The sequence below is a fragment of the Onychostoma macrolepis genome, chromosome 09 (assembly GCF_012432095.1).
Source record: "Onychostoma macrolepis isolate SWU-2019 chromosome 09, ASM1243209v1, whole genome shotgun sequence".
Classification (NCBI taxonomy): Eukaryota; Metazoa; Chordata; class Actinopteri; order Cypriniformes; family Cyprinidae; genus Onychostoma; species Onychostoma macrolepis.
In genome coordinates this window covers 1,730,159-1,874,337 of record NC_081163.1, presented here as the reverse complement: position 1 = coordinate 1,874,337, position 144,179 = coordinate 1,730,159, and the positions used below count along the sequence as shown (strand labels likewise).

The following is a 144,179-nucleotide window of genomic DNA, read 5'->3' as shown; positions in this document are numbered from 1 at the left end:
TGAAAATATTGTGAGGGATAAAAAGCATCTCACGCTGCACAACAAGTCAGTCGACAAAAGGTTCAAGGTGGTGTATAATAAGCGCAGGCTTTTACCTGATTTCAATACTCTTCCTTATGGCTACTGATTCGATGATGCATAGAGGGGTACGGGATGCTTCTGAATTTGACTTTAGACTGCAACACCCTTTCTCATGCGTGATAAGTGGGCCTTCCAATAGCGGGAAAACCTATTTTGTAAAACGTCTGATGGAGAATGGTTTAAATATGATTTCAAAAAAAATCGAAAACATTGTTTATATTTACAATTGTTGGCAACCTCTGTATGATGAACTGCTTAAAATGTACGACATTAAATTTGTTGAAGGAATACCCACGTCTCTGAATGATGATCATTTACTTCCCGTCAACAAAGCTAATCTTCTGATTTTGGACGACATGATGAGCGAAGCCAGCGGGAATGCGCAAGTCCAAAAAGTCTTTACACAGTTTGTACACCATCGTAATCTTAGTGCTATTTATATCGTACAGAATTTATTCGCTCAAGGTAAATCGAGCAGAACCATTAGCTTGAACACAAATTATTTAATCTTGTTTAAAAACCCCCGGGACGCTAATCAAGTCATGGTGCTCGGGAGGCAAATGTTTCCGACCAATGCGAAATACTTTATGGAGTGTTATCAAGACGCTACCAGCCAGCCTTACGGATACCTCATGATAGACTATAAAGCAAAAACGCCCGAACAGTACCGGCTCAGAACGGGGCTGCTTTCCGATCGCCAAGTGGTCTACCTCCAGAAAAAAAGAAAGTGATCATGGCCGCCAAACTCTGTAAATACCTACCTCTGTTAAAGATGTTACATAAAGCAAGGCCTAAACAACGACGTCTTATTTTGCAGTCGTCGTCCGACGAGCTAATTTTAGCACTCTGCGAAGTAGCGCTAAACATCCTTTATGGTTCGATTCTGATCAACCGTCAGCAGTACCTAAAACTAATAAGGAGAAAATCGGAAATTAAATTTCTCGCCGATAAGAAAATCGGTATAACCGCCAAGAAACGCGTTTTCAATCAGACCGGTGGATTTCTTCTACCGCTCCTAAGCGTAGCGATACCCTTCATTTCCAGCTTAATAGCGTCTAGACAGGGTTGAACATGGAGTACTCTGAGAAGATGTATCTTGTTCCCCAGAACCAGCTGGATATGCTGAAATCAGGAACCCCTCGCGAGAACATTCAACAGGTTGTAGAGAACGATCTGGATACGGCCATAAGAAATATTTTACTCAGGACCGATTTAGATCAACGTGAAAAAGTCAAACTTTACTCAAACATACTAACTAGGTTTTTAACTATCGTTAAACAAGGGGATCGTGAGAACGCTGTTTTAACCCTATCGTTACCAAATCCCGATCCCAGCCATAAAGATGTTCCCCCCAATAGTTTGGCCGAAGATGACGGGGGTTCGGAAGACGTCGTAGACGAAGTTCTGAAGAACGTGCCTGCGAGAAGCGTGAAAAACAGTCGATACATATTAGACAAAATGTCTAAAGCTAAAGGACTCAGCGCTTGGAACGAATCGGGCGAATTCGTGTTTAAGGGTAAACCTGTGCCAGGATCACACATGCTCGATCTGCTAAAAAATGTTACAGCGCCGCACCAGGTCCGGGATGACCGAAGGCCTCTAGGATGGTCGGAGTTTCTGCAGGCGTTTGCCGTATTAAACATACCATTTTCTACCGTACCGAATAATCATGTTAGACGTACGATTAGTTCTTTAAAAAACAAGCCTGGAGATATCGTATACACGCCGGAGCCCTCGCATCCTTCTAAAAAGACTACCAAAAAGAGAATTTCATGAGCTCTGAGGACCGACGGACCAACGTTCAAATCACCGACTATCGATCGAAGACCGTGGTTAGAATTTTAGCGATGTAATCTTTATATGTTGTGTATACCTGACGTTTCAATATTTTTTCAATAAATGTCTGTAAACCGATGTCGGCTTTAAGAGTCTTTATTTACGATCAATCAAATACAATGGATAATTCAATCATGCAACACAGATGAAATACACGTCTGCACACAATGAACACACGAAAACATTTTTTCATTACAAACATTAGATCCAAGTCTTTTCACAAATAGCGACACCATTTTATCATTTTTAATATAATCGTCGCTGTACAAATTCATCACTTGGCTATACTCGTGACCCTTGGCCATGTGATATAGGAAAAACATACAGTGCTGACCGCACACGTCTGAAGTAAAATCCTGGACCCGTTTAGTAGAATATAACACGACGGAGGTATTGGTTATTAAAAAGTTTTTGATGGACGTTAGAAAACGTTCGCTGTCAGGAGCGTGGCCGAAGCTATCGAAAAAACACCCTGAACCCTCTCGAGTTAAATAAGCGGCGACCCAGTGCTGTCCCGGTAGGTCAGAAGGGTCCGTGTTAACGATAGTCAGCGCCGGTAAGGTCTTTAACGGCCTTTCAGGCAGATGATCGCTCGGAAGAACTCCGAGAAAATGAGTGTTACACGAAATTTTGTCCATGATGGCCGTGAGTTGTATCGTGTTCATTTTTTTCTGTTCAGTAGTAATCGACCAGGACCTGTCTGCGGTTAGACACCTCGATGATGCTGTCAAACACAGCGTAAACGATGAGATTAATAGTATGCGTCAGCGGTTGTCTGAAGCGCGCTTCGAGTCTGATATTCCCGGACTTGATGAGTGATATGTGTTGACCGCAGTCTTCCTCAGGCGTGAGGTTAAAGGCATAAAGCGAATACCCTCTCAGAAAATCATCCCTGTTAATAGAGAGAGCCTGATTTTTAAGATGTCTCCCGGTAGCGGTCGCCAACTGATAAAATTCTCGTACGGCCGCTCCTGCGGCAAAGTTTGGCTGGAGAGGCTTGGCGAGGAATTGCTGTCCATCTACGTAGACAGCCAGGAACTCCAAATCGTAATGTTTGAACGCGAACGGGTTTTTATTGTAGGACCCGGTGAACGCATCATTATCTACCATTGCCAGGACGATAGATTTTGGCAAGGTCCCCAAAAACAAATTTTCTTGATTTGATACTCGGGAACCTACGGGTAAGGAGAAATTTTTTAGACACACCCTATCTATGGGGTACTTGGCAGTGGTCGAGAGCAAGGCCTGGGCATGCGCCAACCTCACAGACGGTGATACGGACACTTTCTTGACGAAAAGGGACGCCGACACAATATTTAGTTTATAGGCCACGTCCTCCCCTGACATCAGACAGAATTCATCTTTGCCTCTGATCATTCGTATTTTTATGTTGACGCCGTTTAGCATTAATTTTTCTTGAAAGAAGATGTCGCTGTGAATAGGCGCCAGCAACTCCACAACACCGCTCCCGGTGGTGTAGAGCGATCTCTTGGTCAGACCTGAGTTACGGCCCACAGGATCGGTTTCATCCATGTGACCCGCCGTGTCTTTGAAAAACAGACCTGCTGAGAAAAGCGATTCCAACGTATCTTTGCTGTAGTTGATAAGACTCTCGATGATACATCGGTAAGGGTAGGTGCTCGAGCTCTGAGATATCAATCGGTCACCGAGACTGAAAAAACTCCAGAGGCGACGAGTCCGATATAGCCGATAAGGGCGGTACTTCTAAATATGCGTTTTTCTCGATAACCGTCTGCGTCAGCGGGACTGTAAACAAATCCAATTCGGACTTTATACACTCTCCCGACATGCGATGCAGTAACGCCATGTTAGAAAATGGTTCTCTTAGCCGAGACTTTTCGTTTCGTAGTCTTCTTACGCTTTCTGCGTGTGACTGAGACCTTCTTGGGTCCACGCCTTGTTTTCTTTATTGAACGACCACGCCTCCTCATACCGGGAGGTTTAGACATTCTCTTACGAGCCATTACCATAAGCCCCGAACCGTCTTGAGCTTTAGAGTTATCGTTATAGGATCTTGACAGAACGTTTGAGACAACGCCGGTCGCTATATTTTAGCGGCCGATTTCAGGTCTTGATTTAGCGATGCTGAATCCCCTTTTAGCAACGGTATGGCCAACCTAAACAGACCTCTGAAAAGACCTCCTAGACCGGCCCCGTACATAACGGCACCACCCGCATATCCCGGTAGTCCGCCGCCGGCCTGATTTCGATAATAATCGACATTCATCCCACGTGGGTTGTAATAAGCCATTTTTAAAGCGCAGATTGTTTCACAGGCCTAAAGTGTAGTTTTACAATAACTTTCCCGTAAGAAAATGGTATTTCACGGTTTTGGTCGTCCTTTAATTCTATGACGATATCCGTGATGAGCGACTTGTTGACCGTTGCGTAATGGGGTTTGTCGTATCTAATACTGATGGTATCATTGTCACCCCTCTTTATATGTACGCATCTTAAAAGGGGTACGTATGAATCACCGACCGATTGGTATTCGATAATGTCGGTATAAATGTACATCGTATAGAAACCCGCGTTGATATCGGCCTGGTGAGGTGCGTCCGTAATAACGTTCTTTGTAAAATCAGCTTTTTCGTGATAGGCAGCACGTCCTAAAGCCTCGCCGGGTTTCATCCCTAAAATAGCGGCTAGTTTCCCGTGGAAGCTTACCGAAATGTTGGGCTTTGCTACCAGTTGGACTTTGTTTTTTAATTTATCGTAGCCTAATACAGCCCCGGGGGCGATAATCGCATTTATTGCACCGATCACTGCACGAACATTCTCATAGTATCCCCCGGTTATTTGGATATTCCTTGATACGGACATCCCCGATAGCCATTTAAACACCTCTTCGCCCGGTTTATTAGCGTGTTTCTGGGATGGGCGGGTAGACATGCAAACTGAAAACCCGTCATCGTCGTTAAAGCTGTACCAGCTTCTAGGATATTCAATCTCAGCGAGACCTACTTGCCACTCTCCTTTCAGGTTTATAGTCTTTGCTATCCTGGTCGTATAACTAGATATGCGATTTTCAGGATAAACTGATAAAGAGGCGTTGCACGGCAACGTGACGTAGAAACCGCGGTCATCCATGGTAATCCTTTACTCGAATGATCTCTTTTGGTAAAGGCGTGGGCGTTTTAAGGTTTTACAAGTCCAACACCGCTTTTTTGTCTATATAGCTATTAAATTTCGAAGGCCATCCTAACCATTTCACTAAAACTAGCGTAGATCGCCCCTGTTTTTTCTCCCCTAAAATCTTTTCCACCTTAAACGCCTTGTTTTCGCTCACGATTATTTTTTGTAACTCTTCTTCGTAAAACACACCGTCGATGACATCACCGTCATAATCAGACAACCTGTATACGGGAGGATTACGCGGAATGCACACGGATACGGTGAAAAATTCTTCAGTGTAGTTCTGTTCATAACCGTTGGCGAACGGTCCTCGCACTTTAGAAATCCTGACGACATCCCCTACTCTATATTTAAATACGGGGTGATCGTTCTTCTTCATACCTCCGTACAGGTTTTGAAACACTACGCCTTCATTTTCTTTGTCGACGTCCACAGGTCTCATCTTAATACTCCGATGGTAGCTGGAGTTGTACCCCTGCATAATATCTTGCAACACATCTGTGTATTTCCGTGAATTTGTAGCGGTTAAAAATCTCCACATTCGGCTTTTTAACGATCTATTAAATCGTTCCATGACGCTGGCCTTCAAATCGGTAGCCGTAGCAAAATGCTGAACGTCGTGCTTTTTCATCAAATCTTGAAAATGTTTGTTAAAAAATTCGGTTCCCTTATCCGTCTGCAATTTCTTTGGAACGCGCCCCTCTTCGAGTATAGACTCGAACGCATTAGTAACCTCGACGCCGCTCTTATTCTTTAACGTTCGAGCCCACGCCAGCATTTGCTAAATACGTCGATGCATGTCAGCAGATATTTATTATTATCATTTTCCTTGGAATAGGCCGACATGTCGACGAGATCCGCTTGAAACTGCGTATCCATCCCGTACACCACGACTCTATTACGCTTTGTAGTTAATGTGAGCCGTTCTGTGTAGCGTGTCGCATCCTCCCAGCCAGCCAGTCCGAGACCTGTTTATCGCTCAAACGCACGCCGGTATCCTTTAAGACCGCATCTTTTAACCGTTTTTTACCTCCTAAAGAACCGGGGTTGGCAGGCGTGTAATAAACTTTTTTCATGAGCTCGGACATGTTGTTATGTTTCAACCGTCCTCAAAAGAATAACACGCACAAGCTTTACGTTTCAGTCTTTTATTAAAAAATGGTTACATAGTGATGAAAATTAAAATTGGTTACATGAATAGAATTCAAAATGAGTACTTAGTAATGAGAATAGAAGTAAAAATGAGTACATGAATAGAAATCAAAATGAATACATAGTAATGAGAATAGAAATAAAATGGGTTACATACTATCTAACCAGTAAAGACAATTTACACAGGCCGTATAGCTACGATCTAGTATGTAGTTTACCAGAATTTCAACCATTTCGTACACCTTGTTTTTCTCATTTTTTGAAACAAGCTTCACACATACATCGGTTACATATGTGCACATACAAAGGACGTCGCTAACTTTTATCTCTTCACCGGCTGCAGATATCTCAACTAGAATTTTTCGGAGCATTGCAGAGGAGCGATCGGAACTGTTTACACACATGTCTATCAATTCGGACCAAGAGTCGGTCAGACCTCTTATAACACGCATTTGTTTCATGAGATTTTTTAGACGTGTCGTTTCCCCCTCGTAATCTTTCTCCGGATCACACGTGCGATCGATGGCAGCAAGCATCATTTTGATCATCTGTCCTTTATAATAGGGGGTGAACAAGACGTCTCTGAAAAAATGGATTCCGCTACACACAGCCCCCATGTCGTCACACTCCTGGGACAGTCACGCTGCTTTGCCAGAGATCCACGGCATCGTAAATGACTTTCTTGTTGGACTCGTCCAGCAGCTTTTCCCTGATTTCTTGCAGCTTTGCAACGATGAATGGTTCGTCTCTTAATTCGTGCAGGATAGCACCGGTAGTTCCTTGAATCCTCAGAATGTTGTTGGTCGTTAAACCGTAGCGGCGTAGAGTGAAGTCGATAATGGTCTGAAGATCGGGTTTGAACAGTTTGCGACACAGCTCGTCAAAGCGTGAGTCGAAATAGTAGGCGTCAGGCTCAAACAGACAGGAATGTTGCAGCTGGCTCGGATGGTCCGTTGCGCACCCCTCACACTCATCCCTTAGTTTGTTGTCGATGATGTGTTGCAGCAGCAGTACGATCGTGGCTTTTATGATTCTGAAACCTTTTCCGTTGAAGCAACCGTCTGTGGTGTCGAACCCTGTGTGGGGAGGTGGTACAAATATCCTTTAGGTAACTCAGGTTGCGGTATCCGAGCTCCGTGCAGAATTTATCCAAGCATTCTTTGCGCAGGTCGGGTGAGCGGGCGTTGTCTGTCGAAAGATGATCGACAGCGTTATCATCAGAAGCTTTGAGGTTGAAAGGAGCATAATCGCATTGTACAGAATCCTCAGAATGTTGTTGGTCGTTAAACCGTAGCGGCGTAGAGTGAAGTCGATAATGGTCTGGAGATCGGGTTTGAACAGTTTGCGACACAGCTCGTCAAAGCGTGAGTCGAAATAGTAGGCGTCAGGCTCAAACAGACAGGAATGTTGCAGAGTCTTCTTGAGACATGTTGGAAATGCCGTGTGGGAGTGTCGACTTACTGTTCTTTATAATGGCTGTAGTAGATGGGCGGGGACGGTAACACCCCCTCGCGGGAGTTTCTCTCAGGGTGAAACAGCTGTGTTTTAATTTTGCTGTATCCATCATGTATGCTGCACCACTTGAACATTTTGTTTACGATAGAAAAAGAGCTCAGCAAATGCAAATCGCACCACTTGATCAAAAACTTAAGGCTGAACATTTCGTGATATTCTTTATGCTTGTCACCCTCCGAAGGCCACTAAGCTTTGTCTTGTCTTCGCAGGCGAATATGTACACGCAGTCCTCAGGGTTCTTTTGAGCATGGTCGCCGACCACTCGGTACCGGATATTCGGAGCTACCCCATCCCACTCCCCAACGTACAAAGGCTCTTCTCCACAATCCTTCAGATCTTTCCAGATACGATTGAAAAATAATTGCCAATCTTTTTCAGGAAATACCAGGCAGGGGTCTTGATCCTGCACAAATTCGCCGGTTTCGTCAGACGTGTAGAGCGTAACCGTTCGATCCGATTTGTGGAATATGTAGCCGAATATACGTCCGCTGATCAGGAAAAATTCGTCTCTCGTACATTCAGAATTTTCGCGGAGAAACCTTGCCAAGCACAAGTTACCGCTGTACGGCTTTCTCGGTGCCAAAGTCAGATTTTCCATCATCTCTTCATCCCATTCCTTCTCAGGAGTTTTAGGTGCACTGCAAAAACTGAAATCTAAGAAAGTTAAAAAAAGCTTATTTCTAGAAAATGTGTCTTGTTTTTTGCCATTAAAGATAAATAGTCTTATAAAACACATTGCACATTAGACTATAAATCTTAATCTAAGAAAATGTATCTTGTTCGTTCTAGGCAAGTAAATGTTAACTCATTTTGAGCAAGATTTTACTAGAAACAAGTGATAGCTATAAAGTCCAAGTATTGGTGCATGTTCAGTTAGATTGTTATGCTAATTTTAAGACTGATACCACCCCTAAAAATTCTAATTTCAAGAACCTTGAGAAAGGATTTTTCTTTTCTTTTAAATGATTGAGTCCGTCAGTTTTTGAAACAAGCTTCACACATACATCGGTTACATATGTGCACATACAAAGGACGTCGCTAACTTTTATCTCTTCACCGGCTGCAGATATCTCAACTAGAATTTTTCGGAGCATTGCAGAGGAGCGATCGGAACTGTTTACACACATGTCTATCAATTCGGACCAAGAGTCGGTCAGACCTCTTATAACACGCATTTGTTTCATGAGATTTTTAGACGTGTCGTTTCCCCCTCGTAATCTTTCTCCGGATCACACGTGCGATCGATGGCAGCAAGCATCATTTTGATCATCTGTCCTTTATAATAGGGGGTGAACAAGACGTCTCTGAAAAAATGGATTCCGCTACACACAGCCCCCATGTCGTCACACTCCTGGGACAGTCACGCTGCTTTGCCAGAGATCCACGGCATCGTAAATGACTTTCTTGTTGGACTCGTCCAGCAGCTTTTCCCTGATTTCTTGCAGCTTTGCAACGATGAATGGTTCGTCTCTTAATTCGTGCAGGATAGCACCGGTAGTTCCTTGAATCCTCAGAATGTTGTTGGTCGTTAAACCGTAGCGGCGTAGAGTGAAGTCGATAATGGTCTGGAGATCGGGTTTGAACAGTTTGCGACACAGCTCGTCAAAGCGTGAGTCGAAATAGTAGGCGTCAGGCTCAAACAGACAGGAATGTTGCAGCTGGCTCGGATGGTCCGTTGCGCACCCCTCACACTCATCCCTTAGTTTGTTGTCGATGATGTGTTGCAGCAGCAGTACGATCGTGGCTTTTATGATTCTGAAACCTTTTCCGTTGAAGCAACCGTCTGTGGTGTCGAACCCTGTGTGGGGGGAGGAGGTACACATATCCTTTAGGTAACTCAGGTTGCGGTATCCGAGCTCCGTGCAGAATTTATCCAAGCATTCTTTGCGCAGGTCGGGTGAGCGGCGTTGTCTGTCGAAAGATGATCGACAGCGTTATCATCAGAAGCTTTGAGGTTGAAAGGAGCATAATCGCATTGTACAGAATCCTCAGAATGTTGTTGGTCGTTAAACCGTAGCGGCGTAGAGTGAAGTCGATAATGGTCTGGAGATCGGGTTTGAACAGTTTGCGACACAGCTCGTCAAAGCGTGAGTCGAAATAGTAGGCGTCAGGCTCAAACAGACAGGAATGTTGCAGAGTCTTCTTGAGACATGTTGGAAATGTCGTGTGGGAGTGTCGACTTACTGTTCTTTATAATGGCTGTAGTAGATGGGCGGGACGGTAACACCCCTCGCGGAGTTTCTCTCAGGGTGAAACAGCTGTGTTTTAATTTTGCTGTATCCATCATGTATGCTGCACCACTTGAACATTTTGTTTACAATCGAAAAAGAGCTCAGCAAATGCAAATCGCACCACTTGATCAAAAACTTAAGGCTGAACATTTTGTGATATTCTTTATGCTTGTCACCCTCCGAAGGCCACTAAGCTTTGTCTTGTCTTCGCAGGCGAATATGTACACGCAGTCCTCAGGGTTCTTTTGAGCATGGTCGCCGACCACTCGGTACCGGATATTCGAGCTACCCCATCCCACTCCCCAACGTACAAAGGCTCTTCTCCACAATCCTTCAGATCTTTCCAGATACGATTGAAAAATAATTGCCAATCTTTTCAGGAAATACCAGGCAGGGGTCTTGATCCTGCACAAATTCGCGGTTTCGTCAGGCGTGTAGAGCGTAACCGTTCGATCCGATTTGTGGAATATGTAGCCGAATATCGTCCGCTGATCAGGAAAAATTGCCTCGTACATTCAGAATTTTCATGGAGAAACCTTGCCAAGCACAAGTTACCGCTGTACGGCTTTCTCGGTGCCAAAGTCAGATTTTCCATCATCTCTTCATCCCATTCCTTCTCAGGAGTTTTAGGTGCACTGCAAAAACTGAAATCTAAGAAAGTTAAAAAAAGCTTATTTCTAGAAAATGTGTCTTGTTTTTTGCCATTAAAGATAAATAGTCTTATAAAACACATTGCACATTAGACTATAAATCTTAATCTAAGAAAATGTATCTTGTTCGTTCTAGGCAAGTAAATGTTAACTCATTTTGAGCAAGATTTTACTAGAAACAAGTGATAGCTATAAAGTCCAAGTATTGGTGCATGTTCAGTTAGATTGTTATGCTAATTTTAAGACTGATACCACCCCTAAAAATTCTAATTTCAAGAACCTTGAGAAAGGATTTTTCTTTTCTTTTAAATGATTGAGTCCGTCAGTTTTTGAAAATTGAGTGTGAACAAAACACTTGGCTAAAAAGTGGTTTAATTCGGATTTATTTTGTATCAAAATAAAAGAAATATTGCAAATGTTGTATCAACAACAACTTATTCAACATTACAGAATTTTCTGTAGCACAATCACATCTAATAGATTTCTCCGTCTCAAAACAGACAGCACTTAACACGAGTATTAAAATATCCCCCAAGGAATATTCTGGGTTCATTACAGGTTATGCTCAATCAGCAGCATTTGTTGCATAACGTAAATTATCACAAAAATAAATAACTTTCACTTTTTCTTCTTCAAAAAAGGTTCGATCAACATTATGCTACTGACAGAGCTTAACTTGTAACCCTAACCTAACATCACAATGATAAATAGAAGAAAGAAATTTGTTATAAGTTTCAAATAAGTCAAAACACAAATTTACAGAACACACAAGTTTCTCACACATTTGAAGCTTTATGTAATTCAATCACATCTCCAAGGTAATATTTCATAGGGACATATGTCATGTCTTTGTGACTGAAACTGTAATACGGTGTAAAGTCTACAAGGTCATCTGCGTTTATGAGTTCAGTTCCCTCTGCCAGGTTGGGAACCTCAATTTTATAAGACATGTAGTCTCTGTCAAAACAGACAGTACTGTACCTCTGACACTCAAAACAATACAAAGATGAATTTATGACATAAATGTTCCTCACAAGTCCAAATTCGGGCAGGCTACTAGAATTTGCCATACACACAAGTAGTGTTTTTTCACAAATGTATTTGTTACCATTCAAAGTAATCCACTTAACGGACACTGCATGGTTTATCTGATCAACTCCAAAGTAGTCCTTTACTTTTCCTTTTAAATAGGGCATATTTTTTACTTCTGATACTGGTCCCAACACACATTCACTAGTAAAAATGGGGTGGTTGGAACTGTTCACATTCTGACAGCATTCAAACATTTGATTATGCTTAATCAAGGACTTGCAGACATTTTTAAAATTTACTTTTGAAACCCATTTTTAAAAAAAACAATGTTTGGATTCAAATCTCATGCACATGTGACGGAGCATTGGTCCCAACAGTTTAATCTGGGATGGAACATGAATCAAGTAATGTTGTTTAGGTGTAATGTTGTAATCTGAGAAAAGGTCCTTAAAATGCTTAAGATGCTGTTCGATAAGTACTTTCAACTTGTCAATAGTCTCAAGATGTATAACAGGTGAAAACAGTATCTGAACGATCTCCAGAAGTTCAAGAATGAAAGAAAAATATGCGCTACCTTTAATTACATCCAACAGAAATGGCAATATTTTGAGCAAAACAAGCATTTGACCTGAGGACTGCTTCAGTTTATTGTCATTGGAAGCTAATGTACTGTATGCAATAGGACAAGGCCTATCTCTAGTATCTTGTGGAGAGTATGGGAAGCCAATGATATCAGCATTGAAAGCATCTAGGTCCAGTTGTCCCGAAAGAACCAATTGTTTCAACATGCACTTAAGTTCCAAGGGAGCAATGCCCTCAAGAATTACGTGCATTATATCTTGAGGTGTTTGTTGGATTAAATTGAAGGCAGGGAAATCCATTACTTTGCTCCTTCGGTTTATTCCGTATGTAGTTTTAAGGCTGTTCCTGAGAAACTCAGTGCTGGCTTTCTTAATGTCACTGCACTGTCGAATGTGTCTTTCCAGTGTTCTTTGCTCAAAGTTCTCTTCATTGAAATACATTTGCATGTCTTCAAAAGAACATTCACAATGTCTGCATTTACTATATGCAAAGCCCACACCCTCTTTAAATCCACACAGCTCATGTTGAGCTAACGTATCTCCACATATGGAAACCACTGCTCCATATATTTCATGTTCACCACTCGCAAGAAGAATTTTCACGCCATTATAAAGTTCTACCAAGTCCTCATGCAGTCTTGTCAATATGGCATCGACTCCACATTCTGAGAGGTCACTTTTCTTCGCAATGGCAAGAAGGCGGATTGAAGCCAATTTGGACCTGTACTTTGGATTAATGTTTCCCAAGGTGTAGTAAAACATGAGCAACTTATTCTTTGAAGCATGAGACCCAAGCGGATTGCAAATTTCGATTTCATCTGAATAAAGGATTATCTGTAAAGTAGAGGGTTTAGAGGAAAATAAAGGGTGTGATAGCATGAGTTCGCCATCTATGATATCATAAAAATATCCACTGCTGCACTTCTGAGGTCCACCATTTATCATTGCAAAGATTTTTGGATGAGACAGTAATTGTTCTAAACTCTTTATCAGAGGTATATAATGGAAACATTTGTTTTTTATGCAGAGGTCTCTTCTTTTTTCTCTTTTTTGACAGCATACTGCTAATCCAACTGGAACTTCTTCTGCTTCCACAAAACTGAATTTTTCTTTTATGACACTGTCTTGCCTGTACGTTGTTGAAACGGCAGCAAATGGATCTTTAAAGCAGTCAAAGATTCCCAAAGCTTCTTGTTGAATCTCACTTTCTGAATGTCTGTTGAACACTGTTTGTAGCTGACTCCTCAAGCTGTTCAATAACTGAGCTTGATACTCCTGAACCGCTGCCACAACATCATTCACTCCGCTCTGAGGGGGGGAGAAAAACCCACTTAATTAGCAGGGAGATGTACTGAAAATTACATAATTAAATAAGAACAAATCATTATGTGTCATTGTGTGTGTAGATATTTTTTTAAACCACCTGTCATAAAGACAACAATTTGTTTGTTTTTTTAGGAATCTGTCAAAAAAAAAAAAAAAACTTTGTTGTTTATTAGACAAACAACATGCTGAAACAACTAAAATATCATTTACAAAATATTCTCACAAATAATAACCAAAAAACTTGATATTTTGTTTGACCTCCTTTGGCCTAGATAACAGCTTACATCCTTGCTGGCATTCATTGAATGTACTTTTATGTAATTGGGCATCTGAACAAAAACAAACAAATAAATATAATACTGTAATAAAGTGCTTTACTATTTTTGTGCCTTTCTTGTCAACAAACAGTAAATTAAAACAATTATGGATAACAACAATTATATTAGCATTAGACATACTATTGTGAATAAAGCGCTTACACATACTGGTGGATTAGCCATTACAGAAACAATTTATTTTGGTAATCACAAATACAGTTAGTTTAGGGCAGCTGTGGCACAAACCTTACATTAGGTGGTTGTCTAATAAATGCAAGCACTGTGTGTGTGTGTGTGTGTGTGTGTGTGTGTGTGTGCACGTGTGTTCATACATAAATAAAAATCTTACAAAATGTTCTAATAATGTTGTTTATTGATACTAACCTGTGAGAGATGATGTTTCTCTCTAGCGGTCATCACAACAGCAGTGGCATGTCTGGACAGCACATCATCACTTGATAATTCATCATTCTACACACGAAAAAAAACAAAAACAAAATATCTTAACTGTATAATAATTGCATTAAATAAAAGACTGTGAAATGATAGTAACAATGTAACATCAAAGTTATTCATTTACCGTGGTTTCTTTGGGGAGGCTTGAAGAACATGAGTCATCCGAAGGCCTGTTTGGAACGAGTAGAGTGGGGTTCGAATCTGAAGTTTCATTCAGTGCATCCTGTATTTCCAGGTTCTGAGGCGATGGCAAACCGGAGTTACTGTTTAAGCCAGAAAACACTGTTTCGCCAGTGTCAAAAGCACCAAAATGTTCCACAGGAACAGGAAGCGAGGGTTGTAGATCCACAGTGTTTCCCAGTGTCATTCCATTATCCGGACTGTTACTTGAGTTCCCTGCTTCCTGAGCCACCAATGTTGGTCCACTATCTGCCCACACATGATTGCTGGATGCCTCGTGTACTGACCGCTCTCTCCGAAGTGATCTGCTCCTGCCGCCGTCTAGATACTGCGAGTGTGTTCGTCTGACGTGATACCAAAAAGAGTTGTAGACTCGGTACTCTTTAGTACATCCATCTATTCCACAAACCAGGCGGAAATCTGGACTACGACTGTGTGCAAAATTAATCTGACTCAATAAAGATTTAAGAGTAAGAGCCACAAATACGTAACAAATGACGCAGCGCCAAATCATTTTTATCCGGTGAAATAAAATCAAGATTTAGTACCTAAACAGCAGACATATTGAGTATAAAATCGATGAAAAATTTCTTTTAACCGCAGTTTTCAGTTACATCTGGAAAACTACTATTATTACACGCCAAACCAAACAGGTAAAAAAAATCCCACAGGAAATTAGAAAACGCGCGTTGAGCATGCGCAATGCGCAAAAGTGGTTTGACCCTGTGACGCATTAAGACGCATGCGCAATCATCGCGCCAAACTGCCGTTAGGAGACGAAGGCACTTCCTCCTCCCGCCAGTTTTTCACCATGGATGGACTCGACGAGGTTGCGATTTCCACTCTTAAAGGTTAGTAATTTCTAAAATCACTTAATTGTTTGTTATGGTAATTCTTGTATTTGAAATTGAATTGTAATCGAATATGCAATGCTTCCTACCGAGAAAAAAAAAACACGTTCCTATCTAATTAAATTAAGTTAACTGAACATATTACAAAGTTCAATCTCTTTCTCTTGAGATCTGTTTAATAAGTCTTTTCCAGTTTGCTTTCCATGTCGTTTCCATCCAAACTTGAGTTCTTTTTTGTGAGAGATCACCTTGGGGCATTATCATTTATGATGTTGACGATAACACTGTTCATTCATTATTGTATTCAGTGACATTAGTCAACTATTTCACATTTTTAGCACTTATCGATCCTTATGTTACAATATGCACTAAGAATTTTTTTCATTTAAATGTATACACTAATATTGATTATTGGATAATGAACAAAAAATGAACCGTTTTACTGCCATCAGCCAATGTTATTAAATGCATTATGATTCTTTATTGCTTTTTCATAATACCTACTATTTTTACTGATGCTAACAAAAAGAACTTTGTCAAGTGTTAAAGATCTTTTATCATTATTGCCTGTTTGTTTCACTACACTCAGCCATTTCATAGTTGTAAGCCTAATAGTAGGCCCAAAAATCTGTACAATAAGGTTCATTAGTCAACATTAACTAAGAATGAACAATACTTCTATTGTATTTATTAATCATATATTATAATTATTATTATTATTTTTTTGATAAACTATTTTAATTAGCTATATTGACATGGATGTATATTTTTTTCGGTGCACAAAGTATACCTGAGTTACACTGACTAATGTATTTTCATGTGTTCTAAGCTGCTAACATTGGAGAAGACATTTTACCAACTCTCTCACGGGAGGATATCCGAGATCTCTTTCCTGGTCCTGAGCACTTCCTGCGGCGCAAAGCCATTTGGCTTTTGACTCATAAGGAAGAACAGGTAATTAACTTAAAATACGTATTTTGGATATTTTTAACCTGTTAGTGGGCATAATTTCAGTACAGGTAATTTATATGGAAGTTGGTGTGGTTGAAGAATAACATGTATACATACATGTGAGACAATCTGCATAAAATGATAAATTACTTTATCTGATTTGATTAATGTATATATTTGTATTTTAGGGACACACCATTCCTGTTGAAGTCCAAGGTTCATCAGCAGACGACGAACAAACTGACAGTTCAAAACAAGATGACCCCAGCACTTCAAAGTTTTTAAAGTTACCCAGCCCAGAATATGTTCTCTTCACTGACAGTGAACTACAACACATGAGACGCACATACTTTGAACAGCAGCGTCTTTGAAAAGAGGGTGACGTCACCTTATCGAAGGAGCTGTTCTGCCGGCTCATCCGAAATACCATGACAAACATGATATCAATTGCAAGAGCGTCTTCAGATGACTACAAATATCCCACTAAATATGAAGTTATTGCCATGGCAAAACGGTTAGTGGAATACTACCCTATGATAAAAGATAAGTCAACTGGATCTAGGCATGAGTGGGTGAGTGACATCATTTAATTAATTATTTTAAAAAAAAAAAACATTGTTTTGCTGCTGACATTGCTTCAAAATTATTCATTGATGCTTTTGTTCTGTTGTACAGGACACTGTTGCCAAAAAGCTCCTGAAGCGACTTTCAAATATCCGAAGTCCCGTGAAGGCCAAACAGCCTCCTTCCAAAAGAGCACGTCAGGACAGAGAACCTTCTGCAGTGGCAAGTGACTATGACGCTGATTCCAGTGCGTCAACAGTCAATCTGTCACCACCTTCAAGATCAAGCACCCCACGGCAAGAAAATGACAGCATCGATGAAGCATGTAAGTACATTAAAATTTACTTTAAAATAAGGTGGCCAGACGTGCCACTTCCTGGGGACACGTTCTGCACAGGATTTCTAAGTTGCCTAAAATAACCAGGTGTTGGTTGTTTGCGCTGCGCAACTTTTTAGGCAACCAGGAAGTGGCATGTCTGGCCAATTTACTTTAAAATGTATTAGTGTATTTTGTAAATAACAATGTTTGGTAATATATGTACGCCTAATTCTTCCTTATTTTTATGTAGAATACATTCTCGAATTGTTGATTTTGTGCGTCTTGTTCAGTAATTATATTGTTTGGCTAAATTGTAGCTGATGGTCCAGACAACAACCTTGACAGCCAGAAAACCCAGGCAAGACATTACAGGACTCTGCAAGAAATGTACAAAGCAAAGAAGCCCAACAAAGCTGCTGTAACCCATCTATTAGACCTGGAGTTCCAGTCCAGAAGAAATTTCATTGACTCGAATGCTTTGAAGGAGCAAGACAAACCAACAAAAATTTTGCAAGCATACCCCTGCTTCAAAGAACTGGACCATGTGGGTACACAGAAGCATACTTCAGATAGATGTTTAATGTACTGACAAATATCCCATATCCTCTGCCTAACTGCAAACAGAAAAAGTTTTTTTTTTTTTTTATATGTATATATTTTTTTATATTAAATATATAATTCTTTCAGGCAATGGATGAACTGCGGAGAATCATTGAGCCAGACAATTGCCAATACATTTCTGAGGTGAAGGGCAGGTGGGAGAACTTCTACTCCAAGGTTCAGTTTTATGGAGTGATGAAGAAAGTCATGAAGCCTCCAAGGACATTAAATGGAGGTAAAGCTTTATTTAATTCTAGGGTTCTCAACTCTGGTCCTCAAGGTCCAGTTCAGCTCCAACCCTAATCAAACACACCTGAACAAGCTTATCATTGTTTTCAGGTCCTACTAGAAATCTACAGGCTGGTGAGTTTGATCAAGGTTGGAGCTAAACTCAGAGAACCTTTATTATAGATCAGTGGTTTTCAATTCAGAAAGAAGTTTTTCAGTTTTGAGTTGAAAACAATGTTTTGTAAACAGCCCCTTAATTCAGTTCATGGAGCTCTTTCCTAATGAACTTATGATCTGAATTAGGTCTGTTAAATAAGGGAGACATACAAAATGTCCAGAGCAGTGGGTCTCCAGGATCAGAAACCAGTGGTACAGATTATACCCACAGACCTACTATCTGATACTGATATAAATCTTTTTTTTTTTTTTCCTTCCCTTAACTAGTTGAACATGCCATTGCTGTTTTTACTGCCCTGCCGCTGCTCTTCCCATCTGGCTCTACAGCACCGAAGAAACAGGTCCCAATCAGTGAGGCTCTTTTTCACGTTCTGACGGTGAGTTTTACATCAGTAGTGGTAAATTATTAACAGGTGCCTACACTCTCAATAAAATACTTGGTTAAATCAATCCTAATTGCACTACGTAAAATTGGCCATGCAACATAAAAGATAACTTAAAAGGATACTTAACAGAAAAATTTAATTCTGTTGTCATTTACTTGCCCACAAGTTGTTTTGAACTTGTATACCTTTCTTTGTTTTGCCGAACACAAAAGTAAGATATTTTAAACAATGTTCATAATCCAACAGATCTGGGTCAGCATTCACTTCCATTGTAGGAATAACATTTTGTAAAAGTGAATGGTGACCCAGATCTTACTTTGATTTTTGCTGTGTCTGTAATCTAAATTCTGTATTTTCTTTTTTTAATTTGGTTTTCTAGCCTTCAGAGGATCCGGATACCTACATCCACAGGCGCGCATTTTCCACTCCTGTCTTGCTGGTTGGTGAGGAGAACTGCATGGTGGTTATAGGTACAACCCCAGTTCTAACATTCGACAAAGACTTGCTCCATGAGGGGCCTCTCTACCTCCTGGCCTATTATTATGCATTCCATCTCACATATCCAAAGTGTCTTGCAACACTTGTTGTCTGTGTTGCAAACACAAGTTCTGAGAGATGCCATCCACGAGCAGGATGCAACCCCCTCATACAAAAAGGCCATTCAAGAATGGAGAATGTTTGTTGACTAATTACGGTTTCAAACCTGTTGTATGTCTGAGGCTGTGAGACAGCTGCAGTGTTTTGTTTTGTTTTTTGTTTTCTTCCATTTGCGCTTGATTAGTGCTGTTAGTTTTTTCCTCATTTTCAGTAGTGTTTCATGTCTCTGACATACTCAAATGTATTGCATTATTGTAAGTTACAAACAGTAATTACGGGACTACTGTTTGAGGTTACAGTGTTGTTCTGTGCCAGTGTTTTTTTTTTTTTTGTTTTTTTTTTAAGAAAGTTTTAGTTAGTCAGTCTTGGTTTTGGACTGTTCGTCCTATTTTGCTATACCCCAGTTGTTTAAGAGGAAAATGTTCATTTGTGAATCTGCCATACATTAAAGGCATAGTTGACCAAAAATGAAAATCGTCCTCATTTACTCACCCTTATGTTGTTTCAAACTTGTTTGAGTTTATTTGTTTTGTTGACTACAGAAGATGATATTTTGGAGAATGTTGGCAACAGTTGATGGTAGCCATTGACTTTCACAGTATTTTTTTTTTTCATGCTATGGAAGTTGCATAGCATTCTCCAAAATATCATCTTCTGTACTCAACAGAACAAAGAAACTCATACAGGATTAAAAGAACATAAATATTTTGAGTATGAATTTTCATGTTTGGATCACTATCTTTTTAATGCAGTACATTGATTCAGCAATTGCTGTTTGAAGCTTAAACTACTGCCGTTTGAGGTTGTGTATGCAGATAGACTGAGGCATAGTTTTTTTTTTGCGCAGATCATTTGCTGTAAATCTGTGCCAAATATTTTTTAATTTTTTTGTAAAAATGTAAGTTAGCCTTGGAATCAGTTTATCCTGCTTTTATATGCTCCATTTGTTTAAAAGGCCAAACTTTGGAGAATGTTCTTTAATAAATGTTCAGCAAAGCTGAGTAAGTTCTTTTTTCTTCATTTAAAGTGGGGAGGTAAGGGGGATGTTTATTTTGAGACTTTTCATCTCATTTTAGGTTTTTGTGTGATCTTAAAAAAAAAAAAAAAAAATCGAAATAAGCTGGATTTAAGGTTAAATATTCTAATTTTAATGCAATTTTTTCCTAAAATTATTATTATTCAGTGCTTATAAAAAGAGAAAACTGCTACGTTTTAAGCATGTTTGTCTAGTTTTAAGACCCAATAGTATTTTTAGTGACTAGATTTAAGTTCAAATATTCTAGTTTTAATGCAGTTTTCACTAACTTATTTATTATTCAATTCTTATAAAAAGCTAAAAAGTCTGGTTTTAAGAATTTGTATCTAGTTTTAAGATCCAGTAGCATTTATTATTGACTAGATATTTATGCTACTTTCAAGAATTCTTACCAAGTCGGTTTTGCTTACCCCATTGGCAGATTTTTTTGCTTGATTTTGGTACACTTTAACTAGATTCAAGTGCATTTTGCTCATTTTAAGAAGGGCCTTTTTTGCAGTGTGAGTATGAGGCATTCATGTCTATGTGTTTTCACAACACTTTTCTGATTTCCCACAGAAATACCTCGGCCTATTTATCTAAGCGCCCCCTCAGAATGCAACCGGATACCACTACCACGTGGTCCACAGATGGACAAACCCCCACCGGATGAGTATAATATCTTCAAAACAATACTTGACAGCTCATTTATGTTTTTTTCCACCACCGGATAACATAGCTCTTCCCGGATGAAGCCGGAGTTTCACGCTTGACCGATTTCCGCATCCGAAACTTGTTATGAGATCAAAGGGGCACATATGGATATTATTATTATTATTATTAATAATAATATTATGAGGTCACGAAAGGTCAATGCAATTAATCATTTTTTCATTTGCTGGCGGCTACTTACTACTAAGAGTAACCATAGCCTTTGCTTTCAACTGACTGTTGATCCAAAGCCACGTCTTCAACGCTCCTGATTTACAACTCTTGAGTGAGAGCCGCTTCAGACGACTCAGCGCGTGCGGCAGGGAACTGAACGAATCATTCAAACTGATTCGCGAAACCGATTCACTGGTTTGACAACTGGTTTGATCAAGCCTTTGAACAGAATTGACTCAAAAGAATGAATCATTCGCGAATGGGCATCGCTCATTGCCCAGAAAAAAAGTAGTCAGCGCATTTGGAATAAATTGAAATTTTTTTAACTTGTATTGCATTAAGATAAAGTAACGAGAGGAGCGACGCCCACAGTAACGAAGTAAAAGTACCGTTTTTTTCACTAAAAATGTACTTGAGTAAGAGTAAAAGTACCCATTTTTAAATATACTCTAAAAGTATTAGTTACCCAAAAAATTTACTCAAGTAAATGTAACGAAGTAAATGTAACTCGTTACTACCCACCTCTGCTTGTATGTCCTCACGCAGTTCGCGCAATGCTGGAATCAGTACAGAGTCCATCGCATCTCTTACTGCCGAATTCACAACCGAATTCAAAGTGCTTTGCTGCTCTTTAAATGCTAGTTCAATACGGCTAGCAATAGCATCGTCGAGGTCTTCTCTGGAGATGGCGGAATCTCTGAATTTTTTCTTCATTGGCGATTGCTCAATCTCTCTTTTCCGATCCCCTTTGTCTGCCTTAGCACTCATGATGGGTCCAATGCAGAGTGGTTCAAATTTTACTGACAGGATCGTATAATATGTGGCAAAGTCAGCAGAGCGAAAGACTAAGCTTGCATTGCCGTCGAAGGGTCACGTGATCCCCTGTCTGGCTTACATTTACATTTACATTTACATTTAGTCATTTAGCAGACGCTTTTATCCAAAGCGACTTACAATTGGGGAATACATCGAGCGATTAATCTTGAAGAGGCAATCAGACATACGAAGTGCTTGCAACACCAAGTCTCAGACATTGTTCAAATAAATACAAACTACCAAAGGAAGGAATAAGTAAAGATAATTTTTTTTTTTTTTTTTTTTTTTAAGTTTAGGATGAAGTCAAGTGCTGTCGAAAGAGATGAGTTTTCAGTTGTTGCTTGAAGATTGACAGGGATCCAGCATTCCGGATAGAGGTGGGAAGATCGTTCCACCAGCCAGGAATAGTTTTAGTGGCTTAGTTTTAGTGGCACAGTGTTTGGACTGATTCTCATGTGGCAATAAAAAATCTATTTCATAGTGTTATGATGCTGCAATGTTGACAAAGAATAGGAATCTACAGTACCTAGTTTACAAAGTTTTGTGTTTTAAAGAAACTGATCTACAAAAACCGTTGTTTTATTTGTGTCTGTAGGGGTTGGATATAATGTGTAACAGTAGCAACCATTCAAAAATAGTTTTAAAAATAAACATTTCTTGTTTTGTGTATTTGTATTACAGAAAAATAATAATTTTACATTCCTTTGTGATTATTTATTATTATTGGTAATATTGGTAAATACAAAGGTAGCAAGGCAATGAGATAACAAATAACCCAATATTTGGGTAATGTTTAACCCAGAAACACAGTAAACCTGACCCACTGGTTGGGTTAAATAAACAACCCAGCATTCTGGGTCAAATGGTTAAACCCAGCACTTGGGTCAAAACAACCCAGCGCGTGTTCTGTCCCATAGTTACCCAGCGGATGGGTTAAGGTTGGGTTATTTTTTAACCCAGCCTTTTTAGAGTGTGAGGATGTCCATAAGAATATTTAATTTTTTCCTCATGCAGACATGGTCTAAACATTAATGGGATTTAAAATATAATTTCATAAATGTTACTCACACATGCATTCATGCAATATTTAATTTTTCTTATTGTAGTGGAAAAGAACTGATTAGGTAATGAAAAGTGGGTGTTATATATCAGAATGGTGCCAGTCTCCATGTCTGAATATGCACACTTCACTACTATGTAGTAGACAAACAAACAAACAAGAACATGAATATGTCTGAATTCACAGTATTGTTAAGTATTCTACTGTAGTCGAAAAGTACTGGGTTGCAATATTTTGAAGTACGCATATGAAGGACAATTTACTATCTTATGAAGCTTTGGGAGAGGATTCATAAATGTTGGAGTAAAACAAGTTATATTGTAGGTCTCATGAAAATGCCAACATGACAGAAGCAGTATGTCTGGATTGAATTCATACTATTATAGGACACATACTTATTGGTCGTGAACTAACTTCTTCTCTTAATGAAGTGCATTGACTCAGATGTCAGCCAAATCAAAAAGGAGAAACATTCTGGTTTGAACATACAGTGTATCGTGTAAAATGACAAAAAAAATCATTTGTGTACCATAAATGGACTAAGATATTTTACAAAGCTTGCATTATTCTTGTTGTAAAAAAAAGGGGGTTCTGTGGTGTAAAATGTTTTTAATTGCTGAATTTACTGAAATTAGCTGAATTTATTAAAAAGAAGTAAGTAAATTAAATCATTGACTCCTTTTAGGATTGAATGTTGAAGGGTTAAAGACACACAAAGGTGATCAGAAACTCCACCCTCTTACAACACTAACCAGGAAGAGACTGACTTATTATTTCTCCTTTCTGTCACTGATTTTCTTCTCTTTGACAAAAGCAACAAAGAATCAGCCATCAGTGGACAACGAAGAAAAAAGAAGTATTTGTTTCTGGACAGACAGCAGATCTTTGTGATTCTCGTGGTTATTCATTTTTGCAAGTCATTCAGAAAGTGAAAGTAAAGTTTAGATTGCTGGAGCTCAAACAGTGAGAATGGCTTCATTATCTGTAGAAGAGCTTTCTTGTCCCGTGTGCTGTGAAATCTTCAAGACTCCTGTTATTTTATCATGTAGTCACAGTGTCTGTAAAGAGTGTCTTCAGCAGTTCAGGAGAACCAAGAAAACTCAGGAGTGTCCTGTCTGCAGGAGAAGATCCTCAAAAAAACGTACTCCATTTAATCTTGCATTACAAAACTTGTGTGAGTCGTTCCTGAAGGAGACAAATGAGAGGCTTTCATCAGGATCTGAGGAGATCTGCAGTTTACACAGTGAGAAACTCAAACTCTTCTGTCTGGAGGACAAACAGCCTGCGTGTGACGTGTGCTTTACTTCAGAACAACACGACAATCACAAATTCAGACCAATAAGAGAAGTGGTTTCATCATATAAGGTAGGACAAATGTCTCTTGTTTCATATGTAAAGAACAATAAATCATCATAAACGCAGATATCATTACATTCATGCACTCAATATATCTTTCTGCCATTTTACTCAACTTCATATGACATAAACTCTGCTGTAAAAAGTATTTGCCCTCATATTGAGCCACTTCTGAGAAGGTTTGCTACTGTGCCAAGTTTTTTTCTTTTTTTTTTTTCTTTTGAAGATAATGGCTCTCACTTTGATTCTTTTGAGTCCAAGAGCCTTTTAAATGGATTTGTAAAGCTTCCAGATTAATGTATTTCAATCACGTTCTTTGTCATAATTTCTGGAATACTTTTTCACTGCACGGTATGATCACTGTATTCTCTTCTATTCACTGTAATCTGGTGTTTTATATATTTTTATTTTGTCCAATTCTAGGAGGAGCTCAATACAGCACTGAAGTCTTTACAGGAGAAACTTAAAAAGAGAGAAAATATGAAAGAAGAGTTTGAGAAAACAGTTCAACACATCAAGGTGAGGAAACACAATCAAGAGTCATTTTCAGTACAGCTGTAAGATCACGATACACAATTATGATTTATTATATTTAATAAAATGGATGAAGTTTATTATTTTTGTAAATGACGAGCAGCGATCTGCTTCTGGATCTGTTATCTGTCGGTGTCTGAGTTTCTCTCAGATCTGAATGATGTGATGTGTTGATGTGTGTTGATGGAGATGATTGAAGTGAATGTGATTTGATTTCAGTCTCAAGCTGAGCACACAGAGCGTCAGATTAAACAGCAGTTTGAGAAGCTTCATCAGTTTCTCAGAGATGAAGAAGAAGCTACAATCACTGCACTGAGAGAGGAAGAGGAGCAGAAGAAGCAGATGATGAAGGAGAAGCTGGAGGAGATGAACAGACACATCTCAGCTCTTTCACACACAATCAAAGACACGGAGGAGATGATGAAAGCCAATGACGTCTGCTTTCTAAAGGTCTGATTTCAGATCATCCATTGATTGATTGATTGATGATTGATTGAGTTATTGATGATAAATGGTGTGTTTGTTCTGCAGGAGTTTCCAGTCACGATGGAAAGGTGAGTGATCTGCTGGTGTCTCTGGTCTCTCTGCTTCTGAAGCCAAAGCCACTGCAGTTCTGATCCTGAATGTTCTTCCAGAGTCCAGATCTCACAGCCGGATCCACAGACGCCTTCTGGAGCTTTGATTCATGTGCCACGATACTTGGGCAACCTGCCCTTCAGAGTCTGGAAGAAGATGCAGGACATCGTCCAAAACAGTGAGTCTGGAGAAGATCTGTGCTGTTACACATACACTGGAAATGATGCATGAGGGAATATTTACAGATTTCAGCATTATGTGTGAATAACCAGATGAGCTACTACACCAAAATGAGCCGTAAACAAGAGAAGAACAACTTTGCTCCACATGATATTTACAGATACAGTGATACAGCAGATCTCAGTTCAGTTTGATTGATTATCAAATCTAACATTTCTCAAGCACATATTTACTGTAACAACACTGAGAGTAAAGCTGCACGTTTCTGGATAAATTGAGAATCATAATTTTTTTTGTCTCAAATAGAGATCACGATTCTGAACAAAACAAAATAATTTGTGACAAAATATTAATTCCTGCAATCTATTTAAAAGTGTTTAATTAATTTAAAAGAATTCTTAAATATTTTAATATCTAATAATTAATAATAAACATTTTAATTGTAGTATATATATATATATATTTAAGCAAAACAGATTTTAATTTTCCAGTATGATTTATTCAAAGGTTTAATAGACACGGGCGAATCAATCTTTTAACGATTAGTCGTGCAGCTCTAACTGATAGTGATCATAGGACGATTAATAAGACAAGTGTCATAATTCATAATAATCTGTGTACGGTTCACTCTTGATCATTATATGAACATCAGAATAAAAGCAGCTGTTGATTGTGTTTCATCAGCTCCTGTGATTCTGGATCCAAACACTGCATATCCACATCTCCTCCTTTCTGATGATCTGACCAGTGTGAGATACAGCGGGATCCATCAACCTCTTCCTGATAATCCAGAGAGATTTGACTTCTTTCACTGTGTTCTGGGTTCAGAGGGTTTTAACTCAGGAACACACTGCTGGGATGTGGAGGTTAAAGAGAGTCAATGGTGGAGTCTTGGAGTAACTACAGCATCAAACCAAAGGAAGGGATGTGATTTCTTTAACACTGATGTCTGGTTTGTGCAGCACAGATGGTCTGATGAGTCTGGTTTCCGTGTTGAACAGGATCTCGAGCGTGTGAGAGTGTATCTGGACTATGACAGAGGAAGGGTGTCATTCTCTGATCCTGTAACTAACACACATCTACACACATCTACACACATTCACAGCCTCCTTCACACACTCTTTCCTTTCTTCTGTACTCTTGACTCTCTGAAGATCTTACCTTTCAACAGTCAGTAAACGTTACTCCTGTAGTTCTGGATCGACCTGCTTTCATCTTTTACAGTCATCATGTTTCCAATATTCAGTCCATATCACAATTTCAATATTTGTTCATTTACATTAAATGTTAATTTTTTTCATTGGCATAAATGGACATTTTGTTCATTGTTCATTGTCATAAATGGATGTAGAGTTTTTTTGTTTTTTTTCTCATCCTCATCGATGTTGAATGTAAAATAAATATATAAATACTTGATTAAAGCTGTTTACAAATCCGATTCTCAGAACTAACTCTTAGTGTCTCTGGGACTGAAATCTCTTTAAAAGTTTGACTCAATTTTAGAACAAATTTTGATAATCCCTTCAACCATTTAATTTTTTTTTTTACATTACAAATGGTCTGTAAGACCAATGTCCAGAAAGTCTTGGATGTGATAGAGAGAAAAAAATTTGATTGATGAGGTGGTCATAAAAATGAGGTGGTCATTTTTTTATTTTATTTTATCAGTATGTGTGTTCCTTGGGAATTGAACCCATGAACTTTTGCGCTGCTAATGCAATGCTCTACCACTGAGACACAGGAGCAATGACTGTTTTTCCTGTAAAACAAGTCAAGACGACCTAGTGTTGTTAAAAGAATGTTAGGAAAAGGTATAATTTGTTACAAGTTAAATAAAAAGAAGTAGAGGTGAGCGTGTTCGCTCATCTAAAACAAAAAAGCAGCAGACACGTTCGTTAAAACAATGAGATTCTTGTCAAAACCTTGTAGTCTAACATTACAATTTAAAAAAAGGTAGAGTTTGTTACAAGTTAAATAAAATAAAAAATAGAGCTGACTGACTTATCGTGATCTAAAAAATAAATGAATATCAGAGGCGATCGTTAAAACAACAGCACACAACAGTAGTCAAAATCTATGTTGTAGTCTATCATTACAATTTAGGAAAGTTAGCTAGCGTTTGTCACAAGTTAGAAAAGAAAAAGAGCTGACTATCTTACACAGCGTCCGTCAGATACATCCGCACTCCGTGCTGTCAAAACTCACCGGTCCCAGTCAAACCACTCCCCGCTACCCCGCCACTAACACCGGAGGAGAGACCAATGCAGAGATTTAAATGTTAAAAGAATTAAACAAAGCAATGTTTTAACATTAGAACGAACGTTATTTTTAACAAATCTTTAGCATTTCTTAATTAATGAAACAATTCAGCATACATCCTAAAGCTTTTCACTTTAAAAATTAGGTTAGCCTATATGACTTTGACTTTTAAACAAACATCTCCTAAACCACAGGAAAATGTGGTTTGTTTTGTTTTATTTTATTTTAGTAGAATAATTCCTTTAATGGGTCTTCGAGTTTTGTCAAGTTTAAGACTTCTAGCGTGCTATATCAGTTAAAACGCATACACGTGTATGTTCGCGCAAATTGGAATGAAAGCAAATGTTTTGGGGGTCTTTGGATTTTCAGCCTAGCCTCACTACGTCACACTTCGTACTTCTGCTCAATTTCATTTTGCTTCTGTACTCAGTCTGATATAGCAGACCATCTCCCAGTTTATCTCCGGCTCCGCAGCAGCCGGCCAGCCAACGAACAGAGGGCGGGCTGAGAGCCGTGATGTAGACGCTAAGCGCCGAATTTAAGATTGTAGTTTAGGTTTAGTTTAGGGAAATCTAAAACGACAGCGGACATGGAGACACGGGAAGCTATTCGCTCTGTTGTGGAGAATATTCCCGGCATTTACCAACTGAAGCCTGAAAAAAGAAGAGTGTTTGGTTCACATTTTGAGTGGAGGTGATGTTGTGGCCCTACTCCTGACAGGTTTTGGGGAAAGTTTAATTTATCAGCTGTTACCGATCGTCAGCGAGAAATAATTGTGACTGTGTGTGTGTGATGTGATTACTTCACATAATCTGCAAAAGTCGTTCACAGCCATCTTCACTCTGGTATTTCGCTCGATGGTTTTGTTTTTGCCGCATACCTGTGTTTACAGCAGAAGTCCGAGGCAGCTGAGCCAGCGAATAACATACGTCATCACCAACCGTTATGTGATTGGCTTACGGGTACACCAATGATTTTAAACTTCAGGCAAGCGCCCGTCCACGAGAAAGTAAACGCTTGTCAATTATGCCCTTCCAGACTCTGTCTGCGAAGCAAAGCAAAGTAGCAGAGTTTGGTATTACCAGGCTATTTTCAGCCGTAATTAGACGCCTAAACTTTTAACAACATCGCACGAAATGTAAATATTTGGTCTCACGCAGTGCAACAAAATGGGAATGGCGCTGTGTGTCTGGGGCGATTACTAACGTGTGCATACATATCAGATCAAAAGGCTGTTGCAAAATATCTAAAGATGTTTCTGGGGATGCGACTCATTTGCAGTCTAATGAGTTTTGAGGGGATCTGGTAGCGTAAACTTTGGTGTTGGTGTTCAGTGATCAAAGGACATCCGTGTTAACCATTTTATGGCGTGCACCTGCGATTGTGAACTGTCAAAAGTTTAGACTAAAGTTCACTAAGGGGTCAAAGGACATGTGGTTAGGTATAGTTTAGGAAGAAATATTTTTCCTAAGAAAAAAGGTATGTTTATAGTGTAGATCTGCCGAATGTGGGTTCAAACTGATGTTCAGGATGATAGATAAAGAAGAAGTTGATAACAACAAGCTTAAATAAATAGGGAGGGTCAAAGTGATTGTTTTAACAAAAAGGTTTATGCTGTAGGAAAATGTTGTTTAATTTGAGTTAATTTAGCTTACTTAATTTTGTTATTTTCTTTATACACTCTTTGATTGTTGTCATGCTTAAAACATACACACAATTACGCTGTATACATAATACGGATAATACAAATAGACCCTTGATTTTCCAACATAAGTCTTAGGGTACATCAAACGCGCATCTGAACAAATGGTTTACATCACGCGAGATCAATAAACTGATATCTGAGCTTTGATTTTTCGACGGTTAAAAACCCCGTTGCGTTCAAACACGCATAGATAAGGTATAACATAACCCTAACATCCCTAACATCACACCGATTAAGTTGTAAAAGAAAAAAGAAAAATCTAAAAGATGTTTCATCCTGTCGGAGTAACACCTCCAACTACGTCTGATGAATTTGTGCGGGGAGGTTTTGATGAGATTTATAACAAAAGTCAGAATCTGAATAAATATATGGTAGACACGAACGATAATAAGAACTAAATATGAAATGCATCCAGAGTTTTTGTTTTTAACCAACGTACAACTATATCATACTGTTAGGTAAATTATGGTAAACAGATGCAAAACTGACATTTAACATGTAAAATAATAAAAGTGTCCGTTTATGTAATCATGTACGAATGATCGCATTATTCATAGAATACTTATTATTACGGTTTAAACACGAATTTCACAATATTTGACCGTACTATTTCACAAATTAACGTCATACAGTATAGCTTACTAAAGATTTGTGGTATTAGACCACCCCCTGCTGGTAGCTATCGGATTTTACGATGCGTTTTCAGGAGACGCCCACACTCCGAAGCGTTTAAAAGTAAAAATTATATGACGTCCATTACCTGTAAACTCTATCTTATTGTCGTGCGACATCGATATACCTCATCAATCGCTGGAACAATGGCTGACAATTATGACGGTAAGCGCGTTTTCCAATGGTGTTGTTTAAATATATTTTAATGTGAATATTTGTTTAACATAATGTGGTTATTATCTCCAGGCGACTTTTGAGAATCTTGAGTTTGACGAAGGTCTGGAACAGATCCTTGAAGAGATAAGTGAGTCTTTACTCTTTTTCTATTGTGTGTTTAATGTCTAATAATAAAAATAATAATAATAATAATAATAATAATAATAATAATGTGCTACATTTATTCAGCTGATGAAGCGCAACTAGCTGCTTGCGGTGATGACGGTGAAGTTAATAACGGTACGTTATACAGACATTAGTTTTCTTAGTGTTAAAAGTTCCAGTACCTCATAAACTATGTTTACTAAATTTGACAGGTGAGTGCTGTAACGGGCGGAAGAATCACACGACAGAATGAGTGCAATAAATGCCCCGAAGGGTGCGTTTTATTGAGTGAAATGAGTGGCGTGCCGTAGAATTCAGGTGCTGTGTCTTCGTGCTCCGAGTGCGTTAGTGCCCAGCGTCCGGTGTCCGTGTCCGTGCGGTGCAGGTGCTTCGGGCTGGCCGGCTAAACGCTGCTCTCTGAGGAGATAAGGAGAGAAAAGTGAGTGATGCTTCACTGGAGTCATGTCTCAGCCAAATGCGCCTCTTGGCGGCTTATATGTCTGCCTCGTAATGAGGTTCAGGTGTGGCCGGCCAGCCCGCGTTAATGGCGTGCAGGTGCTTCTCCTCCGTTTCCAGGGCGACGCTGATGAGGTCCTGGGACACGCGTCACAGTGCGATGATGCTGACAACTGCGTGATAATATTGCCTACAGAGCGGATGATGCAAGAGGTTGTAGTGAGAACAGAATCACGTCATGAATTAGACAGCGTCACCCTCCCACGGACCATCTTCGGAAGAAGAGGCTCACACGACTACATCCTGTACGAGCGTGCACACGCCCGTAACCAGTTCCCCCACGCCGCGATTGACCCCCCAGTATGGCGGAGGACAGGGCGTAAAACGCTTGAGATTGCCCGAACAGGATGCGGGTTACTCACCGAACACCGCTCGTTTAAGGACTTCGGAGAATAACGGTATGTGTTAAAACAGAAAATCACATTATTACGTTTTATGTATTACTTTTATTTAATAAACGGTTATTGTTATTCTTTTTACAGAACAAGGCTATGACGAACGAGGTCTAACGGCGTGGTCTGATTCGATGATCCACGCTTGGGATCAGGCATCTTTCAGCAATTCGGAGAGTGAGGAAGAGGAGGAATTACCACATAAAATACCTCAGGAACTGTTCCGCGAACGCGATTTAAATAGAAGGCTTGATCATGATGTGCTGAACCGCATTAATCGTTACTTCGAGAGACTTTTTGAATTGACCGGACAACCGCTATCTTACCGTGAAGCAGAAGAAATCGCTGCTAACGTGCAAACTGATGTGATTTCGATTTTAAGAAACATCATATCGTGTCAGCAACAACCGAAGCCTTGCGTCACGTGGCTGAATTTTGGAGAAGTTGTCACGAACAATTGTATAATTCACACAGTTTCGGCAGAGCATGATCGGGGTCCCGAAGGATGTACAATCACAGCGTACAGAACAAAGGCTTATGGTAAATGCTTTATCATTGATGTCGGAAAGTCTGAATTTAATACAAAGAATTTTATCTGAGATGTACGAGCGTATGATGACGAGGAGATCATAATGTTCTATGTATTGAACTGCTGATTTTTTTTAATTGATTTTTTTAATTGATTTTATTCCTTACATTATTGTTTGTTATTGACGTTGAATTTTTCACACAGTTATTACCGTTTGTTATTGACACCGATTTATTATTGTTTTATTCATGTTATTGCTATTTCATATACTGTACGTACTGAATTGTACCTTCTTATTGTTGATTGTTTCTGATTCAATTTTACTTGTGGGGGAGAAACGTTGCTTTTGATTTTATACTGATTTGTTTTTGTGATATCTGGTTATGTCACATTGTGAACCGTACGGTCAGAGATCATTAAGACCTAGACATGATTTTCAAAATAACGGTGATCAGTTATGCAATCTGATTAATAATCAGTTACAGATGTTACAACCTGATTTGCTTAACATGATCGAAAGATTATATGAACTTGTAGATGAACAGCATGAATGGCTGGGTATGTCTATAAACGCCGATGAACAGATTGGCGGGGGTACATCTGATGACCCTTTCAGTTTATAATCCGATGGCTCCAGATATGGGTCTCAGCCAGAATTGTATAGACAGATTAATAAGAGAAGTTAGCCATGCGGGCGATTTTACAATTGTCCCGAGACCGAGATTTAACCCCTGATAGCACACACACATCTCGGAGACGTCTATTTGATGTCTGCATATATATCTGCAAGACGGATTTTTTAGGGTGTTTGCTCATCTGTAATATGTCTAAAGGACGTTTCCATTTAGATGTCAAATAGACGTCTATTAGATGTCTTTAAGATGTTTATCATTTATAATGTATGTAAAATACACATCTGAAAGACATCTGTCAGACGTTTATAGACAGCAGATGCTTTCCACATCAAGAGAGCTTTAACAGACATCTTGCAGACGTTTGTGTGCTATCTGGGAACAGTTTAGAAATTCGCTAAACTTTAAATTTCCGCGAAATCGCCGCAGATATGATTATGCTGCATATAATATCTTTTTGCATGATATTTTGAATGAGATCGTAGCGTTTTCCCGATTGATGGCGGGCGAAGATGGATTTATGAACGTGTCTCAGACATCAATGCAGATCTAACGCCTGATAATAATCATGACGTTAGTAAATTTGTTGATCAGATCGAACGAGCGGTTCAAAGCAATGCAGATGTGGGGTGCGATTCTGCTTTACAGTTATGTGTGTCGGAAGCACGGAACAAACAAGGAGAGGGGCGTAGAAAGTTAATAGACCTAGTGCACAATATGATCATCCGAAAAAATAAGATGAATCTTTTTGCTCCCAAAAATATAAGAGACAATATGTGCTTCAGTATTTGTCAAGCTCATTTTTTAAACCCTCATTGTCCCGACTAGGAATTGGTGAGAATAGCCAACAACATACAGATCTGGGTTATCATCCACAAGATAAAATTGCGTTTCATGATGTATCTAAATTCGAAACGGCCCTAGACATGAAAATAGTCGTCTTTCACAGATCATGTTCAGGTAAATTAGAAATGTATAAAAATACAGATGAAATACATCAGAACACTGTACATTTATATCTGCACGTAGGTCATTACTACATGATAAAAGAGAAAAAAAAAATTGAAGGGGTTCTTAGGGTACAACTATGTTTGTGAGTACTGCTGTCAAAGGCTTTAACGATCGTAGTTTACATTATTGCAAATTTACGTGCAACATGTGTAATACGCCTCAGTGCTACACGCATTCTAAGAAATGGATGCAATTCAGTGACTGTATGAGATATTGTAGATCTGACTTCTGTTATGAAATGCATAAACAACCGCAAAGTGAAGGGGTGAGATCTCGGTGTGATCTCGTAAAATACTGCGACAAGTGCTGCAGACTGTAAAGAGCAAAATGGACGGGAGATAAAACTATCGCCACACAAGTGTTCACCATCGAAATGCGCACATTGCAGCGACGTTCTGATAGATATTTATTTTAATTTTGAAACAATGTATGAAAATGGAAGAGCCACCACACACAGACGTGTCAAGGATTTTGGCTACAGTTGTCGTATTCCTCTTGTTAAGCCACTCCTGAACCACAGACAACGTCAGAGGCGTCTTACCTGGGCTAAGGAGAAGAAGAACTGGACTGTTGCCCAGTGGTCCAAAGTCCTCTTTTCAGATGAGAGCAAGTTTTGTATTTCATTTGGAAACCAAGGTCCTAGAGTCTGGAGGAAGGGTGGAGAAGCTCATAGCCCAAGTTGCTTGAAGTCCAGTGTTAAGTTTCCACAGTCTGTGATGATTTAGGGTGCAATGTCATCTGCTGGTGTTGGTCCATTGTGTTTTTTGAAAACCAAAGTCTCTGCACCCGTTTAGCAAGAAATTTTGGAGCACTTCATGCTTCCTTCTGCTGACCAGCTTTTTGAAGATGCTGATTTCATTTTCCAACAGGACTTGGCACCTGCCCACACTGCCAAAAGCACCAAAAGTTGGTAAAATGACCATGGTGTTGGTGTGCTTGACTCACCAGACCTGAACCTCATAGAGAATCTATGGGGTATTGTCAAGAGGAAAATGAGAAACAAGAGACCAAAAATGCAGATGAGCTGAAGGCCACTCTCAAAGAAACCTGGGCTTCCATACCACCTCAGCAGTGCCACAAACTGATCACCTCCATGCCACGCCGAATTGAGGCAGTAATTAAAGCAAAAGGAGCCCCTACCAAGTATTGAGTACATATACAGTAAATTAACATACTTTCCAGAAGGCCAACAATTCATTAAAAATGTTTGTTTTTTTATTGGTCTTATGAAGTATTCTAATTTGTTGAGATAGTGAATTGGTTGGTTTTTGTTAAATGTGAGCCAAAATCATCACAATCAAAAGAACCAAGACTTAAACTACTTCAGTCTGTGTGCATTGAATTTATTTAATACACGAGTTTCACAATTTGAGTTGAATTACTCAAATAAATGAACTTTTCCATGACATTCTAATTTATTGAGATGCACCTGTATGTTGGGCCATATCCGTCTAAAGAACATTATGGATACTAGACAATGTCTGATTCTGACTCTGAAAATTTGACTTGTGGTATGAGAGCGTAGCAGGACAGGTATTTGACTTCAAAAAACAAAACAAAAAAAATGTTGTTTTGTTGCGAGATGGTTGTATGAAATACAGAAAGGAGTTTATCGAATGTACAAACGTGGATCCTTTCGGATGTGTAACGCTTGCAGGGTGTGCTATGAAAGTGTTTAAAAGACTTTTTTTAACCAAAGACACAATAGCCCTAACGCACAAAAACGCATACATTAACCAGTACAAGTCTTATTCTAACCCTTCCATCCAGCAGCTGGAATACATTAAAGCAAGCAGAAACGTTGACGTTCATCACACATTAAATTACGGCAAAGTCAAATTCAGACCATACCATGTGGATGGATATTATGAGTTTAACGACGATAGAATAGCTTTGGAATTCCTGGGTTGTTTTTGGCATGGACATTGTTGTCATTTTAATCCTAACGAATTAAATCCGGTATCAAAAATACCTTTCGGTGTGCTCAGAAGACAGTCTGATAATAAGATGGAAGTTTTGCGTAACGCTTACAACCTCAAAGTACGTACGATTTGGGAATGTCAGTGGGAGAAAGCCAAACAAAGTGGTCCTGATGTTAAGGCTTTTATGAGTAATTACACAGCGCCTGAATGACTTAACCCTAGGGCCTCGCTTTTCAGGGGAAGAACTAATGCATTCAGACTGTATCACAAAGTTACCAAAGGCGAACATATTTTATATTTGGACTTACATCTTTGTATCCTTATGTGCAGTCACGTAAAACTTACCCGACAGGTCATCCTGAAATAATTTTAAGAGATTTTGAACCGGTCGAGTCGTATTTTGGACTTATTAAATGCACTGTGCTACCCCAGCATAAACTACTTCATCCGCTTCTCCCTTTCAAATCTTCACAGGGGAAACTATTGTTTGCACTCTATCGCACCTATGCAGAGAAACAATTTCAGAATAGCTGTCAGCACAGTGATGAAGAAAGGTCAGTTTCAGGGGTTTGGAAGTCTGTAGAACTCTCACGTGCTATTGTTAAAGGGTATTCAGTCGTCAGAATTGTGGAAGTCTGGCATTTTCCGCAGACGTCAGACACATTATTCAGTGAGTATGTTAAGACGTTTCTCAAATTCAAGCAAGAGGCCTCAGGTTTTCCGCCGCACGTATAGCAATATCTGGCATTCAAACTGACAGTAATAAAAAAAACCCACGGACAAGATACCACATTTGGTAAGGAAAATGCAAAAAACATTATGTTATTGTCTGTCAGAAACATTATCAATGCTAGCAAAAACAGTAGCTATTAACACTAGTAGCTACACAGATCTGTAGAACATAGGTTACAGAATTAAATGAAATATGCACACACTAGCCATGAAAAAGTCTACGCTATTTCATTCAGTTATATTTTCACAAAATTATGCTAAAAACATTCATAAGAGCCTTAGACAAAGTTATCATCTATATAGCAATAGTTATTAAAGAAAACTATGTATTGTTGCATGAATAATAAACAACTGATAAAACTATCCACCCTAAAGTAATTACAAAATTTGATGCAATTAATATGGTATGATTTAACAATGTTCATCCCTTTAAAACAGAGAGAACATTTTTCACAAACATCTACATGTCTGTCTCTTTTAAAGTGTTTAGTGTATGTAATGAGTTGTATTTGTAGGAGTTATTATAGCACAATTCTTAACCCAGAACTCACTAATTTTCCAACCCTGGTTACATCCATGGTTTAGTCTGTTTAAACTCTGTGTTGTGTTCAGTTGAGTTCTTTGTTACTGTTACATCGGTTTTTCTGTCCCAGGCTTGAGTTTGAGTGTTTTGATTCTTTTTGAGTTCTGTTTATAAAACTGCTGCTTTTAGATCCCTTTTTTCATGTTTTTGTGACCCTGCTGCGACAGTCTTTTCATTGGACTTTTTTTTTTTTTTTTTTTACTCAAATGTACTTTTACTTGAGTACGGTTTTTAGTACTCTCTGCTTGTATCTCCAAACACTGACAATCAGCATAAGCACGTGTTTATCACTGACTTCAGCATGTGAAGATTTTGAATGAGCACATGTCTGCTTATGCTGATTGTCAGTGTTAATAACATGATAATAACATGATCTTGTTCGTGGGTTTTTTGATTACTGTCAGTTTACATGCCAGATATTGCTATGTAAACAAATTTAAAAAAAAAAAATAGTTCAAATCTTAAGATAAGATAAATATATCACTAACCCTAAACTGAAACTTACAAAGTTAACAAAGATGCTTATAATAGCTGGATTTGGCAACACGACAGAGGCTGCACTCGCATCATTGCAAACTGTCTAAACTGAATTGTACATTGCAGACACTCATATTGTCAGGGTTTTGGACTGTCTGTGTGTGTTTTTGCTCCCTGTGACCCAGTTTCTCCTTCATGTTGATTGTGTTCATTTGTGTCTCATTCTTCCCCAATTATCCTGTGTTTAAAAGCCCTAGTCCACTCAGTTCATGTTTTTCGGGTCTACTTGTTGGATATTGTGTGTTTCCTGTGTTCCTGATGTGGCTATCCCATGTGATTCAAGTATTAAAGACTGTTAAACATTTCCGCATTTCCCTCGTGCTCCTTACCACAGCGAATCATGACAGAAGACCCGACCGAAACAGTAACCTCCGTGTCCCCCCTCTGTTTTTGTTTTCCGTTTTTTCCTCTGTGTTTTTGTTTCCATTGTGTGTTTCCTTATGGATCCCCTCGTCCGGCCCAAATTCCTCCTCCTCATGCTGGAGCAAGGGGAGCGTTCGCTCGAGGACCATACCAGCCTGTTTCTGGCCCTTGCAGAACTCACCAGCTACCCAGACGACGCGATTTGCGTGTTCTTTGGTGTTAGCCTGAACGCTGCAAGCAGAGCATGTCTTCCGAAGATGGTCCTCGAGCGGAATTCGCCACCTTCGTGGAGTGGACTCTGGCGAGATCATCCACCGGGCAGATGGTGAATGGCTATCCATTTCTCGCCAGAGTCCTGACCCAGAGCCCAGCCCACCATCTCCCCGCGGTTCGGAGCATCAGCCCGAGCCCACCGATGACGGAGAGCCATTTCCCGCCTGTGATCCCCGAGCCAGCGCAAAGCCAAGCGACTGAGCAGAGGATCGCCCCGGAAGTTGAGCCTAACCCGTCAGACCAGGTGCGAGAGCCGGTGACAGTGCCCACCATGAGGGAGCAAGCCGTGGACAGTGTGAGCGCGGAGTGGAGCTCTTCCCCCTGCACCACGGCTGAGGGTGAGCTGATTTTATACAGCTGGGACTGCTGGACCTCGAGTGGGATCTGATAGACTGGGAGACTGCGCGCCTCACTACAAATCTAGTGAAATTCTGTAATCATCTGCCGTGAAAATAAAGCATAACTGCTAACCATTGTAGCATGTGGACCAATCAGACACACAATATTTAGTTAGATTTAACAAATCAATTAGTCATTAGATTAACAAATAGCCACAGACCCCTCACCCAATACACATACTGGCTGCCAGTATGTCTGTGAATGACTCCAGGCCCCCGGTTACCATGACAACCAGGGCACTTCAGCCAGACCAGATAAACTTTATAACCTAATGGCATGTTGAGAGTTCTCCCTCTCACCATCTTTGAACCTTAGGAAAGACATTATGCCATAAAAATGGACTCTTCTCTAATTAAATCATAGAAAAACCTCTCTTTGAATGAACACCCCTATCCTTCAGGTCATTGTGTATATTATTACTGTTCTTGTATATGTTCTTGTGTATTGTATACTGTTTTATGCATGCTTATGATGATAGATCACTAGTTAATATCACCTCACTTATACCATGTTTGGTCTCTATCAATTCGTCTTCGGATGACCTAATTGAGAGGGTGTATTATGTGTTGATACCTATGCAACATATTAGTGTTCTAAGAATCTTTACTAGTTTGTATATGAACTTCTGATCCAATTACATATGCAAATGACCATGCTTGGAGACAAAGAGTCGGAAACTTTCCCTCCAAAAGTTCAAGACACCATTGGCTCTTTGACACCCGAAAGGAGTGACCTCTATATCAGATAAAGCTCTCACATCAGTGACCCGCCTGCAGTCTGCGGTTCTTTTAGATCCTAAGAGGATGAGGAGGATGTGAGCTTCGCAGCAACCCTTAAGTTTTTGCGCCAGGCCTTGCCGCCTTGACTTTCCATTCAACCAAAGATTCTCAGATCTCAGCAGATCTCTTTCTTAGCTCTTTTTCACTTTCTACCTGGGAAGAAACTCCCAATCACCACTGAGTCAGGACATCTTTGAAATTCAACCCGGAAGAACGTGATCTCAAGTCCAAAACCTTGAAACCATCAAGACATTCATCCGAGACTGCATCCGGACACTCGTCAACGACCAAGGCAATGCAAGTATCGTACGTTTAACTAAAAAAAACAGAGGTTTAGTATAAGGTATAGACCTCGTTATAAACGACGCTGATGGTTTTACTCCGGTGGTTAACTGACTCTTTCCATAACTGCATTCTCTGGTTTCTCTAATGGCTTCATTCATCCACTTTAGCTCCCCTTTGTATGTACAAATATCTTTTCTTAGAGTTGATATGAACTTACATTGAATGTTCGCTGGATGAACAGATCAGTTGATGGCAATTTAATTCCGCTACATTTATATACATTTCCCTTTTGAGCTGATTCTCTACATCATTGCATTCCTAAACATGCCCTAAACTCACAGCATGTGTGATAAACGAGTTTACTGCATTCATTCACTGTGAACAGAGCCATTCTGAGGCGCGGAAAACACTGGATCACGAGCAGATCATCTGAACGAAGTGTGCACTTTGCTTTGAAACCGATTTGATGAAGGGATTTAGGCATATTATGCTTTCGGTTTTAGTTAGTTTGACAGATACTGTGCCAAAGCATAATGGCCCAAAACAGAAATTTAAAGACATTTTATGTTAGAATAAGAAGTTTAAATATATTTTAAAAATACACTTTTTGCCCGGAAGACCTATCGTTTCATATCGTCATGTGACCACGATAATATCGAGACAGTTTTGATATCACGATATTGATAATATCGTTACATCCCTATTCATAAGTATTCACAGTATTCTACAGTAGTCAAAAAGTACCTGGATGACATGGATGTACCTGGATGGCACGTGACCCCTCAGATTTCTGAGCCAAGTGGATTTTGAATGCAGCTTCCAAAAGACAAAAAATACCCAAACAATATTTTTTATATTTGATACAATCACACCGATGTGATCAGATCGTTCAGTCGCACAGCATCAGCTGCTAAATTCAAATCTGCGTTCGCTGGCTGGCGCTGAGCCAGAGACAGATGTGTTTGTACAATGCTGCATTATAACCAGTCAAACACGATTCTGTTGAGCTTATGAATGCAATGGCCAATCAGAGACGTTCAGATGAGTCATCCCTGAAACGCAGTGTTTTGTTCACTTGCTCGCTGACTGAATTATTTGGCAAATTCTCTAATCAGAAACAACAAAGTGCAGACGTGCATACGAATGTAAGTAAGATATTATTTCACAGTGTAAACAGCTTCAGTGATTGTAATGGGAGTTTTTGAGAGTGCCTTAACTCTGGCTAAACTGAATGAAAATGTTATTTGATAATGTAAATGTTCTTTACTCTCTGTAAAATGAAAGTGTTATAATTAGTAACTTACAATATTGTTATTAAATTCACATTAAATGCAAAGTCAGTCGTATTAAAAGTATTTCATGGCATGACACCCATATCTGGTACTTAAGTAAAAAGTCTGGGTTTTAATAGATTACACTATTAGTCTACTTTGCCCATCATCATTTATTGATCAAATAACAATCTATAAAAGTGCAAAATGCATTTACTTAGTCTACACATATTTGAGAATCGAGATATTTCCTAATATAGTTAACACTTTTGGAAATTTTAATACTTTTTTTTGGGGGGGGGGGTAGTTTTAGTTTTACAGTGCATTTTAAAATGACTAAAAAAATAATTAAGATATTTTAAAATATATTTTACAAAGATTATTCCTCTTGTAAATAAAAATGTTTCTGTTGTGTAAAATGTTTTTAATTGCTGAATTTACTGAATCTACTCAAATTAGCTGAATTTATTAAAAAAAAAAAATGTATTGGTTCCTTTTAGGATTGAATATTAAAGGGTTAAAGACACAAAGGTGATCAGAAACTCCACCCTCTTACAACACTAACCAGGAAGAGACTGACTTATTATTTCTCCTTTCTGTCACTGATTTTCTTCTCTTTGACAAAAGCAAACAAGAATCAGCCATCAGTGAACAACGAAGAGAAAAACATTGAAGATTATTCGGTTATTCATGTTAGAAACCGTCGTTCAGAAAGAGAAAGTAAAGTTTAGGTTGCTGGAGCTCAAACAGTGGAAATGGCTTCATCAGCTGAATATGACTATAATTGTCCCGTGTGCTGTGAAATCTTCAAGGCTCCTGTTCTTTTATCATGTAGTCACAGTGTCTGTAAAGAGTGTCTTCAACAGTTCTGGAGAACCAAGAAAACTCAGGAGTGTCCTGTCTGCAGGAGAAGATCCTCAAAAGAACGTCCTCCATTAAATCTTGCATTAAAAAACTTGTGTGAGTCGTTCCTGAAGGAGAGAAATGAGAGGCGTTCATCAGGATCTGAGGAGATCTGCAGTTTACACAGTGAGAAGCTCAAACTCTTTTGTCTGGAGGACAAACAGCCTGCGTGTGTCGTGTGCTTTACTTCAGAACAACATATCAATCACACATTCAGACCCATCAGTGAAGTAGTTCCTTCATATAAGGTAGGTATAGGTCTCTGTCATTTTACTCAACTTCATATGACATATAATCTGCTATGAAAAAGTATTTGACCCCATACTGACTTCTTCTGTTTTTGTGTACACTAAATAGTGTTATACTAAAGTGTAGTTACTGGGTATGACCTTTTAATCAACTTCATGCTGTTAACAAAGTTCAATTTAAGTGTATGTATTTACGCAGATTGCCTTTGCTTTATGTTAGGTTTTAATTTCCGAATCAATTTAGAGTGAGATATACAATAAAAATAAATAAATAGATAAATAAAATCAGGATGAGAGAGCAAATTTTTTTTCACTGCACTGTATGATCACTGTATTTTCTTCTCTTCACTGTAATCTGGTGTTTTATATATTTTTATTTTGTTCAATTCTAGGAGGAGCTCAATAAAGCACTGAAGTCCTTACAGGAGAAACTTAAAAAGAGAGAAAAACTGAAAGGAGAGTTTGAGAAAACAGTTCAACACATCAAGGTGAGGAAACACAATCAAAAGTGATTTTCAGTACAGGTGTAGGATCACGATAGCCTGACTACGTCAGACTTCGTACTTCTGCTCAATTTCATTTCGCTTCTGTACTCAGTCTGATATAGCAGACCATCTCCCAGATTATCTCCGGCTCCGCAGCAGCCGGCCAACCAACGAACAGAGGGCAGGCTGAGAGCCGTGACGTAGACCTTAAGCGCCGAATTTAAGATTGCAGTTTAGGTGAGGGAAATCTAAAACAACAGCGGACATGGAGACACGGGAAGCTATTCGCTCTGTTGTGGAGAATATTCCCGGCATTTGCCAACTGAAGCCTGAACAAGAAGAGTGTTTGGTTCACATTTTGAATGGAGGTGATGTTGTGGCCCTGCTCCCGACAGGTTTTGGGAAAAGTTTAATTTATCAACTGTTACCGATCGTCAGCGAGAAACTGGGGAGGCAAAAGTCCGGCAAGGCGATAATTGTGGATGCGTAGATTTACTTCACATAATCTGCAAAACTCGTTCACAGCCATCTTCACTCCGGTATTTTTCACTTGATGGTTTTGTTTTGGTTGCATACCTGTGTTGTTTACAGCGGAAGTTCGAGGCGGCAAATAACTTACGTCATAACCAACCGTTTTGTGATTGGCTTACGGGTACACCACTGATTTTACACTTCAGACAAGCACCCCCACCCCCACCCCCCACCCACAAGAAAGTAAACGCTTGTCAATTATGCCCTTCAGACTCTGTCTACGAAGCAAAGCGAAGTAGCAGAGTTTGGTATTACCAAAGTCTCTTTAAGACAAGTCATGTCACACGGCGGCCAGCTTTGAAACACCTCTCGGGCATGCAAGTGCAGCTCCTATCTCTTTGAATGTGGAAACATCAAATTCTCCAAAACTGTTCACTAAGCTTACGATTAAACTTCATATTTGAAATCACCAAAAAAATCTGTCGACAACTGTATCATAAATGTTGTTTCTTTTGCTCAAATAGCATTATAAAAAGCTTATTTTTCAGGCTAGAACAGCCAGTGCACATGCGCAGTCCTCAGCGAATGTCTCAGAGCGCTGACTGTTTCTATAGCAACCGAGACTTCTAACGGCAGCTGCAGTGACTTTACCGATTAGCGATTGGCTCTTTCATTCAGAAGGCGGGGCTTCCTGTGTTTGAGTGGCCATATTGAGCGTTGCATTTTTCCCCATTCAAAACTATACGAGTGATAAGTCTCAGGTATTACCAGGCTAAGATCACGATACACAACTAAATAAAAAAGTTTGTTGATAAACTTTAAGTTGGCTTGAAAAAGCCAAACCAGAAAGTTACAAAAAGTTGTAAATGCTTGACGTTTGAAAGTTTTCAGTTTAAAGTTTGAAATTTAAAATAGTTTTAAAGATTAAAGTTTGAATGTTTTGAAGGAAATTCAGTCTATCAGAAAAACAGATGGATAGAAAAACAGATTGCTAGGGTACTTGGGTGGTTTCAAGGGCACTGCTATGCGGTTGCTAGGGTTTTCAGGGTGGTTGCTAGGGTGTTTTTAGGGTACCTGGGGTGGTTGCTAAGTTATTGCTATGCAGTTGCTAAGGTACCCGGGCTGGTTGCTAGGGTGTTGCTATGTTGTTGCTAGGGTATTCAGGGTGGTTGCTATGGTGTTTATATGCAAGCTAACATAATTATGATTTGTTATTTAATTTATGCCATGGTCTGTCTGAATAATGGATTCTGATTGGCTGGCAGGTGTTGATTAAATTAGTTTAACTGCAGGTAGTTCCAGGTCAGTTTAATCACGTTCTATATTAATGCGCTTCATATAAACATTGGTAACCATAGTAACATACAGTTGCAGTTGAATAGTAATACAGGTCAAATCCGGTCAAATATTGCAGGACAAATATTGTTAACATCTTTAATATGTGAATGCTGGGAAATGACCATGGCATAAATGGGATAATCAACGGCTAGCTGTGCATTAAACGATTTGAATGCACTTCGCGGAGGCAACCACCGTCAGGCGGTTTTTCACCTCCACGTCGTGCATTCAAATTGTTTAATGCACAGCTAGCCGTTGATTATCCCTTACATAATGGATTCCAGATTATTATTGTTGTAAATGATGAGCAGCTATGGCAAGCCGTTTTAACTTTTATTCATTCTCAGGATATGACTTCTTGATATCACCAATTCAATTTTCACTAGTTAAAATGTTAATTCTTGATATCAGGAATTAAATTGTTGATATCAAGAATGTAATTGTTGATATCAAGAATTTAATTGTTGATATCAAGAATTAAATTGTTGATATCAAGAATGTAATTGTTGATATCAAGAATTTAATTGTTGATATCAAGAATTAAATTGTTGATATCAAGAATAGACATTTTTACTAGTAAGAATTGTATTTCTGATATCAAGAATGAAATTGTTACTAGTAAGAAATTAATTCTTGATATCAACAATTGATTTTGAATGGCAGCCTATGGTGACATTTAACTAGTGAAAATACAATTACAGATATCAACAATTTAATTCTTGATATCAACAATTTAATTCTTGATATCAACAATTTAATTATTGATATCAAGAATTAGCATTTTAACTAGTGAAAATGTAATTGTTGATATCAAGAATTAACATTGTTACTAGTGGAAATCTAATTCCTGATATCAAGAATAGACATTTTTACTAGTAAGAAATTAATTCTTGATATCAACAATTACATTTTCACTAGTTAAAATGCTAATTGTTGATATCAAGAAGTCATATCCTGAGAATGAATAAAAGTTAAAACGGCTTGCCATAGAGCAGCAATCTGCTTCTGGATCTGTTATCTGTCGGTGTCTGAGTTTCTCTTGGATCTGAATGATGTGATGTGTTGATGTGTGTTGATGGAGATGATTGAAGTGAATGTGATTTGATTTCAGTCTCAAGCTGAGCACACAGAGCGTCAGATTAAACAGCAGTTTGAGAAGCTTCATCAGTTTCTCAGAGATGAAGAAGAAGCTACAATCACTGCACTGAGAGAGGAAGAGGAGCAGAAGAAGCAGATGATGAAGGAGAAGCTGGAGGAGATGAACAGACACATCTCAGCTCTTTCACACACAATCAAAGACACGGAGGAGATGATGAAAGCCAATGACGTCTGCTTTCTAAAGGTCTGATTTCAGATCATCCATTGATTGATTGATTGATGATTGATTGAGTTCTTGATGATAAATGGTGTGTTTGTTCTGCAGGAGTTTCCAGTCACGATGGAAAGGTGAGTGATCTGCTGGTGTCTCTGGTCTCTCTGCTTCTGAAGCCAAAGCCACTGCAGTTCTGATCCTGAATGTTCTTCCAGAGTCCAGATCTCACAGCCGGATCCACAGACGCCTTCTGGAGCTTTGATTCATGTGCCACGATACTTGGGCAACCTGTCCTTCAGAGTCTGGAAGAAGATGCAGGACATCGTCCAAAACAGTGAGTCTGGAGAAGATCTGTGCTGTTACACATACACTGGAAATGATGCATGAGGGAATATTTACAGATTTCAGCATTATGTGTGAATAACCAGATGAGCTACTACACCAAAATGAGAAGAACAACTTTGCTCCACATGATATTTACAGTTACAGTGATACAGCAGATCTCAGTTCAGTTTGATTGATTATCAAATCTAAAATTTCTCAAGCACATATTTACTGTAACAACACTGAGAGTAAAGCTGCACGATTCTGAACAAAACAAAATAATTTGTGACAAAATATTAATTGCTGCAATCTATTTAAGTGTTTAATTAATTTGAAAGAATTATTAACCCTCATATGGTTCTCATTTCCTGTACACTAATGGTATCAATATGACCCCAAAATTGATAGAGTAATTTTAAAAAATATATACATTTTTAATCATACAAATACTATATCCTTTTTTTCTTTTTCTTTTTTTTTTTACTTCTCATCTATACATTAAAGCGGTGTTTTGGGAGATATGAAGTACTTTGAAGCCACATAAATTTGCAGGAATGCCACACAAGTTGTCACTAAAACTTGATTGCAGGCACATATTTTTTTAAATCTAAAAAGTAAAATCAAAACAATTTTATTTAAAATAAAATAAAAACCATACACAAACCAAAACAAACAAAACAAAAACAGCTGCAATAAGCAGATATGAATGGGTGTGTGTGTGTGTGTGAGTGTGTGTGAGTGCGTATGCTCGTTCCACATTGTATTTGTGCTCTAGTACCAGGCCTTCATTTCTGTGTGGAAATTTTCAGATATATGCCATATTTATTGATTTTTTTTTTTTTTGACATGAAAAATAATATAGATTTTTTTCTCATTTCCCATTAATTTCAGTGTGGGGTCATATTGACCCCAAATACCAGATCGGTAAAAAAAAAAAAAAATTACATTCCTTCAGAACAACCGAATCAACCCGTTTTTTTTTTGTTTGTTTTTGTTTGTTTGTTTGTTTGTTTGTTTTTTATGTAAAATAACGAGATCTAGCAAGTACAAGTTGCAAGTTGCTATCGTGAAGCTGATGTCAAATGTATGAAATATTTTAATTCCATTGAGAAATTGCCACTTTAAAATGCTTTGGAGAAAGTCGAACATTATCTAAAAAAGGCACATAAACTAAAAAGACTGATGAAAAGAGGAGAAAACAATCTTGCAGCAGCACTACTAATTAAAATCTCTTTAAACTACTCATGACCACCTTAATTTATCATGTTTTATTGTAGGCTTATTTATTGTGGGAAACTGTGTCTAAATTGTTGTAGAATTATAATAGATTATTCCCTATAGATTTATATTACAACTGTGGCATGCTGTAGCTATTGTTCCTAAATATGTGTTATTTTTTATAACAAATGCTATATAGATTAATAAAGAAAAGTCATTATTGGCCTGGAAATGATTAATAGGCTGGCCTTATTATGACAAACACTACAGTTAAGAAGTACATTTTCATAAGAGCAAGTACAAGTCAGAATCGAGAGCCATGTGTAAAAGACCATTTTACAAAAATAAACATATGCAAACAAACATATAAATAAATAAATAAAGCTTATGAGGGAGCATGACAAGGGTGTTCACTAAAACAGTTCACACTTCAACCCCCCCAATGTTCAAACCAAAACTACACCCTCGATCGCAACCATAGACATCAGTGTTTATATCCAAACTATAAACGTTTATCCCAGTATTTCTGTGATAATATGAATGATTGTAAGCAATGTTCCCTTTAATTTTTTTTTCTTGCTGAGCAAAACTTTTCTCTATTGGGCGGACATTTGACCACCTTGATCACCTGAGCAAAAACATTCTTTATGCCACGCGTGTGTAACTTTTAACTTTAATGTGCTATTTATATTTGGTTTGACCCTTGACATGACTAAATAATGCACATTTTAGGTTATCTGAGAAAACATTTTTACAGTACAATACATGCTGTTCAAAAGTTTGGGATCAGTACTTTTTTTTTTAAAGAAGTTTCTTAGGCTCATCAAGGCTGTATCTGTTTGATTAAAAATACGGAATATTATTTCACAAAATAATATTGTGAAATATTATTGCAATTTAAAATACAAGTTTTCTATTTTAATATACTGTCAAATATAATTTATTCCTGTGAAGCAAAGCTAAATTTTCAGAGTCACATGATCCTTCAGAAATCATTCTAATATGCTAATTTATAATCAATGTTTGAAAAGGTTGTGCTGCTTAATATTTTATGGGACCTGTGATATTTTTCAGGATTCTTTGAGAAATATATGTTAAAAAGAACAGTGTTTATTCAAAATAGAAATTTTGTGTTACAATATACACTATACTATTCAAAAGTTTGGGATCAGTACATTTTTTTTCTTTCTTATTTTGTATTAATACTTTTATTCAGCAAGGATGTGTGAAATGGATAAAAAGTGATAGTAAAGACGTACATTGTTAGAAACTATTTATATTTTTAATTAATGCTGTTCTTTTTAACTTTTTATTAGCCTAATCAAAGAATCAAAGAAAAAAAGTTCCAAAAAATATTAAGCAGCACAACAGCTTCAAGGCTGATAATAAATCAGAATATTAGAATGATTTCTGAAGATCATGTGACACTGAAGAGTGGAGTAATGATGCTGAAAATACAGCTCTGCTGCTTTACAGGAATACACTATATTTTAAAATATATTAAAATAGAAAACCAATATTAGAAATCGCAATAGCAATTAAAAGAGTTCACAATATTACTGGGGATTTTTTTCTGTATTTTGATAAAATAAATACAGCCTTGATGAACATAAGTGACTCCATTAAAAAAACAAGGTCAATTATTTATTAGGTTTATAATATAGGCCTAACATAATATAATATAATATCAAAACAACTTAAGCATTTAAACTGAGATCTGTAAGTTAAATACTAAAAACAAAAAACGTGAACGTGAATTCTTCTATAGCTATCTAAACATCCCTAAAGTACAGTTTGCACAATACACCTGTGTGTGACTGTAAATGTTTTGTTCTCGTTCTGTGCCCATCGTCCGCTATTTCCAGCACTTAATCAAGCCACTCTTCTTTAATACATGAGAACGTGTTATTTCACATGTCATTGCGTTGGCTCTCGATTTGAGCTACTTCATCCGCAACCATTGAAGTATTGGGTTTCTACAGCGACTCGTTTGGCGCACATCACATCGTTCTCTTTCTATGCAACCTGTAAACCACATTCACCGGTTCTAACTCTATAGCGGTTTACCCGAGCATGGCAATTCTTTCGTTTTTACTAGAATATAATCAAATGGCTTTTTTATAATCAAAAACTCATTTTTGCGTGTGTGCGGCACATTATTTCTCTGCGCGGCCACGGTGGAAGAAGTGCGCGGCCGCGCGCGCAGCTTAGAGGGAACATTGATTGTAAGACAGAAATAATACTTTGTGGTTAAAAGACTGTTTGTGAAGCTGTTTCTTACCTAAACATGATAACTGCTCTCTCTGTGTCAGCGGCAGCACGGAAACAGATTTTAATGTTCCAGTATGATTTTATCAAAGGTTTAATAAACACTGAATCGTTGTCATTTAGAAATGAGATCGTGTGGGTGTTTGAATCGAGATCGCGATCTTTTAATGATTAATCGTGCAGCTCTAACTGACAGCGATCAGAGGAAAATGATATGTTTGATCAATAGAACAAGTGTCATAATTCATAATAATCTGTGTACGGTTCACTCTTGATCATTATATGAACATCAGAATAAAAGCAGCTGTTGATTGTGTTTCATCAGCTCCTGTGATTCTGGATCCAAACACTGCAAATCCACATCTCCTCCTTTCTGATGATCTGACCAGTGTGAGATACAGCGGGAACAAACAACCGCTTCCTGATAATCCAGAGAGATTTGACTACAATTACTGTGTTCTGGGTTCAGAGGGTTTTAACTCAGGAACACGCTGCTGGGATGTGGAGGTTAAAGAGAGTCGATGGTGGAGTCTTGGAGTAACTACAGCATCAAACCAAAGGAAGGGATATGATTTCTTTAACACTGATGTCTGGAGTGTGCAGCACAGATGGTCTGATGATTCTGGTTTTCGTGTAGAACAGGATCTTGAGCGTGTGAGAGTGTATCTGGACTATGACAGAGGAACGGTGTCATTCTCTGATCCTGTAACTAACACACATCTACACACATTCACAACCTCCTTCACTGACACACTCTTTCCTTTCTTCTGTACTCTTGACTCTCTGAAGATCTTACCTTTCAATAGTCAGTAAACGTTACTCCTGTAGTTCTGGATCAACCTGATTTCATCTTTTACACTCATTATGTTTCCAATATTTAATCCATATCACAATTTCAATATTTGTTCATCATGAGACTAAATGAATAATTGTTTATTTCAGTTATATATGTGAAATCATCATTATTTCATTGACGTAAATGATGTAATCCACATGGAATACTGAATATATGTCAGGCTCCTTGACGTCGGCGTAGAATTGAATGAAATATAAATACTATGAAAATACTTGATTAAAGTTGTTTATAAATCTGATTCTCAGAACAAAGTCTCTGTGACTCACTGAAAACTATTTTTGTCTCAGTTTCAGAACCAGAACAATGCTTTTTTTCATTTTTGTTTTTACATTATAAACTGTGATTATATGATTTTAGTAATGAAAGGTTAAATGTTTGTGCATGATATCTAGTTTGTAAGTCATGGAAATGCATTGATCTAAAAGTGTGAATCCTGAATTGTGTTTATTTCTGTTTCCCCAATGAATGAATAAATGAATGTAACTGAGTCGCTTGTTTAAATCAGTCTCAGCTCCTGTCAGCAGCGGAAACTTCAGCGCAGCTTTATACTGACTTTTACTGAAATTGTGCGACTGATTCAGAATCTGAAGGACTTCATTACAACAGTCAGTAAACGTTACTCCTGTAGTTCTGGATCAACCTGCTTTCATCTTTTACATTCATTATGTTTCCAATATTTAATCCATATCACAATTTCAATATTTGTTCATCATGAGACTAAATGAATAATTGTTTATTTCAGTTATATATGTGAAATCATCATTATTTCATTGACGTAAATGATGTAATCCACATGGAATATTGAATATATGTCAGGCTCCTTGACGTCGGCGTAGAATTGAATGAAATATAAATACTATGAAAATACTTGATTAAAGTTGTTTATAAATCTGATTCTCAGAACAAAGTCTCTGTGACTCACTGAAAACTATTTTTGTCTCAGTTTCAGAACCAGAACAATGCTTTTTTTCATTTTTGTTTTTACATTATAAACTGTGATTATATGATTTTAGTAATGAAAGGTTAAATGTTTGTGCATGATATCTAGTTTGTAAGTCATGGAAATGCATTGATCTAAAAGTGTGAATCCTGAATTGTGTTTATTTCTGTTTCCCCAATGAATGAATAAATGAATGTAACTGAGTCGCTTGTTTAAATCAGTCTCAGCTCCTGTCAGCAGCGGAAACTTCAGCGCAGCTTTATACTGACTTTTACTGAAATTGTGCGACTGATTCAGAATCTGAAGGACTTCATTACAACACAACTGTGAAATTATTTAAAAAGATTTGCTCAGCATTCAAATGTTTCTCAGGTGGAGAATTTATTTATTTATCTGAAAAGGGTTTCAGATAAATAGATATTTAGAAATGCACTTTAATTTAGTTGATACATCTAAATTACAATATGAATTATATTTACATTTACATTTAGTCATTTTGCAGACGCTTTTATCCAAAGCGACTTACAATTGGGTATAATTATATACTGGCCTATATTTTTTATTTAAGAGATTTAATAATAGAAATAAATGGCATATAGGCTATGATAAATTATGAACAAGTTTGAAATGTGCTTTTAATTCATAGAATTGTTACATAACTCCATGAATTATAATTAAAGTCCATAATCACAGCAACCTTTTGTTCCAATTCTGAGGGATTCGTTTCACCAAAATCTCTTTAAGGTGTTCTATAGTCTTTGATCTTACCTCAAAGTGTCTAAATATAACTTTCCACTTAAGAAAACATCTATAGGCTACATTTTTCCCTACAAATCACGAATATCTGTAACTCAGTGCCAGTATAACTGTGAATCAACTTCAAGGATCCGGGGCCAGTTGCAAACATAGCCACACCATGTTAAGACTGTGTCTTAAGAACTTGACCAACTAGCAGTCGCCAAGCAGTAATCAGTATTACTTTTCCAATACAACTAAGACCAATCTACCTTTTGACATTCACTCCCCCCACCTACAACCCCTGCCAGACCTGAGACTCGAACTCGTAATCCAAAGGTCCGACTCTCTAACTATTAGGCCACGACTTGCCCCTGTTTAGGCTATATTAAAAGTTATTATTAAGATATTGATAGATAGGCTATAGACATTGACAGATAATTAGGATAAATATACTGATACATTCATAAAGGCATACATATACATTCATATAAGTTAGATAGTGACAAGCACAGCAAGTTAGAGATAGATAGGATATCATAGGCTATAGTTGATAGATAGATTATTCCATATTGATAGATTACATAATAATGGAAGCTCCACGCAAGAGATGCCGTGAATCTGTGGTGTGGGAGCATTTCCATTTGGAAACACAAAATAAAGTGAGATGTATGTGTGATAGGCAGCTAGACTACTGTAATAATACATCATCCATGATACGCCGTTTGAGGAGCACTCATCCTGACCTTTTGGGGGGTGCAGAGGATGGTAACAGTGTCCCTGTACCTAGGCCTGCTATTGACACTGCTGGGCCATCTGAGCAAGGTATGCATTGTATGAAATCTAATTCAGATCACAAAGTGTTGAGACACTGTTTAGAAAATCCATATTTGTAAATAAAAGTCAGACATTGTGGCTTGATGTCTTTTATTAATGTTCATTTTTCATGATCAAAATAACATATTTATTCACAAAGAGTTCATTCAGATGTCAGACCGATGTTTCAACACATTACAATAACAGAACAATAAAAACACACTTTTTAAATGCTTATTATAATTATAATTGATTTCTATCTAGTGTAGTAAAGATTGATCTACATGGTATTTTATGAGTGCTGATTATGATTATATGTTTGCTGATTAAGTATATGTTTCTGTTGTTGCAGTATAGTGATAATGTAGTTTTTATTTTTACAAAAACAGAAATGAAAACATTAAAATTATATCAGTTATTGTATATTTGAATATAAGCCTAGTTTTTATTTTCACAAAAAAAAAAAATGAAAACACTTTTAAAAAATGATATTGTTAATTGAATGTTTAATTTAGTATTTATTTTGTTAAAAACACAGAAATAAAATACTTAAAAATATATACTCATTATTTGATGTTTAATGTTGTATTTAGTAGGGTAGAGTCTAAACAACATAAATATGGCAAAATATAAGAGAAATACAGAAACACTTACGGCTGATATGTCTGTAAAGGGTGAAAATAGTCGGATGGAGGCACAGACTGAAGTAAGACAATAATAAGGGCATCTGAGAGTGAATTATGAGGATGTCCATGAGAATATTTCATTTTTTCCTCAACCAGACATAGTCAAAATATTAATGGTATTCAAAATATAATTTCATAAATGTTACTCACACATGCATTCATGCAGTATTTTATTTTTCTTATTGTAGTGGAAAAGAACTGATTAGGTAATGAAAAGTGGGTGTTATATATCAGAATGGTGCCAGTCTCTGTCTGAATATGCACACTTCACTACTATGTAGTAGACAAACAAACAAACAAGAACATGAATATGTCTGAATTCACAGTATTGTTAAGTATTCTACAGTAGTCAAAAAGTACCAGGATGCAATGTTTTGAAGTATGCATATAAAGGACAATTTACTATCTTATGAGGCCTTGGGAGAGGATTCATAAATGCTGTGGAAGTAAAAACAAGTTACACTGTAGCTCTCATGAAAATACCAACATTGCAGAAGCAGTATGTCTGGATTTAATTCATACTATTATAGGACATATACTTTTTTTATTGGTTGTGAACTAATCTCTTCTTAAAATGAAGTACATTGACTCAGATGTCAGCCAAATCAAAAAGTAGAAACATTCTGGTTTGAACATCCAGTGTATCGAGTAAAATGATTAAAAAATAATTCATGTACGATAAATGGATAAAGATATTTTACAAAGCTTGTATTATTCCTGTTGTGTAAAATGTTTTTAATTGCTGAATTTATTTTTAAAAAATCATTGACTCCTTTTAGGTGTTAAACACCCAAAGATGATCAGAAACTCCACCCTCTTACAACACTAACCAGGAAGAGACTGACTTATTATTTCTCCTTTCTGTCACTGATTTTCTTCTCTTTGACAAAAGCAACAAAGAATCAGCCATCAGTGAACAACGAAGACACAAAGAAGATCTTTGTGATTCTCTTGGTTTATTCATTTTTGCAAGTCATTCAGAAAGAGAAAGTAAAGTTTAGGTTGCTGGAGCTCAAACAGTGGAAATGGCTTCATCATCTGAATATGACTATAATTGTCCCGTGTGCTGTGAAATCTTCAAGACTCCTGTTATTTTATCATGTAGTCACAGTGTCTGTAAAGAGTGTCTTCAACAGTTCTGGAGAACCAAGAAAACTCAGGAGTGTCCTGTCTGCAGGAGAAGATCCTCAAGAGATTGTCCTCCATATAATCTTGCGTTAAAAAACTTGTGCGAGTCGTTCCTGAAGGAGAGAAATGAGAGGCGTTCATCAGGATCTGAGGAGATCTGCAGTTTACACAGTGAGAAACTCAAACTCTTCTGTCTGGAGGACAAACAGCCTGCGTGTGTCGTGTGCAGAGATTCACTAAAACACATCAATCACACATTCAGACCCATCGGTGAAGTGGTTTCATCATATAAGGTAGGACAAATTTCTCTTTTTTCATGTATAAAAACAATAAATCATCATAAACACAGATATCATCAGATTCATGCACTCAATATTTCTCTCTGCCATTTTACTCAACTTCATATGACATAAACTCTGCTGTAAAAAGTATTTGCCCCCATATTGAGCCACTTCTGTGAAGGTTTGCTGCTGTGCCAAGTTTTTTTCATTTGGAGATAATGGCTCTCGTTCTGGTTCTTTGGAGTCCAAGAACCTTTTAAATGGTTTTGTAACCCTTCCAGATTGATGTATTTCAATCACGTTCTTTGTCATAATTTCTGGAATACTTTTTCACTGCACTGTATGATCACTGTATTCTCTTCTATTCACTGTAATCTTGTGTTTTATATATTTTTATTTTGTTCAATTCTAGGAGGAGCTCAATACAGCACTGACGTCCTTACAGGAGAAACTTAAAAAGAGAGAAAACATGACAGAAGAGTTTGAGAAAACAGTTCAACACATCAAGGTGAGGAAACACAATCAAGAGTCATTTTCAGTACAGCTGTAAGATACAATGTAAGACACTGTATACAATTATGATTTGTTATATTTAATATAATGGATTCCAGATTATTATCGTTGTAAATTAGGAGCACCAGTCTGCTTCTGGATCTGTTATCTGTCGGTGTCTGAGTTTCTCTTGGATCTGAATGATGTGATGTGTTGATGTGTGTTGATGGAGATGATTGAAGTGAATGTGATTTGATTTCAGTCTCAAGCTGAGCACACAGAGCGTCAGATTAAACAGCAGTTTGAGAAGCTTCATCAGTTTCTCAGAGATGAAGAAGAAGCTACAATCACTGCACTGAGAGAGGAAGAGGAGCAGAAGAAGCAGATGATGAAGGAGAAGCTGGAGGAGATGAACAGACACATCTCAGCTCTTTCACACACAATCAAAGACACGGAGGAGATGATGAAAGCCAATGACGTCTGCTTTCTAAAGGTCTGATTTCAGATCATCCATTGATTGATTGATTGATGATTGATTGAGTTCTTGATGATAAATGGTGTGTTTGTTCTGCAGGAGTTTCCAGTCTTGATGGAAAGGTGAGTGATCTGCTGGTGTCTCTGGTCTCTCTGCTTCTGAAGCCAAAGCCACTGCAGTTCTGATCCTGAATGTTCTTCCAGAGTCCAGATCTCACAGCCGGATCCACAGACGCCTTCTGGAGCTTTGATTCATGTGCCACGATACTTGGGCAACCTGCCCTTCAGAGTCTGGAAGAAGATGCAGGACATCGTCCAAAACAGTGAGTCTGGAGAAGATCTGTGCTGTTACACATACACTGGAAATGATGCATGAGGGAATATTTACAGATTTCAGCATTATGTTTGAATAACCAGATGAGCTACTACACCAAAATGAGAAGAACAACTTTGCTCCACATGATATTTACAGTTACAGTGATACAGCAGATCTCAGTTCAGTTTGATTGATTATCAAATCTAAAATATTTACTGTAACAACACTGAGAGTAAAGCTGCATGATTCTGGATTAATTGAGAATCATGATTTGTTTTGTCTCAAATAGAAATCACGATTCTCTCACGATTCTGAACAAAACAAAATAATTTGTGACAAAATATTAATTGCTGCAATCTATTTAAGTGTTTAATTCATTTGAAAGAATTATTAACCCTCATATGGTTCTCATTTCCTGTACATTAATGGTATCAATATGACCCCAAAATTGATAGAGTAATTTTAAAAAATATATACATTTTTAATCATACAAATACTATATCCTTTTTTTTTTTTTTTTTACTTCTCATCTATACATTAAAGCTGTGTTTTGGGAGATATGAAGTACTTTTGTACCAATTTACCACAAAAATCCTCAACTACACCGTTAGCTTGCGTGTGAAATATTACATTTTCATGAGAGAAAACACTTAAATGATGATCTAAAATTTGATTTAAGTTGTTTCTGGATATTGATCTAGGTGTTAGGTGTAGAATTCTATCATCTGCTGGTTAGAGAAAAACTCGTAGAAATCACAGTTTTTGAAAGAATAGTGTAATGATCATATATATCCAGCAGAGGCCCATAGAGAGCCATTCATTCTTCTGGAAGTGACTAACTGCTCCTCTCACAACTTTTCTGATATATATTTTGTAAATATATACTAAAACATTATAAAATATATGTGTGTGTGTGTGTGTGTGTGTGTCTGTGTGTGTCTGTGTGTGTGTGTAAGTGTGTGTGAGTGAGTATGCTCGTTCCACATTGTATTTGTGCTCTAGTACCAGGCCTTCATTTCTGTGTGGAAATTTTCAGATTTATGCCAGATTTGTTTTTTTATTTTTTTTTATTTTTGACATATGAAAAAGAATATAGATTGTTTGGCATTTCCCATTAATTTCAGTGCGGGGTCATATTGACCCCAAATACCAGATTAGTAAAAAATAATAATAATTACATTCCTTCAGAACAACCGAATCAACCCATTTTTTTAATGTAAATTAACCAGATCTAGCAAGTACAAGTTGCAAGTTGCTATCGTGAAGCTGATGTCAAATGTACGATCTATTTGAATTTCTTTGAGAAATTGCCACTTTAAAATGCTATGGAGAAAGTCGAACATTATCTAAAAAAGGCACATAAACTAAAAAGACTGATGAAAAGAGGAGAAAACGATCTTGCAGCAGCACTACTAATTAAAATCTCTTTAAACTACTCATGACCACCTTAATTTATCATGTTTTATTGTAGGCTTATTTATTGTGGGAAACTGTGTCTAAATTGTTGTAGAATTATAATAGATTATTCCCTATAGATTTATATTACAACTGTGGCATTTTGTAGCTATTGTTTCTAAATATGTGTTATTTTTTATAACAAATGCTATATAGATTAATAATAAAAAAGTCATTATTGGCCTGGAAATGATTAATAGGCTGGCCTTATTATGACAAACGCTACAGTTAAGAACTACATTTTCATAAGAGCAAGTACAAGTCAGAATCGAGAGCCATGTGTAAAAGACCATTTTACAAAAATAAACATATGCAAACAAACATATAAATAAATAAAGCTTATGAGGGAGCATGACAAGGGTGTTCACTAAAACAGTTCACACTTCAACCCCCCCGATGTTCAAACCAAAACTACACCCTCGATCGCAACCATAGACATCAGTGACTGCACAGCTACGTTAGCATATTGGCTATCAGATTGCGATGGATTTTAGGACAGAACATCAATCTTTAAATATGTCAATAGTGACCCCTTTTTCATCAAACTAACACAGAGGAAGTATTACAGATGTTTTCAAAATAAAATTAGTGACTTACGGTCGTATCTACCACAAGGACCGAAAGCAAACAACAGCACGTCTCTAGATGCCGATCACAGTCTCTTCTATAACTTCTTAACTTCCGGTTACGTTCTAGAGAATAGTGCAATAATATTTTTCACCACTAGATCACAAACGAACTTCTTAAATAAATCAAGCCACAACTTACAAAAATGAAACAAATATTATACAGAACACTCCCCGTCTGGTATATCTTAAGTTATACCATTATGCATCTTGATTGCCAGATAAAAGTAAGGCAATGTCACATATAGGTCTTAAGTATTCTCTGATGACCCCCTGCTTTGCAGTCTTCACCATGATCTTACGAATTTTCCCATCAGATGAGGCAACAGTCTTTGTTATGAGTCCAATTGGCCACTCACTGCGCTTAGCTTCCCCATCTTTCAACAGAATGATGTCTCCTTCCTGAATATTCTCTCTCTCCTCCGTCCATTTCCTTCTGGATTGCAAGGTGGACAAGTACTCCTCCTTCCATCGTTTCCAGAATGAATCCGCTAACATCTGGACTTGACGCCACTGACTTTTGTGCAGGTGACCAAACTCAAAGTTTCCTGGTGGAATTGGAGCAACACTTGCTTTCTGAGTTAAGAGCATCGCTGGTGAAAGAACTTGTGGCATACTTGCATCTGTTGAAATTGGGGTTAAGGGACGGGAATTCATAATGGCCATGACTTCTGCCATTAAAGTTGTTAAGACCTCATGAGTAAGCCTTGTGGGAGTTTTCATCAAAAGCGCCTCCAGTATACGTCTGGCTATCCCGATCATTCTTTCCCACACTCCTCCCATATGAGAGGAGTGTGGAGCGTTGAATGTCCAGGTGCAGCTTTGATTCTTCAAGAAGCCTTTCAGCTCCGAGTCGCTACTGTCGATTTGAAGTTCTTTCACTGCTCCAACAAAATTCGTCCCTCTGTCTGAACAAAAATGCTTCACTGGCCCTCTGACAGCCAAAAAATGTCTCAAAGCACAAATAAAGCTTGATGCTGATAGGGACTCAATGACCTCCAAGTGAACTGCCCTGGTACTCAAGCAGCTAAATATGACGACCCATCGCTTGCTCTCAGTGCTGTGTCCTCTTGTCTTGCGTGTCACCACAGTGAAAGGTCCGAAAACATCAAGACCTGTGTGTGTGAAAGGTGGATCTACAGAAACCCTGTCTGAGGGCAAAGCCGACATCTTCTGACTCTCCATCTTACCTCTCAGCTTCTTGCATAGCACACATTTGTGGATGATATCTGAAACAAGTCTTTTGCCACTGACAATCCACAATCCAGCACTACGTATAGCACCCTCCGTAAAATGACGGCCTTGATGAGCCACTTGATCATGATAATGCTGAATTAAAAGATCAGTCACATGATGGTTGGGCGGAAGGATGCTTCTCTGGATCTGAGATGTCAGCACAGTGAATGCGACCCCCAACTCTTAACAGACCTTCCTCGTCCACAAAGGGGTCAAGTCTTACGAGTGTGCTACGCTACGCCTGAACACGTCTTCAATGTGAAAGGGGAAGAACTGCTAACAACGTTGAACAGATCAAAGAACTCAGACTTCACCAAAGATCTATTACTCTGCTCATCCAGTACTGCATAAATTCGTTTGGCCTTCTCACACTGATTAGAGGGATAAACTTTCACGAGACAGATCTTTGAACATGATTTAGGCTTACTAGAATCTCCGCAAATCTCCGTGCACTTGTTGGTGACCTCAGCAGTGTCCTCACCTGTGTTTTCCATAATTTGCTCTGCCTTTGACTCAGGCACTTCAACAGACCATGGAGCAGGTCCTGGATGCATGGCTGCAACATGTCGATCACTATTGCATTCTCTGCACTTAATCAACACTCTACAGTCTCTTGCAACATGCTTAGTGGAAGCACAACATTTCAAACAGATAGACATTTCCCTCAGGTGTGCTTTTCTTTCATCCAAATGCTTGCTCCTGAACGTGCGACACTTGTGGAGTGGATGAGGTTTATTGTGCATAGTGCAGACCTTGTCTGGTTCTACATTTTTTTCTGAGGTTCTGTCTTGGTTTGATTGTGCAGCCGTTATTTCAGTTTTCTTGACGAAGACAGAAGGTCTATTACTCGACCTGGCAGCTCCGTCAGCTTTCATGCTGTTTAAACAGCCAGTTGAAGCAAGTGCAAAACTAGGATCGTTTCTAGTTCTTGCCTGTCTACAAACAAATTCGACAAAGAAGCTGAAAGGAGGGAAATATACGTTATGGTCTTCTTTGTATCTGGAACCTTGCGTTATCCATTTGTCTTGAAGACTGAATGGGAGTTTTTCTACAATGGGGTTGACTCCTCTTGCTGTCTCGAGGTAAGCAAGTCCAGATAAACGACCACTCTCTTTGGCGGATTGCAGCTCAAGCAGCAAATCTCCAAGGTCTCTTAGACGATGGGCGTCTTTGTTTGTGATGCGAGGGAAAGTGTCAAGTCTTTTTAGCATTGCCTGCTCGATGACCTCCGCACATCCGTTGCAGTCCTCCATGCGACGCCATATCACTCCAACTCCTACAGTAGGATTACTGACATAAACTGCTTTAATTCGTTTGGCATGACTAGAGGAATCAGGACCAAGCCATCTGATGAGAAGGTCAATTTCCTCCCTACTAGTCAAATTAAGTTCACTGGTTACAGCTTTAAAAGACGTTTTCCACGCCCAGTAATTTTCAGGGCAGTCATCAAATCGAAACAAGCCGGAACTCACCATTTCTTTCCTAAGCAAATATGTAGTGAAGTCATTTGCGTGTAGCGGTGCTGGAGCAGAGCACCCTGCCGGTACTTTTGAGGACGGGTCTGATTCTCGCTGTGTACATACTGGATAGCTTTGACGCATCACCTCATCATCTCCATCAAATGGCTCGGTCTTAACTTGCGAAGGAGAACCCTGGTGGCTATGTTGAACTGTGTGTTTCTGCTTCATAGGAACTGTCCCTACATTAGACTTCTCTTTCCCCGTCGGACAGAGAGAGCTATGTGAGCCTGCAACATAACTCCTTGTCACATAACTAGAATGCTCACTCTCATGTTGTGGATTAGAAGTCAGATCAGCAGCATTCGGTAGCTGAGAATGTGTCTGCACATACTCTCTGGTGCGTTCAGTTCTGTTCGAGACACACAAAAGTTTTTCTAGGTCAACATCTAGTCCATCTTCTCTGTGAATTGCAGCCTCATAAACCTCTGCTTCTGTAGATGCTGCTACAGCTTCTTTCTGCACTTTCAACACATACAGTTCAGCCTCCACCTCTGCTTTCCTCCGTGTTGTTTCAGCTAGTGTTTTTTGCTGATGCTCTTCTAGTTGAGCTCTCTCTTTCATCATGGTGGCTTCCTTCTCTGCATAGGAGGCTTTTACTTTACACACTGCCGCTTTAGCTCTTGCTGTGGTAGCAGCTGCACTAGCTGAAGATCTTGTAGAACGATGTGAACCGCCTGACCGTGATCTTATTTCTAAAGCTTGGTCAGCTTCCTCTGTTTTCTTGCAAGGCTGTGACTCCTCCATCCTGATGCTACTGCTTGCCTGTCTTTTCCCGCTGTGCAGACGACCTTTTACTATTCTGCCCTGGCAGTGGTGTTCCGAACCAAAGCACTGACAGATAGTTAACGCAAATAAAGCACCATCACTCGTTCTTCTTGCGCATGTGATGCACACTTTACTTCATTTCTTGTAAAACTAAAAAAGGAAATCACAAAGGTAGAAATTACAAAATGATTACAAAATATCATAAATAACATAAAACTTGCACATTTGTAAACATTCATATTTAAACTGCTAAATAAACAAATCGAAGTGCAGTAGTGACGAGCATATATACGAAAAGACTGCACAGCTACGTTAGCATATTGGCTATCAGATTGCGATGGATTTTAAGACAGAACATCAATCTTTAAATATGTCAATAATGACCCCTTTTTCATCAAACTAACACAGAGGAAGTATTACAGATGTTTTCAAAATAAAATGAGTGACTTACGTCGTATCTACCACAAGGACCGAAAGCAAACAACAGCACGTCTCTAGATGCCGATCACAGTCTCTTCTATAACTTCTTAACTTCCGGTTACGTTCTAGAGAATAGTGCAATAATATTTTTCACCACTAGATCACAAACGAACTTCTTAAATAAATCAAGCCACAACTTACAAAAATGAAACAAATATTATACAGAACAATATGAATGATTGTAAGACAGAAATAATACTTTGTGGTTAAAAATACTGTTTGTGAAGCTGTTTCTTACCTAAACATGATAACTGCTCTCTCTGTGTCAGCGGCAGCACGAAAACAGATTTTAATGTTCCAGTATGATTTTATCAAAGGTTTAATAAACACTGAATCGTTGTCATTTAGAAATGAGATCGTGTGGGTGTTTGAATCGAGATCGCGATCTTTTAATGATTAATCGTGCAGCTCTAACTGACAGCGATCAGAGGAAAATGATATGTTTGATCAATAGAACAAGTGTCATAATTCATAATAATCTGTGTACGGTTCACTCTTGATCATTATATGAACATCAGAATAAAAGCAGCTGTTGATTGTGTTTCATCAGCTCCTGTGATTCTGGATCCAAACACTGCAAATCCACATCTCCTCCTTTCTGATGATCTGACCAGTGTGAGATACAGCGACAACAAACAACTGCTTCCTGATAATCCAGAGAGATTTGACATCTGTCCTTGTGTTCTGGGTTCAGAGGGTTTTAACTCAGGAACACGCTGCTGGGATGTGGAGCTTAAAGAGAGTCTATGGTGGAGTCTTGGAGTAACTACAGCATCAAACCAAAGGAAGGGACGTGTTTTCTTTAACACTGATGTCTGGTTTGTGCAGCACAGATGGTCTGAACAGTTTGGTTTCCCTGTTAAACAGGATCTTGAGCGTGTGAGAGTGTATCTGGACTATGACAGAGGAACGGTGTCATTCTCTGATCCTGTAACTAACACACATCTACACACATTCACAACCTCCTTCAATCACACACTCTTTCCTTTCTTCTGTGGTTGCTCTCTGAAGATCTTACCTTTCAATAGTCAGTAAACGTTACTCCTGTAGTTCTGGATCGACCTGCTTTTATCTTTTACATTCATTATGTTTCCAATATTTAATCCATATCACAATTTCAATATTTGTTCATCATGAGACTAAATGAATAATTGTTTATTTCAGTTATATATGTGAAATCATCATTATTTCATTGACGTAAATGATGTAATCCACATGGAATATTGATTAAATCAGTCTCAGCTCCTGTCAGCAGCGGAAACTTCAGCGCAGCTTTATACTGACTTTTACTGAAATTGTGCGACTGATTCAGAATCTGAAGGACTTCATTATAACACGACTGTAAACATTATTTTAAAAGATTTGCTCAGCATTCAAATGTTTCTCAGGTGGAGAATTTATTTATTTATCTGAAAAGGGTTCCAGTAATAGCAAATACTAAAATAAATATTCAGAAATGCACTTTAACAATTTAGCTGATACATCTAAATTACAATATGAATTATACACAGGCCTATATTTTTAATTTAAGAGATTTAGTAATAGAAATGAATGGCATATAGGCTATGATAAATTATGAACAAGTTTGAAATGTGCTTTTAATTCATAGAATTGTTACATAACTCCATGAATTATAATTAAAGTCCATAATCACAGCAGCCTTTTGTTCCAATTCTGAGGGATTCGTTTCACCAAAATCTTTTTAAGGTGTTCTATAGTCTTTGATCTTACCTCAAAGTGTCTAAATATAACTTTATACATTAAAAAAATATATATAGGTTATATTTTTCCCTACAAATCATGAATATCTGTGTAACTCAGTGCCAGTATAAATGTGGCTGTATATAAATACATACACATTCATATAAGTTAGATGGTGACAAGCAAAGCAAGTTAGAGATAGATAGGATATCATAGGCTAGCTGAAAAATAAAGTGAGGTGTATGTGTGATAGGCAGCTAGTCTACTGTAATAATACATCATCCATGATACACCATTTGAGGAGCACTCATCCTGCACTTTTGAGGTGTGCAGAGGATGGTAACAGTGTCCCTGTACCTAGGCCTGCTATTGACACTGCTGGGCCATCTGAGCAAGGTATGCATTGTATGAAATCTAATTCAGATCACAAAGTGTTGAGACACTGTTTAGAAAATCCATATTTTTAAATAAAAATCTTTATATGTAAAAAAAAAAGTCAGACATTGTGGCTTGATGTCTTTTATTAATGTTAATTTTTCATGATCAAAATAACATATTTATTCACAAAGAGTTAATTGTTTCAACACATTACAATAACAGAACAATAAAAATAAAAATTTTAAATACTTATTATAATTATAATTGATTTCTATCTAGTGTAGTAAAGATTGATCTACATGGTATTTTATGAGTGCTGATTATGATTATAATTAATTTGCTGATTAAGTATGTTTCTGTTGTTACAGTAAAGTGATAATGTAGTTTTTATTACAAAAACAGAAATGAAAACATTAAAATTATATCAGTTATTGTATATTTGAATATAAGCCTAGTTTTTATTTTCACAAAAAAAAAAATGAAAAAAAATGAAAACCCTTTTAAAAAATTATATTGGTAATTGAATGTTTAAACATAATTTAGTATTTCTTTTGTTAAAAACACAAAAATAAAATAAATAAAAAATATACTCATTATTTGATGTTTAAGCATAATGTAGTTTTTCACAGAAAACAGACATAAAACCATTAAAAATTATATCAGTTATTTGATGTATAAACATAATGTACTAATGTTATAATATAATAACCTACATAATCATTATACTGCATATAGAAACATGCGTAATGAATAATAATAACTGTGATATAATGTGCTGTATGTGAAGTATTTCTGTAACACATCTCACTTCAGCATGATTAAGCGTAAATAGTTTAATAATTTATGCAAACAACACATTACAATATTAAGTCTCTGTTGCATAGATCATAATTTGACGAGTCTAGTATGTTGGAATAATATTTCTAATTTAGCCATGTTTTGTTCTAGGTTTTGAATGATGAATTATTGAGGCAGTAAAGGTAAGTGAAACCTACTTTCTCCCTAATTTTCCCAAATGTTGCAATAACTCACATTCATAATGCTAAAGCTCCAAAATGTCAAAGTTTTCAGTTCCCAAACCTACATTAATATTGTAATAAGCTCTATATTGTATTGAAATTCAAAGCTTATCATGCATCATCATGGAAATATAGCTTCTTCGCATATCAGTGTTATTTCTCTGAATATGATGAGTGTATTCTTTTATGTCCTGATGGAGCAACATCTATTTCAGACTCTTCAAGATCGCACAAATTCTATGGTGTTTTTCCAGCATTTCAGTTTGCATAGGAGTAAAATATTGTTATGTAGCCTATGTTTAATTAATTATTAATTTAACCAACGTTTAAATCATTAACTGCTTAAAAATGCATGCTGTTAACGAAATCATTGTTGAAATATTTGTAGTGTGCCTACTGTGCGAATAAAAACAATAAAACAACATAATTACATAAAGAGCGAGTGTACAAGGTGAATTAAAGCATTAATCTTTATTCAGATTTTGTGAGCACTTTGTCATTTGAAATGCATGTTTTAAGGATCTCGTCCGTCTGATGTGTATCATGTTCATCTGATGTTCACTACTGTAATGAATATAAGTAACTTTTTAATACGCAGGGGAAATTCCCGACATTAAACAAACAACCATTTACATCCATAGGACGTTTGCATTGTAAGAAAGAACAGATACTTCAGATATAAAAAAGCTGACTCGTTAGGTGATGTTTTCTCATTAAAATCGAAATTTAATTGCTGCACAATTAAAATAGACCTACATATTCAGAAACAGGTGCAGTAAGTCGCCGGCGTCAGTCACAAAATGTATAAAAATAATTTTTGTGAGGACGACTGGCAACATCTGGGTCCAGCTGTATAAACTTAGCCACCATGTTAAGAACTAGTTTAAGAACTAGCAGTTGCCAAGCAGTAATCAGTCTTACGTTTCCAATACAAATAAGACCAATCTACCTTTTCATAACTGAATTAAAAAAGTTATGGCCAGTCTTGAAGAAAACAAATTAGATGGCTAACATTTTAAGACTAGTCTAAACCATTTATGCACCCAGCCCCTGTAAATTCTTTAGACACCACACACTACACGACTTTAAACAAAGACTGAAAACACTGCCTGAGCCCAAATGACACTCATAATCGGCCTGACAGTAGCAGCTATGTTCCCCGCTTTATAGAATGAACCGGATCAGTCTGTGCTTGGAACTAAAAGTCTGGTTTGAACATCAGTGTATCGAGTAAAATGACTAAAAAATATTCATGGACGATAAATGAACTAAGATATTTTACAAAGCTTGCAATAATCCTGTTGTACAAAAACGTTCCTGTTGTGTAAAATGTTTTTAATTGTTGAATTAACTGAATTTACTTAAATTGACTGATTTTATCAAAAATTATAAGAATTCAAATCACTGAATATGGCCTGGATATTACATCAAATCAAATCACTTTTATTGTCACATCACCACAGCACATGTGTCTTGATGAGTGAAGCTCTTGGGAGCGTGCTCCAGACAGTGCAGAAACAATTCACATATAGACATTACCATTACATACCTACAGACTTACACAGCAGTGCAATATACACATACATATACTCAGAACACACAGTGTACTATTAGACATACTTACAGTTAGCAATACACATTATACACAGTAGGCACACATTCTACATTATGTAGACATATATACACACAATAATATGCGAAGGTGCAGCAGATTATACATAAACTGGATACACAAAATGTCATGGATGTGCATTGGATGGTATCCAGTGGTAGCAGATAGATTATTGTATTAAGTGCAGTGTGTGCGTATAGTCCAGTATTGAACTGTGTTGGAGTTAAAGTGCAGTGCGTGGCATACCGTATAGTGGGAATATGCTGTAGGGTGTATTAGTTCTGACTGTTCTTTAGCCTGATAGCCTGAGGGAGAAAGCTATCCTTCAGTCGGCTAGTGCGGGATCAGATGCTGCGGAGACGTCTTCCTGAGGGCAGCAGACAGAGCGGTCTATGGGACGGGTGGCTGCAGTCACTGATGATCCTCCGGGCTTTACTTATACACCGCCTGCTGTAGATGTCCTGGAGGAAGGGAAGCTCACCTCTGCAGAGCTTTGCGGTTTCCAGCGGTGCTGTTTCCAAACAAGCAGTGATGCAGCCGGTCAGAAAGCTCTCCACAGCGCAGGTGTAGAATGATCTGAGGATGCTGGGCTCGATCCAAACTTCCTCAGCCGTCTCAGGAAGAAGAGTCGATGTGTCTTCTTCAGCACTGCGTCTGTGTGAGCGTACCATGTGAGATCCTCATTGATGTGAACGCAGAGGAACATAAAGCTGTTTACCCGCTCCACAGGTGTCTTGTCGATGGTGATGGGTGTGTGTTCTCTGCTCTGTCTCCTGAAATCCACCACCAGCTCTTGGTCTTGTGGATGTTGAGTGAGAAGTGCTTCTTCTGACACCATTTAGTCCACGCGCTCACCTCCTCTCTGTAGACCGTCTCATCGCTGTCAGTGATCAGAGATCATCACCGTTGTGTCGTCAGCGAATTAGACCACCATATACCATACAGCATATGTACTATTCATCTATAAACATTCCTTTTGAGTAAATTTAATTTTATGTGGACACTGATAATTATGAAACATATCTAAGACCTACTATTACAGGTATGTTTATTTTATTTTTTTTAAAAGGCAGTGAAACAGTGCTACACATGTAAAGTTTTACCATCAACAGACATCTCAACAGTATGGTAAACATTTTAATTTAGATAATTTAGATAAAAGCATAACTTAAAAAAAAAAACAGCTTGAGGTTATTTTTACGCATCCAATAATAAGAATTTTAAATAATTTTTAAAAATTTCAGGGTTCAAAGTTGAAGGGTTAAAGACACAAAGATGATCAGAAACTCCACCCTCTTACAACACTAACCAGGAAGAGACTGACTTATTATTTCTCCTTTCTGTCACTGATTTTCTTCTCTTTGACAAAAGCAAACAAGAATCAGCCATCAGTGGACAACGAACAAAAAAACATTGAAGACGTTTGTTTCTGGACAGACAGCAGATCTTTGTGATTCTCCTGGTTATTCATGTTTGAAACCGTCGTTCAGAAAGTGAAAGTAAAGTTTAGATTGCTGGAGCTCAAACAGTGAAAATGGCTTCATCATCTGTAGAAGAGCTTTCTTGTCCCGTGTGCTGTGAAATCTTCAAGGCTCCTGTTCTTTTATCATGTAGTCACAGTGTCTGTAAAGAGTGTCTTCAACAGTTCTGGAGAATCAAGAAAACTCAGGAGTGTCCTGTCTGCAGGAGAAGATCCTCAAAAGACAGTCCTCCATTAAATCTTGCATTAAAAAACTTGTGTGAGTCGTTCCTGAAGGAGACAAATGAGAGCTGTTCATCAGGATCTGAGGAGATCTGCAGTTTACACAGTGAGAAACTCAAACTCTTCTGTCTGGAGGACAAACAGCCTGCGTGTGTCGTGTGCTTTACTTCAGAACAACACGACAATCACAAATTCAGACCCATCAGTGAAGTGGTTTCATCATATAAGGTAGGACAAATGTCTCTTATTTAATATGTAAAGAACAATAAATCATCATAAACACAGATATCATCAGATTCATGCACTCAATATTTCTCTCTGCCATTTTACTCAACTTCATATGACATAAACTCTGCTGTAAAAAGTATTTGCCCCCATATTGAGCCACTTCTGTGAAGGTTTGCTGCTGTGCCGAGTTTTTTTCATTTGGAGATAATGGCTCTCGTTCTGGTTCTTTGGGGTCCAAGAACCTTTTAAATGGTTTTGTAACCCTTCCAGATTGATGTATTTCAATCACGTTCTTTGTCATAATTTCTGGAATACTTTTTCACTGCACTGTATGATCACTGTATTTTCTTCTATTCACTGTAATCTGGTGTTTTATATATTTTTATTTTGTCCAATTCTAGGAGGAGCTCAATACAGCACTGAAGTCTTTACAGGAGAAACTTAAAAAGAGAGAAAACATGACAGAAGAGTTTGAGAAAACAGTTCAACACATCAAGGTGAGGAAACACAATCAAGAGTCATTTTCAGTACAGCTGTAAGATCACTGTACACAATTATGATTTGTTATATGTACCGTTCACATTTGAACCGGTACAGTACCGGTACCCAACGGTACCTTTTTTCGGTACTTTACTCTCTGTGTAATAACAAAAACATTTATTTCAGTGAAAAAATAAGTCCAAAACTCTAAATTTCAACATTTTGAACAATAGGGCCCTACAAATTTCTTTTTCTTTTTTTTCTTCCAGAAATTCTTGTTTTATTTTTTCTGATAATCAAATGAAGGCATGAAACCCTTTTATTTCTTGGCGAACAAACAGAGGCTTACTGTTAAAATTAATACACGGTAGAAAAATCGTGTGAATATTCCTTTAAAAAAATGTTTAATAATAATTGTATTTTTTTTCTATAATTAAGTCGTTAATGTGGTTGTAATGATTATTTTTATCATTTAATTGTTTTATTTAAATTTGTCAGTAAATGGAATATATAAAGACGTGCATTAAGTAATATGTTTCTGTTACATGATAAACCGCACTTTTATTTTGACAGGTTGCAATGAAGTTTCTGTGTGTATACAGTATGATATGATGCTAGTTTTCTCAAATGAAACGGTAAAATTCTCATGAAGTGACTCTCACAGCCTGTAAGTTCATGTGTTCATGTTGTGAGATGCAGAGTCCGAAAATCACCGCGAGATTACGATGGCAGACATGTTATTTTTTTTGTTTTTTGTTTTTTCTTCTCGATGTATTGACTTGCACAGTTTAATTGTTCACCACAAGACTAGTAATGTGCACTTTATGGCGTCATTTTATGACGACTTTAATCATTTTCAATACCATTGGCAAAACTATACTGTATACTGCCATAGGTATTTTAAGATCTAATTTTTTTTTGTTCATCCATTTTTTTCAAGGCAATCATTTTGTCAAGCTTTGAGTGGTTTAATCAAAGTCGTCTAAAGAGACACGTTCGCTTTACATGATGAACATTTTCAAAGAGGATTGTATTTACATACATATAAACAGTGATCAATTACCATTACAAAAATCTCAATCTTAAACATTTTCTCATTCTGTGTATGTGTGTCTTTAAAATAGGGTGACTTTGTTGCAAAAGCTTACAGCAAAAGGAAGCTTGATTTCAAACTGAATTGAATTTACAAAAAAAAAGACAAGTACACAGTCAGTAATAAAATTATAAAACAAATGACCGCAATTCAGTTGAGGTATTCAAAATATGACAAGATAAATATTTTATAGGCAGTGTTTTAAGAGCCATATATGTTATTTATTTAGAGAAATGGAACATCAGATGGCTTTGACCTGTAATGTCTGTACAATGATGCAGTTGCACAGACTAGGATATTTATATGTACAGTACAAATCATACAAATATCCCATTCCAAAACATTTCTAGCACAAACTACATTGTAAAGAAATTAAAGATCCATCTTTGATTGTTGAAAGACTTTCTGGTGCACTTCACTTACAGCCAATACAGTGTCCAGTAGCATTTCCATCGGTCAGGCGTGGATCTATTCTGAATGGTTGATAACCTTTCACAAAGTTTAATCCAGGAGCAAAGATAAATAATTTCTACTTTAAAAGCACGGAGAAATGCGATTGCGCACAGTCTGCTCGCAAGCAATATAGAGTGAGAGGACAGGCAGTTTTGTATAAATTAGGCCTATTTGAGAGCTCGCATCCAGTTTTCTGAGATTAACGTTACATGACTATGTTCTCATGTTACAATAAAGCGCTTGCCACATTTGCGCAGGAATGATTAAAATTATGCAGAATACCTGCAATCCCGCGCGGTTTACGATCGTATATCTTTATTGGCTACTGAAATGCTGTCAAATGTTTGAATATCAATTCAAATTGTGGGCGTACTCGATAACGAACTATGATTTAAAAGTAACAAAGTAGATTATTTTGATAAATTTGTACTTAAGTACAAGTAAAAGTACAGCTTTAAAAATATACTCAAAAAAGTACAAGTACCTGAAAAAACTACTTAATTACAGTAACGTGAGTAGTTGTAATTCGTTACCTCCACCACTGAGTATTTGTGTAGTAAACAAAACAGCGTCTCCGCCATTCATACATACCGAGGCTAACAGAACATGCAGGATTCATATTAAAACCCTCGTTTTGCGTTTTAATATTCACATACACTAGTTCATATCGCGATTCCAATAAAGTAACAGAGCTTCTTTTATTCATCCAAAAATGGACGAATTCCGTGGCATTCCGCGCTTTAGAGTAAATTCCGTTTTTATGAATGGACTCCGCCATCTTGTCTGCGTCTTCGCGGAAACCATATGACCCTAGAAAATTAAGAGCACTTCAGAACATTTGGGTTTGCAGTGTGTGTTGTGTTTTAAAGAGTTGCCCAAATGCGTTCTCAGGTACCGAAATTTGGTACCGAATGATTTAATGTGAATCGATACTCAGTAGTACCGACGCAATTCTGTCCGTACCCTTAAAAGTACCGAGTTGTTGTAAATGATGAGCAGCGATCAGCTTCTGGATCTGTTATCTGTCGGTGTCTGAGTTTCTCTTGGATCTGAATGATGTGATGTGTTGATGTGTGTTGATGGAGATGATTGAAGTGAATGTGATTTGATTTCAGTCTCAAGCTGAGCACACAGAGCGTCAGATTAAACAGCAGTTTGAGAAGCTTCATCAGTTTCTCAGAGATGAAGAAGAAGCTACAATCACTGCACTGAGAGAGGAAGAGGAGCAGAAGAAGCAGATGATGAAGGAGAAGCTGGAGGAGATGAACAGACACATCTCAGCTCTTTCACACACAATCAAAGACACGGAGGAGATGATGAAAGCCAATGACGTCTGCTTTCTAAAGGTCTGATTTCAGATCATCCATTGATTGATTGATTGATGATTGATTGAGTTCTTGATGATAAATGGTGTGTTTGTTCTGCAGGAGTTTCCAGTCACGATGGAAAGGTGAGTGATCTGCTGGTGTCTCTGGTCTCTCTGCTTCTGAAGCCAAAGCCACTGCAGTTCTGATCCTGAATGTTCTTCCAGAGTCCAGATCTCACAGCCGGATCCACAGACGCCTTCTGGAGCTTTGATTCATGTGCCACGATACTTGGGCAACCTGCCCTTCAGAGTCTGGAAGAAGATGCAGGACATCGTCCAAAACAGTGAGTCTGGAGAAGATCTGTGCTGTTACACATACACTGGAAATGATGCATGAGGGAATATTTACAGATTTCAGCATTATGTGTGAATAACCAGATGAGCTACTACACCAAAATGAGCCGTAAACAAGAGAAGAACAACTTTGCTCCACATGATATTTACAGTTACAGTGATACAGCAGATCTCAGTTCAGTTTGATTGATTATCAAATCTAACATTTCTCAAGCACATATTTACTGTAACAACACTGAGAGTAAAGCTGCATGATTCTGGATTAATTGAGAATCATGATTTGTTTTGTCTCAAATAGAAATCACGATTCTCTCACGATTCTGAACAAAACAAAATAATTTGTGACAAAATATTAATTGCCGCAATCTCTTTAAGTGTTTAATTAATTTGAAAGAAATATGGTTCTCATTTCCTGCACATTAATGGTATTTGGTGTCAATATGACCCCAAAATTGATAGAGTAATTTTAAAAAATATATACATTTTTAATCATACAAATACTATATCCTTTTTTTTTTTTTTTGTTTACTTCTCGTCTATACATTAAAGCTGTGTTTTGGGAGATATGAAGTACTTTTGTACCAATTTACCACAAAAATCCTCAACTACACCGTTAGCTTGCGTGTGAAATATTACATTTTCATGAGAGAAAACACTTAAATGATGATCTAAAATTTGATTTAAGTTGTTTCTGGATATTGATCTAGGTGTTAGGTGTAGAATTCTATCATCTGCTGGTTAGAGAAAAACTCGTAGAAATCACAGTTTTTGAAAGAATAGTGTAATGATCATATATATCCAGCAGAGGCCCATAGAGAGCCATTCATTCTTCTGGAAGTGACTAACTGCTCCTCTCACAACTTTTCTGATATATATTTTGTAAATATATACTAAAACATTATAAAATATATGTGTATGTGTGTGTGTGTGTGTGTGTAAGTGTGTGTGTAAGTGTGTGTGAGTGCGTATGCTCGTTCCACATTGTATTTGTGCTCTAGTACCAGGCCTTCATTTCTGTGTGGAAATTTTCAGATATATGCCATATTTATTGATTTTTTTTTTTTTGACATGAAAAATAATATAGATTTTTTTCTCATTTCCCATTAATTTCAGTGTGGGGTTATATTGACCCCAAATACCAGATCGGTAAAAAAAAAAAAATTACATTCCTTCAGAACAACCGAATCAACCCGTTTTTTTTGTTGTTTTTGTTTGTTTGTTTGTTTGTTTGTTTGTTTTTTATGTAAAATAACCAGATCTAGCAAGTACAAGTTGCAAGTTGCTATCGTGAAGCTGATGTCAAATGTATGAAATATTTTAATTCTATTGAGAAATTGTCACTTTAAAATGCTTTGGAGAAAGTAGAACATTATCTAAAAAAGGCACATAAACTAAAAAGACTGATGAAAAGAGGAGAAAACAATCTTGCAGCAGCACTACTAATTAAAATCTCTTTAAACTACTCATGACCACCTTAATTTATCATGTTTTATTGTAGGCTTATTTATTGTGGGAAACTGTGTCTAAATTGTTGTAGAATTATAATAGATTATTCCCTATAGATTTATATTACAACTGTGGCATGCTGTAGCTATTGTTCCTAAATATGTGTTATTTTTTATAACAAATGCTATATAGATTAATAATAAAAAGTCATTATTGGCCTGGAAATGATTAATAGGCTGGCCTTATTATGACAAACACTACAGTTAAGAACTACATTTTCATAAGAGCAAGTACAAGTCAGAATCGAGAGCCATGTGTAAAAGACCATTTTACAAAAATAAACATATAAGCAAACAAACATATAAATAAATAAAGCTTATGAGGGAGCATGACAAGGGTGTTCACTAAAACAGTTCACACTTCAACCCCCCCGATGTTCAAACCAAAACTACACCCTCGATCGCAACCATAGACATCAGTGTTTATATCCAAACTATAAACGTTTATCCCAGTATTTCTGTGATAATATGAATGATTGTAAGCAATGTTCCCTTTAATTTTTTTCTTGCTGAGCAAAACTTTTCTCTATTGGGCGGACATTTGACCACCTTGATCACCTGAGCAAAAACATTCTTTATGCCACGCGTGTGTAACTTTTAACTTTAATGTGCTATTTATATTTGGTTTGACCCTTGACATGACTAAATAATGCACATTTTAGGTTATCTGAGAAAACATTTTACAGTACAATACATGCTGTTCAAAAGTTTGGGATCAGTACTTTTTTTAAAGAAGTTTCTTAGGCTCATCAAGGCTGTATCTGTTTGATTAAAAATACGGAATATTATTTCACAAAATAATATTGTGAAATATTATTGCAATTTAAAATACAAGTTTTCTATTTTAATATACTGTCAAATATAATTTATTCCTGTGAAGCAAAGCTAAATTTTCAGAGTCACATGATCCTTCAGAAATCATTCTAATATGCTAATTTATAATCAATGTTTGAAAAGGTTGTGCTGCTTAATATTTTATGGGACCTGTGATATTTTTCAGGATTCTTTGAGAAATATATGTTAAAAAGAACAGTGTTTATTCAAAATAGAAATTTTGTGTTACAATATACACTATACTATTCAAAAGTTTGGGATCAGTACATTTTTTTTCTTTCTTATTTTGTATTAATACTTTTATTCAGCAAGGATGTGTTAAATGGATAAAAAGTGATAGTAAAGACGTACATTGTTAGAAACTATTTATATTTTTAATTAATGCTGTTCTTTTTAACTTTTTATTAGCCTAATCAAAGAATCAAAGAAAAAAAGTTCCAAAAAATATTAAGCAGCACAACAGCTTCAACGCTGATAATAAATCAGAATATTAGAATGATTTCTGAAGATCATGTGACACTGAAGAGTGGAGTAATGATGCTGAAAATACAGCTCTGCTGCTTTACAGGAATACACTATATTTTAAAATATATTAAAATAGAAAACCAATATTAGAAATCGCAATAGCAATTAAAAGAGTTCACAATATTACTGGGGATTTTTTTCTGTATTTTGATAAAATAAATACAGCCTTGATGAACATAAGTGACTCCGTTAAAAAAACAAGGTCAATTATTTATTAGGTTTATAATATAGGCCTAACATAATATAATATAATATCAAAACAACTTAAGCATTTAAACTGAGATCTGTAAGTTAAATACTAAAAACAAAAAACGTGAACGTGAATTCTTCTATAGCTATCTAAACATCCCTAAAGTACAGTTTGCACAATACACCTGTGTGTGACTGTAAATGTTTTGTTCTCGTTCTGTGCCCATCGTCCGCTATTTCCAGCACTTAATCAAGCCACTCTTCTTTAATACATGAGAACGTGTTATTTCACATGTCATTGCGTTGGCTCTCGATTTGAGCTACTTCATCCGCAACCATTGAAGTATTGGGTTTCTACAGCGACTCGTTTGGCGCACATCACATCGTTCTCTTTCTATGCAACCTGTAAACCACATTCACCGGTTCTAACTCTATAGCGGTTTACCCGAGCATGGCAATTCTTTCGTTTTTACTAGAATATAATCAAATGGCTTTTTTATAATCAAAAACTCATTTTTGCGTGTGTGCGGCACATTATTTCTCTGCGCGGCCACGGTGGAAGAAGTGCGCGGCCGCGCGCGCAGTTTAGAGGGAACATTGATTGTAAGACAGAAATAATACTTTGTGGTTAAAAAGACTGTTTGTGAAGCTGTTTCTTACCTAAACATGATAACTGCTCTCTCTGTGTCAGCGGCAGCACGGAAACAGATTTTAATGTTCCAGTATGATTTTATCAAAGGTTTAATAAACACTGAATCGTTGTCATTTAGAAATGAGATCGTGTGGGTGTTTGAATCGAGATCGCGATCTTTTAATGATTAATCGTGCAGCTCTAACTGACAGCGATCAGAGGAAAATGATATGTTTGATCAATAGAACAAGTGTCATAATTCATAATAATCTGTGTACGGTTCACTCTTGATCATTATATGAACATCAGAATAAAAGCAGCTGTTGATTGTGTTTCATCAGCTCCTGTGATTCTGGATCCAAACACAGCTCATCCATATCTCCTCCTTTCTGATGATCTGACCAGTGTGAGATACAGCGGGATCCATCAACCGCTTCCTGATAATCCAGAGAGATTTGACTACAATTACTGTGTTCTGGGTTCAGAGGGTTTTAACTCAGGAACACGCTGCTGGGATGTGGAGGTTAAAGAGAGTTCAGGCTGGATTCTTGGAGTAACTACAGCATCAAACCAAAGGAAGGGAGGTGTTTTCTTTAACACTGATGTCTGGAGTGTGGTGTACAGATGGTCTGAACGGTTTGGTTTTCCTGTTAAACAGGATCTCGAGCGTGTGAGAGTGTATCTGGACTATGACAGAGGAACGGTGTCATTCTCTGATCCTGTAACTAACACACATCTACACACATTCACAACCTCCTTCAATCACACACTCTTTCCTTTCTTCTGTAGTGACTCTCTGAAGATCTTACCGTTCAATAGTCAGTAAACGTTACTCCTGTAGTTCTGGATCAACCTGCTTTCATCTTTTACATTCATTATGTTTCCAATATTTAATCCATATCACAATTTCAATATTTGTTCATCATGAGACTAAATGAATAATTGTTTATTTCAGTTATATATGTGAAATCATAATTCTTTCATTGACGTAAATGATGTAATCCACATGGAATATTGAATATATGTCGGGCTCCTTGACGTCGGCGTAGAATTGAATGAAATATAAATACTATGAAAATACTTGATTAAAGTTGTTTATAAATCTGATTCTCAGAACAAAGTCTCTGTGACTCACTGAAAACTATTTTTGTCTCAGTTTCAGAACCAGAACAATGCTTTTATTTTTATTTTATTATTTTTTACATTAAAAACTGTGATTATATGATTTTAGTAACGAAAGGTTAAATGTTTGGGGGGTGCAGAGGATGGTAACAGTGTCCCTGTACCTAGGCCTGATATTGACACTGCTGGGCCATCTGAGCAAGGTATGCATTGTATGAAATCTAATTCAGATCACAAAGTGTTGAGACACTGTTTAGAAAATCCATATTTTTAAATAAAAATCTTTATATGTAAAAAAAAAAAAAAAGTGGCTTGATGTCTTTTATTAATGTTCATTTTTCATGATCAAAATAACATATTTATTCACAAAGAGTTCATTCAGATGTCAGACCGATGTTTCAACGCATTACAATAACAGAACAATAAAATTTTAAATGCTTATTATAATTATATAAATGAGCGCTTCACGCGGGATTCGAAACCATGGTAACAGCGCTCCAGTCGAGAACACTAACCACGCCCCCAAATCACTTGAAGCTTCTACGAACACAACATAAGTTATAATTCGTAAATTCGCCTGCTTCTCTGTCGAAGCTGTTTCAGAGCACTACTTGAAGATAAGCACTAGGTGTCGCCGTAGAGACGGGTGCCTCGCTCTGCGCACCACTAGCTGTTTATCATCCGGCTCCTGAACTCTTCTGTTTATGTAGCAACACATCACGTGATCGACTATCAGCCAGCGGGGTCACATGACACTCACCGGCCAATAGGATTGCAGGAGTGTGGCACCATCAGAGATCAGAGGAAGAGCTCTCAAACTCGTCTTGTTTCGCTTTATTGCTTGTTTTGTGTCTTTTTATCGAATCGAGATGTCCGGTTATTGAAGCTCGATGTGCTCAGAGAGAGCTGCAGGTGAGACCGAGTCGCTTTCAGCTCAAATAGGAGTTAAATTCGCTGTTTTAAAGCTCCAGTTAACAGCATTACACACACAGAGCTGTTTATTTCCTTCTGACTGATTCACTTTGTGTCGTTTAGTCTCGAGTTCAACAACTCAGTCATTTATGGGTTTGGTGGGTTTTCTTCATTATAAATGTCGTCCTCGTTTGGTTTGTTAATCGCTTCTATTTGTAAATAAATGAATAGTGCGAATATCATCAAAACATGTCCGGCTCATATTTCATCTCAAAATAAATGTGTCATTTTAAGTGATATATTAGTCATTAATAGTCATTAATACATCCTGATTCAAACTATCGTTACCATAACGTGTTCAAAATAAATCATAATATTATTATTATTATTATTAATAATAATAAATAAATTATTATACATATTGATACATGACACTATTTGTTGTATTACTTTATATACTATGCTTTCCTTAAGCAATATATAATAATATATGTAATATAATAATGTATATAGTCATAAAAAAAATATATATATATATAAGGATTTCTAAATAATATAATGTAATATGGTATATATTATTCTGATTGCATGGATTGGCCAATCAGAATCAAGTATTTGAAATATTAGCCATATAAGCGGTTTTAACCACTCGTTTCATAGTTTCAACCACATTCATACCTCATAAGATGACAAGATGTTCCCAGCATTATTTTCACATTTTTGAACCGATTAAACTGGAACATTTGAATTAATTTCTGAATCAGGTCATTTAACCCTCCTGCTGGTCAAATTGACCCTCATTGGTTTCCATGCAAAAATAAACTGAATGGAGGAAAAACAAATGGTTTCCATGTAAAAATAAGTATTGCTTGTAAGTCTCAGCCGCATTGAAGTCAGTGAGTGTGTTCTTGTGTGATTGTAATGAAGTCATTCTGTGTGTGTTTAAACTTGCCGTGTTGCATGTTGTCTGAATTGTAACGCACTGCTGCATGTGATGCAGGACAGACAGGAGCACATGACCGACTGACCGCCAGCAGCTCATGCCTTCATTTAGTGCTGTACCATCTTCTCATGTCCAGCATTACTGGGCCTATCAGAGCAATGTTAGCTTGATTTCTATCTTGTGTAGTAAAAGGCTGAGCTATATTGTATTTTATAAGCAGTGCTGAGATGTTTCTGTTGTTGCAGTACAGTGCTGATGTAGTTTTTATTTTTACAAAAACACAAATAAAAAAAATAAAAATTACATCAGTTATTGGGTATTTAAACATAATGTAGTTTTTATTTTCACCAAAAAAAAGATAAAAAATTATATTGGTTATTGGATGTTTAATCATAGATAACAGAAATAAAATCATTACAAATTATAATCAATTATTTGATGTTTAAGCATAATGTATTTGTTGTAACAAAAATAAATAAAACCATTAAAATTATAATCAGTTATTTGATGTTTAAGCATAATGTATTTGTTGTAACAAAAATAAATAAAACCATTAAAATTATATCAGTTATTGGATGTTTAAACACAATGTAGTTTTTATTTCATTTTCACACAAAAAAAAAAAAAAAATATATATATATATATTTATTAGTTATTGGATTGGATGCATTTTTATACTTTTAGTGGTTTTATTTCTGCTTTTTGTGAAAATCAAAAACTACACAGTCATTATACTGCATATAGAAACATGAATAATAATAATAATAATAATTGATGTAATATGCTCTATGTGAATGTTTCTGTAACACATCTCACTTCAGCATGAATAACTGTAAATTGTTGAATAATTTCTGCAAACAACACATTACAATATTCTCTCTAGTGCGAGAAGTCTCTGTAAGGATCTTAATTTGACTGGTATAATATGTTGGGATAATATTTATAATTTAGCAATTTTTTGTTCTAGGTTTTGAACGATGAATTATTTGAGGCAGTAAAGGTAAGCTAATTTCTCCCTAATTTTACCAAATATTGCAATTAAAAAAATGCAATTTTTAAAAAAATATATTTAATATTAGTGCAATAATATTATTGGAATTGAATATAAATATATTCTGTTGTATCCATTGTAAACTGTAATTTATTTCTGTGATGCGCAGCTGTATTTTCAGCATCATTACTGCAGTCTTCAGTGTCACATGATCTTCAGAAATCATTCTAATATGCTGATTTGCTGCTCAACAAACATTTCTGATTATTATCAATGTTGAAAACTGTTGTGCTGCACAATATTCTCCTGGAAACTGTGATGCATTTTATTTTTCAGGATTCACAGATGAATAGAAAAGAACAGCATTTATTTTAAATAGAAATCTTTTGTAACATTATAAATGTCTTTACTGTAACTTATATATATATATGTTTCTTAGGCAGCAAATCAGAATATTAGAATGATTTCTGAAGATCATGTGACGCTGAAGACTGGAGTAATGATGCTGAAAATACAGCTGCGCATCACAGAAATAAATTACAGTTTAACACATATTCACATAGAAAACAGCTGTTTTAAATTATAATAATTTTTCACATTTTTACAGTTTGTATTCTATTATTGATCAAATAAATGCAGCCTTGGTGAGCAGAAAAGACTTCTTTCAACCACATCTAAATTGCTCCTAACGTTTGACCGATAGTGTAAACAAACTGTTTTATTGGAGAATCATGACTTATTTCAGTCTTAAAAATGTCCCTAAACTTCAGTTCACAGGACGACGGCTACAAACACCATGTCATCCAAATCATCCCTTCTTAAAGTCATTCTCCTGGGCGACGGTGGCGTGGGAAAGAGCTCGCTCATGAACCGCTACGTCACTAACAAGTTCGACACCCATCTCTTTCACACCATCGGCGTGGAGTTCCTCAATAAAGACCTGGAGGTGGACGGCCGCACGGTCACGCTGCAGATCTGGGATACGGCCGGTCAGGAGAGATTCCGCAGCCTGCGGACGCCCTTCTACCGCGGCTCCGACTGCTGCCTGCTGACCTTCAGCGTGGACGACAGCCAGAGCTTCCTCAACCTCAACAACTGGAAGAAAGAGTTCATCTTCTACGCCGATGTCAAGGAGCCCGACAGCTTCCCGTTCGTGGTTCTGGGCAACAAGGTGGACGTGACGGAGAGGCAGGTGACCAGCGAGGAAGCTCAGGAGTGGTGTAGGGAAAGCGGAGGATACCCGTATTTCGAAACCAGTGCTAAAGACGCAACTAATGTCGCGGATGCGTTCGAGGAAGCCGTCAGAAGAGTTCTGGCTTTGGAGGAACGACATGAGCATTTGATTCCGACAGACACCGTTAACCTGCATAGAAAGCCGCGCAGCACAGCATGCTGTTAACGGACGAGATTTACCTCCATTAGCTATTTAATGGTTCTTGAGTGAACTGTCTGCGTTATATTTGAACATGCACTTACTGGGATATATGCACTTACTCGTAAACACTGGGTTGCTTTCATTGGGTGACGCTCTTGTATCTGAACTGAACTGCCTGAATGTAAATGATTCCGTGCATTAAGATGTCTTTTATATATATATATATATATATATATCTGTCTTATGGGATTTGAGCAGGTTATTGCATAGATAGACGGATATGATTTTGTTTTGCATGGCAGTCTAATGGTGAAGAGCAAATGCAATAAATGCACTGCAAAAACACAGCTTGTTTTCCATTAAAATATCTAAATGCCTTTGAAACAAAAGAAGTTTACTTGAGAATCAAAGCTGTTTAGGATAAAAATACTTATTTTCCCCTAACATTTTGAATTTATTTTTATCTCGTAGGCAAATTTTGTTTCATTTTAAGTAAAAAAAAAAGTATTTTTTCTGATTTTAAAATGCACCATGTGAAAACAATTCTAAGTAAATGCTGCATGTTTTAAGGATTTCATATATTTTTACTGGAAATCAAGACTGCTGATTTTTGACTGAAAAATGCTTTTTTTTTTTTTTTGCAGTGTGTGTTTTATGTGATTTTATTTTCCTGTAACTATGATTAACTTATGCAGGACAGGCGTTCATACACTGTGGCTGATTTCTAATATATATATATATTAACATAATTATGTAGAGAGTGCCAAATATATACACAGTACTTGTGCTAAAAAATATGGATGAGGTGAAGCGTTTAAGCACTTACTTTGAAAAGAAGCACTAAAATTTCAATATTGTACATTGATAAATTGAAATTAAAGAAGTATTGAACAGTACTTGATGAAATTGTTTATTTGATGTAAGGTTATTAATGGACAACAGTAATGTACAAAATCATCATGCAGCTGATCACAGGTAATCAATGCTGCATTTGAAAGGTTTAGTGTGTAATTTCTGCAGAAATGTATTTTTGCATTCCTGTTTTGATGCTTTATTTTTACACACTTTAAAAATAATCTGTAATCACGCTTCATTTGTTGTACAGTAGTAGGTAAGAATGTGAATATCAGCTGGCAATGATGATATAAACATGTGAAACATGAACAACACACCTGTATATTTATGCATGACAACAAAAACGCAAAAACAAGTACATTTAGTAATAAATCAACTGAGCAGATGCTTCTTCCCAAGAAACTGCACTTTCCTGTCGAAAGCTGTGGAGCGAATCGGAGCGTTGGCTTCATAGAAAGGATTCATTGCAAACTGGGTAAAACACAAAAATGTTTTAAAATAATGCAATGCATTCATATGGCACTGGAATATCACTACAGAATAATACAGATTTTACCTTGATGTACAGATCATAAACATCATTAAAGAAGTTCTTGATTCCGTCCTCTTGCCGAACATCATGAAGCATAATAAATCTCATATGTATGCAAGGACAGTTAAGAAATAATAAATGCAATAGGTCTGTTAATTATGGCTGATTCTTCAACTTGAAACTTATTTAAATCATTTTTTTCATCTGTGCTAAACATGCATCAGCCTTGAAATAAAATATGATGGTTATGATACACTACCTGGCAAATAAAAATAAAATTAATTGAAAATATGATTTTAAGTTTTTATAAAAAAAAATGCAAAGAATTTTTCTGATTTTCAAAGTTTTATAGAGTTAAAAAAAATCTTATATATAGAAAATCAGAGTTATAGTTAACTAAAACTTACTTGAAATAAAATATAAACATTCACCATTTATTAAAAAATATATATATTTAACTGAATCTAGTTTAAATCAATGTACTGAAATAACTAAAATTAAAATAAATAAAATATAATACATATTCACATAAAAATTAATATAACATTAAAATCTAATTTAAATTTATAAAAATCAAAATTTTAAATCATATCATCAAATATATTAAAATATTAATATATATTAATATTAATATATGATTTAAATATATTAAACATATATTTTAATATATTTAAATCATGTTATCATCAAATATATTAAAATATATACTAAAATTAAAATGGAAATTACAAAACTAAAAACTGATTTATTTTACTATTTAATAATGCATAAGGCTCACTGTGTCATGATAAGGATATGAGCAGCTGTGACAAAGGCAGAGACAAACCATTCATTGAATTTGTCCACAGTCTTCAGGTACATGTTGTTGGACTGCCACATGTTCTCATCCACCAGATCCAGAGCAGCATGAGCGATGAACTGGTTCAGATGTCTGTGGTCATCCTGTCACAACACAAACACCATCAGATCATTACTGTCACTGCAATATCATTCATCACTGAACATCATTATTATGCTCACCTTTGATTCTGACTTCCCAGGAGGGAGAAACTCCAGCTCAAACACTGGGTTATCATGATGACCCACCATAACGAAATAAAAGCTCCCAGACATCGTTAATAATCAGAGTTTAGATCTGTAAACATGAAATCAGCAGTCAGTTAATGAATATTACAGTACACAAACACTGATGAACATGTAAACACATCTCACCACAGCAATTATCACTTCAGTTTGGCGTTTTTTCAGAAATTGTACATTCTAAAAACACCTCCTTTAAATAAATAAGTAATTATGTAAGTCACAAAGCGAATATTGTGAATGATGATTAAACATAAACCGAACTACTGCAGATGAGGATCATACGCTCGATCATAAGAGAGTTCCCGTTTCCGGTGGATTGACCCAGCTGACACAAAACAGCCAATGAGAGCGCTGAGCGAGGTTTACGTCATAACGACGAATCCGGATACACAACAGTCTGTTGTCAGTTAGGATTTTTAAAGCGCTGCGGCGCGCGTTGCCAAGGAACGGACCGTGCTGGATCTCTGATCGATTACTTCTGTGAATGTCGATCGATTATCATGAATGATCGCGTGAAGCGCTGAATGATCATGTCTGCGAGTAACGAGGAGAGTTTGTCTCCGGATGAGATGCGACAGAAGCTCTATCAGACCTTCAAGAGCCGCGGGCTTCTGGACGCGCTGAAGGTCAGTTCCCTCACATTCGGTCAGAGTTGCTAATTATCGTTATTGTATCGATAAAGTCAACATAGAGATGTTTTACTGACTTGTTTTTCCACAAAACTCGAGACCAAAACTTGCATTCTACAGCTCTCTCTCTCTCTCTCTCTCTCTCTCTCTCCCTCCCTCCGTCTGTCTTTCTGTTTATCTCTTTGTTTATCCACCTGTGGTTCAATTTATCATAGTTTTTGCCTGTTTGTCTATCGTTCTATCTCTTGTTTTATCTATCTATCTATCTATCTATCTATCATTCTATCTATCATTATATCATTCTCTCTATCTATCTATCTATCTATCTATCTATCTATCTATCTATCTATCTATCATTCTCTATCTATCTATCTATCTATCTATCTATCTATCTATCTATCTATCTATCTATCATTCTCTCTATCTATCTATCTATCTATCATTATATCATTATATCTATCTATCTATCTATCTATCTATCTATCTATCTATCTATCATTATATCATTCTATCTATCTATCTATCTATCATTCTATCTATCATTATATCATTCTATCTATCTATCTATCTATCTATAGTTGTATCGTTCTATCTATCTATCTAATATTTCTATCTATCTATCCGTCTATTTATCGGTCTTTCTGTCTTTACGATTCTTTTGTTATGTATATAATTTAGTTGTTATTTCTCTCTGTCTGTTTATCTGTATGTGATTCTTTCTGTCTGTCTATCTATCTATCTATCTATCCGTCTATTGTTTTATGTATCGTTCAGTCTCTTGTTCTGTCTGTCAGTCTGTCGTTCTGTGTATCATCTGTTGCCGTAGCATCCAGTCAGGATAACCTAGCAACATCCTAGTAACTAACTACCTGCTTTAATTTGAGCTTTAATCCAATCTTAATCGACCCATCAGCTCACTGTTCAAGAGCTGAGTGTGATATCTGTGAGACTGTTGGGATTCTCCTAGAAAACCCCTTAACTCTTATATATTCAAACTGCACAAGTCTATATAAGCTCCTTCAGTATGAATACTGTCCTCCTGCAGTACACCTTCAGTGCAGGCTCTGGTTCTCTAGCAGTGTTGTGTGGTGTTCTGCAGACGCAGCTGAGGAATCAGCTGATCCAGGAGCTGCAGCCGCCGGCGGTGCGGAGAGGAGACGCTCACTCTCTGTTACTCACCGCATGCAACAGCGTCATCGTCCAGCACCTGCGGAGCGTCGGGTGCGACTACACGCTGTCCGTCTTCCTCCCCGAATGCGGAATGAGCAAAGACAAGGTGACTCCACATCGCTTCATACTTACTGTTGTAAAGATCAGCATCGTTTTGCAATTCTGTTTTATGATTTTGTCACAAGAGGCTGTTAGGAAAACGGAATAACCGTTATTTTAATATGTTCAGAACAACATTATGAATGAACTTCATGGAAAACCACATTAAAAAGCATGATTTGACCCATTTAAACCAAGACCAGATCTTGTTTTTGTTGGACTTGTCTAGGTGTTATCAGCCAGAGAGCTTCTGCAGCTCATGAAGATCAGCCCTCACACACCGTTACACAAATCTCTGGTAATAAAACTGAGAGGACATGCTTCTGTATGTAGAAATGTAATTGAATTAGTTGTTGTTTTGCCCTAATAATAGTTTGCTATTTGTCGTTCTTTCACATTCGGGCAGGTATCGAATATTCAGAAAGGACAGACAGGTATGATACAATTATGATGCTACAGTGAAAAAAAATTGGTGTGGGATTTACATTTTTAATGATTAATCATAATTATGAAGAAATGGCAAGTAACACACTCTATTAAATGTGAAACAATATTTTCTTGTAAAACATAGTCCTGCACTCTGTACAACTTCAACAAATAATATTTACAGTGTACTTGATTGGGTTTATAACAAATTAAAGCACTTTTAAATGATATTAGACATTTTTATTCAGAAAAATAAATGTTATTTTATATATTTTATTTTTAAAAAAGGTTTCTCCTGGAATAATTAAATCATACATTAAATGTAAAAATTCTCTCTCTATATATATGTTATTATTTCTGTTTTTATCATTGTTATTTTAAGTGTATATATATGCATAATTTTCCATGTTGATTGTTTTTTAGATAAAATGGTTAAATTATTGTAAACCAATCTGTTAATATTTTAATCATAATACTGTTAATTTTTCCCTGAATATAACCATTGCTGCTGATATGGCGTTAAATCATACATGCATAAATAACGTACAAATGTTTTCTTTTATTATATTTGTGTTAGTAAATCCCTGTGCAGATGGTAGATATTTAAAGTTGGCATGAAATACAAAGTGATGTTATTGACGTGCCTCAGCACACGGTGAGATACTGGCTCTTGCTCTCTGTGATGAACATCATGATGGATGTGGTTTTATTCCTGCAGGTTTCCTGATGAGTCTCTTCACAGAGCTCACTGACCATCACGTTTACAGAGACCGCTGCGACGCTTCCACCCAGTCCACCTCCATATCAGCGCATAAAGAGTCACTCGGTAAGACTTTACTCACATCCAGACTCCATGAAAAACTCCACCGAATGAGCTTAAACACGCACCATTCACAAAGCTCAACACGTGTTCTTTATTAAACATTTCGGCCTTCAGAAAAGTGCCCACAGTGCTCATAATAGTTTATAAAAGTAAATAAATAATCCCCGTTTTAAAGTACAGAGAAATCAACCGTTGTCAAAGTCTTTTATGCTCACCAAGGCTGCATTTATTTGATCAAAAGTACAGGAAAACTTAAAATAAAATTAAAAAATAATTCACATATAAAATAACTGTTTTCTATGTGAATATGTGTTAAACTGTAATTTATTTCTGTGATGCAGCTGTATTTTCAGCATCATTACTCCAGTCTTCAGTGTCACATGATCTTCAGAAATCATTATAAGATGCTGATTTGCTGCTCAACAAACATTTCTGATTATTATCAGTGTTGAAAACAGTTGTGATGCACAATATTTTTGTGAAACCATAATACACTACCATTAAAAAGATTTTTTAAAAAAGAAAAGGAAAAACAGAATAAATAAATATTTTTATCCATCAATGATGCATTAAATTGATCAAAAGTGTAAGTAGAGACATTTATAATGTTACAAAAGATTTCTATATCAAATAATTTGAACTTTCTGTTCATATGTGAATCCTGGAAAATAAATTTTTCCACAGCAATATTCAGCAGCACATCTGTTTTCAACATTGATAATAATCAGAAATGTTTCTTGAGCAGCAAATCAGCATATTATTATGATTTCTGAAGATCATGTGACGCTGAAGACTGCAGTAATGATGCTGAAAATACAGCTGCGCATCACAGAAATAAATTACAGTTTACGTTGTATTCACACAGAAAACACATACTTTAAATTCTAATAATATTTTTGATCAAATAAATGCAGCCTTGCTGAGCAGAAGAGACTTCTTTCAAAAACATTAAAAAAAGCTTTTGACTGGTAGTGTATGTGTTTGTGTTATGTATGTGCCACTGCGAGCTCAAATGAATTATCTAAACTTTTCACAGATTCTGGCAAAATCTACCCCTAGATGCAAAAACGTCTGGATTTTATTTCACCTGTTCATTTTAAATTCCTTTTAGTCATATTGAGCATTATGAAAGAGTCTAACAAAATGTCCACTTCGACTGTTTAAGTTGAGAAGCTGCAGCTGATTGACGAGGAGTATGAAGTGCTTCGGCACAGAGGTGACCGCTGGCCGTCAGTCGAGGCCAAGCTGGCGGAGTACAGGAAGGAGATACAGGAGCAAGCGCAGGTGGAGCTCAAAGCTAAGGTCCGTCAGTGTTTATTTCCACCAGATTTCCAGGAGTTTACGTTGTAATAGCGCTCAAGATCTCAGCAGAGCGTTTGCACCGTCTTCACGCAGCTGCAGCACTTCATGGAGGTGGAGATCGCGAAGGTGAAGAGAGACGAGAAGGAGGCCTCGCGGAGAGAAATCCTGGAGCTGCGGCGAGACATGGAGAGAACGTTTGATCTGAAGTCTGAGGCTCTGATGAGCCGAGAGAAAAACGCCATCGAGAGGTTACAGAAACAACAGGAGGTACCGAGTCTCACTGCTGCCGGCAAATACATGCAAAATACAAAACCACTGTGGAATCTTTAATGTTTCATTTGATCCAGATAGAGGAGAAGGAGATTTATGCTCAAAGACAAGCCCTGCTGAAAGAAATCGAATCTGTGCGGAGCAGAGAGATTGAGCTTAAACAGAGGACGGAGGCCTTTGACAGGTGAGTACCACTGGTTATTTGAACCAAAAAACAAAAAAAAGACGGAGCAGTTTTATTTGAAGTATGAAACTAAAACTAAAAGTGAAAAAAAACAAAAACAAAAAACATGACAAAACATAAAATTACACAAACTTTAACTAGCCTTGGTAACTAACTGAAGTAAGTTTAAGATGAAGTACTAATATTATTAAACTAAAACTCCAAAAAAAGTCATTAAAAACAACTATATGTCGAATGCATAACATAGTGACTAAAATGTAAAATAAAATTCAAATTAAAACTGAAAATATAAAAATAAAAAAACTTAATTTAAAAAAGTAATAAATAAAAACTGAAACAGACTTGACAAAAACATGAAATTACAAACTCTAACTAAAATTAAAATAAAAAGTGATTTTTTTATATTTATTATATTATTTGTAGTAAAGTCATTTATATGAAGTAATGAAGTAATTTATTATATTATTTTACATATTGAAAAATTATATAATAGCATATAAATAATCCAAAAATAAGACTGCTATCAACTCTGTTTCTTTCAATGTGAAGAAGTGTTATTGTTAACTAAAGCTATTAAAAATGGTTTTGGTTATTAAAATAAAGCTGATATAAAGTACAATATAAATATTAGATGAGAAACTTGAACATTTGAAATGTTGCCTTAACTAATTGAAATAATTTACCTAATTGAAAACATATTAATTAAATCTATGAAATATTATCTACTAAATGTTAAAAAACAAACAAATGAAAGCGTAAACTAAAATTAAAATGAAAACTGAAAATATAAAAATAAAAAACTTCAAAATAAACAAACTTGACAAAATCATGTAACAAATATACTAAAACTTTAACTAAAATATAATGAAAATATATGTTAAAAAATAGGTAATTCAAAATATGAATAAATACTATAATAGTATATAAATACTAAAATAGCACTGCTGTCAGCCCTGATGTGGAGGAAGTTAGTTTTATAGGTCAGTGACCTTTGTTCTGAACAGATCAAGGAAAATGATTTTCCTTTTCACTGTTGACTTGAATTTCTTGTTTATGATATCATGAACATCATGGAGCCTCTTATATAAAATTGAATGTTATAATATTACTTAATGATATAGAATTTTGCCGTAATGATGCAGAACCTGTAAGCTGCATGAGGAGAAGGTGAAGGCCATGGATGATCTTCTGAGGAGAGAACTGTCTGTGAAGACCACGGAAGACACGTTTGACCAGAAACTGAAGAGCGAGTTAGCGAAGTAAGTAATTCAATCAAATCATTTGTTAATGAGTGTTATTCATGAGTCCTGCAGATGGCGCTCTCGTAACTTGGGTTGCAATCCATGATGAAAGAAGAATTTTCATTTTCTAGATAAAATACGCTACTTTTCAAAAGTTTGGAGTCAGTTAGATTTTTTTTTTAAAGAAATTAATACTTTTATTCATCAAGTATGCATTAAATTGATTAAAAATGACAGTAAAGATGTTACAAAAGATTTCTGTTTCAAATACATGCTGTTCTTTTGAAATTTCTATTCATCTGTGAATCCTGAAAAATAAAATGCATCACAGTTTCCACAAAAATATTGTGCAGAACAACTGTTTTCAACATTGATAATAATCGGGAATATTTCTTGAGCAGCAAATCAGCATATTAGAATGATTTCTGAAGATCATGTGACACTGAAGACTGCAGTAATGATGCTGAAAATACAGCTGCGCATCACAGAAATAAATTACAGTTTAACACATATTCACATAGAAAACAGCTGTTTTACACTGTAATAATATTTTTCATCAAATAAAAACATTAAAAAGTCTTACCGACCCCAAACTTTTGGCATTGTGTGTTTTTGTAAAGTGAAACAGTAAATGAATGTACAGTTGAATCATATGTCATAAACTGTTTTAGCTATCAGCTGGAGCTGAAGGAGGATAACGTGAAGAGAACCGAGAAACTGACAGAAAATGAGAAAAGGATTAAAGGTCTGTGTTCAGAAAAGTCAAATATAACTGCTACAGCATACAGTATTTTATTGATCTGTACTGTTAAGTTATTGTTGGTGTTTTCTTCTTCCGTTTACAGAAGAAATGGTTCGTCTGCAGAAAGAATCTGCTATTATTGATGCAAAAGCAGAAGAGCATGAGAGAAGTTTATCAGAAGTCAAGCGTCTGCTGGTAAAACAGACATTCTGCTCCCATAATCCATCTGTAGTAAAGCAATGCATGGATCTTTTCCTTTTAAGTTGCTTTTATGCCTCTGTTGAGTTCTCTCTCCTGCATTCTCAGAAATGAACTGGTGTTGATATGTGATGTAGATGGAGCTGGAGTCGTCCAGATCGCAGGCGTCTCTTCTGGCTCAACAGAACGAGCTGCTGCGAGAGAGACTGGAGAACCTGAGCGACTATCCAGCGCTGAAGAAAGACACACAGCAGCTGCAGACGCACATCAGACTGCTGGAACAACAGCTGGAGGAGAAGCGCCTGGAGAACCAGAGACTCAGACAAGGTGAAGCTGTTTGCTCTCTGCCTTCTCTTCTCTGGGTTCAGTTTCCCAGTTCTGTTCATTAGCATTATCACAGGAACAAGCCTGCTAAAGTATCATAACTAGGGCTGGCTAATAAATACTGATCATCTTATTGATGCATCTTAAATACTATTCAAAAGTGCTCAAAATTCAATTTTTTTTTTTTTTTTTTTATGAAAGAAGACTCTTCTGCTCACCAAAGCTGCACTGATTTGATCAAAAATGAAGTAAAATTGTGAAATTTTTTTACAATTTAAAATAGCCATTTTCTATGTGAAAATATTGTAAAATTGTAATTTATTTGTCTGATTCAAAGTTGAATTTTCGTACTTTTCTGAATTTTCATTCTTTGAATAGAAAGTTCAAAAGAACAGCATTTATTTGAACTGGAAATATTTATGGACATAAGATTGTGGAAAGTAATGGAAGCTTTAAAAAACTTATAAAATTTGGAAATCTTTTTACAAAACTTCTTCACGTTTCGAGCCTGTTTGTCCGTCTATTCTGAGGAGGAATAAAACAAACAACAAACATTTGCAGACTAAATATGCAAAAATAAGTGCGGTGTGAGTTCTGGGAAGGATGCTGTTCTTGAAATCGAGTTTGAGCCGTTCAGTCTGAAATCTAACGGGGTCAACCAGGGATAACAAACAGAGAAGTGGTCTGTTTGGATGTGCTCTGCTTGTTAATTTGGCCCTTTTGGCTGCAATTGTGCATTTGCTGGGAAAAAGAGGAGCGCAGGGGGTGAAGGACAGAGAAACGCTTCAGAGTTTGGCCTGTTCAACACACCCACTGTTCCTCTGTAACACTGCTGGATACTCACTGCACGACACTCTTACTTGCTTTTTGCATTATTGGCTTGAATTGGATGCACAAAAAAGTCAGATTTTTGCTGTTTGAACAAAGCCAGAACATTACACGGGTAATGTGTAACAGGTTTGTGTTTCTCGTTTAGAGCTCAGCGCGCCGTCGAAGGAGCAGCTGGCGCTGCAGGCCGAGCTCAGGAGACTGGAGACGGCACGCAGACTAGACGAGGATGAGTTTGAGACGCAGAAAGACGTCTTACACACACAGCTGCAGCACGAGGTCTTCATTCCCTTGATGTGTGGAGCACTTGACTGCATTCCACTTTAGATTTTATGGGTGAATCTCACTCAGTCTGTCAAGAATATGAGCTTCAAAAGCACAAGAAAGAAAGAAAAAATTATATTACTTTTTAATGCATTTTTATGTTATTGTTATTACTATTACTTTTACTACTAATAGTAATATTTACTCAAAAGTGTAAGATTCAGATGAATTACAATAAAAAAAATCATATTACATTTTTTGTAAGTTTTAATATTTGATTAAAGTAATAATAATCATAATAATATAAAAATATGAATTACAGTACTGATAATTTTGGAGAAAGTGTGCTTAATTATACAATATAAATAAAAATGAAAATTAAACTTTAAAAATATGACCTTTAAAACCAAAAGAAACAAATAAGAAATCAAATTACATCTAATAATAATAATATTTAATCAAAAGTAAAGCATTCACAGGAATTACAATAATGAGAATTTTTGGGGAAGGTATATTACATTTTAAATACATTTTAATAATAATAATAAAAATTATTAGAACGTGAAACATTCAGATTTATTACAATAATGAGAATTTTAGTACATTAAATACATTTTTAAAAAATATTTTATGTTACATTGTAATAGTAATAATTATTATTATTATTATTCAAAAGTGAAACATTTAGAAGCATTGCAAAAAATATATATTGGGGGGTGTTGTTGCAGAAAAAAATGTATTTAATTTTATTTGTTGAATGTGATTTAAGATATGTTTTGCCCAAATGAAGTGTCCCATCTCAGATCGTCTTGTGCGGTTCTGTCTGCAGGTGCAGCAGTGTGGGCTGCTGAGGGCTCAGCTGATGGAGTGTGAGGAGCGCGTGAAGTGGATGAACACTCACGCTGAAGAGCTCAAGCTCCAGCTCCAGCAGACACAGCTAGGTGCAGACATCTCTACTGTAGAGTCTGTGGAGTCCGGTCTGATTTCCTGAAACCTCTAGAATGAATCTGTGAGCTCATGCTGCGTTCAGTTCAAGTCTGACTTCACTTGGGAAATTCCTCATATTTAGTGGAACGCAGCATTACATTACGTGTTAGATTATTTTGTAAGTGGCGGTTTCATTGAATCAGACATTTAGCATCTTTTCATACTCTGTGAATGCCTTTCATACGAATTTGCAAGCTAAAAACTTGCAAACGTGTGTTTATTTCATCCAGGGCTCCCCCAGCCATCAAACGCCTGGAAATGTGAATACATTTCTATGCTTAGTAACTTAACGTGTAAACAAATCATTCTTTGTAGTAAGTTCTTTTCAATGAGTCGTTCAAACCTCTTCATAAATCATTCTGAATGATTCCAAAGTCGTGTTCCAGTGATCTCACACATGCAGGACGGGAGCCCTGTTCTTTCATCAGTGTTGGGTGGCTTTGGCTTTCCTCTCTCTAAACTCCGTCTCTCTCTTCTCTTCTGTTTGCCGTGTTGTTCTGTGATCGGAGCAGCTCTGGAGAACGAGGTCCTCCGCAACCCCAAGCCTTCCCTGGTAGAGCGTTCTGTTCTGAGTTTGATTCCTGACAGGCTGCTTCCTCCTGACGTTTACATAGACGCCGCTCTGCTCCGAAAGCCCAGAGCCGCTTCTGACGCTGATTTATCTGAAGCAGGGCCGGCCCTCAGGGGCCCGGGGCCCCCGGAGCGTGACTCTGAGCTGGTGAGCGGCGCTCTGGCCCGGATACGAGAGCTGGAGCAGGAGGCCGAGCGTCTGGAGGAGGCGTACAGGAGCCACCAGCACAGAGCCGCTCGAGCGTCTGCTGAAGATCTCACGCCTCCCAGAGTGACCTACAGAGCACCGCCCCGGGTGAGCCTCGCTTCTGCAGGACGTCCTGTCGAGCAGCAATCCAGCAGAACTCCGTCCCCGCTGAGACTCATCTCTCCTCCAGCCAGACGTCTGTCCTCCACACCGCTGAGCAAACGCGGAGCAGACGCCGATCACACGCAGGGTCTGTAAAATCTGTTTCTGCTAGTAGTGCATTGAAATTCAGAAAACAATTAAGCGAAACAGTCACGTTTAATTAGCACTTCTACAATGGCATGTTTTGACGGTCTCACATTTGTTAAACGTCTACCAACTTTAACTTACCTTTTTACATATTCAAGCATCATTTCAACTTAAATGATATTAAACTGACTTAGAAAATTGAGTTTGAAATGAATTTATTACGAGTCATTTAATGAATCATTGAATTCACAAATGAATCATTCAGTGTGTTTTCTGTGTGTTTTGTCTCAGAGCGTCTGAGGACGAGTCCCGTCTCTGACGGAGCGGCGCTGGTGTTTCCAGAGAGACCGATCTCACCGATCCCTGCCTCCATCAGTCCTCCCAGCAGCCCCAGGATGAAGAGCACCACTCGCCACAGCCGCAGGTCACACGCGCTCACATTTACCCCCGACACTGACTTTATTACCTTCATAAGGGCAGTTTTTATAGGTATTCGTGTTTGTCTTTTATGACTCGATTCAAGTTTATTTGTATAGTGCTTTTCATGATACAAATCGTTGCAAAGCAGCTTTACAGAACATCTGAAGTTTCTACATTATATTTAGGAGCGGGTTATTAGTGGTGACTACGGCAGAAATGTACAGCAAAAATCATACAGTTAGTTACGAATTACACGTAATCAAACAGACGGTGAACACTATTAACTGCAATGATTATATGTTGTGATTAAACGTGATTAAGCAAAGTTTGTTAGTTTTATATGAGTTTTTTTTTTTTGGTGGCATTTTTGCCCCAAGCTTAAAACAATTCTAAAAAATATAAGTTTAAAAATTATAGCTGTGAATCAGAGATTTAAATTAATTCATATATACAGAGTTTAAACCGATTCATAGAAACGAGTCAAACTTCTCTGTCTGAGCACAGTCATACTCACGAGACAATCATGGGCATCATTAGGAAAAGTGTTGGACAAATGTGCATTAAAATGTACTTATTTCTATTGTAATTCTGTTTTGATTTCACAGTCCACCCAAACTGCAGGAAGTCATCTCCAGTTCCTCTGAAGAGTCGTCACCTCAGCCGGAGAAGATCACGCTTCACGATCTCAGCGACCCTGTGCCACGTACACACTCGTTTCTATTACCTCAACTCAGTTCATACGGAGAATTAATCCGTGTCCAGGAAATATTAGAGTTTAAAATGACCTGGAAAAGTCACTGCTATTCAAAAGTTTGATGTCAGTAAGGTTTCTCTTTATAAGTAATGACATGTGGTGTGTGTTCAGTGCCGTCTGTGGATCAGGAGTGTGTCCTAGAGAAGCTCCAGGAGTCACACGCAGGTGAGACGGTCACGTGACTGATCGTGTGACGCTCTTCATCTGTCCGTGTCTCATGTGTTTGTGTGTGGGGTTTCAGATGAGGAAGAGGAGAGGAGCTGGGAGGAGGAGAGGAAGAGGAGAGAGGAGAGGAGGCAGAGGGAGAGAGAGGAGGCGCAGGAGAGAGAGGAGCGAGAGCTGCAGAGACTCCAGCAGCAGCTGGTCTGACTCATTAACATCAAGATTTGAAATCAGATTGGATTGCTGTATATTTTTCATTTTCATTTTAGTTTTCTTTGAGTAATTTTGCTGCATTTTTTTGTCATTTTTATTACTTTTTAATACATCTATATAGTTTTATTTTATAGTTTTTAGTTTATTTAGTTTTAGTTTTACTACTTAAACCTAAACTAAACCAAAATGAGAAATGTTGCCTTGGCAACTAGCTGAAATATAATAAGTTTATGGATATTTCAGTTAATGTTTATTTTACTTATTTATATGTAATTACATTTTATGGTTTTAGTTTATTATTTTAGCATTTCAGCTTATTTCCGCTAGATGGAAAGGCAACATTTCTCATTTTTTAATTGTGTGTGTGTGTGTGTGTGTGTGTGTGTGTGTGTACACTTTTTTTAATTATTATTATTATTTTTTACTTTTATTTTATTTTTTCATTTTAAATTTTAAATTTAAAGTTTTAGTAATTTTTGTTTTTGTCATTTTTATAAATTTTTATTTTATTTTCTATATAGTTTTTAAGCTTTAGTTATTGTAGTACATCAATCTAAACTAAACCAAAGTGAGAAATAAAATATTTTTTTAAATCTAATTTTTATTTAGTTTAACTGAAATAAAATATTTTTTATGTTTTTACTTCTTTTGTAAGTTATTAATCTTTTAGATTAGTTAATGGTAACCGTTTCAAACCTATAACACAAGTTCAGGAGTCTGTTTGATTGATTCGTTCAAAAGAGCCGCTTCATAAGAGTCATCTGTTCATGAATCTGTTTGTTTTATGTAATGCCTCTGTTAGGAAACTCAATGACCAAATCAAGAGTTCATTCAAATCAGCGCGACGCTGTTTCATTTTCACTGCGACTGACTGTCTGTGACTCTGTTTGTTAACAAGCTTTGATTTCTGCTACATCTTCTTTCAGGAGGATCAACATGAGGAACGAGCTCAAGCCGAGAGAGAGGATACAGAGAGTCATGTGACATTACCGAGCGCAGTGATTGGAGGAGGAGCTGATGTGGCCAATCCTCTTCACAAATACATGATGATGCTCATGCAGGACAAACACAAGGAGCAGGTCTGTCTGTCTCTTAACTATAGTGTAAACTAATCTCTTAGCACTACTTTTTCAGTGATTACTGCAGTACAGTATTTTATTTGTGGTCTTTTTTTAATGTATTAAAATTGCAATAGCGAGAGAGAGTTTTATATAGATATTATTTTAGTATCATTATTACATATTTTCCAGGTCTTATTTCACCATGAGAACAAAAGACAATTTTTCAGGATATTTCTATATTTTATCTGAATATATATATTTAATTTGTTTGGATTATGACATTTTCTATTAAAATTGCAGTCTATATATATATATATATATATATATATATATATATATAATATTAGTATCATTATTATATTTTTATTAAATCAGTTTTATTTTTATATTTTTCATAATTAGATATATTTATATGGTCTTTAAAATGTGTTCATTTTCTCATTAGCAAAGTATAATACAGTTTCTGTCATTTGATTTTGAGCGCTTCATGTTGACGTCAAGATGAAACGGCTTGGGATTCGTTTTAAAAACGACTCGTTTCAATGATTCAGAGTCGACTCTTTCTTTTAACTTTATACACGGTGCACTTTCAGATTTAAAACTTTGCAGGATGTTTTCATTCACGTAGAGCTGTTACACACTGCATGAAAGCTCATCTTCAAAAATACATAATAGGGGCACTTTACTGGACATTTTCATTGGTTCTTTGGTTCATTACAACAGTAATAATTAGTTGATAATCTGGAATCATTGTCGTGTTTGACTGTGTGTTAATGATCTTTCAGAGCACAAATAAAGAGGCATCAGAGAAGCAAAGTCAAGAGGAGGTTCTGGAGTCTGTGAATAATGACCGCAGGTAATATGTGTGTTTGTGTGAGTTACTGTTGAACAACCAGAAACTCTTCATTACTGACCTTCGATCTGTTCTGCAGCGTTGATCTGATATCCCACGAGGAACCAGACGACGACTTCTGGTGAAAAAACATCCAACAACCAAAAACAACTGCTGGATGACTTTCATGTTTTATATAGAAAACTTTTTTTTAAATATTAGCTGTATAACAGAATTTTTTTTTAAATTAAATTTTTCAGTTTTCTAATTCACAAATGATTTGTGTGAATGAGTGGCTTTAAGGCTGATGTGAATAAACTTTATATCTTTGGTTAATGTTCTGCTGTTATATTTCATTCATAAGAGCTGTTCTATCACAGCATGACTCAGAATATTAGAATTACACAAATGCTGCAAATAATGACACGCAGTTCATTGATCTGAAAGAAAACTCACCGAGACAAAGTCTTTTATTCTGTTTTATTTTTGTATAAAATACAATAGCTGGTTTGAAGGCCTGAACACACGTTCAGCGTCTCTGGGCAGTTTTTCATGTTCACGATCCACCAGAACAGAGTGAACAGGATTGAATTGATCAAAGTCAGACTTTAAAGCGTTCAAAAAACATGCATAATACATAAACATTTTGGGAAATCATTTTTTTTTTTTTTAAATCATGTAAGTCATGGGGCTTATAAAAGAGTATTATAGAAACAGTTTGGACAGAATTTTTTTTATTTTTTTATTTTTTTTAAATTTCAAAATAGCAGTAAAAACTAAGGGAATCCCCTAAAATGAATTAAAAATATTGGCAGACTATAAGGTTAAAAAGACAGTATTATACAGAATTCATACAGTATATGTGAATTACATTAACAGCAATGAACACATTACATGGACTACACAAACTCTAAGAAAACAAAGCATATTATAACGTTAAAGTCTGGCAAATGCTGCCTACAACACGTCAATACAAATGACCTCCAGTATGACCAGATTCTGTCCTGCTCAAGTCAAACGATGGATGAATAACAAAAATAGTGTGAAAAAAGAGCCATTTTGTCAGTATTTACAATTGCACATTTTGTTACTGTTGTTGTATCCTTCCCCAAATAAAAATATTTTTTTGCTTGTCAGAGTTCACATTCACACTGATGCAATTCGAATGCACTATTATAAAATAAAATAAATTAAACAAATTAAAAAAATAAGAATAAACAAAATAAAAAACTAAAAATTCAAATAAAACAAAGAAAAATAAAATAAAGATGAGCAGCTGCGGTGTTATACTTTACAGAATTTGGTACAAACTAAATTGGGTAAAACCCTCCAAATCTCATTACTTTCATGCAAAAAGTATTTATACAATCATGGTAAGATTTGTTGTTAAAAATGATTGTATTACAATAATTACAATTTAATGAGAATTATAAAACCACCCTTCCATAAGCATTAAATGAATGTGCATTTGGAGGCTTCAGTTGGTCATGTTGTCATTATTCATTCATGCATTTTTGGGACAGCACTGTACTTTTGTTCGTAATATAGCAGGTAATTCTGCGATGTGAAGGTGGATTCTGGGATAGTGGACCGGACAGTAATTTGATGATAACAGTGGTAATGTGAGGTAGTGTGAAAACCTGCTCATCACGAGAGCTTCGGACCTGCGTACAAACACCATCAGCATTCCTGCAGCATCCCACAATGCAATGTGCTTAACTCACGTCCACACCTCAAGACAATTTTAAAAAATTTGTTTCCAAGAAGGATATTTGTATGCTATGGAAGCCTGTTTCCACCACGAAATAAAAATAATAATAAAAGTAATATATATATATATATAAAAAAGGTCATTTTGACTTTTCAAAAGAATCCTCAGAATTAGATATAAACCGCCTGACTTTCTCTCAGATTTGAGTTTCTCTCACAATTCTGTTTTTTCCCTGTGGTTTTTTTCCTCAGTACTGCACATTTGTCTTGCAGTTGCAAGTTATAAACTCATAACAGTTTGCAACTCAGACTTTATATCTCGCAATTTTTTCTCAGAAATATGAATTCTATCTGAAGGTTTTTCTCAATTGCGAGTGTATATTGCAAGTTATAGACTCATAATTGCAGGTTTTCATATCACAATTGAAAAGATTAACATCTTAAACATTAAAGATTCAACATCTTGCATTTTTTACTTTTTCTCAATTTTGACTTTTCTCAGCTTTTATCTTGCAATTATTACTATATCTCACAATTTCAACTTTTTCTCAGAATTATGAATTATATTTTGCATTAGAATGAATTATATTAAGTTTTTATTTTTCGTTTTGGACTTTTTCTTCAAGATTCTGTTTTTTCTCAATATATCTTATAGCTTGCAATTTTTATTTTTTACATGTAATTTTGAGTTTATATCTCACAATTTTTACTTTTTCTCAAAATTCTGACTTTTCTTCAGAATTACAAATTATATCTTGACTTTTTTTGTCACAAGTGTATATTGCAAGTTATAAACTCACAATTTCACATTTGCATCTAACAATTCTGACACATATCTCACAAATTTTTGTTGTTGCTACGGGAAAAAAAGGTTATGCTTTTTAATTGTAATTTTTTTAAAATCTCACAGTTCTGACATTTTTCTCTTCATTGTGAGTTCATCTCTCACAATTTGGACATTTTTCTCAGAATTGCAAGAAAAAAAGTCGGAATTATGGGACAAAAAGTCCCTTTTTTTATCCCTTGTCGGAAACAAGCTTCCATCAGATGCCACTGGCCGAAACAAACATGCAAAATCTCGTTGCATAATGTGTTCTGTTCACATACCATTTCCAAACAACAGTAAGCAGCAAACAGCACATATTGCACATGAACAAATTCAAACATTCAAAGACAACCAGACGAATTTAGTTCAGAAGAATCCTTTGATTATTTCTCTTCAAAATAATAGTATTCAAAAAAAAAAAAAATGACTGGGAATGTTTTCAAATTTTGAGAGGATGCAAAACATGTTTATAATGCAAGTGCATGTTATTTTTCATTAAAAAGCATAACATGTAAGGTCAAATAAGCATGCACTTGTATAATATAAATGTTTACGATGTTTTAAGGCAAATCTCTTCTGGTTACGAACAGAATCTGATTTGCATTTCCGCTGTGTTTCCAATAGTGCAACGTTTGCGATTCACAAAGGGCTGAGAGGAGAGCGTGAGCGTGAAGGATGGATGAATGGGCACAGACTGCAGGTTAGCGGAGCGGGTTAGTGAGTTAGGGCTGGTTAGTGGTCGGTTGGTTGGTTGGTTGGCAGTGTTAACCCTCCTTACGAGTAGGAGTTGAGGCACTCTTTGGAGCGCGACTGGATGTCCTGTAGCTCCCGCTCCTCCTTCATTTTGATGTCTTGGTACGCATGCAAGTGACTGGCGTCCTTTAGGTAGGCCCAGTTTGCAGAAAGGATCATTAGGTAATGGATCTGTAAGAGAGGGCGAGGTGATGCCCGTCAGCAGGTTAACAACGCCACAGAGCCACAGCTCAACCACACACACACACACACAATACAACACAACACACTCATTATAAAGGAATAAATGATCCATAAATGTACTCGCCCTCATGTCATTTCAAACGTGCATGCTGTTATTTTTTTTCAGATAGATGCAATATTTTTGCATCTGTTTTAAATGAATAGTGAAAAGTAAAAAAAAAAAAAAAAAAAATTAAAGCTAGTTGCCTAGGTAACATTTCGCATTTTCATTTAGTTTAACGTGTACTACGTAAAAACTAAAACAAAAAAAATGTAATTAAATAATAATGGACACTAGAAATAAGAAATTAAATAAGAAATAAACATTTATAAAAACTAAAACAAAAAAAATGTAATTAAATAATAATGGACACTAGAAATAAGAAATTAAATAAGAAATAAACATTTATAAAAACTAAAATAAAAATAAAAACTTAAAAAAATAAAATAAAGGCGAAACATTTCTTTTTAGCTTTTAAAACTTTAATTTTATAACTTTTATTTAACTTCATTTTACCTAAAAATTATTATATTTCAAGAAACAAAAGATTTTATGGCTTTAGTTTTAGTTAACTATAATAACTATTATATATAATAATACATAATAGTTCAAATAAAGTAACTAAAACAAAAATTACTTAAAATAATAAAAAAACTAGAAATAAGAAATACAAATTAATAAAAACAAAAACCAACAAAAATTACAAAAACAGTTTTAAAGTCATTTTGCTGTGTTTTTGTCACTTTTATTTGCTTTCTTTTTTTTAGTAAAAATAGTTAGAGTTTAGTAATATTTCTTTATTTTTCTAGTTTTTATTTTGATTTAATTTTTTTATTTTTTGTTTCAATTTTAGATGTATTTTAGTACATCAAGTTAAACTAAATGAAAATGAGCAATATTGCCTTGGCAACTAGCCAAATAAAATAAATTTGTAAATATTTTATTTCAGTTCAGCTAAAGGTTTTTTTTTTTTTTAATGTTTTTAATTTGTTAACTATAACAAATAATAATTTGTTCATACTTATCCAACTTTATTATAAAGAGCTGTGCGATCGACATAAGATTTTGCTACTTACATAGTCATCATAATTTAATATTCACAGGGTTTTTGGAGTGAATTTAAAAATGCGAATGGCCTTGCTACAAATAAAATAAATCTCTTGAATTCAAAAACAAAAAAAGTATCACAACAGTTGCACATATGACTTGCACATTATATTCCATGTCTTCTGAAGTCATATGATGTTTTGAGCAATAAAAAGGCTGAAATTGAATTCGTTATGTACTATATGTGCTCACTGTGAACAGAAAAGAGCTCCTTTTGTGTTGCAGCACAGTCAATAATAACAGCACACGGCTTTGAAACAACATGAGAGCAAGTAACTGTTCATTTCTAGCCACACTATTCCTTTAGTATACAAACAACTACAAACGAATGAACACGAATACATATTGAAATCACATTCATATGCACAGGACGCTGGGGTGTGAGGGAACGGGAGGGTGTCAACGGAGCAAAGCCAAGCTTGAAATGAGGGTTAGTATGAAAAACACGCAGCATGACGCAAACTGAAACCCCAAACGAACGCTCAATAAACACCACTGAGGATCATTTGTACACAAAGTAGGTTTATTTTTATAAAGGAAAAACTACAGGCACCACAATCCCAGAGGAATATGAAATCAATCATGTGAGATGAAGCATGCATCTGATTGCTAAGTCAATAATGCTGGATCTGGGTGTACAAGAACAATGTGAACCTGTGATACAAGCAGCATCACGTCCAGAATAAAAAAACATTAAAGATCTTGACCTTATTAATGAAACCCAAAAATGAAAACTTTCTGAAAATGTGCTCATCCTCGGTTCATCCAAGATTAGGATGAGTTTGTTTCTTCATCAGATTTGGAGAAAAATAGATGCTCTGCAGTGAATGGGTGCCGTCAGAATGAGAGTCCAAACAGCTGATGAAAACATCATAATAATCCACAAGTAATTTTTTTTTTTTTTTTTTTTTTCACAAACACAGCTTTTGTCTTCTCCAGATGTTAACTGATGGACTGGAGTGGTGTGGATTATTGTGATGTTTTTATCAGCTGTTTGGACTCTCATTCTGACGGCACCCATTCACTGCAGAGCATCTATTTTTCTCCAAATCTGATGAAGAAACAAACTCACCTACATCTTGGATGACCTGAGGGTGAGCACATCTTCAGCACATTATCATTTTTAGGTGAATTGTTCCTTTAAAACCTCTAAATCCTGCCTGTATTAGTCACATTTAAAGCCACTGTGAAATGCAGGTAAATGCATGTTTTTGCATGTCTTGACAACCAGAAACTACCTAGATTTTAATAGAAGTTTAATAGGATCTTTGAACGTTAGCATGATTTTAAAAGGCCAGGTTTTTAGCTGGTTAAATTACTGTACTTTCAAAAGTTACAATCATATAATCAAGCGTTCGGCACAAACCCATGAGCTTCTGGTCACTAACTACAATCTTCTCAATTATCATGTTTATGTTTTATGTAATGTTTTATTAATGATCAAATCACACATAGGTCGTTCCAACTGACAGATGATTTTGTTTATTTATTAATAGTAAAGCAGACATTGTCATGAGCAAATCATGTAATAAAACATTAAAGGATCTGCTGTATTGCGTTCTGATAATATAAATGCAGTTTTGAATGAAATCTGATCATACAGATAATGCAACTCAATATTTATGTTTTAAGAATTATTTACTTGTTTTTATGTTGTTTTTTTCACTCTGTTGACAGTGAAAGGTCTGCGTTTAAAATAACAGTACCGTAAAACATATTCAAATCATATTTATGCGAACAAAAGAACTAGGTTAGTTGTGAAGCTGTACACGGACATCTAGCAAGTTTGTTTATAATACTTCACAAAGATTAAAAATACCAACAATCTTCATAATACTGCTTCAAACAAATGAAAAAATAAACACTGAAAACTGTAAACAGGTCTGAAGGAAGAAAACACCATGAAAATTGGCACAAGTCAGAAAAATTAGGTCTTTAGAAAAAATATAGACCCCCCCCACAACAGATTCTAGAAGCAAAATCACATTCATTTTCTCCATAAAGACATTAAACCTCAGAGTTCATAGCAGATGTGTTTTTAGATGTTTGTAAGTTATTTGATTTAATTATTGTCTTTTCAGGAATTTAAGCAGAGTCATCTTTTTAGATTTTATATACACCACCAGTCAAAAGATTGGAATAATTGTTATTTATTAAATGTTTTTTAAAGAAGTATCTTCTGCTCAGCAAGGCTGCTTTTATTTGATCATAAATACAGTAAAAATTGTGAAATATTTTTGCAGTAGAAGACAGTTAATTTATATGTGAATATGTGTTAAACTGTAATTTATTCCTGTGATGCGCAGCTGTATTTTCAGCATCATTACTGCAGTCTTCAGTGTCACATGATCTTCAGAAATCATAATAATATGCTGATTTGCTGCTCAACAAACATTTCTGATTATCAATGATTGTGCTGCACAATAGTTTTATGAAAATGTGATACTTTCAAAAGTTTGGAGTAAGTAATACAAAAAGAAAACAAAAGAAAAAAATAAATCTCTCTTTTATCCATCAATGACACATTAAATTGATCAAAAGTGACAAAATGGTACAAAAGATTTCTATTTTAAATAAATGCTGTTCTTCTGAACTTTCTATTGATCTGTGAATCCTGAAAAATAAAATGCATCACAGTTTCCACAAAAATATTCGGCAGCACAACTGTTTTCAACATTGATTAATTATAATTGATAATAAATGATTTCTTCTAATATGCATTCTTTTTAAAACATACAAAAAAAAATATATATCGTAACTAACTTTTGACCGGTGGGGTATGTATGTGTTTGTGTGCGCGTGCATGGTCAGGATTATATCAGTCTTCAGTCTTTGTCTTTTTGCTTTGAATCGTATTTCATGATCAGAATTTTCCAGCATTTCTATTGAGAAAATGAATGGGAAAAACACTTTTCTCTGTTACACTGTGCATCTGTTCTTTAGCGCTAATACTTAAGACAAAGAGATTGTAGGAGGAATTTAAAGACACTTAGTGTTAGGCTTCAAATGAATGTTTTCTAGTGGCTGCAGAAACGAAGGCAAAGTCTGGATAACAACACGTGCATGTTTACAGACACGGCAGCTCCGGCGTCCAAACGCTACATCTGTGTACAGTCCTATATTTACACATTACATGTCAAAGCAATGAAAGGTTTCTCTCGTTTGTTCTCGTTTCTATTATTTTAGTCCATATTGTCAGTGGCTGCTCATTCTAGGCACTTTCAAGCAACTGCGTTAAAATTTAGTGCAGCAGTCCTCTCGACTCTTAAACTTCAAAACAGCAAAGTTATACGTGGTAGCCATCATGTAGATGAGCTGGTGGAAGAGAAAGCACAAAAATCAGACGCCAAATTAATGACGGAATTAAGAAACTGCAGGTGAAATAAGTTGAATTCGCTAACACTGTTCACACTGGGAGCGTCTGATGACCTGGAAGCTGTAATTCAGTGAATTAAAATGCCATTTTCAACTGAAACCCATTCGTATTAAAACTGACTTTGCACGGATAATTAGAATAGCTGCAAATTAATATACACAGTTCAGAAAAAATATTTAAATTAGTAGACCAAAGACCAGAAACATCACAAGCTGCTTTGACTTAACAGCCAGGAGTTATTTAAATATATAGAATAGATAATAAAATTACATCACAAATAAAAGTTATAGTGAAAAGAACCATATTGCTAAAATATATATACAATGAACAATTTTTGAGGATGAAAAGCATGATTTTGTAAATAAATAAATAAATAATAATATTTATAGTAAATTAATATTTTAGCGAAAAGCATGATATTTGTAAATAATAGAAAACATATTTAATAATATAAAGAAATAATAAAATTTAAATAAACATTACATTACAAATCAATTTTATAATGAAAGACATTGGGGGATGAATTATTAATTAATTAATTAATTAAATTATTAAATTAGTATGTAATAAAATTGTAATTAAAAAGAACTAATAAAATTAAAATAAACATTACAAATAAATTTTGAAATAAATAAAATTGAAAATAAAATTATTAAATTACATTTTGAAAATATAAAAATTAATTTTAAATAAAATGTATAGTGAAAATGAGATAAAAAAGTAAAATTATTTAATATCAAAAAGAAATAATGAAAAAAACATTACAAATCAAATATTTAGTTTATATTATTTTAATATATATTTAGTATATATGATAGTTACATATATTATATATATTTATTATATAGGGGTGCGCAATACGGCAAAAATATCATATATCAGGGTTTTTTTGTTTTTTTTAAATATCACGATTCACGATTTTATCACGATTCTTTGTCATGTTGGTTTTTCTATTTTCCAAGTTGTTTGAGCATTACAGCCAAACTAATTTCCCTACTATAAAGACAAAGCCTTTCAAGGTAACAAAATATTAAAAAGTATGGTGGATATTTAGGCCAAAGTGGGCAAAGATAAAAATCGTTGTCATTATTTGATCTTTGTTATTAAAAAATGAGAACAAAGATACACATTACAAATACACATAAAATGCAAATAAAACAAACAGTGTTTTATTTTCAGGTACAACAGGTGTATTTAGCAGGAGCATTCAAGAAACTGAATGAACAAATATAAAAATAAAACGTATATTGATTCATATTAAAGCAACTGTATTAAAGTTTTTCAGTCAAGTGTAGTGAGTGATTTTTCTCTTTGTGTTTTGTTGTTTTATTAACATTAAAGGAATAATTAATACAGGTTTGGGACAACATGTGAGTGAGTAAATAATGACAGAACTACAATTTTAGGGTGAACTATCCCTTTAAATGACAGTCGGCAGCATGTTTAGCTCCGTCCCTTTAAGACCTGCACGCATCTGTTTTCTCTCAGCTGTTTACTTTCATTTTAGACATAACCAACTGAGTCTATATGTAAACCTTGTGTGTTGTGACAGTATTAGCGGAAAAGATAACTTAGTTCAGTAATCAGGCGCTGTTAGACAGGCTTTTTAGTGCGCACGCTTCAGGTGTACGAGCTCAGAAAAAACACACATCAGACCAGCGTGTGAATGAAATGTTTAACCAGTAAGGCTTTAAAGCAGATGCAAATAATGTACTTTTCTGATTACGAATAGGTGCAGTGTCCCGTGAGAGTAACTCTACCGCTGAGTTAACACTGATGTGAATGTATGTGGCTTTGTACAGTAACGTTATATTGAGACGGAGGCATCAGAACTGCAGCTGATAGAATGTGCCTGTAGCACGATACTACGATATTTCTTCAAAAGCAGATCGTGGAGACATTTTTTTCATCCACTATCAAATATCGTCATATTGCACACCCCTAATATTATAGTATTATAGTTAAAAGCATGACATTTGTAAAAAATTAAATAAAAAATAATTACATAATTATTTAATAAAATTAAAAAATTTAAGAAGCGAAAACATTTTAAATAAAATTCACTTAATTGTTTTACAGCGTGGTTGGAGTGTCAATAAAGAAACAGGCCAGCCATCAGCTGATGGTGTGACACCAGACGCTTCCAGTACTGACAGCTTTATTGATTATAACAGGACTGAACTAGTGATGTTGTGTTGAATCCTTTGTCTTATGTTGAAATTTCCTGTTTTTTTGCAGATACAATAAGACTAAAGTATGTGACTAGAAATTGAGCTTCTATGGCTGACGTCCCACTAGCTGATTTTTCAGTCATTTACATGCATGCATTTGGCAGAACAAAATCAAGACATCTCAGGTGGACTGCTGGGACGTCATCGCAAAACTACCATTAGATCAGGGGCTTAAAGCACATGGTTTGCAGTAGATGGTGCTGGGGATGAAGGGATAAAAAGAGGAGGAAGAGGAACAAACACCCCATATATCTGACCATGAAACAAACATCCGCTTACCAGAGCAATGACCGTCGCTCCGGCTCCGGCACAGGCGACGATATACAGATGATAGGACAGATAGAACTGCAACAAATGGGAAATCATTTATATCCACTGCTAGATGACAAATAAACCAGTGAGAGTGTGACTAATGTGTTTTCATACCTCACTGGTGTTGCAAATAAAATTTTAGTGAAAAGTATATTTGTAAAAAATAAAATAATAAATTAAATAATTATTAAATAAATACAAAATTAAATAATACTAAAATGTTTTTTTAATAAACATTAAATTATAAATAAAATGTATAATGAAAAGCAAGAAATTAAAAAATAAAATAATAAATGATAAATTATTAAATAATATTTACTCAAATTAAAAGGAACTAACCAAATGAAAAAATTACATTAAAAATAAAATTTAGTAAAAAGCAAGCCATTTTTAAAAATTAAATTATTAAATATTTAATCAAATTAAAAAGAACTAACAAAATTAAAATAAACATTTCATTACAAATAAAATTAATGGTGAAAAGCATGATATTTGTAAAATAATAATAATAATTATTATTATTATTTATTAAAATGAATGATAAGGCAGGTAGAACTAGAATTATGTATATCCACTGTATATCACATATATCCACTGCTGTACGACAAAGTCAGTAAACTAGCGTGAGACAAATGTGTTTTCGTACCTCGCTGGTGTTGCAAATATCACCTAGCGTTGAGCCGCAAGCTTTGCCTGGTGTTGCGTTCCACGGAATAATACCTGCATCAACATACAAACAACATCAACAATCACAACTCAAATCCTCATCAACAGTGTTTATAGTGCAGTTAAGGGTTTGATTCGCTTCATTACGTCACATTCAGAGTCTCGTACCGTACTGCCGCACATCCACACAGATGCTGTCGATGGAGGTCAGGTTGGCCATCGGTGAGCGCATGGCAGCGCAGGTCGACCACATGTTATAGAACAGAAACACGGGAACCGCTGAGAAGCCAAAAACCCCAAGCCAGGCGATTCCCAGGATATACGTCAGGAACACGAACTGAGAAAGAGAGGTTTGAACAGTTTTAGCAACAGCACCTCCCATCTCAAATAGTTATATATTTGTTTTTATTTTGTAATTTATTGATTATTTATTTTATATTATTTACATTTTTAAATTCCTTTTATTTAGTAATTTGACTTTAAATTATTTTCTATGTCTATTTTATCCATCTAATTTATTTTGGTACGATATAAAAGTTTTAAAAGATATAAAACAATATATATAAATTTTAAAAAAAGCAAAAAATTACAAAACCAATTAAACAAAAAATTTGATAAATTTTATATATGTGTGTGTGTGTGTGTGTAAAAATGTTAAAAAGGTCTCAGACATTGATCTAATTATTTGATTCAAGTTATTTTTATTATATATATATATATATAATTCTATTAATTACATTACTTATTTGCTTTCATTTTGAAATTTATTTTAATGTTTTATCTAAAAAATTCTATTTATTTTGATACTTTTTATTTTTAGTGTATTATTAATTATATATATTTTTATTGTTATTCATTATATTTTACTATATTTATTTGATTGTATTATTAATCAGTATATCTGCAGGGGGTCTCGTACCATCCCGCTGATGCAGCGTCCGCAGACAGTGGTCTTGAACTCGCTGTGGAGCTCTTTGACGGCGCTGGTGGTGTAAAACCCCTCGGCGAGCAGAATGATGCCGTACAGAAAGAAGAAGGAGGCGATGCCGTATATGACGTACTGCATGAGCTGGATTCTGCAGAAGAGACGAGGACATTTCACAGATGTTACTGCTTCTTTGTGTTTAGTTTCTGTTCAGACCATCTGGAGCATCTTCTTAGTGAAATCACGAGAGTGTGTGTGTGTGTGTGTGTGTGTGTGTGTGTGTATGTGTGTTAGTGCAAGGTGATTCTGCCATTAACCTCTGTCCTGAAGACTCAGCATTGTTTGAGAACATCTCATCACTGCATGTGACTTTAATTAAAGTCTTGAGATGGAGAACAGAACAAATGTGAAGCGATGAGAAATCATCAACAGATGTGAGCAGATTTAACTGAACACACAACAACTGCAAATAATTACTCATAACAGGTGAGTCTTTTCATTGTAAGAGACGAACTGGAGCTCAGACAGATAAAATAAACCGTGAATCAGTGAATGAATGATCAGGTAAACTTTAAGAAAATGTATTCAATTCAGTGCATGATTTCCTGGAAAATCTACAGTGACACCGGAGACGAAAATATAAAATGAGATACTAGGAATCAACATAAATCCATTAAACAGCATCTAAAGTTTTTAACGTCCAAAACAAAACAACATCAAAACAACTAAAACAATATTATATTTTGCTTAATGGTTCTAAAATGTTTAACTTTCATGACAAATATGCACTGAGCATTCTCATTACTGTAATTTAAAAAAAATAATATTCTCCTTAAAGTAATGTGAAATCTTTTTTAAAAATTAAGTATTTCTTCATGATGTTAGTAGGCGCACTGTATTTTTAAGAGGAAGTGACTTTCTTATCTATTGTCATAACTCTATAAAAGAAAATGGACATTTAATGCAAGAAATTGAATACAAATATATAAGCAATGGTGTTGTATATTTATGAAAGTATAATTTAAAATATATACACAACCAGTCAAAAGTTTGAATAATTAAGATTTTTTTATGTTTTTAAGTCTTTTCTGCTCACCAAGATGTGTTTTTTAAATTAAAAATACAGTAAATTGTGAAATATTACAAATTAAACTAGCTGTTTTCTATGTGAATATATCTGTTAAACTGTAATTTATTTCTGTGATGCGCAGCTGTATTTTCAGCATCATTACTGCAGTCTTCAGTGTCACATGATCTTCAGAAATCATTCTAATATGCTGATTTTCTGCTCAAGAAGCATTTCTGATTATCATCAATGTTGAAAAAATGCGGGAAAAATTCTGGGTAAATTAAATAAATAAATTAATACTTTCAATATTAAATTGATCAAAAGTGACAGTAAAGACATTTATAATGTTGCAAAAGATTTCTATTTCAAATAAATGCTGTTCTTTCAAACTTTCTATTCATCTGTGAATCCTGAAAAATAAAATATATCACAGTTTCCACAAAAATATTGTGCAGCACAACTGTTTTCAACATTGATAATAATCAGAAATGTTTCTTGAGCAGCAAATTAGAATGATTTCTGAAGATCATGTGACACTGAAGACTGCAGTAATGATGCTGAAAATACAGCTGCGCATCACAGAAATAAATTACAGTTTAACAGATATTCACATAGAAAACAGCTAGTTTAATTTGTAAAAATATTTCACAATTTTGACAGTGTTTTCCCAGGTTCCTCCTCACTCACATGTCAGTCAGCATGGCGTGGTCTGTGGTGATCTTGGAGAAGTGGTTCTCCAGGATGGTGAGGGTTCCTGTCAGAGCGACGTGTCCGCAGCCACAGAAGAGCGCCACGCCGGAGAAGCACAGGATGGTGGCCACCAGAGACGCGTACGGCACGCCGCCCAGACATTTAATACAGCACTCAAAACAACCTGCACACACACAAACACTCGTTACAATCTGAAGAGCTTTACTCAAACATGCTTTAAACACCATGTATACTACAGCTGTGTGATTTATACAGTGTTGGGGAAAGTAACTTTTAAAAGTAATGCATTACAATGTTGCGTTACTCCATAAAAAAGTAACTAATTGCGTTACTTCTCTACTTTTTATGGAAAGTAATGCTTTACGTTACTTTTGATATACTTTTTAAATCTGGGAAGGGCTTGCTTGTTTGTTTTTAGTATGAAAAAGTGATAATCTTGAAAAATGGCATGTTGTCGTCACATAAAGACTCAGTGTTTCCCACACGTTGATTTATTTATTTATATCCACATCGACCGCCACAAATACCCACTGCCCCCTGCCATCAGCTCTCGCGTCTCACACACGAGCGCGACTTTAGAACAATATTTAGCAACTTCCACACCCTTTTAGTTTTTTTCCATAAAAAGGTACATACTGACAAACCTAGCGACTTTTTTGAAAAAACCTTAGCTTTCATTCAGTTGGAAGATGTCTCCAGTGCGGCGTTCCTGGTTAACGTAGTATAATGGGTCGTGTTTAGTCACTATTTATACCTGTTTTATGTATGACAACAGAAAATATGTAAATGTGAACAGCTTTATTGGGCACTCAGTTGTATTACAGTATGTGACAATTCATAGAGTAGAAGTGCCACATCTGAAGTGCCAAAACTTGTCTGAACGCAAACTTGACGCAATGACATCATAAATATGCAAATTATTATGTGACATCACCTGCCGCCACAAGCGTCACAACATCCTGTGAGAAACACTGAGACTCATATCACTTTAAAAGACTTGCACTATAATGCATGCTTAATGTGGTACTTTGATGATGCTTTTTGTTCTTGTGGTTACCATGAAATGTTGTAAATGCTGCATGAAGCGTTTCAAAAAACATTTGAAAATTCCACTTTTGTTTTCCACAGAAAAATATGGAAAAACAGGGCTGCAGACTGCGACTGAAACGGTCACGACCAAAAACATTAATTTGTGAGTGAAGTTTTTGCTGAGGTTCAATCCTATACTTATGAATGGGAGAAAGTGCAAGGTGCAATATGGCAGGATAGTCCCACCTTCTAAATGAAAGAGCCAATCGCTGATTGGTAAAGTCATTGTATCACTGCAGCGGCTGTAGAAGCTCCGGTTCCCATAGAAACCTGAGGCTGGACCGGCCGATGCGCATGCACAGTTATAAGGGTTTTGGCTAGATGGGATACAGCTCCAACCGGAAACGAACAATGAAATTAATTTTCTACCTATTAGATTAACATCTACACCTACCCCAACCCTAAACCTACCCCGTACAATAATGAAAAAAAAAAAAAGTAATTATTGTTGTACAATGTGAAAAAAAATGATGCTGTATTGATGTACGCATGCCCAGTAGCGCCATACGTATCCCTTCTAGCCTTAACCACGTTGGAGCTACGCATGCACATTGGCTGGTCTAGACTGAAAAATAAGCTTTTTAAATGCTATTTGAGTATAAGAAACAACATTCATGGGGCAGTTCATTTCAGATTTTTTTGCTGATTTGAAATATGTTATTTAATCGGGAGTTCAGCGATCCGTTGTAGATTTCAGGATTCCCCCATTCATTCAGATAGGACTACAAATATGGCGGCCGACTGAACGGACTTTCCTTGAAAGGGACTTTGACGTGAATTAACATCAAAGTAGGGGTGTGCGATATGACAATTTTTGATCGTGGATGATAAAAATGTCTCCACGATCTGCTTTTAAACAAATATCGTAGTATCGTGCTACAGCGCACATTCTATCAGCTGCAGTTCTTATTCCTCCGTCTCAATATACTGTACATTATTCGGATCTGCTTTAAAGTCTTGCCGGTTAAATGTTTTATTCACGTGTCGGTCTGACGTGCGCTTTTTCTGAGCCCGTACACCCGAAGCGCGCGTGCTAAAGCCTGTCAAAAAGCGCCTGATTACTGAACTAAGTTATCTTGTGCACTAATACTGTCACAACACACAAGGTTTATGTATAGACTCCATTGCTTATGTCTAAAATGAGTAAGTAAACAGCTGAGAGAAACGGATGCGTGCCTCTGTATATTAGATGCCTGCATGTCTTACAGGGGCAGTACTGAACATGCTGCCGACTGTCATTAAAGGGATAGTTCACCTTAAAATTTAATTTCTGTCATTATTTACTAACTCGCATGTTGTCCCAAACCTGTATTAATTTCTTTCTTGTGCTGAACACAAAAGAAGATATTTTGAAGAATGTGGGTAACCAAATAGCATCTGGTCCACATTGACTTTTGATAGAAGGAAATAAAAATACTATGGAATAAGTCACTGGGGACCAGCAACGGTTTGGTTTTCCACATTCCTCAAAATAGCATTTATGTTTAGCAGAAGAAACTCATTCAGGTTTAAAGAAACTTAAGTAAATGATGGTATAAATATAAAACACTTTTTATTTTGGGGTTATTATTCCTTCAATGTTAATGGAATATCCGCCATTCTTTTTTAATATTTTTGTTATCTTGAAAGGTTTTGTCTTTATAATAGGGAAATTAGTTTGGCTGTAATGCTCAGACAACTTGCAAAATAGTAAAACCAACAGGACAAAGAATCGTGTTAAAATCGTGATTTTTCTTAAAAATATCGTGATATTTTTGCCATATCGCCCACCCCTACATCAAAAGGTAGGCTATTTTATAAGAGAGCCTATAGTACAACTTATTGAAATGTCTCATGTAATCGCTCATTCTGTGTCAAACTGCCGAAAATGTGTAAACAATGCCACGTAACAATATATTTACCTCAGAATACCCATAGGACATCCATAAGCTCATCAGTCGGCTAGAATTATAACTATAAAGAGGAGCATTTTGCTATATTTATTCGCTATTGCATATTAATATTTTTACTTAACCTGTTGTCTACACGATAAAAAAAATGCAAGAATGCAAGCTAAAAATAAAATTCAACACGTCCTATAAAATCTCATGTTACTAATGAAGAAAAAGCGACTGGATGTGTGAGAGATATGACAACATTTCTATAGGATGCATTGAGGAGGAGCCCAAACTAACACTGTATAAAGCGATCAGTTGACTTTTCTTAAAAAACCCGTTGCCTTAAAATGATTAAGTAAATAAACGTAATGCATAATTAAAGAAATACATTGAACTTGACAATTCTGAGTTACACTGACAAATAACAGTTTGAAAATGTGTTGTGTTCAAATTAAATTGCAATTACTTAAGTGTACACTCAATGGCCAAGTGATGCTTATGGTCCATGATATTGGTACAGATTCAGTGTAATAAACAATTATTTGTGACTATATTTCAAGTTGGAAAAGACGTTTAGTTCCCACTTTAATTGAACCTAAGTTCCCAGGTCATCTACAAGATGGATTAAAATGCTGATAAAGTCAAGAAAAGAGTAGACAAACACATGACAGTATGATCGAAATGTCAAAATGTCAAATAAATAAATGCATACAGTACATACATAAAACGTGTTTATTCTGTGGCACCTAAAAATAATTTTTTATTTTTTTATAGGAGCCAATGGCTCCTTACTCGATTTTTTTGTCCTGAAAAATAACAGCATAACCCAAGAGTCAGAAAAACTGAAAAAAAATGGACAGATTTTCTGCTTTTGGGTGAATTATTCCTTTAATAAATGTGCCATCAAACTGTGAAGCTCCTAATTAAAAACAGTGGAAAGCAGAGAATGTGAAAACAAAGACTAAAATAATGATCTGCGTGTGTGTGTGTGTGTGTGTGTGTTCTGTTCAGTCTGGGCAGTTTGAAGATGTTAAATTAGTACTTAAAAAGTTCTGCTCCAGATCTTCAAACAAACAAACCAATAAAAAAAACATATGCAAACTCTGTTGGTTGGTTTATTAAACAGAAAATGCATGCATACAAGAATGAAGACAAAAAAAAAAAAAAACAACACTGCTGAAATCCTGCTGGAAAAACAGGCATTAATATCTAATGGAGCCTTATATGGGAATGTGAGCATATGTTTGCCTTCTATTAGTCGCTCCTCACTTTAATTATAACATACTAACAGTGTGGTCAGTTCCGGACCGTCCAAAATGATAATTGATGTTGACTGATAATGGCCTGATGAAGTGACTCACATCAGCTGCTGTACAGTAATGATACACATCATGATTTATAGCTTACATGTGTAAAGGACATGAACCAAAGCCGTGAAAGAAAAATACTGTGCTGTGAAACTAATCAGCACTATATTTAAGGAAGATTTAATGCAAGTACAGCATCATTATTTAAATAAATAAAATATTTAATTAATTAATTAATTTTAAAGTAAGACTTTTGTCATTGTGACATTATATTCCTGATACAGTCATTATCATAATGTGTTTATAATTCTCATTATTCTCAACATTTTCAGTAGGATTTATTACTGTAAAAATAAAACTGGTACAACAAATACTGCAATGACAAAAATATCAATGTTAATCATTTAAACTATTTGGTCACACCTCGGTCAAGGTGATCAAATATTTAAAACAAATTTCACGTCACAGTAATTAGAAAGAGATATTATTTTAAGTATTACGTAAGATTTTATTTTGATCCTTGAGGGAGAACTGCTTAACTGTCATGAAAAGTCACATTGCAAAATAAAATAAAAAAAAGTAAAGTAATAGGTTTCTTTTTCTTTTATTAAAATATTTATTCTGGGTTTTGAATTTTTTTAATTGACTGAATCAGTTTTTTATTTTTATATTTTCAGTTTTCATTTTAGTTAGTGTTATTTTGTTGTGTGTCTGCCATTTTTATTAGTTTTTGGATTTTTTAAATGCATGTCTATATTGTTTTTATTCCTTTTTATTTCAGTTTTAGTTATTTTAGTATATGAAGTTACACTAAATTAAATATGAGAAGTGTTGCCTTAGCAAATAGCTGAAATAAAGGTTTTATATCTCCTTTCAGTTAACATTTCAAGTAACTTTTTTTGTTTTTCAATTTTAGTTTCAGTTTAAGTGAACTATAATAACCCTGGTTCTTGAGAGGTTTTTTGAGATTCATCAATTAATATAAAGTCAGTAACATCATTAACAAGCCTCAAATGATGAAATTTGAGTCATGTGTACATTTATCACCTTCATCCGGGGTTAAAAAACACAGCAGTGCTTTAATTCAGAGCCCCATTGTGCAGTGTCTGAATCCTGAACGTTCCTCGACGTGGAGGGCTTTTTCCCAGCACACAAAGGCAAATTAAAGCAGATATATTAAGCAGCAGAGAGAAGCCCTTTCAGAGCCCGTCTGTGTCCGACAGTTTGTGCCCAGCTTTTATGAGGCTCACCGGGGTGAAAGCTTTCTGTCCCAACTAGTGAATAGCTGTTTCCATAGCAGCGAGTTAACCACAACCCAGTGAGTATCGCCCACGGCACAGTCTCTCACGACCCACAACACACACACACACACACACACACTTATGAAGCCACTTAAATGCTCCCATCTCAAAGGGAAACGCTACTCTCTTTTCCCAGACTTTCCACAAAACACTTGGGGAACATGTGAAGTTTTGGTCAACTAAGAGAGATCCATGAGACCAAAAATATCAGATGATTCATATCAAATGAATGAATCAGTCTGGCATTAGTGTACAAATATCTTCACAAAACAGTCAAACTAATATTTTTTTTTTAAAATCAGAATCTGTAATTGGAGTCTGAATTCTTAAAAGTAGCGTGATAAATCACAGTTGTTTTCAAAGTATGTACATATTTACATTATTTTTTAAATGATGCTATTTTTATATAAATTGTATTTATTCATAACTTTTATATTATAAATAATATAATTTAAAAAAAAATATATAAAATATACACGCACATCCTAAAACGAGAGAGAAAATTTATATTTTTATTACCATTATTTTGTATTTATTTTGTTTTTTTATTCTTTTTCTTTTTTTATTTCTTTCTCTTTTTTTTTTTTTTTGTGACAAAGCACATTTCTCCCTCCAGGATATTTACATTAAATTTCTTTCTAATTACTTGACATTTTTTTAATATTTTTTTATTTATTATTATTATTTATTTATTTATTTATTTTGTTTGTTTTTGTTTGCAATGTGACTTTTCTGTGACAAAGCACATTTCTTCCTCCATGATAATTACTTAAATGCATTAAATCTCATTCTAATTACTTAAATATTAAAAGAAAAAATACATTTATGTAAATATTTATATAGAATAGCAATAGCGGAACTTTCAGGATAATTTAGTGCAGTTATTTATTCATTCTTTCATTCATTCAATGTGACTTGTCATGACAATTAAGCACATTTCTCCCTCCAGGATCAATACTTTAATAAATAATTTCTAATTTCTGTAATGTAAAAAAATTATACATTTAAAATTATACAGCATCTAAAAAACACACACATTCTTTATACTAATGTTTTTGTTTTGTCTCTAATAATGTTTGTTTTTAGAAGAGTTGAAGCTGTATCCAGTAAACTGAGCTTTATTCCACAAACACTTAAATGCTGTCGTTACACATCTCTGAAACATCTCCCAAAAACACACACAAACACGCCACATTCCCGAATCATGAGCCACATTTCACTCTTTCCAGCTTTCCATACCAGCTTACAGCTGTGATTACGCCTGATTCCTGACCACAGGCATATTTCACTGCTGCGTTCAGACGTTTACTCCTCCATGTATTCACTGAAATGTGGTCTGTTTTTGAACCAGATCCTGTCTTTAAATGGCACAGGTTTTGTTCACTTTGTGTTGACGGCAGTGGAAAAAAACAAAGAGTGCTGACTGGGATTCAAGATCACTGCCTGTTAGCAGAAACACACAAACTACAAAACCATCACTGATCTGCTTTATAGAGCACTGGAGGAGACACTAAACACCCTGCATTACAGACCGAGAGAGTTCAGAGGAGGAGAGAGAGAACGAGAACGAGGAGACACGTGAGAGTGGTGAGGAGCAGAAAAGAAGAAAGAGGAGAAGAAAGGGAAGAGGAAGACTAGGAGAAAACATGAGGATAAAGAGAAGGTTGTGGAGGAGTAGCAAAGGAGGAAGAGGAGAACAAAGAAGAGGAGGAGAAAAGGATAAAGAGGAGAACAAGAGGAGGAAGGGGAGATGGTATAAAGAAGTAAAAGAGGAGAAAGATGAGGAGAAAAGGAGTAAGAGGAGAACAATTTGAAGAGAAGAACAGGAGGAACATAAGAAGAAAAGGAGGAGGAAGATGAATATGAGGGGAAGAAGAGGGAAAAGGGAGATAAAGAGAAAGATCAGAAGAAAGTAGAACAAAAGGAGGAAGAGGAGGAGAAAACGAGGAAGAGGAGAAGGAGGAGGGAAGAGAGATGGAAAAGAAAGGAGGAGGAGAAAGAACAGAAGAAAAAGGAGAAAAGAGGGAAAGAGGAGGAAGATGAGTAAAGGGGAAAGGGAGGAAGAGAAGAAGAAAAAGTAGAGGGGGGAGAAAAACAAGATGTGAAAAGGAGGAAGATAAGGAGAAAAGGAGAAGGAGAAAGAGGAAAAAGAAGAGGACAAATGGAGGAGGAGGAGAGGGTGAAGAAAGAGAAAGGTGAGGAGGAGAAAAGAGAAAGATGAGGATGATGAAAAAAGAGGAGAAAACTAAAGGAAAAGGAGTAAAAATGGAGAAAGATGCAGTGGAGGATAAGAAAGGAGGAAGGAGGAGGAGAAAAGGGTGAGAAAGAAAAGGATAAATAGAGGAAGACAAAAATGAGGAGGAGAATAAGGAGGAGTAAAGGAGAAAGAGGATGACAATAAGAAAAAAGAGATAAAAGAACAGAAATAAGAATGAAAGGAGAAACTAAAAAGAAACAACAGCAAGATATAGAAGAAAAAAAAAAGTATAGAGGAGAAGAAGGAAGATCAGAGGGGAGACGAACATGGAGGAGGAGTAGAAGAAAAAGGAGAAGAAAGAGAAGGAGAAGCAGGAGACTATGGAGGAGCAGTGGTTTCTGAGCAGCTGCAGTGACTCGGGCCAAACTCCAGTTGCCTCATCACTGCAAGCCAAAGCCCAAACTTCTGCTGGCTCCAGAACGAGAGCAGAAAGCCAGAGTCAGAGGACAGCCCAGTGTGACGAGCACAAGGTCAGGACCCCGCACTTCCGGACGCTTCTATAGCCACTGACAGCACGTCCTCCAGACACATACAGCTCCAGAAAGCACTTCAACCTCTGCCAACCTCCAGCTGATCAGAGCACACAATATGAGACACAAACAGATGCTTTCTCACAGACTGTGTCATGCATTTTGTGCATGAAATGTGTTCATGCCATGGAAAAAAAGTCATAGTAAGCAGAGGAAAGACTGAGAACGGGAGAAGAACAAACTGAGAAGGTCACAGCTACAGTATGCAAACGTCTGTCAGAAACTGGAACGTCCTGGAAGACCATTATGAAACTGTAGGTAAGCAGAATAAGTTAAATAAACAATGAGTGAAGCCAACAGTGGACTCCTAACTGGTCAACGACAGACCGAGTGTCAGTCCACAACTGATTATTTTAGAACCAGAATAAAGTAGTTAGTTTACAAACATCTCTGAAGACTTGGACTTGTGATTCTAACAATACCTGCGAACCCGATATGGTTTAGCACGATTATCAAATTGCAAAGACTGCGTTGTAATTATATAAATTATATGTAAACTGATGCGATCTTTTCACAGCTCGCAGTAAATGCTGCTCCACACAAAGTCCATCTATGCAAGCTCTGCTTATAACGAGCATTTGAAAACGCAACATGCTTTGATTACTTTTTTATAATTTGATTAAATAACAATAATGAATAAACAATAATTATAATAATAGTAATAATTAGTCTCCACAGTTTGTAATAAGAAGCATTTATAAATATGTTGTCAACAAAAGAGAAGCATTTAAAAAGATAAGTTTCCCTGCGGTTTTCCACCAAAATAAAAGCTCTATGGTTTAACATTTGAAAACAAAAATACATTAAAGACTGAGAGAGTTGAAATAAAAAAAACAAAAAAAAAAACATTAGTATTGTAATAGTACTGTTAATATATAAGCTAATAATAATAAGAATAAGAATTATTATTATTATTATTAATATATTTTATTATTATTAATAACATTTGTATAAATACATTTTAAAATTTGATTGATTAAATAATAAAAAACATTAATAATAATAATAATAATAATAATAATAATAACAACAACAATTGCATTTGTTTTCACAATTTTTCTGCCTGTTTGTTTGTTTGTTTTTGTTGTCGTTTCATTATTTTCATCAAAATGCACTTAGTTTCATGGCCGGTAAAAAAATAATAATTATGCCTTGTAAATCACCATCCTTTGGCAGGTGTGGCATAAAGTCAGATTTAGGCCCTGCTTGGACCACTGACAGGACAATGCATTAAATGACAGAAGAACAAAAAGACTTTTTGACATCAAACTGAACCAGAGTTTAACACGTAATACACAACAAAAATCTAACCAGCTCTAATTGAAACTCATGTGATGCAATGAAACAAGTGCAGTATTGACTGTCCCAATAATGAAGCTACTGTAAACATTACCTCGTTTCTCCTGACGCTCATCGTCAGTGTCGTCATATAGAGTTTCCATGTTTCGTAGAAATCCAGAAAAGAAAAACCTTCCTCCTTCAAACTTCTCTGGTTGTATTCCTTGGTTTTCTGACTGTGTTTCTCTCTTGCTCTGCTCTGTCTTCTTCACATCACTGTCTTACCCTGAACCCACACAGAAACTAGAGATGTTTCCCAGTCACAAAATCACAGACACATTCCCAGACCAGCACAATGCTAGTGGAGGAGGTGGAGGAGGAGGAGACCCACAACACTGAAGTCCACACACTCACCCCCATGCATATATTAACATATTAAAAAAAAAAAAAAAAACACCAGCCACAAACCAGCCTTCCATCTGCTGCCTGACCCATGAGAACCCAAGACATGCAAAGAAAAGGGGAAGATTCCCTCTGGACAATGAAAGATGCGGAGAAGAACAGAAAGCAGGAGCAGATGGAGGGAGACAGAGGTAGAAATGAGAGATAAAGAACAAAAAAGAAAGAACAAAGAAAAGAACTACAACTTGCAACTTGAAAGATTTTGTGGCTGGACTGATGCTACTTATAGTAGTTATAGTTTCTTCTTGCATAAAGTTTTGGGAATCACAAATACATGATGTATTGGTTGTTTTCCAGGAAACTTTTTCATTCTTCTTCATTAACTGTACTCAACATAGTGAAGAGTTCAAAAATTGTGAAAGTTCACAATTACTCATTATGATCTACACCAGTGTCTCCCAAACTGGGACTTATGAGGAAACTGCAGGAGGTTTGAGAGTTGATAAAATCATAAAAATGTAAAAGTAAAAGAAATAAATACATTTTTAATAAATGAAAAGCTTCCACAATGGCATAAAATAAAAAAGGTAACTGTGACTTTACATCTCACAATTCTGACTCCCCAAGGAAGACAAGATGTCTCAGATTAAGCGACTGAGGTGTTTTGTTGTTGATGTAATAATGAATATAGCAGCCATCATTTAGTCCCGACATCTGAGCCGCTGAAGACGCAGAGGATTAACGTTACTTTCATTTTGAAGTGAATGTGCCGATCTCCTATCTGCCTAAATGCGTCTATGTTCGCGCAAATCATTCGTGTTCCAGCTTCATCTACAAAAGTAGTGAGTATACCGTGTTTTTTTTATGAATCTTTGCAAACAGCCTTTCCTAATAACATGCTAGTTAGCCAGTTTCGCGGCTAAAGTAAACAGTACCGCTCGTCACTCCACGGAAGAGAGGGGCGGGGTCAGCAGAGCTCATTAGCATTTAAAGCAACATGGACTAAAAACAGCTTGCTGAAAACAGAGCTGATTTTGACAGGGTAAAAAAGGTGTTTTTTACACTACCATTGAGAAATTTTAACCAAAGTATGTTACAGACTTTTCAATAAGATCCTAAAGAATCATATCAGCTTGTGGAAAATGGGCATCCGATGACCCCTTTAAGATAAAATAATCACAAACCTTTTTTTACTTTTAATCCCATGGCAGAAACAAGCTTTTACTCTCTAAATATTTTATTTGTTTACCTGCATGTCATATGACCACAAACCAACACCGAAGAACCATGAACTTGCGAATGTGTTAAACTTTTTTGAAATACCAGCTTAAAATATCTAGGACTTCAAGTAAATATTTCAGCTCGAAGGGTTTTGGCTAACAAAAGTTTTGGAACCTCTGCTCCAAATAGTTCTGACATGATCCATGTGCGCTCATCTCACAAACATGATCACTCTGATGCAACTCAAAGGCAGCACTATTTCTGAATTACAACATTTTAGGCCAAAATTAGGAGCAATAAAACAAACTCTCGAATAGCTGCAGAATATGAGCTTGCAAGCTTGTTGTGTGTTGTGACGGGCTCAGCACAGCTGATGGGGTCAAAGGGCTGCTGAATGCAGGAGGATGGCATTGTGTTCATCAACATGGGCTAAACCGAGGCTGTGTTCACTCACCCGTGAGCATCAGAGCTCTGTCTGACACATAAAATAGAAGGTTCTCATGACCACCAGAGCCTGGAGCCCGTGCACGTCTCTCACAATAGACACACACACACACACACACACACTCACTCACACACACCTCGCTCAGCTTCCCAAGGGCCGACAGAGAGCCGAGATTCCCACAAGCTGTCTGAAGGAAAGGGATAACTGCAGGAATGTGGATGCGAAAGGAAGACGGGGGATGTTTAATCATAGATCATGTGTCTCTACGTCTCATATAAGGTTTAATAAGCGACGATCAATTTACTGAAAGAAAATCAAGAGGCTTTTTGAACCGGACAAGCTTTGTGAACTAATACAGGCAAAACCATGACCACATGTATCAAAAAAACTTCCGTTTCATTTAAATTCTGTTTACAAACTCACCACACAACATTAATGGTCAAAAACTGTACTTTTTTGAAAGCCAGCTGTTTTCTGAAAGAAAAAAAAAAAAGACACCTTGCACTTGAAAATAGAACATTCTGTTAGAATTGTACAGTCAAATAAACAAACTATGTGAAAATGACCTATTTTACCCTTTGGTCTTAAAGGGTTAATATAACTTATAAAAGAGTGAAGAGTTAAAAGCAATGTAAAAACATAAGTTGCCATGACTTTAGCTTTTGCCTGTAGTAAACAATTACTGTAATGCACGGTTTCTCATGGCTAATTGATTTTATGTCTTCATAAACAAATTAATTTTTTGCATGTTGCAACGCTGACCTACTTTATTTTTAACACCAACATTCATTCAACATCAGGTCACTGATTCAGAGCCACAACCCAGATACATTTATGTCAATCAATCTACGCGTCGGTTGACCTGTTTCATGGGACGAGTCGATGACAGAACCGCCATCAAGAGTGAATACAAAGAAACAAATCACAACATTTACTCCATCACACGTCACACGTCAGCACCTCAAAACATCAGCGAGTGCTTGTCCCATACTAGTTTCTACATGCATGGCTTTCATTTCCAGAGGAAATATATAAATGCAGGAAGGAAATTAATTAAATAATACCACACTTTACATTCACTCACTCCACTGTTGTTTTGGCTACATATTAGCAGTGTTGGGCAAGCTACTTGGAAAATGTAGTGAGCTAAACTAACAGTTACTCTTCATTAAATGAAGCTTCACTAAACTAAAGATACAGCCCTGGGAAATGTAGCACGCTAAGCTACAGTAACATGGCAAAAGTAGTTAACTACATCTAAGCTATTTTTTTTTTTAAATTCATTTTTATATTATTGAACCAACATCATACCAAGTCAATGCCCTCTCAGTGATCAATAAAACTGTCAGTCAAGCAGACAGACAGGCATAATAGTTCAGGTTAATTGTTTTTTCAACAACTGTTCCAAACCAATTTGGCAACAAAAATCGGTATCATGTACAGGGCCGGATTTACCTCATATTGTGACACAGGCAAAATAGATTTTAGCTGTCGGCCGGAAACCTCCTATTGGTAGTTGGTATTGGGGTTTTATTGTAGGGTAGGTTATGCAGATACATTTATACAAAGGGTAACACTTAACAATAAGGTTCCTTAATAAACATTAGTTAACATGAACTAAGAATGAACAATACTTCTGCATCATTTTTTAATCTTAATGTTAATTTCAACATTTACTAATGCATTATTAAAATCAAAAGTTGTTTGTTAACATTAGTAAATGCACTGTGAACTAACGTGAACTAATTATGAACTGTATTTTCATTAACTAACATTAACAAAGATGAATAAATACTGTAATAAATGTATCCATTGTTCACTCATGTTAGTTAATACATTAATGAAATCTTATTGTATAGAGTTACCATATAGATGTATAGGCCTACAGATATGCAACGATGCAAATAAACGTAGCCTGTGTCATTATATTATTAACATTTCACCAAAATCAAGTCCAAAAACGAAGTTTCTGACCAGCGAATGTTTTTTCCCCGTCATTACCGCCACATCAGAGGCAGTACATGCATCGCATTTAAGTTTTTATGAACTTGCAGGTTATACAGTTTTCTGTCGCTATGTGGGAGCTCAGTTTTTTTTTTTTTTTTCTCTGTTATTTGGCCAAAATATATCATATTATAAAAGATTTAGCGTTTCGCACAAGCTATTTGGCTGTGACTCGACAACAAATGACAGATTAAGACACTCTTCTCTGCTCTTAATAACAAAAAAACATTAGCCTTTATAAATATAGTGCTTCTCGAGTGAAGAAAATACTGTGCTTATTCAATCAACAGTTCTTTTATTTACCTTCAGAAAACTGAGATGCTCCAAACTGCACTTCATTCACAAAAGACGCTACCGCACTACTTGATCAAAAACAGAGCTTCACTAATGAAAAGCTGTTTGATTCAGAAAGCAGCGACGCTACTGAGAAATGTAGTTAAACTACTAGCGTCACTACTTGTAGCGACACTACTGCCCAACACTGCATATTAGTCAATATGGCTCCTATTTTGTAAGTTGCTTTGGGGGAAAAATCTGCTAAATGCATAAAGGTAAATGCAAATGTAAATATTAATTTATTTACACTCAAGAAACAGAAAAGGAGAATGTCCCAGCAGCTTTTTTCCACACAACAAAAGTGGATTATTATTTGTAATGTAGGGATGGGCGATATCTTATCGTTTGTGATATACCGGTAAAACTTCTCGCCACGATAAGAATTAAAACGATCTGAAACTGGTTTGGTCAGGGCTGCACAATGCGACAAAAAATAAAAATAAAAATCAGTCTGAGCCTTGAATAAATGTACTACAGTAGCACATGTGCAATATAGTTTTGCAGTGTAGAAACCTGATATCAATAAAAGATATCATTTATTGACATACTTTTTTTCCAAATTAACTTAATAACAGTTGAGTGTTTAAAATAACTTATTTTTGTGACCAGCCGTGGTTTCATATTACAGAATGATAGTATTATATACAGTGATTAAGGCGATTAGCATGTCGATTAGCATTGCATTATAAATATACTTTCCTTATAAAAAAATACCCAAGATTGCTTGAAGAACACAGATAAACCATATATTTTGTGCAATCGTATGTTTATTGCCTTCAAGTTTCATCATTTAAAATTTCTCTCTCTCCCTTTTGCGTTTTATTCAGCCGATAAATGGATACCTTTGTCCATATTAGGGATTTCACAGAGCGTTGTACTTCTGCTATGCATCTGTGGAGTTTCTGCGCAAGAGAGCCCTCCAGCTTCCAGTATGAATTAAATGGACATTACATTACGTGTGTACTCAGTAATGCTCATAACACCCTATTTTGGGTAAAAATAGGAAAGATAATACTTTTCTCTAAAGAAACAGGATTCCCTGAATTATCGTCATTAATACTGTTATCGTAATATATACCAAAAATATTGTGATATATTTTTAAGCCCATATGGCCCATCCCTACTGTAATGGTAACCAAGCTCCAAAAGATGACTATTACAGTATAATAAGTGTAATCCATTTGACAGATCATATTACAAATCATGCCAATTTAAGAATAAGATGCACATGAGATCTGAAAACTACTTATGATACTATTATGGTGCTTTTCTCACGCTTGACAGTATAAAACACGGTACAAAAAAAAAAAAAAAAAAGAAGCTCTATAATTCAATTGGTGTTACAAAGAAGAAAAAGTTGAGTGAATGGCAACAAAACTGTTAATTTTTAGGTGAAAGATTCCTTTAATATCCTACTTTGGCTCTAGCTGACTGTGTTGGTGGGGGGGATTCCCTCCAAAACCTAATTGGTAGCCTTCAACCCAATGTTCCCCAGGACCTCTGAATCAGCACATCTCTAATTGCATGTTTGTGTTGTTGGCTTTTAGGGCTTGGGGGGGGGAACTGAACTCTTCTGAGGTGGTTTAAAACCACAATTTGCCCTCTCATGTGACTTTACACCCGCTGGTTGGCACCTCAGTAAAGAGAAAAATGAAGCTTAGAAAAACAAACCCAGATGTTCCTTCTAGAAACTGACCAGAAATCACAGTACTATATGTATTCCTCGCTGCAATAAGCACATCAATGAAGAACTATATGAAACTGATAGTTATGACTGCAAATTCTGATTTAATGAAAAGTTGTTTAACACTTAAAAAGGTGTTAAACACACCTGAGGAACACATTACATGTTAAAGAAACAAATCCATCATTAAGGCGTTTTAACTTGGCCAAATTTTAAATTCATAATGACACTTCCTGTCTCTCTCATAGGGCCCTATGAAATCAGTTTTATTTTTTCCCAAATTCCGTTTAATTTTTTTCTAAATTCTTACATTTTTCTGGATTCCGTTTTTTTCCATTAAACTTTTTCTGGACTCCTTTTTAATGGTCAAATTAAATTGTATTAATCAAAAAGCATGCCTAATTAATTAAAATCATGAAACTTATACAATTTAACATTCATTTATTAAACGTGTAACAAAAATTACATGTTTAGGGCCGTATGAAATGTTTTATTTTTTTCCACACCTTATGTTTTATTGTTACCAAATTCTGTGTTTTAGCATGTCTAATTATTTGAATGCATACAAACAATTTGTATTTATTCTTGCAGTAGTCTTATGAAATGTTTTTTCCCCCTCAGAAATTCTGTGTTGTGTATTTAAATTTTACCGGTTATCAGATGAAGGCATAAAACATTGATTTAATTTCTATTTTAATTAATGAAAATTAAACATTTACATTTTTGGCAAATAAAGGGGATTTACTATTAAAATTAAAATATTTTGTGATTATTTCTTTAAAAAAAAATAAAGTTGTATTATTTTTCAACAGTAGTAGTAGTAGTATTACGTACATTCTACTAAATAATAGCAATATAGCCTATTTCTGGCACAATGTCGTTTATTTTGACGTGTTGCCGTGAATACCTTTAAAGTTCTGTGGGTATCCACCTTTTTCTTGACGTAAAAATGAGCGCGGCCATTTGTAAATTCTACGGGTCTAGCTTCCAGTCTCATCCGCGTCCAGCTATTTTTAGCTGTACAAAACAGTTCATTTTGCTCTTGATATTGAAAATTAGTGTCTTATCATATTATTTTAATGTATTATCTTAATCATGAACACACTGGTTTGTAGTGCAAAAAGTTTTACCATTTACTGCATGTTGTTATTCTCCTCGTTATTTACCTATAGCGGCTAATAAGGTGGATATGATATCACGCTAGTTTTACTCAAATGAAATGGTAAAATTCTAGTAAAGTGACTCTCAGAACAGTTTTGGAGATATTGTTCATGTATTTATGTTTGTCTCATTGAGACTGCAGATGCTGAAATCACTGCAAGCGTCACACGCGCTGTGTGTAGTAAACAAAACCACGCATCTGCTCCACTCATACAGAGACGCACAGAACATGCAGGATTCATATTTAAATCGACTTTTGCGGCTTAATATTTACAGATACTAGTCCATGTAGCAATTTGATTTAAGTGTAATGACCTACTTTTGATTAATTCATCCAAACTTCCATGACATTCCACGTTAAACTGTAAATTCCGGTTTTATTGACTGGATTCCACGATTCCGTTCGCGTTTTCTGCATCGCGGAAATCATAGGGCCCTACTCTCATCAAAATGCACCCACATATTTTGTTTAGAGTTGTTTTGGACTGTTTTGGCTTGTAAACGGTGCTTGATCTGCGCAGATTTCTCTCCTGATTCAGACCAGAACACTTTTTCACTGAAGGAAGCGTTATTATGGATTATGGAATCATATTTTAGTTAAAACAGTCTTAATGGTGGATTTGTTTCAGCTTTTGTCTTCTCCAGATGTTAACTGATGGACTGGAGTGGTGTGGATTATTGTGATGTTTTTATCAGCTGTTTGGACTCTCATTCTGACGGCACCCATTCACTGCAGAGCATCCATTGCTGAGACAGAGAGGCAATGCTACATTTCTCCAAATCTGATGAAGAAACAAACTGAGGATGAGCACATTTTCAGCAAATTTTCATTTGGGGGTGAACTGTTCCTTAAATGCACCTAGCTTTATAAAAACAATAAACCACTCGATGGTTAAAGGGGGTTTTAGGCATGACAAAAACACCATAGCTGTGGTAAAATCACATACAGCTTAAATTTAAATATGATCAGGGTGACAGATGATAACCACATGATTCATTTTTGGATGAACTACTTTCATGTGACCTTGGTTAAAAAAAAAAAAAGAACTTCATTTCTTAGGGCCAATTTATTCCAAAAACCTCTAAAAGGCACATGAATGCTGATGGTTTGTGTGAAGGCTCTTTGTATCTAACAAAAATAAAGACAATCTTCTTTTCTGATTTGTAAAAGGCAAGCTTTATATCTGTACAAATCTCAAATATTGTCTATTAATTCTCACATCTGAATCGATCGAGAATAGCAGACTTGTTGAACACTGAATCAATCCGAGCGGCTGACTGTGTCTCAGCTCATTGAATATTCATGAGCATAAACAGCTGCCCTATTGAATGCATTTTAAAGAGCGCTGAACTGAATGGCTAACTCCTTTATTCTGTGAGAGCGTGCTGACATGCGAGCGGTGCCGAATTCGCATCTCTTTGCACGACCATCGTGAGAACTCGATTTGTGTTTAAGCCGCCGCTGAACTTTGCAGGTTCATCTCTTTAGATATGACTGCAGAGATCTGTTCAAATCCAACCCGTTAGAAACTCCATAACAGAGTCGACTAGATGATTGTTGGAGCCAGTCACCAATGTCACCAAGTGCACTGGGTTCAGTACAAGTTCAGCATTATCAATATAATTTGGAACATGAGGTCTATTACACTGGGAAAAAGTTGGTGTAGGATTTACTTTGAAACAATTTTCACTCATAAAGTGCTAGGAAATTTCACAAATAGTTACAAAAAAAATGTAGAAAGACTAATACTCCAATAATTTCATGTATATATCACTATAAAAAAGGAACAAGTTATCAAGTTCAAGTTTTGAACAGTATGCCATTATTAGTTCACCCAAATATTAAAATTTGCTGAAAATGTCCGCATCAGGCGATAAAAGACGTAAATAATTTTGTTTCTTCATCAGATTTGGAGAAATGAAGCATTGCATCACTTGCTCACCAATGGATCCTCTGCAGTGAATGGGTGCCGTCAGAATGAGAGTCCAAACAGCTGATAAAAACATCACACCACACCACTTAATTAACGTCTTGAGAAGACGAAAGCTGTGTGTGTGTTTGTAAGAAACAAATTCATTATTTTTGCGGTTTTAACTTCAAACCGTTGCTTCCGACTCAAATACAAGTCCATAATCCATAATAATGCTTCCTCCAGTGACAAAGTTCATCTCCTGTTGTCTCTCACATCAAAATCAACACACATATTTGTTGTTCTGGACTGTTTTGGCTTGTAAACAGTGCTTGATCTGTGCAGATTTCTCTCCTGATTCAGACCAGACCACTTTTTCACTGGAGGAAGCGTTATTATGGATTATGAACTCATTTTAGCAAAGGTCTGAAGTTAAAAACATCTTAATTGATTGATTTGTTTCTTACAAACATGCAGCTTTTGGCTTGTCAAGACATTAACTGATGTACTGGAGTGGTGTGGATTATCAGCTGTTTGGACTCTCATTCTGACGGCACCCATTCACTGCAGAGGATCCATTGGTGAGCAAGTGATGGAATGCTACATTTCTCCAAATCTGATGAAAAAACAAACTGAGGATGAGCACATTTTCATCAAATTTTTATTTTTGGGTCAACTATTCCTTTAATACTGTCAATTAACCTGAAATGCAACAAAACTTTTAAGCTAACAGTATCTATTTGTGAACATTTTCTTTCATCATTGTGCAAAGTCTATAACTTAATAGTATTATAGGGGTTACACAGGCAAAAACATACTGATTTTGCCTCAGCAATGTGTTCACGAACTGCTCACATAAATCTGGTGTGTAAATTAAATAAATGAACGGTTGCTATCAAACTGCAAATGCCTGTGGTTGCTGAAACCTATAGAGAATGCATATGACAGCTGGGTTTAACCAGGACTGGACACGATTAATGAATCATCTGCAAGTCAAAAAACACTTTATACAGAAACCAGCAGAAGAACTTTCCCACCAATTCCCTCTTCAAACTCTAGCACATATATCAACCACATATGACACATAATATGAGTCTCTTGGGTCAAGGGACCAATTCTGCACTGCATATATTCAGCATGATGAATATATGGATTAAGTTTTAGGTTAAAAGTCTATATTTTATAACACAATTTCAGTTTAATCATCCACTGTAATCATCTACTTCAATTTACTAGTTCATTTGTAATGGTCCTGCTGTGTTGTCTCATGAGACGCGATTATAATTATGAAAGACTTAAGAAAAATTGTTTATAGCAGTCTGAGATGCACTATAGCATGTGCATTTCATGTGAACCATGAAATACTACCCTATTTCCAATTCCCAAATTTGCCAATACGCTGTTAACTCACACGCTATTGAATTTCATGCAGCTGTCGTATCGTGTGAAAGGAAGCTCAGGAATCTTGGGATACGGTCATCTGTTTGGCCCACATGTTCTTTACACATTACAGCCTAATTTAATGCCATGGTTGAGGAAGATCCTGAACATTCAGGCTGGGGAATTAAATGAATGGATGCCGTCAGAATGAGAGTCCAAATGACTGATAAAAACAAAACAATAATCCACACCACTCCAGTCTATCAATTAATGTTTTGAGGAGCCAAAATCTGTGTGTTTGTAAGAAACCGATCCATCATTGAGACATTTTTAACTTCAAATTATTGCTTCTGGCTAAAATATGAGTCCATAAACCATAACAACGCTTCCTCCAGTGAAAAAGTTAATCTCCTGTTGTCTCTCACATCAAAATCCAGCCACATATTTGTTTAGAGCTGTTTTGGACTGTTTCGGCAAGATCTGTGCAGATTTCTCTCCTGATTCAGAGGAAGCGCTATTATTGATTATTGACTTGTATTTTGTCCACAAGCAATGGTTTGAAGTTAAAAACATCTTAATGATGGATTTGTTTCTTACAAACATGCAGATTTTGTCTTCAAGACATTAACTGATGGACTGGAGTGCTGTGGATTATTGTGATGTTTTTATCAGCTGTTTGGACTCTCATTCTGACGGCACCCATTCACTGCAGAGGATTCATTGCTGAGCAAGTGATGTGATGCTATATCTGATGAATAAATAAACTCATCTACATCTTGGATGGTCTGAGGGTGAGGACATTTCAGCATTTTTTTATTTTATTTTGAGTGAACTATTCCTTTAAGATGCAACACCAGCTGAAATTGGCTGATGTGAACCAGAGCAGGCTCATGCGCACAAACCCAGAATCACAAGTGACAATCACAAATATCAACCAGGAGGTGAATCATGGATGTGTTACATAACATGCTTGAGCTGTGCTGGAGGGACTCTTGAGTGAATCACAGGGGAATTTGGGGTGAGGAAAGTAATAAGCCAGTCTAATCCCACCATGAAGACAACTGAGAGCTTAATGCTATTATTGCCGTCAGCGCCATTCCAGAAACTGTGTTCAAACAACTCCAGATGATAATGTATTGTCAAAGAAATACTTTCCAGAGTCAATAAACTGATTTAAAAAAAGAGGGATACGAGCCATATCTAGAAACCAGAATATCACATGGACTCTTTTGACCTATGAGTGTAAGCAACCAAGTTTTGCACAGCATGCTCATTTTCTCCAAGAAAATAAAAACTTTGGTTTCTTAATGCGGCTACGAATTGAGAGTCAGTGGCGATCCCATCAGGCCATTCACATGTTGAGGGCTCCTCGGTGGCCAAATGAAGAGATTCTGAGGCTTTTGTCTAGCAGTAAATGAGCACAGCACAAAGAGCTATCTGTGAAGTCTTGAATGTGCTCCACAGGCCCGCTGCCAAAAACTTCAGGCCTTTCGACTCCCTCTAAAGCCACATTACCAATAACTTTCACTCAGACAGTTCAAACCGAGACCACGAAAATGTGGAAAAAAAGCGACCCTCTTCATTTCTGTGGCAAATGAGTACAGTCAGGGTTCAAAGGTTTCACACAAGCTTAAAGATCGTGACTATTTGAGCATCTTTTACTTCAAACGACACAGCATGTTTTCAAAAGTCAAAGCCAAGAAATACGAATGAAGGAGGACAGGAGATATCATTTCACGCAGGGGTTTGAGATCTGGCCAGTGAGAACAACCAATAAACACAATGAAGAAAAATAGCAACTAAAAAGGCTCCATCCAAGAGCGGCAGATAACAGGAAATAGTTTATACACTCGAAAAATGACACTACATTCCCCTTAAATAAAGTTTAAAACCCCATTAATTCTCGATCAAGGGTATCATGCATCTGAAATGTGTTAACATTTTTCTATACACTGAAAAAATTGTTGTAGAAGCTAGAAAATTTTATCATTCCAAAGAATTGGCAAGCACAAAACTAAATTAAAGCTGAAATTTAACACTGCATAAAATGTGAGATTTTGAAGTGGAAGAGTTTTGAAATTTTCTTGTAAAACACACTCCAATAAACTTTGTTTTATTTACAACTTTGAAAAATCAGTGTAGTTTATACAGTTATAAACATTATCCCAGCTATCAGTGAGGAGGAGTTGTGTGTTATTTACACATGAGAGCAAAGATTAAACATTGAATAATGATGTGGAATGTGAAATAAACAAGTCAAGATGAGGATATTAATGTATATCAGCTATTTTACGACTCTAAATGATGCTCATCCAATCAGAATTTACAGTCTGAACTCTACAGCCCAATCCTCAATGCAGCAACCAATCACTTCCCTTTATTCATATGATTGACAGGTTTTTCTACCACCTGTATGAAATGTCTTGATTCCCTCTTGTTTTGACCCAGAAACATAAAAGTGACTGATTGCTGTTTACATTTGTTACTCGTATGTCCTGGTTACTGTTCTTGGCGTTCAGCAATATAAACAGGTCAACCGGGAAAAACATATCGATCTATTTCCACTGTTTCCCGTCGATACGGTCCACACAGCAATGCTAAATGGTGTCATGGAAAAACTGTACAATTAATATGTGCTGTAATGCAAAGTGAACCATTTCAACAAGGCTTTTCACACGTTCAGCGCAAACTAATGCATAAATCACTATTTTACATCAAAAGCAATTTAAACTCAACAATCTTGGCGAAGAGTTTGAAAATTAAGCCTTATACAGGGATTTTGATGTTAATCATACTGTCTAGTCTTGACAGCCGTCAACCAGTTGTGTCTATTTAATAACATTACATAATGCCAACAATCTGTGTAAAAAGCTGTCCCAAGCTGTCCTCAGAAACGTCCTAAATTCCTAAATAAAAAAATAATAATAAATAAAAATTAATGCAAACAAAGAGGTAGATCTTTCTATTGAGCCGTTCTACATTAATAACAGGTCTGCCCTTTAGTCTTCTCACTGACATTTGGATTGGAAAGGCCAAAGATGACCATTGAAGTCTGGAGATTTCAGTAGCGCTAATATACTAATTTATAAAGCTCTAATGAACACTTTTGAGCTCCTTGCCAGCTCCATCACGTGGCTCTAAAACGATTCAGGGCAAGGCCACAAATTCGACTCGCTCTTGTTCCTGTTGTCTTGTGAATGGCCCTTTGATGCCCAAATGCGAGGGAAATTGGCCATGCTTGAGCAAGCACTCCCACTCAGCACCACCGCCTCCATATCATTTCATATCTCAACTCACAATGCTCCTCTTTGTGTGCTGCGATTATGAGGAGAAACAAATAAACATGATGGACAGGACCAGTGAACTGCTTCTGGGAGAAGCGAGGAGATAAAGATTACAAGAGCAACAACTATGCAGGACACATCATGCCATCTTTGTTTCTTTAGCGTTACACTGCACGGTCAAACACCTGAAGGTGACCTTTGGTTTGACCTTTCCATCACAACACCTTGAACAAATCACAGAGCTTCAGAAACAAGATCTCATTTTATGTTATTGCTGAGCTGAACGCCTTTCAGCTAAAATTTTTACATGAGATTTTAAGTTAATATTTCAATAATGTAACAAAACATTTGCAAGTTCACAGTTCTCTGATGTCGAATAATGGTCACATGACATGCAGGTAGCAGAATAAAATATTTTTAAAAAATGTAAAAAATATATAATTTGTAAATCTTTTATTATTTTTCATTTTATATTTTATGATTTATCAGCTTTACATCAACTCCAGGCAGTAGACATGTCACGCTTGCAAGTTCCCAACAAAAATCAGGTTCACTTTAAGTGTTAAGGGTCAAAGGTCAAGCTGATAGAAGAGTGTAAGTCATAACACTTCATAATTAAAATGGAAATTAAAGAATTATGTTTGTTACAGTCTGGATAGAAGGTGTACAGATAGATCAACCTTAAAATCAACATGAAAAGCCATTTGCAACTCATTTAACTTCAATAATGTGATGCATTTCTGAGTTAAACAGAACAAGAAAAAGATTGGTGGGAGGAACTTGATGGTATCCATCAGGAATTTATTGAAAAAAAAAAAAAAAAAGTGAGCGTTTCATATTTAAAAGGTCAGGAGGGACTGAAAGAGTCATTTCAGAAGTGGAAAGTTTTGATAAAAGATTACAACATTTTTCTTTGGAACAACATGCATCGATGAATCATTACACACAATAAAGACAAGACAAGAGACATGCGTTAAGGAAAAAAATAGGATAAATTTGGATTTCATGTTGACTTTAGGAAAACCACACTGGCACACTGCAGGAGAGGAGCAGCAACAGACACAAGACAGAAATTAGTTCTTCTGACAAACAGATGACACATTTTCCTCCAAAATGTGACAAACTATGAAACAACCACCAAGTCAAACAACCACAACCACACCCAGAGATTTTAAATATATAAACTCTCTTGTGAATCAAATCAAAACATCTCATTACAAGCCAATACGATGCTTGTGCTGTTCTGGATGTTGTAAACACTGAGGCAATGCTGGCAGAATGTAAAAGTGACTAAATCTTTCCAGAATGAATAAAATGACCGTCCACAAGAGAATGAAAACAGCTACAGTATATAAGTGAGGCTATAGTTCAGTTTGTGACTTGTTAGGATCAATTCTAACTCACTGTAAGCAATTTATAGAGTACATTTCATACACAGTGGTAATTTAAAGTGCTTTACATTACAATGAATCATAACTGTGGGTTAACTAACAAACGCAAGTGGGCTTGGCCCCTAATTTAAACATATTCAATGCATTGATTAATTGTGATAAACTGCATGTAAAAACTAAACACTGGTCACTTTTTGTGGACAACACCACAATAAAAGCCATATAAATAGGCAAACTATGCAGGCTGCACACAAACACACAGCATGATCTGTCTAGTCTGATTCACTGACAAACGACTCGTATGAACTGGTTCATTTTAACGAATGAATCAAAAAGAACAAGTTATACTTTATATTTCACAATTATGACTTGTTTCTCACAATTGCGAGTTTATATTGTGCAACTGCAAGTTAAAAACCGATAATTGCGAGTTTACATCTCACGATTCAGATTTTTTTTCCCCTCCAAAGTTCAAGTTATAAGTTTGCAATTGAGTATACATCTTTACATCTCTTTAGTTTAAATCTTTACTTTACATATCTTTACCTTTTCTCACAATTGTAAATTATAAACTCATAATTGTCACATCTTTATACATCTTATCTTTAAATCTTTAGTTTGCATGTCTATATTTCACAATTCTGACTTTTTTCCTCACAGTTGAGTGTTTATATCTCACAATTGCAAGTAATAAACTCATAATTGCACACTTAAATCTCACAACTCTTACGCTTTTCTCACAATTGTAAGTTTACCTCATTATATCTCTTATCTTCATATCTTCAGTTCCAGAACACTGAGAAAGAAAGTCTGAATTGTGAACTAAAAAGTCACAATTACCTTTTTTGTTTTTCTATAGCAATGTTGAGATAAGCATCCATAGTGTTGTTATTTTCTCCATGAAACATAAGAGAATTTAGCATTTGAATTGATGTGTCATATTCTATATAACACAAAAGCAGCCATTCACAAATCTGTAAAATATCCAAAGAATCAAACATTTAGAGTAACAGTACAGCCTGTGAGTTTGTCGAACTATGGATTACATGCAGCTGCATTGCAGGACTTCATTGAGGAGGCCCCTCATTCACTGCTTTATTCTCCTCAGGATGTCCCAACTCACTGGACCTACTTCACGTTAACAGTCTCTGGAGTCACACAAAGACACGGCCGATGAAATAGACACACAAAGCCGGTGCTGTGAGAGAGAACAAACCAATGCTCTCACACGTTCTCACACTGTCAGCTGCGGCAGGCTGAATCAAGCCGGTTCTGTTTTCGTCTGCTTTTTCACTCCTGCCAGCTTCCTCCGAACATTTCTGGAGAACTCACTTCTGTGGAACACGAGCTTGAGTTCATGTCGTAAAAAACAAAGGATGAAACGGCATTGACTTAACGAGGAAATGCTTTTGGACTTCAAAGCATAAATAAAAACAAGATGTTGGCTAGCAAATATCACCACGAGTATTTAAAGCAGTAGCTCAGCCAAATTTACTTGCCCTTGTTTCATTTCAAATCTCCATGTTATGGAAGCTTATTTCTACTGCAACCTTTTTAGCTCACAATTTAGACTTTTTTTCTCACAATTGCAAGTTTATATTCTCATAAATGACTTTAGATCTTTATTAGTTCATATTTTTAGGCCTATATCTTTCCTTCACATCTTTATATCTTGCAATTGCAAATTAACATCTTGCCATTCTGATTTTTTCTCATAATTGCAAGCTTTTAAACTTGTAATTTCGAGTTTAAATCTTGAAATTAATTTTTTTTCCTCGGAAAATGCAAGTTATAAACTCACAATTGAAAGTTTACATCTTTATATCTCTTATATTATTCTTTTACATCTCACAACCGAGTTAACATTTTGCAATTTTTTGCACTTTTTTCTGATAATGAGAAGTCACTTTCTCATAATGTTATAAAGTCGCAGTTGTACATTTACATCTTTATAACTTATATCTTTATGCATTTAGTTTACATCTTTATATCTTGCATTTGAGTTCATCTCGCAATTCAGATTTTTTTCCTCACAATTCTGACTTTTTTCAGCAGAATTGCAAATTATAAACTCACAACTGGAAGTTTACATCTTTATAGCTCTTATCTATAGCATACATATTTACATCTCACAATTGCAAGTTAACCTTGCAATTCTGAGTTTGCAATTCAATTTCTGAGTTTGCATTCCACAATTCTGCTTTTTTTCACAGAATTGTGAGAAAAAAAGGTCAGAATTGCGAGATAAAAAGTTTATTTCTTTATTCTGTGGCAGAAATAAGCATTCATAGTATGTTGCTGTTTAATTAATGGAACTTTTATGTTTAGAAGAATATTTGAAGAACTTTTAAGAGCTGCATGAAGATTCTTCAGAACATCTACATTTGTGTTGCTTTAAGTTTAAATGCTATAGTTATTGTGCTGAAACTAAAAACAGGTTAATCGGATAACCAAGTGATGAGGCAGATTCCTGAGGTCTGAACGTGCACAGACAGACAGAGAGAGCGTTTATCCTTGTCTCAGTGCTCGCCCATCTGGCCTACAGCCCTTCTTAGTGTCCCAAAGCCCATAATTCAGTCGGGAGCTTTTAAATAGTGGTAAACATCCGTGGAAGTGGCGCCTCTCTCCTCTTCTGCCTGCTTCAGAGTGGAAACCCAGAGAGCCGACACAATACACACTATTCTACTCACTGAAAACCTCCACATCTATGCAAACATCTGCAGGACACATTATACAAGACTTTACATTGAGATTAAGCACAACTGTTGATGAATGAAGGGTCAGAGACAGCAGAGAAAAGCCAAATCTGAATGCAAACTAAATGTAACTAATCATATAATCGTGCATTGTAAAATAAACACAAGCCATTTCAAAGACTTTCTACTTTTGTCAAAGTTTGCACACCCAATCAAACTCTTCAGTATTTTGGTGGAAATTCATCTATCACTTGGTAGAAGCTCGTCAAATTAGCTGAATCTCAAATAAATGTATCTAAAGATTTAGATACTTGAATTGGAAAACCAAAGTATTGAAGTGGATATTCTTTTTTTGCAGTACAATGCAATATTAATCCCATGACTTTATTAATTTTAGACTTCCTGCTCTTATTTAAGATCTTTCTAAGGCCTTCACTTGTGGAAGGGCAAATTAAGACCTTTTTATGACTTGCAGAAACCCTGAAACAAAAAACCCTTCCCATATCTTTTGTTGTTGGTGTCAAACATTGTGCATCCAATCAAACTCTTCAGTATTTTGGTACGAATTCATCTGCAATTTGGAGGAAGCTTATCAAATTAACACATTTCAACATGGACAGGTTGTATGAAGTCGGTCCTAGAGACCCCAAAATTGGTCAGATTGCTATTCAGGACAACTTCTGTAAGTGTGCCAAATTTAATTATTTTCCTACAAACACCAGAGAAAAAAAGAAGAGGAAAAACTAACAAACGCCCTCAGCCTTAAAAACCATAAATGAAACTACATTATATAATGAAACTATTTTTTATTTTTTTTTTCATACTTTCTGTATGGTTGACAGTTCTGGTTCTGGATGTCCAAATGTAAAACCTGTGTCCTAAAGCAAAACCAGATTAAAACAACTGTTGATGAATGAAGGGTCAGAGACAGCGGGGAACAACAAACAAATCTGAAAGCAAATTAAATGCTACTAATCATATAACTGTGCATCTTACAATAACGTGTTAACATTAAAAAAGTTAGACAAAAAAAAAAAAAAAACACTTTCCAATTTTGTCAAAATCTGTACATCCAATCAAACACTTCAGTATTTTGCTGCAAATTAATTTGCCACTTGATACAATCTCATTAAATTAGACAGAATGTCAACACTGAAAACCTCAACTCAAAAACCACCAACAAAATCACATTATAGCCTACATGCATTTTTAAACAGTTTTTGTGTTAACAAAGCAAGTTCTGGATACCCAGTTTAAAACTGAAGTAAAACCAGTTGAGAACCAGTGATTTGAGTTATATTCAAAGAAAAGACACGCTTATCTAGTATTTTTGGGTTTGCATTATCAGAAAGTGATTTGCTCATTGAAAACAAACAATCCTAATGAAGAGCATCGCTAATGTAGACCAGATTGAAACTCATTTAAACCACAGATGAGACAATGGAAAATTAAATTTCCTTCTATTTTCAAACAGAATCGAGTTTACAGCCAACAAAACACCAAACTGCTGTTAAACTACAGTATATTACAGCAAATCCTAGTCTGCTCTTGTTTACGTTAACGTTACTAGGAGTTTGACTCGTTTCTGTTGGTCACGGCTGACATAAAATGCGGTCGCGGTAATAAATCTCTTTAGTCTAATCCATAATCTCACTTCTCAGAGCTGCTCAGTTACCTGGACTAACACTGACCACTTTCAGACGTGTCAGACACGAAGAAATACAAAGACTTTGCACAGAAACAAAGAAAGACAGACGTGCGTTATATTCGCGCGTCCGTTCTGAGGTAAACCGTCACTGTCTGAGGGAAAAACGCTCTCAAAGTTGTGTTTCAAACTTCAGCGTGAGTGGATTGAATAAAGTCGGATTTCAAGTTTACTTACCCATTTTCTCAAGCGTCCCAACACTTCTTCTGCTGCAGTCGCATCAACTGTTGAGCGTTTAATAACGGTAACGGAACGCAGACTGACACACTCACGCGCCAACTCTGAGTGCAGGAGGTGCACGAGCGCGTGACGTCAGCAGCAGGGATTACCCGCGCCCCGCCCACCTCCCAGTCTATAATAAAAGGGCTGCTAAAATAAAGATATAAATATATATATATATATATAATACAAAATCAGATCATATAATCTGACTAGTAGTAATAATACTTATTATTATTATTATTACATCAGATATTATATATATTTTATCAGCTATGAGATTATATCTCTATATAATACATGCAGTTCAGATATGATCAATTAATTTAGTGAATGCTAACCATTAGTTGACTAATTTATAAACTGACTAATAATAATAATAATAATTTAGTGTAAATGATATTGAAATGTCAAGTTATAATTTAGTTAACTAATGTATAAACTGATTGATGATTATAGTACTTATGATTATGCTGATGATGATGATTAATATTATTATTATTTTACATATTTTATAATTTATGTTATTATGTCTCTAATGCATGGTCCACAAATGACCAGTTAATTTAATGTAAATTAAATTAAATATAAAATACAAAAAAAAAAACCATTCGCTGACTTATAATAATAATAATAATAATAATGTTGTTGTTGTTATTATTATTATATTTAATCAGGTAGGATGTTATGTCTCTAATACATGCAGTCCACAACATAACCAGTTAATTTAGTGTAAATAATATTTTTTGAATATAAGTTCAAATGTCAACCATTAGCTAACAAATTTAACTAATATTAATTATTATTATTATTATTGTTGTTGTTGTTGTTGTTGTTATTTTATTATTATTATTATTATTATTGGTCAACTTATAAATATTATTATATTAAATCAGATTAAATCATTTTATTTAAATGATTAAATACATTTTATATATCAGATATTTATCAGGTATCATATATTCATATATTATCTCTAATATAAGCAGTGCAGTCCATAACATGAGCAGAAATGTCAGCCGTCAGCAGTAGTTGATGTGGTTTTCTGACTGTAGAGTCTCTAATCTAATCACTATTCCTGCTGCATTACGGCTCGACTGAAGCTTCGAGGCTGAAAGATCCTGCAAAGCGTCATTTGGTATCCAAGGAGCCCGAAGAGTCCTTTCAGAAGATGCCAAACAGCTTCAGTGAATGGAGAATCAGAGAAAGAGTGCAAGATTCTCAGGAACAGGCTCTCTGTTTTTACAGCTATGAGAGTTTTTCAGATTGTTCAGCGCGCCGTAAGCTGATCTTTACAAAGACATCATGAAACTTCACAATCAGTGTCAAGAGCCTGTGTGTTTACAGTATTTGATCTGTTATGTGCTGATACTGCCGTCACAAACAGATGTGTTTTGGCTCAAGGCTGACTATAAGTGGAAGTTTTTGTTCTTTTGACTGTGATGGAGAGGTTTTATTTGTGCCAGAGGTCATTCTGATGATGAAGACGTAATCGCTGGCTGGACTCTACCACACCTTCTCAAAACTCAGATGGGTTGTATTTGTGCTCAAATCCAATCTCTGAAATATGTTTAATATGTTATAATGTCAAATGTCATTTTCCTTTCTTCTAAATCAAATGTTTATGCATGTGTTATTATCATTAACTAAAACTAAAATAAATAAATATGTATGTATGTTGTTAATTGAAATAAAGTTAAAGTTGAAATGCTAAAATAAAAACCCTGAATAAAACTAACATAAATACATAAAATAAAAATATATAAGATAAAATGTACATAAACGTTTTTTTATACATATATAAATGTATTTTATACATATATATGTGCATTAAAAAGTATAAAAAAGTCATATCAGGAAACTAAAAATAACAAATTATGGAAAATAACAAAAAAATAACAAAAAAAACTAATAAAATAAAATTAATAAAAAAAACATATAGACATATTTATAAAACAAAAATGAATAAAACTGACAAAAATGCATAACAAAATGACTAAAACTTTAAATAAAATTAAAATGAGAATGAAAAATATAAAAACAAAACTTCCAAATTCTAAATATTAATAAATTTAATAAAACTAAAAAAATTAAAATAACTAAACCAGTGAGGATAACTAAATAAAAATAATAAAACTATATATTAATATAATTAAACTAAAAAAAAACTAAAATAACTAAAAAAAAAAAAAATTTACACAACAAAACACACAACAAAATGAATAAAATTAGACTAAAATGAAAATGAAAAAGGAAAGTTTAAAATTAAAAACTAATTCAAAATATTATTAAGTCACAAAAATAACTACACAACTGAAAATAACTAAACAAAAAGTTAAATAAAAAATAATAAAAACTATATAAAAAACTAATAAAAAAAAAAATGACTAAAATGTAACTAAAATTAAAATAAAAATGGAAAATATAAAAATATAATAGAAATAAAACATTAATAAATAGTATAAAACTATATTAATGACCCTAAAATGGTGTATAATGTATCCCTTGAATTATTTTCCTCAAGAGGCCTCGTCCTCATGTGAAGCAGCTCTATTGAGAAACTCTGGACTCGCTGAATTCCTTCCTTTAGTGCCACAACAGAAGCTTTATAAAGAAACGCTCAATGGAAATAGGTACGACGCTGCATTGATGGTACAAACTTCACATCCACAGGAACAGTGAGGAGAGAGTCGAGAGCAAACCCTCGAGAGACTGAACGACGTGACGGGAATGATTACAGAGATCTGCAGAGCTGGTCTTTCAACAGGATTTTCTCATTGATCGCTGAACAATCTGACAAACTGGAAACCAACATGTTATTATTGTATAAACTCTGTAGTGTTTTATAACTACAAAAGGGAATTTGTCGAGAT

The 144,179-nt window shown here is 36.0% G+C and overlaps 11 protein-coding genes across 14 annotated transcripts; 7 read left to right on the top strand and 4 right to left on the bottom strand.

Moving 5' to 3' along the window:
• Nucleotides 1–2,592: 2,592 nt before the first annotated feature.
• On the bottom strand, nt 2,593–5,028 carry LOC131547528 (uncharacterized protein F54H12.2-like). The gene is made up of 2 exons (XM_058788170.1): nt 4,606–5,028; nt 2,593–3,564 (listed from the first exon to the last, which is right to left on the bottom strand). Exons 1-2 carry the CDS (start codon nt 5,026–5,028, stop codon nt 2,593–2,595), a joined length of 1,395 nt encoding a protein of 464 aa, XP_058644153.1.
• Nucleotides 5,029–9,083: 4,055 nt separating this feature from the next.
• Nucleotides 9,084–15,043, bottom strand: LOC131547524 (uncharacterized). Its single transcript, XM_058788163.1, has 6 exons — nt 14,458–15,043; nt 14,262–14,348; nt 12,005–13,542; nt 11,431–11,578; nt 9,722–9,852; nt 9,084–9,651 (listed from the first exon to the last, which is right to left on the bottom strand). Exons 1-6 carry the CDS (start codon nt 15,025–15,027, stop codon nt 9,084–9,086), a joined length of 3,042 nt encoding a protein of 1,013 aa, XP_058644146.1. The 5' UTR covers nt 15,028–15,043.
• A 210-nt stretch (nt 15,044–15,253) lies between these two features.
• Nucleotides 15,254–20,688, top strand: LOC131546531 (uncharacterized). Its single transcript, XM_058786141.1, has 8 exons — nt 15,254–15,364; nt 16,194–16,318; nt 16,504–16,887; nt 16,991–17,204; nt 17,516–17,742; nt 17,886–18,033; nt 18,471–18,580; nt 18,969–20,688. The coding sequence occupies exons 3-8, from the start codon at nt 16,744–16,746 to the stop codon at nt 19,272–19,274; spliced, it is 1,149 nt and encodes a 382-aa protein (XP_058642124.1). The 5' UTR covers nt 15,254–15,364; nt 16,194–16,318; nt 16,504–16,743; the 3' UTR covers nt 19,275–20,688.
• Nucleotides 20,689–23,747: 3,059 nt separating this feature from the next.
• Nucleotides 23,748–27,040, top strand: LOC131547178 (E3 ubiquitin-protein ligase TRIM35-like). Its single transcript, XM_058787538.1, has 6 exons — nt 23,748–24,327; nt 24,742–24,837; nt 25,072–25,302; nt 25,384–25,406; nt 25,488–25,606; nt 26,293–27,040. The coding sequence occupies exons 1-6, from the start codon at nt 23,932–23,934 to the stop codon at nt 26,784–26,786; spliced, it is 1,359 nt and encodes a 452-aa protein (XP_058643521.1). The 5' UTR covers nt 23,748–23,931; the 3' UTR covers nt 26,787–27,040.
• Nucleotides 27,041–41,362: 14,322 nt separating this feature from the next.
• LOC131546450 (nuclear factor 7, ovary-like) lies at nt 41,363–50,668 on the top strand. The gene is made up of 6 exons (XM_058786028.1): nt 41,363–41,940; nt 42,333–42,428; nt 45,346–45,576; nt 45,658–45,680; nt 45,762–45,880; nt 49,682–50,668. Exons 1-6 carry the CDS (start codon nt 41,545–41,547, stop codon nt 50,167–50,169), a joined length of 1,353 nt encoding a protein of 450 aa, XP_058642011.1. The 5' UTR covers nt 41,363–41,544; the 3' UTR covers nt 50,170–50,668.
• Nucleotides 50,669–54,276: 3,608 nt separating this feature from the next.
• LOC131547070 (nuclear factor 7, brain-like) lies at nt 54,277–63,257 on the top strand. Its single transcript, XM_058787347.1, has 6 exons — nt 54,277–54,810; nt 55,211–55,306; nt 55,553–55,783; nt 55,865–55,887; nt 55,969–56,087; nt 62,713–63,257. The coding sequence occupies exons 1-6, from the start codon at nt 54,415–54,417 to the stop codon at nt 63,195–63,197; spliced, it is 1,350 nt and encodes a 449-aa protein (XP_058643330.1). The 5' UTR covers nt 54,277–54,414; the 3' UTR covers nt 63,198–63,257.
• A 4,926-nt stretch (nt 63,258–68,183) lies between these two features.
• On the top strand, nt 68,184–77,316 carry LOC131547570 (nuclear factor 7, ovary-like). Its single transcript, XM_058788236.1, has 6 exons — nt 68,184–68,802; nt 69,204–69,299; nt 71,944–72,174; nt 72,256–72,278; nt 72,360–72,478; nt 76,514–77,316. The coding sequence occupies exons 1-6, from the start codon at nt 68,407–68,409 to the stop codon at nt 76,996–76,998; spliced, it is 1,350 nt and encodes a 449-aa protein (XP_058644219.1). The 5' UTR covers nt 68,184–68,406; the 3' UTR covers nt 76,999–77,316.
• A 728-nt stretch (nt 77,317–78,044) lies between these two features.
• On the top strand, nt 78,045–82,411 carry rab9a (RAB9A, member RAS oncogene family). Its single transcript, XM_058786152.1, has 3 exons — nt 78,045–78,206; nt 80,117–80,149; nt 80,911–82,411. The coding sequence occupies exon 3, from the start codon at nt 80,937–80,939 to the stop codon at nt 81,537–81,539; it is 603 nt and encodes a 200-aa protein (XP_058642135.1). The 5' UTR covers nt 78,045–78,206; nt 80,117–80,149; nt 80,911–80,936; the 3' UTR covers nt 81,540–82,411.
• Nucleotide 82,412: 1 nt separating this feature from the next.
• Nucleotides 82,413–84,325, bottom strand: trappc2 (trafficking protein particle complex subunit 2). The gene is made up of 5 exons (XM_058786154.1): nt 84,115–84,325; nt 83,923–84,037; nt 83,701–83,844; nt 82,927–83,013; nt 82,413–82,841 (listed from the first exon to the last, which is right to left on the bottom strand). Exons 2-5 carry the CDS (start codon nt 84,013–84,015, stop codon nt 82,743–82,745), a joined length of 423 nt encoding a protein of 140 aa, XP_058642137.1. The 5' UTR covers nt 84,016–84,037; nt 84,115–84,325; the 3' UTR covers nt 82,413–82,742.
• Nucleotides 84,326–84,360: 35 nt separating this feature from the next.
• Nucleotides 84,361–98,256, top strand: ofd1 (OFD1 centriole and centriolar satellite protein). 2 transcript variants are annotated; one of them, XM_058786148.1, is made up of 22 exons: nt 84,361–84,611; nt 85,714–85,890; nt 86,113–86,181; nt 86,290–86,317; nt 87,028–87,135; nt 88,298–88,434; nt 88,528–88,701; nt 88,782–88,888; nt 90,031–90,147; nt 90,801–90,874; nt 90,975–91,066; nt 91,207–91,396; nt 92,370–92,500; nt 93,315–93,426; nt 94,144–94,479; nt 94,770–94,902; nt 95,504–95,601; nt 95,764–95,817; nt 95,894–96,015; nt 96,954–97,106; nt 97,874–97,944; nt 98,021–98,256. In XM_058786148.1, exons 1-22 carry the CDS (start codon nt 84,510–84,512, stop codon nt 98,064–98,066), a joined length of 2,631 nt encoding a protein of 876 aa, XP_058642131.1. In that variant the 5' UTR covers nt 84,361–84,509; the 3' UTR covers nt 98,067–98,256. The 2 variants fall into 2 exon arrangements, with proteins under 2 accessions (XP_058642131.1, XP_058642130.1); XM_058786147.1 differs by having other exon boundaries at nt 93,985–94,479.
• Nucleotides 98,257–98,386: 130 nt separating this feature from the next.
• gpm6bb (glycoprotein M6Bb) lies at nt 98,387–141,401 on the bottom strand. 3 transcript variants are annotated; one of them, XM_058786150.1, is made up of 7 exons: nt 141,265–141,401; nt 111,806–111,992; nt 110,044–110,200; nt 109,293–109,461; nt 109,105–109,178; nt 108,426–108,491; nt 98,387–101,380 (listed from the first exon to the last, which is right to left on the bottom strand). In XM_058786150.1, the coding sequence occupies exons 1-7, from the start codon at nt 141,266–141,268 to the stop codon at nt 101,231–101,233; spliced, it is 807 nt and encodes a 268-aa protein (XP_058642133.1). In that variant the 5' UTR covers nt 141,269–141,401; the 3' UTR covers nt 98,387–101,230. The 3 variants fall into 3 exon arrangements, with proteins under 3 accessions (XP_058642133.1, XP_058642132.1, XP_058642134.1); XM_058786149.1 differs by lacking the exon at nt 141,265–141,401 and adding an exon at nt 121,584–121,872; XM_058786151.1 differs by lacking the exons at nt 98,387–101,380; nt 141,265–141,401 and adding exons at nt 103,999–105,854; nt 121,584–121,870.
• Nucleotides 141,402–144,179: the final 2,778 nt, after the last annotated feature.

Bases quoted from the DNA above. Each gene is read 5' to 3' on its own strand.
- LOC131547528 (XM_058788170.1), bottom strand. From the start codon at position 5,028: ATGGATGACCGCGGTTTCTACGTCACGTTGCCGTGCAACGCCTCTTTA. The intron at 3,565-4,605 runs GTAAGCTTCCAC...TTGATATCTCAG, and splicing joins TAGCAAAGCCCAACATTTCG to AGCTCGAGCACCTACCCTTA.
- LOC131547178 (XM_058787538.1), top strand. From the start codon at position 23,932: ATGGCTTCATTATCTGTAGAAGAGCTTTCTTGTCCCGTGTGCTGTGAA. The intron at 24,838-25,071 runs GTGAGGAAACAC...ATTTGATTTCAG, and splicing joins AAACAGTTCAACACATCAAG to TCTCAAGCTGAGCACACAGA. The intron at 25,303-25,383 runs GTCTGATTTCAG...TTTGTTCTGCAG, and splicing joins ATGACGTCTGCTTTCTAAAG to GAGTTTCCAGTCACGATGGA.
- ofd1 (XM_058786147.1), top strand. From the start codon at position 84,510: ATGATCATGTCTGCGAGTAACGAGGAGAGTTTGTCTCCGGATGAGATG. The intron at 86,182-86,289 runs GTAATAAAACTG...ACATTCGGGCAG, and splicing joins CACCGTTACACAAATCTCTG to GTATCGAATATTCAGAAAGG. The intron at 95,602-95,763 runs GTACACACTCGT...GTGTGTGTTCAG, and splicing joins TCTCAGCGACCCTGTGCCAC to TGCCGTCTGTGGATCAGGAG.
- trappc2 (XM_058786154.1), bottom strand. From the start codon at position 84,015: ATGTCTGGGAGCTTTTATTTCGTTATGGTGGGTCATCATGATAACCCA. The intron at 83,845-83,922 runs GTGAGCATAATA...GTGTTGTGACAG, and splicing joins CTGGGAAGTCAGAATCAAAG to GATGACCACAGACATCTGAA. The intron at 82,842-82,926 runs GTAAAATCTGTA...TGTTTTACCCAG, and splicing joins TTTATGATCTGTACATCAAG to TTTGCAATGAATCCTTTCTA.
- LOC131547524 (XM_058788163.1), bottom strand. From the start codon at position 15,027: ATGATTTGGCGCTGCGTCATTTGTTACGTATTTGTGGCTCTTACTCTT. The intron at 11,579-12,004 runs GTGCATGAGATT...CTGTTTTGACAG, and splicing joins GGACCAATGCTCCGTCACAT to AGACTACATGTCTTATAAAA. The intron at 9,652-9,721 runs GTACAATGCGAT...ATCTTTCGACAG, and splicing joins AACAACATTCTGAGGATTCT to ACAACGCCGCTCACCCGACC.
- LOC131547070 (XM_058787347.1), top strand. From the start codon at position 54,415: ATGGCTTCATCATCTGAATATGACTATAATTGTCCCGTGTGCTGTGAA. The intron at 54,811-55,210 runs GTAGGACAAATT...GTTCAATTCTAG, and splicing joins AAGTGGTTTCATCATATAAG to GAGGAGCTCAATACAGCACT. The intron at 56,088-62,712 runs GTGAGTCTGGAG...GTGTTTCATCAG, and splicing joins GCAGGACATCGTCCAAAACA to CTCCTGTGATTCTGGATCCA.
- rab9a (XM_058786152.1), top strand. From the start codon at position 80,937: ATGTCATCCAAATCATCCCTTCTTAAAGTCATTCTCCTGGGCGACGGT.
- gpm6bb (XM_058786149.1), bottom strand. From the start codon at position 121,632: ATGGAAACTCTATATGACGACACTGACGATGAGCGTCAGGAGAAACGA. The intron at 109,462-110,043 runs GTACGAGACCCC...TCTCTTTCTCAG, and splicing joins GACGCTGCATCAGCGGGATG to TTCGTGTTCCTGACGTATAT. The intron at 108,492-109,104 runs GTACGAAAACAC...CATTTGTTGCAG, and splicing joins ATATTTGCAACACCAGCGAG to TTCTATCTGTCCTATCATCT.
- LOC131547570 (XM_058788236.1), top strand. From the start codon at position 68,407: ATGGCTTCATCATCTGTAGAAGAGCTTTCTTGTCCCGTGTGCTGTGAA. The intron at 69,300-71,943 runs GTGAGGAAACAC...ATTTGATTTCAG, and splicing joins AAACAGTTCAACACATCAAG to TCTCAAGCTGAGCACACAGA. The intron at 72,175-72,255 runs GTCTGATTTCAG...TTTGTTCTGCAG, and splicing joins ATGACGTCTGCTTTCTAAAG to GAGTTTCCAGTCACGATGGA.
- LOC131546531 (XM_058786141.1), top strand. From the start codon at position 16,744: ATGACAAACATGATATCAATTGCAAGAGCGTCTTCAGATGACTACAAA. The intron at 17,205-17,515 runs GTAAGTACATTA...GCTAAATTGTAG, and splicing joins TGACAGCATCGATGAAGCAT to CTGATGGTCCAGACAACAAC. The intron at 17,743-17,885 runs GTGGGTACACAG...TAATTCTTTCAG, and splicing joins GCTTCAAAGAACTGGACCAT to GCAATGGATGAACTGCGGAG.
- LOC131546450 (XM_058786028.1), top strand. From the start codon at position 41,545: ATGGCTTCATCAGCTGAATATGACTATAATTGTCCCGTGTGCTGTGAA. The intron at 41,941-42,332 runs GTAGGTATAGGT...GTTCAATTCTAG, and splicing joins AAGTAGTTCCTTCATATAAG to GAGGAGCTCAATAAAGCACT. The intron at 45,881-49,681 runs GTGAGTCTGGAG...GTGTTTCATCAG, and splicing joins GCAGGACATCGTCCAAAACA to CTCCTGTGATTCTGGATCCA.